Source organism: Anomalospiza imberbis, chromosome 3 (genome assembly GCF_031753505.1).
Source record: "Anomalospiza imberbis isolate Cuckoo-Finch-1a 21T00152 chromosome 3, ASM3175350v1, whole genome shotgun sequence".
NCBI lineage: Eukaryota > Metazoa > Chordata > Aves > Passeriformes > Viduidae > Anomalospiza > Anomalospiza imberbis.
In genome coordinates this window covers 114586471-114727589 of record NC_089683.1, presented here as the reverse complement: position 1 = coordinate 114727589, position 141119 = coordinate 114586471, and the positions used below count along the sequence as shown (strand labels likewise).

At 48.0% G+C, this 141119-nt stretch overlaps 3 protein-coding genes and 3 long non-coding RNA genes across 9 annotated transcripts; 2 read left to right on the top strand and 4 right to left on the bottom strand.

Annotated features, from left to right (window-relative positions):
- Positions 1 to 71652: 71652 nt before the first annotated feature.
- Positions 71653 to 73889, bottom strand: LOC137471929 (cystatin-like). The gene is made up of 3 exons (XM_068186633.1): positions 73623 to 73889; positions 73030 to 73143; positions 71653 to 72052 (listed from the first exon to the last, which is right to left on the bottom strand). The coding sequence occupies exons 1-3, from the start codon at positions 73866 to 73868 to the stop codon at positions 71975 to 71977; spliced, it is 438 nt and encodes a 145-aa protein (XP_068042734.1). The 5' UTR covers positions 73869 to 73889; the 3' UTR covers positions 71653 to 71974.
- A 721-nt stretch (positions 73890 to 74610) lies between these two features.
- Positions 74611 to 80140, bottom strand: LOC137471927 (uncharacterized). 2 transcript variants are annotated; one of them, XR_010997927.1, is made up of 3 exons: positions 79861 to 80140; positions 74837 to 79739; positions 74611 to 74732 (listed from the first exon to the last, which is right to left on the bottom strand). It is a non-coding gene; the product is annotated as an uncharacterized lncRNA (long non-coding RNA). The 2 variants fall into 2 exon arrangements; XR_010997928.1 differs by having other exon boundaries at positions 74650 to 74732; positions 75417 to 79739.
- A 98-nt stretch (positions 80141 to 80238) lies between these two features.
- On the top strand, positions 80239 to 82701 carry LOC137471928 (uncharacterized). The gene is made up of 2 exons (XR_010997929.1): positions 80239 to 80705; positions 81952 to 82701. It is a non-coding gene; the product is annotated as an uncharacterized lncRNA (long non-coding RNA).
- A 3887-nt stretch (positions 82702 to 86588) lies between these two features.
- Positions 86589 to 97903, bottom strand: LOC137471926 (uncharacterized). The gene is made up of 2 exons (XR_010997926.1): positions 93955 to 97903; positions 86589 to 90148 (listed from the first exon to the last, which is right to left on the bottom strand). It is a non-coding gene; the product is annotated as an uncharacterized lncRNA (long non-coding RNA).
- A 455-nt stretch (positions 97904 to 98358) lies between these two features.
- Positions 98359 to 109997, top strand: DSTN (destrin, actin depolymerizing factor). 2 transcript variants are annotated; one of them, XM_068186630.1, is made up of 4 exons: positions 98359 to 98584; positions 106924 to 107231; positions 107468 to 107544; positions 108641 to 109997. In XM_068186630.1, the coding sequence occupies exons 1-4, from the start codon at positions 98582 to 98584 to the stop codon at positions 108748 to 108750; spliced, it is 498 nt and encodes a 165-aa protein (XP_068042731.1). In that variant the 5' UTR covers positions 98359 to 98581; the 3' UTR covers positions 108751 to 109997. The 2 variants fall into 2 exon arrangements, with proteins under 2 accessions (XP_068042731.1, XP_068042732.1); XM_068186631.1 differs by having other exon boundaries at positions 108447 to 108718.
- Positions 109998 to 113287: 3290 nt separating this feature from the next.
- Positions 113288 to 136933, bottom strand: RRBP1 (ribosome binding protein 1). 2 transcript variants are annotated; one of them, XM_068186622.1, is made up of 23 exons: positions 136776 to 136933; positions 130527 to 131228; positions 127613 to 127761; positions 127303 to 127425; positions 126381 to 126533; positions 125809 to 125927; positions 124880 to 125033; positions 123092 to 123230; positions 122564 to 122751; positions 122363 to 122400; positions 120719 to 120809; positions 120022 to 120114; positions 119580 to 119672; positions 119398 to 119478; positions 119211 to 119300; positions 118689 to 118781; positions 117712 to 117783; positions 117433 to 117528; positions 116905 to 116988; positions 115264 to 115347; positions 114711 to 114809; positions 114130 to 114273; positions 113288 to 113851 (listed from the first exon to the last, which is right to left on the bottom strand). In XM_068186622.1, the coding sequence occupies exons 2-23, from the start codon at positions 131206 to 131208 to the stop codon at positions 113813 to 113815; spliced, it is 2904 nt and encodes a 967-aa protein (XP_068042723.1). In that variant the 5' UTR covers positions 131209 to 131228; positions 136776 to 136933; the 3' UTR covers positions 113288 to 113812. The 2 variants fall into 2 exon arrangements, with proteins under 2 accessions (XP_068042723.1, XP_068042724.1); XM_068186623.1 differs by lacking the exon at positions 114130 to 114273.
- Between the last annotated feature and the right edge of the window lie 4186 nt (positions 136934 to 141119).

Below are 141119 nucleotides of genomic sequence, written 5' to 3'. Positions count from 1 at the left end.
AAAGACAGGGAGGTGTGTGTGCCTGAAAATCAGCTTGTTTCACACTGAATACATCAATTGCTTTAATAAAATGTACTATGCTTAAATTGACTTTGTGCCACCCAAATAAAGCAGGCAGAATTCCCATGGTGATGGAGAACTGGCAGCCACACTTGGAACTTTTTCTGGCATGCAGAGCTGCTCTGTGATTTCTGTGTCCATGGGGTTTTGGTGAGGGTGATCAGCCCTGGGGGGCTGTGAGTTAGTCCTGCACTGCCAACAACATGTGCAGAGGGTCTGATTTCCAAACTTGGCCACTTTTTACCAGAAAGTTTAACACCCACTGCCGGATCCATCCCACTGTCCCTTCAGGGGCTTAATCACTGGGCACAGGTGAATGAAGTGCAGAGCATCCCTTGTCTCTTCCCACAGATGGGCCTGGCAATGGCAGAGGGAGGCTCAGGTTTGACCCAACCCATCTGGAAGGATCTGTTTCTCTTCAGTAGGCCAGAACTGTTAATTTGGATACTTCCTTCAGGAGATCTGTTTTGATTTTTTTTTTTCTTTCCTTCAGAACAACTTTTTAGGGACAAATTTATCTCTGTATGTTTAAAATAAATAAAGAGCACTTAACGTGAAAGTCACCACCTTATTTCAGTTAAATCAAATATCTCTGCTCACTGAAAATACTTGAGGGAGCCTGAAGTTTCATTCCAGAAATCTTAAAAATATTTCTACAATTATTATTTTGGTTTAGCTACTGAACTGGAAAAATTGGTTTTTTGCACAGCTCTGATTAAGGCAGAAAGAAACTTATTTAAGTTTTTTGATTAATTATGCCTCTATTCCCAGCTGAACAGAAGTGGGAATTCCGAGTCAAAAGGAAGTATTGCTTCTCTTTTCTTCACCACTTTGGTAAAAGGCCTTGAATATGCATGTATTCCCTTCCACTGGGGTAAGGCTTCTGCATCCTGCTGGGAGCTGCTTCCTGACATTAAAGTCATTTACATTTTGTCTGTCCCATGCCTACTAGCCAGGTTTCAGTTGTATATTAATATTAAACAAAAATAATTGCACTGCTTTTCCACCCTCACCCTGTGGTCTTCCACACCACTTGTCCTCATTCCTAAATATTTCATTGGTGTTGGCCTGCCTGGGAATGTGGAACAAGGGAGAGGGAAATGAAGGGTGCAGATTTGAATACTGATGACAGTTCAGCTGAAAATTGCAATGTTTTGGTTAATAACAGAAGTGATTCTACTTGGGAAGGTGTCCTGTGCTGCTCTTTCCCCTGCCGTGGTCGCGGGGCCCCTGCTGCACCCTCCTTTCCCCTGTGCCCAAGGGGCAGCAGGGAATCTCTCAGGGATGTGCAGCACACCTGGGATGGGGACACGGGAGCAGGGCTGCCCGCATCGGGGAAGTTTCTGGAAGCTTTTTTGGGGACGGCAGGAGGAATCAAAATGCAAGAAATGCAGACTGAAGAGCTCTGCCCAGCTGTTGGCACAGCTGGCTGTGCTCCCGTCGTTTTGCTTGCAGGCACTGGGGCTGTCAGGGAAACCAGAGTCCATCTCTCATGCAGGAATGCTAAAGCTCTGCTTGCCTCCTCCACTTGCTTTAAACCACATCTCAAATGACAAATGGCCAATCGATACAGCTATGGCTTGCTTTTTTTTTTTTTTTTCTGTTTTTTTTTTTTTTCCTGTTTTTTGGCTAAAACATTGATCAGTAGATGTTGCAGCTGTCTGCTGTCAAAGATGTGATTCACTGTGACTCCTACAGAAGCTGAACGATTCTGAACCATCTCTGTTCTCCTTATACAGCATTTGAATTTCCCCTGAAGCAGCTGCTTGATGCTTGACCATTTCTCACAACTGGAGGGTTTTTTTTTCACACAGGAAGGTGTCTTAAAGCCCTGCACTCCCTTCTGGCCCCAATCTCAGTGATATTCCTGCCTGTGCACAATTCTACATTTTTAGTGACTGGATCCAGAGGAGTAGGCTGTTGTCACAGAGGTCTGAGAGAAAGCAGAGAGCTGTCATAGAAAGAAACACATTATTATGGTTTTTGTTTTCAGCATTGACTAGCCAAAACTCTTTGGATGGCATGAAAGAGCATCACCAGCTGCTTACACCCCTCAGTGCCTGTGGAACCTTGCCAGGAGAGCAAATTCCCTGCTTTCTGTCAGGCAGTTCTGCTGCTTTAACACTTACAGGAGCAGAATTGCATCATTTTCCTTGAGATGTTTGAAAATATGCATTGGCAAGAAAAATGCCACTTTATTTTCTGGGCATGATTGATAGAGGGTGACTACAATAAGCCTTGGCTCTCCTCAAAGGGAGATGTCCCTCCACAACAGAAATGCAGTGAAACAGAGGTAACAGAATGACAGACAGAAGTGGATGTCCTGTGTGAGCAGCTCACAAGTCCTCCTGATCCATTCCTTTCACATGCCAAATTGCAATTGTCAGACACCAGGCAAAAATGAGCACCTGTAGCCCCCCTCTCACACGAGAGGTGACAAGAAAACCACAGACTTACAGTGGTTCATTGCACCCCTTGCAGGGATTTGGCCCCACACTCCTGCCTCCCTTTCCAGAAAAACAAACAAACAAACAAAACAAAACAAAACAAAACAAAAAAAACCAAACATGAGGTGCTGTGGTTTTATTTGAGAAGCCCAAGAAACAGGCCACTAATAAATATCCCATAGGGAAAGAGGATCTCTTATTCACAGTAAAAACCCCACCACTAACCCCATACCCTTTCCTCACCACTCCCTCAGCGCAGGGAGGCACATGAGGAAACAGTGATGGGATCAGATGAGTGAGTGGCCGGGTTTCAATGCACAAATCCTTTAAACAGTTGAGGAAATGGTACTTTTTTATAAATGTGTAGTGGTCCTGCACATCATTAAACGAGTATATTTTAGCAATTTCACTGTAAATTTGGAAGGCTTCAACAACTGCAGCTCTGACAATTGGTAGCGTTTTGCACCACTCAGGAGCGGGCTGACCCAGCCTGAGATGTACTTCACGTTTCTGCTGGTCTGCTTCCCATCTCAGAGCTGAGAAAGTAAACAGGCTGAAGAGTGAATAGACAAATAATTCTGAATTTGGTAGTGATCCCTCTGGGTCTTTGTGCTGGTGAGGCACAGATGGGCTGACAGACAATTTCAGGTTCAGCACTGATCTCTGCAGACCTCCATAAGCCAGGCAGATAGATAAATAATTTCAGTTTCTCTGCTGATACCCCGAGTAAAGAGATAGATTCACTTTCTGGCCCAAAAGCTCTAGCAGGCCAGGAGATAAGCAAACAGAGGGACAATTCAGGTCCTGCTGTGAACTGTCACGTCCTTCCAAATCGGAATTTGGATGTGAGCAGATCTTACTCTTCACCCCCTCACTTTGCTGAAGTGGGGTTACAACTTCAGCAGTCAAGTTTGATTTTAAAAACCAAACTTTGTCCCATCTTGTAATGTAAATCAACCATGCTGAGAATTATTATATATTTTTTAAGAACTGCTAGTTTTTTGAAGGGTCTGGTTGGAAATGGAACCACATCTCCTCTATTACTTCTGGCTCTCATTTAAGAATGCTTAGAAACAATAAAATTGTGTTATTGCAGCAATTCCCTCTTTTATTTAACACCCAAATATAGTGATGCTAATAATACAAGACATCAGATTCAGTTCCCTATTTTGGGGTTTCTTTGTGTTTTTTGGGTTTTTTTTATTATCCTCCTCCCTTTGGTGCTGGGAGGAAATCCCTGACATTTACTCCAGCCTCAGCCCATCTTTTCAGTCCTACATGTGAAGTCCCAGATGTGAATCTGCCTCTTTGTCCCTCAGAGCTTGACGCAGGACAGTTTATGACTGAAGAGTTCCAACAGCCTCCCAGGAGCTGTAATCTGCTCCTACTGCCACATTCTTTTTTCTTCTTTGTTTTCTTGAGGAATATCTGTTCCCTTTTAAAATAGCCAGTAAAAAACATTTCATTAAGTGAAAAAAATCCAGATTATTTTAGCCAAGGACTATGGGATCTGTGGTGACCACTGCACATTGCAATTTTACCTCGTGTCCCTTCCTTTTTTTTTTTTTTTTTTTTTTTTTTTTTTGGGAGGAATTCCCTGTGTACATTTATCAGTCTCTCTTTTGGGAGAGAGAATAATGAGTATGACAGAGGTGAAGTACACAGTACTTTTTGGGATGTTTCCTGAGATCCTGACTCAGGTGGTCTTGATTCAAGAGGTTAATTTATCATTATAAATTATTAATATATTTATTAAATACTGGTTAATATTATTAATAATAACTGGTTGTTTATTAATCAGCTATTAATTAAGATATCAGTTTATCCAGTTATGAATTTAAAAATAAATAGCTGGAAAAGGTGAGGCTTTTTCTGTATCTTCTGGATTTGTGGCATCCAAGGAGCCTCCTTTTCCTGCCTGATTCCCAAGGCTTAGCTCTGTCCTATCTTGACCCTAGGGACTGGGTCTTTATGAGAGAGACTAACAATCAGATGAGCTTATTACATGCCAGTGATGCAGTGAAATTCAATTGATTTGTTTGCTCTGCTGCCCAGAATGAGAAATAGACATGGCACAAATGTGATTGATGCCACCACTCTGGTTCTCTGACAGCAGATAAATGCAATCTGAGGAGCTTCCAAGTCACACCGCGCTTCCTTGCACACCCCTGGGTTCTGGGGAGCTGCAGAGGGTGGGAGGACGCTCCACCTTCCCTGGCAGAGTGCTGTGGGATTTGCACAGCTTGGATGGAGAGGTTACCTTGCGTCCCGAGGAAACCTGCAGGAGGGACCATGAATGGAAAGTCAGAAAGCTGCTGTGTCCTTGGCTGAGGATTCTGGCAAGTTCAGCAGGATGAGACCCTGGTGTGTTACTGATGTGAGGGGGCAGGGCAGTGGGAACTTCAAAAAGAAAATCCCAGGAGGAGTCAGGTGGGAAAGGTCATCATTGAAATGGTTTTACTCCAGCTGTCAATTTCTCCTCAATGAAGAGTATCTAATAGCTATTTCCCAGAGGAGTGGAAATCTCTGTCCTTATATTCATCCCAAAGAGAACAACTTGATAGCTCTGAGAATTGGCAGGCTGTGAGTTGAAGGTACTTGGTACAGCTGAAACATTAGGTCCATCTGCAGTCCATGAAGTACCACAAATGCTGGAAGTCAGTCCAAGGGAAAAGTTCTTTTTCTCTTTTGTTCAGGTTCTTCTGTAAGAAAAGCAGTGGTACTGGCACGAGGAGTGGAAATCTCTGTCCTTATATTCATCCCAAAGAGAACAACTTGATAGCTCTGAGAATTGGCAGGCTGTGAGTTGAAGGTACTTGGTACAGCTGAAACATTAGGTCCATCTGCAGTCCATGAAGTACCACAAATGCTGGAAGTCAGTCCAAGGGAAAAGTTCTTTTTCTCTTTTGTTCAGGTTCTTCTGTAAGAAAAGCAGTGGTACTGGCACCAGGAATTTCCTCCAGTTCTCGTGCCTTCCATTACATTTGCTGTTTTGTCTGCTGTTTGTTCCTTCTCTTTCTCTGTCCCACATATCACAGATCTTTTCCTGAGCATCACTGTTCCCTCATCCTTCTCCCTGGCCTCTAGGCATAACTTTCTCCTCATAACTGGGCATACCCACTGTGATTCATGTCTGACCTCACTGTTTGGATTGTCCATAGCACTTGGGATCTCCCACCTGTGGTAAACAGGACACACACTAATGATTTTCCACTGGCTCATCCATTGAAGGGATGTTTATCTGTACATCAGTGCTTGCTCCTCCACTTTTTCACCTGAAATAGCAATAACACTACAGGCTCTGGAGGTTTTGGAGCAGAGTGTGAGATTTGGTGGTTGGGAAAGAGGGCAGAGAGAGTGAGAGATGACTGGCAGATCATGGAAATGTGGGTAGGGATTGCCTGAATTTTCCTTTATTTTCAAATTGCAAAAGAAGCAACACATGAAGCCAAAAGGAGGTGGATGCAAAAAACTATCAGGACATAAACATCATTCATCATGGGTGGTGAAGCTCAAGCTGCAGAATATTGTGAAAGCCATGTGCTTGTATGGTTTTCGAGGGAAGAAGGGAATGGATGGAGGAGAAATCCTTTTGGGGTAAGTAAATATACAGAAACCATTTATGGGCCAGGAGCCAGGCTTAAGGGGGCCTGAGACAGAGCCCCAGTAAAACTACAGCGGTTTGAAATATAATGAAATCTTTGGGTGTTTTCTGCTGGTACAGGGATCACCTCCCAGGAGAGGGAAAAAGTTTGCAGGAAAATGGGTGCAGGAAAATATGGTAGGAGATATTCCAGCACTGGCTCCAGACAAGCCTTCTGTTAGGCCATAGCAAAAATTCAAGAGTGTAATAGAGTAATGGGGGAGAGGAGTGAACTGCTGTGATTTCAGCTGTCCAAGAAATTAACTTAGCGTAGACACTACAGTTCCAGGAAAGCTGTCAGCAAGCAATGAAAGCAAATAGGGATTTTGCTTAAAAAGAAGTTCTCTGTTATCTGAGAGAGGAAATGCAATCGGTTAAGAAGAGAATGACAGAAGATCTTTTTTATATCTGACCTCTGGAAGCCCTGGAGTACATTGGCTAAGGAAGAATTAATTGTGTGCCAGCAGCACTGCTGATAGAGAGTTAAGAAATTTCACCTGGAGCTGGGAGAACTTCTATAGCAGATTAAAGATAAAGGTGTAAAAACAAACAAACAAAAAAAAAAAAAGAAAACAAGCAAGCAAGCAAGCAAAAAAATCCATCAACTAAATCACCAGAAAAAAAAACCCCACTTTTCTGACACTATGTTTCTGGAACAGATTTTAACAGCATTATAACAGAAAATAAAGCACCACCACAGACCTCGCGTACTTTAATGAAAATACAAGAAATGGTAATTGTGGTATAGAGTAAATAGATAGGAGTGGGGACTGCCTAAATTGCTGGAGCTAGAAAGCTGTATTTTATTGCTCATGAACAGAGTATAAACTATCAGTAATGACAATCCAAAGAGCAGCATGAATAATGAAATTTCCTTGAATTAATTTCAAGGAATCTTGATTGACATTAAACCTCAAAGTGCTGTGAGCAAGCTGTTGTGCTAGCCCGGGAAGCAGAATAGTTTTGTGAGTGTTTTAAAAGTGATGAGTGAGTGTGACAGGATGCTCCAAACCAAAGACCTTCTGCAAGCTGTAACCCAGCATTGTGTTTAAGACTGACTCTTGGGCATTACTTAAAGAGAGAAAACTCATATGCATTTGTTGATGCCAAGATAAATCTTGAGGTCTTTGTTTCACAAGACACACAGCCAAATGCTGGCATCCGTTCTCCAGAAGACTGAAAGCAGCAGCTTCCTGCCCAAAGTTCTTGATTTGGGGCGGAAAGTAGTACCTACTAAAAAAAAAAAAAAAAAAAAATCCCAACCAAATCCAACTGAATCTGCCCACAATATAAACAGATTTTACTACAAAAAAAAAAAAAAAAAAAAAAAAAAAAAAAAAAAAAAAGGAAAAAAATGTTTATCTGTTATTGATGAGATGGAGGAACAATCTCTGTATGGGGAGGAAATGCTGGCTGGATGATGATGATGAGCTTTCTTGCAAAGCAACCACCCTTAAAGGAAACCCAGTGGAAGAGATGGCATGGGAACAAAAGACCATCCAACTCTGGTGCAATTACAGGTGCAAAGTCATGAGCTGGCACCTTAAAAGCATGCTAGGACCACACAGGTATCCGAGGCAGTGATAACGATGTGAGGCACCTGGAGTGGGGCAACCACAGAGAACAGAGTGTGAAATGTGCATGAGGTCTGGTGATGGTGGCATTTGTGGAAATGGCCTTGGTTACGAGCAGGGAAGATCCCAGCAGTCCCTCCAGCATGGAGAAGGAAAAGGGAAAGCTGGGAGCTCTGCTGACGCTATTGGACACGAAATGAGTATACAGAGGTTTGGGAAGTTCAAAGGAGAAAAAGAGCCCCTTTTATTTCAACATCTGGTATTTATAGATTTCCAAAGGTGACCGTGGAGTGGAGGATGGAATTACCACCTCTCCAACCACACTGGTCCAAAGATCAACCAATCATTTCTTTCCATCCACAGAGAAATATGTAAACTATTCTATTTCTACATGAAATTGTGTGGGACCTCTGACTCTCAAATATGTGAACATTATCAGAAGGCTAAAGAAGTTTCATGAGAACTTTCAAAAGAACTATAAAAGAAAACTTAACACTTTTAAAAATCAAGGCAACACTCTGCAAATTCTGTGCTGGTTTTTGTCATTTGAACAGGAAATAAGAGTGGGTAACTTAGTTGGGAAAAGAAGTTTTTATTTTACTGTTTTCTCAGTAAAATAAAAGCTTATGGCTTTCCATCTACAAAGTACTGTAGCAAGGTCTTCGTGGTCTTTGATCATGGTATTCACTGGCCAACAGGGGCAGTTTTAGGGAATAAAGGATGTGCTTGATCTTATAGCTGTCACTGAAATGCAAACCCCTTGGCCAGAGGATGGAGGAGAGCCCAGGTTCCAGTAAATAAAAATGGTGATGTCTTGGATGTTCCCGTATCAGTGCAGACTTATAAAGAACTGGATCATTAGCTGTGATATTACTGAGGAAAGCTGAAGACCACTGTAGTGTTCTCTTTTCAGGAAGGTGATATTTCAGTTCATTTAACAGTGGGACATGTCGTTTTCATTACGCTGTTGCAACAAAAGTGGAAGTGCTCATTAACTTTTCTGGGAATCAGATGCTTCTTCTGGATAAATATGCCTTCTACAGCTCTACTAGATCATTATGAGGGGATGAGCTGTCCTGGAAAATTTGCAGCAGCTTGAATTTGAAATTGGACTGGATAATCAAGAGATAAAACCTTGACAAGTGAAAGAATTGTGGAAAGCAAGGCACACAGGCTGAAGGTTCACAGACAGAATGGGATCTGTGAGCAAAAGGGATGTTCTGCACATCCTGGGACCATGATGAACCATTTGTCAAACAAAGGAGGTCACCTGGCACACACACAGAAGATGGAAATGTAGAACAGATCTCTCATCTGCGGATGGTTTTTTAGCAAAACAGACCAAAATGTTTTTTAGCAGTCAATCCAGACCAAAATGTTGGCATCTTAATATTAAAACCTTCACAGAGAGAGGAACAGAAATTACCTGCAGTTTACAAACACAGCACAAGTGGTTGACAGAACTGAGATCTCTACAAAGCAGATTGTCTTGGGAAGGAGCAGCAGTCTGCATCCATACACAGAACTGGGGGGAAATGGAAAAAGAATTCTGAGCAGCAGTCGTGCCTGGATTCTGAGTAATCCAGAGGGTTTGGGTTTTCACCCTTAGAGGAGTGGGAGCTGCTGCTGTTGTGGGGCCATGGCTGAAGGCAGTTGCAGCATTCCATCAGCATGTCATGAGATTTTTACAGCTGGGTTACTTTGTTAGGTCTGGGAGGGTGCTGTGGAGAAACCTGGAGGCAGCTGGATGCAGCTGGAGATACCAGCAGAGAGAGAGAAAGCAGGAAATGCAGCTCTGGGAGAAAACTATTCATCCTTCTGCAAAGAAACCATGGAGTTCTAGTGGGTAACCTGGCTTTGTCTGCTTGAATTTCCTGCGTCTGGGGCTTCCCTGAAATCACAGGGTCATTCTCTGAGGGAATGACTGACAATAGCAAATGGATATATTGGATTTCAGAAAATCAAAAGGTGGGGTCAGGACTCTGGGTAGATAGCATTTTAAGAGTTGGTTATTTTTTGTGATGCTGTTAGATGTCTTTGGCAAGCTCATGACCTCCAGGTAGAGTCACAAATCAGAATTAACTCGTTTCCTCCTTTCCTTTCCATTTATCATGTACGTAAAGCTTCTGTATAGAGACAGGGCTTATTTCTGCACCCAGTGAAAAATATTAAAATTGTAGCAGCTAATAAGTTGTGAAGAGTCCAATCCCTGTAAGCATTCCTGGCATTGCTCAGAAAACTGGAGTTTTTAGCTTTGAAGGGACTATAATTGGCAGAATGTCATGATTAATTTTGTTTAGTGGAATCCTTTGTGCTTTGTAGGTATTGCAGTGTATGAACTGGTGCCTTCGAGTCTGCAGAGGCTGATGTCATAGTACACTGCAATTAACTGATGATTTTAAAAGGAAGAAACTTCCATTTAAAGAAAATGGAAGTGGAGGTGGAAGAAGTGGAAGTGTGAGTTACTTAGAATACTTATAATAAAACAGCAGAATTAACTGAGCTTGATCAAGACTCCTTTACAAAACCACTGTATAGGTCCTGTTGGCTTTGAAAAGTGGCAGCAAAGATTTTGTAAGAGCAGCTATTGACCTCAAATCTTTGACCATCTGGACATTAAATGTAAAGCTTGTTTCTTGACAAGAGTCATCCATATATAAAAAAAAAATATCTTACAATTAAATTACTTCTTTAAGTGCTACACAAAAACTTAAAACAATACAGGTTTGTTCCTTGGTTAAGACGCCAGCTCAAATGCGATTATCATGATTTAATAAAAATACAAGTCGAGGCTTTGTTTCAAAATATCCAGAAATGTGCCAGTTAAGAGCTGTATGAAGAGATGGGAGGTGAAATCTTGAAGGCAGTGCAGTGCCCGTTGTGTCCCCGCGTGGATTTTCCGTAGGGAAACGGGACTGCTTCATCTCCAGCTCTGCTGCGTTCTTACAGAACAGCCCTGCCAGAGTCTGTCGTGTCCAAGCTGGCTCCTGGCTTCTGCAGGGAATGTCTGTGCTCCGTGCTGGGCACTGGTCTGTGCATGCTGGCACGAGTGGCTGTGGGTCAGTCGCTGTGTTCACCCGCATTCCCTGCTTCTATTCCCTGTTTCTGCAGGAGAAGGCACCTCCCGAGCTGCGGCAGAAAACACAAACTCCTTCACCAGCAGGGTGGCAGCTTGCTCATGTTTTCCTCAGGTGAAACACTGGTTTTGACAAAGGTGTTCTTTTTGTTTACAACAATGGCTCTGCACAGAGGATCTCTGCTGCTGCCCGAATCCCACTGGAGGATGCAGAGGAACCCGTCCATCCTGTTTCTATGGAAACTCATGGGGGGGTGCGGGCTGCGGGACGACAGGGGAGGAACAGGGAGAAGCAAAACAAAAACTAGAACAAGTCGCTGATAAAGTACTCTTATTCTGTGCCGTTTGTGGACATTTGTCATTGAAGATTTTTGTATCCCTGAGATGAGTGCAAGCAGTGTCCCTAAATCCAGAGGCAAAGGAGATTTTAATAATGCAATAGTGGACTTGCAGAGACAGCTTAGTGCTAATTGTCCTCTCTCCAGTAACTTCAGGAGCACTGGATTGGAGCCTGTAATTTCTGACATGCCCATAAGAATAAATGTTATTAAATTTCTGGGATGGAGTCTGCTACCAAGTACAACTTCACTTTTCTTTGTCTCTGCTGGGGAGATCTTTGTAGCTGAGCACTTCTGAGAAATGATGCAAGGATCTGGAACTGTAAATATGCATTTTTGAACCTCTGCATCTTGTCTAGAAATCCTGGTTTGCAGAGCAGCTTTATCATCAGATCTGAAGATGGCCAAACCTCTATTTCAGGAATTTGCTAAGGCCCTGGTCAGCTGGAGTTTGAATCATTAAGAATGCTGTAAGATGCAGGAAAGCTTTTGAGATATCCAAAAGGCACCCACAGATTAGATACCAATTGGTTCATCTGATCCTTCTGGGCATCCCAAAAGCCTAAGGATGCAGATCTACCTGCACCTTTAGATATTTACAAAATCTTTTCAGCTTTGTTCATAGATCAGTTCAAAAATGGGATTTGGACAATAATATCCCATTTCAAAAATCTTGCAGGCTCTCCTAGGCAAACCAGGCAGGAGAAGAGCAAAAAAATCCCATGTATTTTTTTCCATCTCCTGCAGTGGTTAAATGCCCACTGCAACACATTGTGCTTTGCCTGTGGGTCCCTGTGATGAAATAAAGCAATCAAAAGCAATGTATAATAATGATAGCTGTTTCCAGAGCTGTCAGAGCTCTGCAGTGTCCAGGCCAAACATCCCCAAAAACCTTTATTCAGCTATTTCTTCCCCACACGCTGCACAGATTTATTACCTTTGTTGACTTTCCAAATGTTTATACTTGGAACATTCATTTGTCAAGGCTGCTTGCTGCATCTGCAATCAATCTCAGTGGTTTCAGTGCCACGGACAGCAGTATGAAAGCCTTGCTTTAAAGATGACCTAAACCTTGCATTAGTCATTGTTGCAGAGTAAGGGAAGCTGGAATAATCTACCCCAAGTGCTTGTTCAGAATTGTGTCAGAGAACTTGATTTGTTTAAGTTGTTGTCACAGCAGCTCAGGCTTTCTGCACAGACAAGTTTCTCTGCACCTTTGTTCAGACATGGTAAATTGCTGACACAAAGGACAGGTGCAACTTTCCTTCCCACAGTGCCTCACGAGGATCGAAACTCTCCAGAGTAGGGAAACTGAGGCTCAGTTTGCTGAGTATTTCCCCAGATCATCTACCAGTCCCATCAACACTTATCCTATAGGACCATTCCCAGCATCTTGGCAAATTTCCACAAGTCTTTAGACCCAAACTGCAAGGCAATTGACTCTTGGCTGAGAGAAGGCAGGCCCTCTTTTCCCTGTGAATGCCTCTGGAAATAAGCCAGTTTACCTGGCTGTTCAGCTGTATTGAGGGGCTCTGCCCTGGATGATGGGCCAGCAGTCATTGTCTTTCCAAGGAGTTCACAGACTGCAAACTCATCTGCAGAAAAATCCGTTCTGCTTTCCTGGTGAGCTTAAGTGAAGTCTGCTTGTTTATGTTTTGGGAAGCCTCTGGGCTATTTTTGGCAATCTCATGCATTTATACATCTTCCCCAAGTGCCAGAGAAGCTCCCAACATCCTGCAAATCTCCTCTCAAAAATCCTTTCAAGGAGTAGCATAAGCAGCTTTGACTTATGGATGGCACAGACTCAGGCTATCTAATTTCCTTCAGTGTGCCAGGTGTTTTGTTTCCTCCTGGCTGTTTCCAGGACACCACAAGGTAATGAGAAGCACCAGGACTTGGGTGGATTTTAGGTTTTGTTGTCCCTTCAGCCCTTAATCGTGGCCCATCTCATCCCCAGGTTTATAGCCTTCATGTCCAGACTGCCAGGTGACCTCTGAGCCTGCTTTGCACAAGTGGCAGAGTGAGGAATTGGACTGATATCCAGATGGGAGATGGCCAGCTGCCATCCATTTCAACAGCAAGGTGAAATCCAGGGGTTGACAGATCCTCTGCATCCTCAGTCTGGCACCCCCCTCCCTGCTAGAACAGGAAATTCTGACCTCCTGCTTCACCCAGCCAGAGGTACAGCACACCCTGGGTTTGCTGCTCTTTGGGGTTGTAGATTAAAGTTATTTCTTTTCCACTAAACCCACTCAGTTGTAATGAAGAAATGTCTCAAATCTGTCCATGCCCTGTTCCACGGTTCATATCTATTTATGCACTTTGCATTAACACTCCCACCCTGTGCTTTTGGAGCACTCTGAGGACAAGTTTCCATGGATAATACACCTGCACTAGTTTGGGACTAGCATGGCTTTGCCCACCCCCCTATCCATCCACCTCCTCATTTATCCCCTCTTTCTGTTATAATATATTGTTTACATATCTGGGGATCTTCAGTCCCAGCTATCCCAGCAGGTGAACTGGAAAACAGACAGAATTGTTTAAAAAGAAATGGCAATACCAAACATTTTTCCTCCCCATTACCTCACTTTCCAAGGAATTTGTCACTCTGGCTGCTGTTCAGCTGGCCCTTCTTTGGTATTTTTGGCGTGAGATGCTGTTCCAAGCCCTTTGTGAATGTCCAGCATCCTCGTGCTGCTTCCTCCTCTAAGGAAGAAGAACAGAGAACCACACTCACAGCAAGAAAAAGTGGGTGCCAAAAGGGTAAAAATAGCCTTGGAAGAGCTCTTCCTGCCCACTCCACACCACCCAAGCTTTAGTTCATTTTTCACCTTCAGCTTTGCTCCCTTCTGTATCTGGGTCAAAGAAAACCTGCATTATCTAATGCCAAGCTTCTTTTGGGAAAAGAAAGTTCTTCCTTTCTTTGGAAAAATAAAGTTCCTGCATTGGTTCTGTCACCCACAGAGCCATGGAAAGAGCTAACTCCTGCAACCAACCACCGAATCCTGAGCACTGTAGGAAAAAATGTCCAGAAATGTTCACTCAAACCCCAGGCTTGTAGGAACGTTGTTGTGTTGTCGGGCCTCACCCCCTGGTTGGGGTGGCCCGGAAAGGTGGAAGTCATCTGGCTAATTGGCTTCTCATCACCGCCCTCCCAGGGAGGCCAGTTGTAGGAACTCACCCCTGGTTGGGGTGAGCCGGAAAGGTGGAAAAGTCTCTCCTCCAACCCGTGTCTCCAAAGAAAGACTCAGTAGTCTTCAGCCGTCTGGTCTCAAGGTAGTTTATTGTGTGTTATCTAAAAGATTTCTCCCTGAGCTGCTGCGGTCCGTTCAGCAGTCAGGCAAGGGCACACTCCGACGCCCAGGGGGCTGGTGCCCTCTTTTATATCATACATTACCTGTTAAATGTTTATGGTTTTCCCCCAATGCCCATCACCTGTATTGAACAGTGACTTTCTACTCTAAACCAATCTGTGAGTGCCAACATCACCAAGAACATGGAGGTTAGGAAGGAGAAAGAAGGAGGACAGGGCACACCCAAGTCCCTGCATCTTAGAACTTCTGACCCCCACGTACAAAACTCAGACCCCTCTGTACAAGGCCTAAACCCCCCCTGTACAGCACTCAAAAAGTCTTCCTCTCACTCTGTGACTACTTCTACTACAATATCTAAACTTTTGTGATTTCTTGTTCTTCCTGCAAGGTTGGTAAATTGTTCCATGGATCAGGTTCAAAGCCACAGGGGTCTGTGGCTGCATTCCAGGGTCTCAAATGCTTTTGACCTGGGCCTGGAACATCCAAGAGTGTCCAAGGGACATTCTGGGTTACGACAGAGGCTAAGCCCTATCTTTGATGTCACTGGACTTTGCAACAGAGACTTTGGCCTTTCTCTCAGAGAAAACACCTGCAGCCTGGATTTCTTCTTCCCTGCATGCTCCCCCTGCAGCTGAATTGTGACCCAGGTGTTCTGGTGTATGGCCCAGAGGAGCTTCTCCTGCCTGTGGGACTGATTTCTGCAGACACCTCCTCAGTGCCAGAAGAGTTCAGAGCCAGTTCTCTTCTGGAGCTCTAGGAGACCTTTATATAAAAGCTCAAGCCAGACTTTCAGCTTTTTGCTCACTGGACAATCTGAGAAAAAGCAGAACAGCTCCAAATTTACAAAAACTAGAAATTTTATCCTTACCCCTCTCCCTTCTCCATCAAAAAAGCCTCTGAAACTGGCCATTAGGAGATACCATTAATGCCAAGAATGTAATTAGGAGACAAGCTCACATTAGCTGTTTTTATTGCTAAGGAGAAAGTGCTGACTTTCAACAAAGAAAATTTAGATAACAGCTCTTTGGAAGGAGTCTGGAAAGAAGGAACAACTCTTTAGAAATCCACAGCTCCCTGCCTTGCAGCATCTACTCGTTGGTGAAAGTCGGGAGATCATTTTGTTTTGGACAGATTGCTGTTTCCTAGGGCGGTTTATGCCTTCCCAGCAGCAAAGCAGTTATGAGCAGTTATTCAATCCTGTCTAGCAATTCTGCTTTCATTAGCATTTCATGCACTGCACTGATTTCCAGATGTAATCACCTGTGTCCTGGGGACTCATGCTGCTTAATCGCTTGGCATTATGCTAAAGGCCCTATTTTGATCAAGCAGGTACCTTATACAATACCAAAAATCATTTCTGTTTCCAGGACCTTTCCTAATTCTTTCAGCGGTGTTGGTGACTTGAGCAGTTCCAGTCTCTCTGTCCCTCTTTGGTGACAAACTCTGGGAGGAGCAGTGGTTCCTCATGGCCAGAATAAATTAATTTCTCTTCAGCTGCTATTCAGAGTGTTCTGCATGGCAGGCAGCTTGGAGAAGAGTTATTTGCCTTGAACTAACGAATCTTTGCTTTAGATCCCATGGGATATGTTTTCATGGATGCTTTGTTTTGCAGTGTAATTAATGTTATCAGTGTTAATGGATTCTTCAAATCCCTGTGTATCCTGCTGCCACTGTCCCCCCAGCGTGTCTTACATGGAATATGTACACAAGGGAAGGAATAATCAGAGAGAGACAAAGCAGAGGCCGCAAGGTGTGGGATCAAAGGCATCGTACCTGAGGGAAATCCCTGCACAGGGAAATCCCTGCTCTGAGGGGGGCCTCACTTGGGGAAACCTTGCTGGAAGACCCAAGGGTTTACTCCCAAATGTGGTTGCATCCATCAGGAAAAGCTTTCTTCGGGAAGTGGAATATGGAGACAAGGATATGGACAGCTCTTGACAGAGCTCTGCGTAATTTTCACTGTGAATCTTCCCTCACCTCGATGCCCATGCAGTGAGACAGCCCTGGCACTGTGGCAGCCCTTCCTTCACCTCCTGGGTGCAGCACTCAGCTCTTCCTGCATTCCCAGAACCTTCTGAGGGTGCCATCCTGCATCCCCCAGGTCTACCCTTACCAGTCTTCCCATTCCCATTGAGTTCACCACGAGCTGCAGAGCTGGAGCAGCAGAAGCACCCAGAATCACAATGCACAGGGCAGGCTTGGCATGCTGTGGGGCCTCTTCCTGCTGCCTTTCCCCCTGCCTGAGTCTCTTAGGCATTTCTGGGATATGGCTCCAGAGGTGGCCTGGTGGAGCCAGAGCCCTTCGAGTCGCGTCCCTAAACGTGCACCCAGCACGTCCCTGCCGTAGAGCCCTCGCGTCCTGGCACTGCCCGCCCCGTGTGGGATGGCACACGTCTGGGGCACACGTCTGGGGAGGATTTGGGGTGTGGGGCTGTTTCCACAAGCAGCTCCACCAGGCCTGCTCAGAGAGAGCAGCATCAGCACATGGCCCGCAGCCCCTCTGTACGCAGCTGGACACAGCACAGAGCTCATCCTGCCTGAGGGCCACAGGAGCTCATTTTTGGGATTGCCCCCTTGTCCAGAGCTGGTTTTTAGGATTCTTGTACCTCTGAGTCTCGCTCTTGCTGTCCAACTCCAACACACACCTGCAGGGAACATCAGATGAAAGGCAAGCAAAAATTCCCTAACTTGTGTACAGACCTATTTCTTATGATTAAATGAAGAAAGAAGCTGTCCTGTATGAAAAAGAGAAATTCAGCTTAGTGGCTGAAACAAAAGATGCACAAAATAATTAAGCTTATCTTGAATTTATTTTGCTTGATCTCAGATGGAAGGGCTTACTTAACAGCTTTTCAGCCCAGCTCATTTCTCCTCTGTTCTTTTTTCTTCCTTCCTCAAAGACAATTCTAAACCTCAAATGCAACTCAGAAATGATCAGCATTTGATACAGCTGAAATGGTACTGTGAAATGAAAGTGATTTCATGTCTTAAAATATTTTCCCACATTTTCTGCTGAAGTAAATTCATAAGCAGATATTTTTCATCCCCTCAAAGCTCCATTTTTTTGTTCAAATTTTCTTTTTTCAGAAAACAAAACAAAAGCTCCTCTGCCAGCTCACTTAGTTCTGGTTCAGTGGGTGTGCTGCTTGTTGTGAGCATAGGGAATGTCACAACAAATTTGTTCATTTGAGATTTCTTAGAACAAACATACAGAGGAGGGTGAAAACTCTGAGTGGGTATCTGCATTAAAAAAGCCCACCCAGTTAAATACTGAGGAAAATTAGCTTGCTTAGCAAAAGGACATGTCTCATAAAGCCAACACTGGCTTTTCCCAGAGGGAAATGTATTGGTACATGAATAGGAACCCATGTGGAGAAACATATTTATTTATGTGAAAGCAGGACAACATTGTTTCTCAATTAAAACCTCGCAGTTTACATATTCAAACATCCACTAACCTCACCTTTTACCTTGAGGAAAGCCTTACCAAAGCATCAGATCAGGAGCAGCATCACCAAGTCAGCCCCACTCTGCTTTAACCTCTGCAGGAAAGGTTTGTGTAAGGCAAACCCTGACCTGCTCCAGAGAGAAACCCAGCAGCTCTCTCCAAGGAGGAGCATGCAATAGCTGGAAGCCCTGGGGCTTGCAAAGCAATTTTCATCATAGCCTGGAGCAAATCAGGGATTGACTCACCTCCAAGGCTGTCCCTACCAAGCTGCAAGTTGCAGGGATAAGTTTTGATAGAAACTAAATCTCTACTTTCCCTCATTTTTTAAGGGGCCAGGAGGAAATTTGCTGCTCCTGGAAAGATGTGATTCACGTGGCTCCCCTCCTCACCCCACACCTTGCACCTGGGTGACTGCCAAAATATTTCCAGCTCTATCTATTACCGTGCCAGCTGACCAAGAAGCAAAAGCAATGGTCCCTGCTCTGGCTAGAAGGGAGGCAAATCCAGTCCAATGGGCTGACCAAGAGCATAGATTGTTCAGGTTGCATTTTCAGCACGTGCCTCTGGGTTTTGGGTTGGCAGTTTTGCCTTCTGAGAACCTCTTCAAGTTCAAAAATACCCTTTTTTTTTGCACAGAAAAGTGCAAAGATAACTCAGTTATTTGGAACTCTGCACCCGTCCCTTAGAAGGAGCGGAGCAGGTGCTTTTATGAGAAATAAGTGTCTCACTGCCATCAGCACAGGCATTTTACAAGAGGGGCTTGCATAAAAAAGTTAATTTGCCGGTCTTAAAATGCAGGCAACTTATCACAGCCAGCTGTGCAGTAAGCACTGAGCAGGGAAGATAAATTTCTTCATTTTTACAGAGTTAAATCTTGCTAATTAAGACCACATGGCTGCTTGCTAGACAGAATTTGCATTGATATCTAATATTTCCCACATGTACTTACCAGAAATGGATGTCTCAGCCTGTCTGAAGCACAGGCATTAACTTCCTCTGCTTCCCCAGAGCATTGGTTTGGAGGAAAGGGCCCTTTATTAATGTGAAGGGCTGTGCCTCTGCCGATCTTTTTGGAGGAATACCCCTCCAGTGGTGTTATTTGTAGGCATTCAGACTTGTGCCCCCCCCTCCCCATCTGAGAGTGGGGATTTCATGGGAGTGCAGGAAAGAGAAGATAGGAGTCTTTTTCCAAGACCATTTTCCATTTAACTAATGCCTACATGGGATGAAATCCTCTTGCCCAGCTAGTCCAGAAGCACCAGAGATGCTTTCCAGGGCAGAGGCTTAGAAATGCCAAGGGTGGGATTGCACATTTCCTTCTGTACCCACTGTGTGACGCCTCCCTAGGTGGTGTTTCAGAAGGGCTTTGCATCTGATGCTTTGGTTGTGAGGCCCTTTCTCACAGTGTGGAGCTGGAGACTCAGCACAGGGCTTGGCAAAGGGAAGAGAAGGAAGAAAGGGAAAATGCTCTCCCCTAAACGACCCACTGAGCTGGACACCCTGGTCATGGAGCAAGATGGGCCATGCATCGCCCGAGTGCCACTTTGCAGCTGGGCAGGAGACGGATACAAAGAAAGGCAGGGCCCAGGGAGCTGTGAAGAAGGGAGGTGAGCCCACCAGACTGAAGGAGCTGAGGAATGAAACATGGCTCACCTTAGCAGTGGGCTCAGGAGGGAATCAGGCTGAAGGAGGCAAAGGAAGGCTTGGACAGCAGAACTGGGACAGGCTAAAAATCTTTGGTAAATTAGCACCAATATGCTAATTTGTTGAAGACTTTTGAATGCCAAACCACTTGTCAGTGTTTGCAGCTGTAGGGACATGAAAGAAGGATCTTCCATCACACTGCAGGTCCTGTTGTTTCCATCTCTCTTTAATTCATAAATGGAACAAACTGTCAAAAAAGTTGAGATTTTATTGCAAAATTGCTCTTTTACAAACTCTCAGTACAGCCCAGTGCTGGACAAACATGTTTCACAAATTTGGTGATAATATTGATGGTTGTTTGCACCCAATAATGCCTAAGTTACCCTTAGCAAAGTAGGCAGCACACATTTGGCTCTAAAAATGTTGAAGCCAAAACACTAATGCTGCAAATTGCAAGGTCCATTTAAATGAAAATGAATGTTAACATATTTGTGTAAAGCCAAAATGGAATTTAACAGAGAAAGCTGTGAAGCAGGATATTTTGTCACTGGAACAAATCATCAGGAGGACTGAAACGCACTGGCTTGACATTATCAGAACGACCTGGGCAAGGTGAAAAGATTTGTCTTGACATTTATTCGTGGATGGATAATTTTGCTGAACGGATTCTTCTAAGGAGAAACCATTTTTGACTGTTTTGTGAGAGTTCTACCTAATGAGCCAGCAGGAAAGACCAGTGAAGGGCACTAGAGCAAGCCCTGAGCTGCTGAACCTTCCCTACTCTGCTGTCACTGGCAGCAGCACTGGTATTATTGCTAATTCTTTCCATTCAATTATAAGCCTTGCTGGTTTTCAGCTTGGATTGTTTGTTTTGGGTTTTTTTTCCCTTAAATTAACTGGTTGGGGAGTTTTCACGGGCCAGGAGAGATCCAAGATGCTGCTGCAGACAAAGAAATCCATGATTAAAAGCAGATAACTGGCTCCTTCCTCAAAACATTCCATCTTTTTCCACAGAAGGTGAATTTCCCTGCAACAGTATGCATGGTTTTCCATCTTCTGGGATATTCTCTAATTATTAGTAAGTTTGATAATTACAGTGTTGGGTTGGACTCCCACAGAGACAGGTGGTTAGTAACCCTGTAGCCACAAGTCAGGGAAAGCAGCCCCTTCCATGTGTAATTCTGCACAAACTGGTCCCAAGAGCTGCTGCACCCAGAGCAGGGACAGGTGGGTCCAAACCTGGTGTCTGCAAGCAGGCCAGTGCTGGATAAATGTGCTTTTCCTTCTCTGGGAGAGCAGTGCTCACTGGTGACCTGTAAGACAGGTCACATCCTAAACTGCAGGTGCCACCAGGCCACTGCCCTCAGAGGGGGCTGGCAATGGGGAGGAAAGGGCAACCAGAGAGCAGGGAGAGGTGTGGAAATGAACAGGAGAAAAGGATCCTAGAGAAGGGCAGAGAAAAAAAAAAAAAAAAACCTGGAGGTGAGCCTGGACAAATGATGAATACATATACTCCAAGCAGGCAATTAGCAACAAATCTTCAGGTTGATGAGTTTTTCAGCCTTGCTCAGTACAGCCGTGGTGAGGAGTGAAGCAGGGTGTTGTAATTGCTCTGGGATGGGCAGGTGATGGACCGACCCTCTTCTGGAGGAAGATGCACCATAACTCCTGTGTCTCAGGGCCTTGCACCTACTTGAAGCTGTGGATAAATTACCCCGGAGAAGGTCAGGACCACATCATCACTGCAGTGGTAAAGAACAGAGAAGGAGTTTGGTGTCAGTCACTCTCGGAATCCAACAATTTTGGACTTTTGCCCTGAACTTTGGACTAGGCATGAGCAGTAAGTAAAGCCAGAAGATAAATGTAGACCTTGTTTTGTTTAGAGACGAGGTAATTAATAAAGTAAGATTGCAGCTGCACTCTTTCAGCAGAGCTGAGGGTAGACAAATCTGTGCTGGACTCCTCCTCCAAAATAAGTCTGCAAAGTATCTCTCAGGGGCCACTGCAACCTGGCAGCAGGAAAACAGGTGGGATCCCTGAAGGGGGATCTCAGAAAAATCCCCTTTCAGCCCCTCCAGAGACCTCTGCTTCCTGTTGCCTCTGCTCCATGTTTACCAGCAGACTTTCCCAGGTGGTGTCCCACCTGCTCAGCTCTTTTGTACCTCTGGCCCCTGCAGGGGAACTCAGCTCTTGCAGAAAATCTGCTATGAAAAGAGTGGGATGAAAGCATGTTGACTCCCATGGGAAGGTCCTTGCTGTTTCCAGCAAGCTTTGGCTCGTGCCGATTCATTTCTCTTCCCTATTCTCAGAAAATAAGAAAGGTTCAAAAGATCAGGGTGTAACAGGGTTATGCACTTCACCACTGATGTAGCACAAAGAAAATCCATGCTGTCCAAAGAATAAATGAAGTCACACTCTCAGTTCTTAACTTACTTTAATTGAGTATATAAAAGAAGACTAAATTTCATTATCAGGCTCAGCAGGAAAAGCTAAGCTGAAGGGAGGCAGTTCTTTATTAATTCACAGGGCTGTACATCACACATTCTGTCTGGCAGAAAATAAAGTGTTTTAACTTGAGGAGAAATAGTAATTTTAAATGGAAAGAAACAGTGTCTAATGTGAGCACACCAACCTTTCTTCAGCAATATGGATTACAGTCTTAAGGTAAATGCTCTAATTTTCATCTTTCTCTCTGTAATGCCCTGATGTTTTCAGTCCAACAACTGACAGAGGCATGGAGCTCCACAGTGCAGCCACATGCTCTGTGAGAAGGCAGCAGAAGCAGGGTTTCTTGGTGTCCATTCCTTTTTTGCCTCCCCACCCAAAAAGTGTCTTTTGAAGTGGAGAAAGCTTTCAGGTGTTGAACTCCAGCTGGAAGCCAGAAACTCTCCTTTCTTCCACTGTCCTGGTGCACCAGCGGTGCTGCTGCAATTCAAAGAAACCTTCCAACACCTGTGAATTATCTTCTTCTTCCCACTTTTGGGAGATTTTTTCTCACTTTCCCATTTCTTTATTTTCTCTTGCAGGAGAAGGACTGGCAGGCTCTACCTGGACTGCCACCATGTGTTGGTTAAGTGACTGGTTAGAGGCGTTAGAGCTATAATGCAATTTGTATTCATTATGCCTCTCCAAAAAAGCAGGTAATTTGAGGGAAGATTGAAGCTGTGGACAATTCATTAGATGCTCATCTCAAAGGGAAGTGTGTCAGACAAGAGAATCTGATATGCATCTGAATACCTGGAATTGATGCAATGTTCCGTGTTAAAAAATACCTCTCAGTTACGTATTTTGGAAAATTTGCCTTTGACTGTGGGGAATTGTCAGCTTGCCTGAATCATGGTGGATCTGAGCTTCACACAGATGAGTTAGCATGGATGCATTAGGAAATGACAATCAAAGCCCTGTTCAAAGCACGCCATGAAAGTTGGAATAGATCTTCTAATTGAGAACTAATTGGTGTTATACTGAGAAATGCCAACCAAGACGGTGCCGGTTCAGATCATTCCCTTTCTCAAGCACCAAGGGAAAATTAAGGTTCCCCACAGTGTTACACAGTGAGATGTGGCATTGAGAAAAGAGTGCCCACTCTGGGAGCTGTGTAGGCAGCTTCTCTTCAAGGCTGTTCTACCACTTCTTGCAACAGCAAACACGGAGTTCCACAAAGGCTGAGAACCTCTGAGGTGTCCTCACCCCCCTCAGACCTGGCAGCAGCTCCCTGGCTCACCAGAGGGCTGGTGCAGGTCTTTACAGAGACTCCTGGCAGAGCAGGCCAAACCTGTCACCTCCAGGTAATCTGGCACTCTGAAACACACTCAGCTCCGGCAGCGGCCCAACAGGAATGTGAGCGGGAAAGAAACCAGGACTGCATTGCTGCAGATTAATAAAGGCAACCCACCCCAGTGCAATCAGCACCCCTCTTTGAGGTCAGCTGGTTAGGATGAGAGAAAGTGCAAGAAATTCTGGTAAAAATTAGAAGATTTTGCAGTTTTTTCTATTTTACCTCTCCTAGGTACCTCTCCTCTCCTCTCCCTCCCTGACGGAGGGAGCAATTAGCCTCTTACCTCTTCACTACCACCTTTTACCTACTAAAAATAATTGGAAGTGTCTGCTCAGTGTCTTATTTTCTCAGATAACCAGGTCTTTCCTCTCATAGTCTGTGTTACAGATGACCCCTCTGTCTTGCTCTTGGTCCTTTCTCTGCACTGGCATTTTGGCAGTGCCCCTGCATCACTCTTGGATCACAGCTTCACCATCAGGCACGACACTTGAGTCAAGACCCTCCCATCCCTGAGGTGACCAGAGCAAAAGCACTGTCTTTCCAGCTGCACTCCCATTTTCACTCATACCAAATCAGCTCTGCCTTTTTGCCAGAGCATCCTGCATCCCCAAGAGTGTCTGTCCTTTGCACCTCACTTCTCTCAGTGTCATAACCCATGTCCTCATCTCAGACTGCTGAATTCTCCTACACCAAATGTGTCTTTAGCCAGTGCCACCTGAGAGGCTGCAGATCATTTTCCTTCTTCACCCAAGCAAGTCTGACCCAATTCTGTCCCTCAGAGTCACCCCAGATCTCTCAGACTTTGTCTGGGACATGTCAGTTAAACATTTCTGTATTTAATAAATCTATTGATTAGAATCAGGCATTGTTTGCACCTCCTAGTGACTTCACCCACACTGTGTATTAACTTGCTTTGCTGGAGGCAGCATCAGAAAACCTCTCTCATGTTAGGTGATACACTCACTGATATCCACCACTTTCCCCTTCCCCTTCAGGCAGGTCACCCAGGAAAACAAATGCCATCACTGACACTGCCATTTTTCTGGCATGACCTGATAAATGCAAGTTGACTGCTTTTAACCCTCTAATTTGTCTTTGTTAAGGACTTGGGAAAGAAATGAGTGGATGTCAGTGTCATTCTGGGCATCACACCTAGACTGATGACTTTATGAGTGTCTACCTCCTTCCTTTCAAAAAAAAAGCACCATCTCCAGTGCTGTGGGCTTGCAGCCATGCCCCAGGAGATCTCAGAGACAGCAAGTTTAGACAGGAATATTTGAACTTTTTTTCCCAAGCCTCATTTCAAAAAAGAAGCTTTCTTTTATATTATTGTTTCAGAATTGGCCTATTATGATGAAATATCATCTTCAAGGAGAAATACATTCTGTCACACACTTTTTAATCAGCTCTCTCCCTAACTCATTTGAGGAATAATGCAATATTTTTCATCTTGTGTTGTTTGGTAAAGCTGAGGTGAAGAAGATTGCTTGTATTTCCCCTAATTATGCTGTCTGGTTTGCTGATGAAGTTCTGTTCTCTGTCTGTGAAGGAGTTTGGTCTCAATACATCTTAAAATACTAAACATGGGAACCTTAACTGATCTTGGGTAGAACTAAACACAGGGATGATTTCATCATTGTCTTTTCTGAGAGCAGTTAGACTAGAAAATGTTTGAACTTGTCACAAATCAGGCGAATCAAGAGCCTTTCAGTACTTGGTGATAAAATCTGAATACATGATCAGCACAGAAATCCTCAGCTGTGCCATCTCCTTCCAAGGGCTGGGCCTAAGCTGTTTGATGCAAAAAGTTCTTGTTAGATGGCAGCCTTTGGGTCAATGCTCAGGTTGGGTTAATCAACAGAGCTGGCTGGTGTTTGCCATCTCAGCTCTTGTGCTGGTGATCTCTGGGTGATCAACCAGATCTTCAGGGAAGTGTTTGCCTGCCTGCACTCCATGGCTGTGACAATTTTTATAACAACTTTTTCTTGTTTTTTCCTGTCAGTTTTTCCAGTGCCAAAGCACCGGGGCTGCCCCTGCCAAGGCAGAGAGCATGCTCAGTGTCAGTGCACACATCCACAGCCAGCAAAGGTGGGGAAAGTCCGCCCTTCTGCCTGACTCCCAGCAGAGGAAGCCTTGCCCGAGTTTTTCAATGGATGTGTGTCTGTCTCTGTCTCTCAGCTCCTTGTGCTGTGACCCAGAGTTTCCCATCCTTTTGACCCGCTGCAAATACCATTTTCATCAATGCCATTTCACAGAGACACAGAGCTTCCAGCTGGAGATGGCACTGCAGCCTGGCTGCTGCTCGTGTGGGAAGGATCCTTTACCACACAGAAGCTCCTCTGCACAGCTTTCTAGGACAAGGTCCCTGGTCACATCTCCTCAGACACAGCTTTCAGGAAAAGAGACAATTACATCTGTGCTAGGTGAGCTGCTGAATGAAGTTGTGTGAACTGCTTCCTGTACAGAAGGAACCTCACTCTGTAGAGTTTCCCTATGTGGAGGGGTTTTTCAAAGGACTTTCCACAGAATCACAGAAGGGACCCCCAAGGAACATTGACCCCAACTCCTGGCCCTGCACAGGACTATGCCCAAGGGTCACACCAAGGGCCTGAGAGCGTTGTCCAAACACTTCTTGGGTTGTCAGGCTTGGAGCTGTGACCACTGCCCCGGGGAGCCTGTTCAGTGCCAGACCACGCTCTGGGTGAAGAACCTTTCCTGATATCCAACCTAAACCTCCCCTGACACCCATCACAGGATGTGTTTATCCATCTAGGGGATGGACATTTTGCACAGAAGGATTCTGTGGGAGACAATATGGAAAGTGGTACTGAAATCCAAAAAGATCACATCCACTGGCTTCCTCTGTCTGTCTACCCAGCAGATCAGTCTACTAAAAAAAAAAACTGAAAACAATTTCTCAGCAGATTCAGCCTAACAGACCCCCAGGACCTAAAAACCCTGATAATCACCTGGTCAGGCACTCTGCTTTTATGGGAAGAGCCCAGGGCGATGGGATCTGTCATATTGACATGCTACAACTCTCTACATTCTTACTACATGGAGTTCTGAAAACTAGAAAGTATTCCAGACATCAAAATAAAATATTTACATTCCCCTTCCTTATTGGAGACTGTTTGCTGGCCCAGCCTGTTGTCAGACTCTTTTATCTGCTTCAGTTCACTTTACTGCTAACTATGACTTACATAGGATTTATGATTCAAGTCAAGAGCTTGATTGCATTTATTTTGCTGGTGACAGAATCAATTCATTCCGGGTAGGAAGAGTGATGCATTGCTCGCCAGCCCCTCACTGGCCCACAGATTATTGAGAAGCCTACTGAGTGTCTTTTTATGTTTTGGAGTCATGGGTTTCTTTCTCTTAAATAACTCCATAACTGGAGGTTATGGAACAAGGAAAGCCCTGGAAGAAGCTCTTGGTAAGTTTCTTTTGATACCAAATAGTCTCATCCTGGTGAAGTAAATAAATTCCTATTTCAATTCACTCATTTCCATTAATTTCACTTGAACTTTTAGGATAATATCAAACATTAATTTTAATATTATATTTCAGTTGTGTTATTAATATTATTAATATTTGCTGGTATCATGCTTTTTTATTATAGAATAACAATGTGTGTACCTTGTGGAAACGGAGCATTTAGATATTGTTGAAACAAAATTATTTGATGCTTTCAAGACCATTTAATTTGATTATTTTCATTAGTCATTTCTGGAGGAGGGAGAGGGAAGAGCATTTTAAGCTGAAATTTTATTTAAAACAAGAATGACTTCTGAAATGTTGGGAGTTTATTACTGGCTAAAAATGCTGGTATCTGGCAGGCATTTCTCTCAAGAAGCAAAGCTGACAAAATTAGACACAAAATGAACAAGGAAAGGGAGGTTGCAGATGGTCCTGTCTGGGGGCTGCAGAGGTTTCCTTGCAGGTCAATAGATGAAGCAGAGCTGCTGTAGCATGTCAGAAAATAAGGGTACTCAGCTCTACAAATTAAATGTCTCCGTTTCTCTCTCAACATCTTATTGCCCTTTTGTTTGTCCCGCCCTGTGCTGACGGCGTTGCTTGAGTTCTTGCTGCCCCAAGAGAGAGAGACTGGGAGAATGTCCTCTCTCTCATGTTTGCTACAGGGCTCTCCAGCATTCTGTACACTGCTGAGCAGGTCGAGGTGAAGGACAGGCTTGTCCAGTCCATCCTCATGTCCCCATAAACAGCCAAATTCACTGGGCACGCAGGACTGAGACATCAGGCTGGAACTGAGCAGACCTGAGGGGCTTCATGGAGTCCTTTAAATAACCCAAGGCTGTCTGACCTCAGGCTGCTCCTAACAAGTTACCTCCCAGAGAAAGTTAATTCCTGTGTTGTCTTTCTGGCACAACTCTCTTATATATGCCCGGTGAAGACACAACCCAAAAGAAATGTAACTTAAAGTGCCTTGAACAGGAGAGCTGGATGCAATTAACATGTGGATGAGGGGAGCTGGATGACCTTCACTCCCTGATGGATTCACTCCTGAGCTAAACACATCTGAGGCTCTGGCTGTATCTATTAATCAAACTAATGGTGTGTTGGTAGTTGTGCTTATTGGATTAAATCCTTGCTGAGCCATGGGCTCATGCTAGCAAACAGCAAGCTCCTCAAAGTCCTTGAAGTGGGTGATGTGTGCTGCTCTCCAAAAGCAATGGACACTGTGTCAGAACATGCACCACAGAGTGTAATAAGGACTTTTTAACATATTGTAAAGAAGCCAGATCAAAAGTTTACTAATGCTGGCCGTGCCTCAGTAAATGCATGCCAAAGTCTCAGATGTGATGGCTCCTTGCTCCTCAGGAGATCCCATAAGCTGTAGGACTGTTGATGTGGCAGCATTTTACACTGGCCTGCTCAAGTCCACTCTCTTTCAGTGGTGGGAAAGAGGGGACAAAATGGATAAGTGATAAGTGTGGCATTTTGCAAATCCTTCGATGGCAATTGCTCAAACCATCCTGGTGCTTGAGTGTCACTCTCTTCTTAACAGAAGTTTGGGCTGAGGTGCTCCCAGGCACTATTGTCCACTAAATTTGACTCCCCAAAAAGTTCCCCCGAGGTTCTTCTTTCTTATTCCTTATTAGTGACATCTAGTGACCAGCCAGAGTCATGCAGCAAACGAATAAAATCTTAATTAATAAGTTAGACTGAACTTACATGACAAGAAACTAGTTGGACTATTAGTTTAACAAGATTTCTCACTGCTGCCAGTAGAGAAAACCATCAGGCTCTTGTGCTTGAAATTATCCTTTGCTTCTCAGCCTTTTGCAGAATGCCAAGGGCTGCCCTAGCTCCTACAGAAGGTCCTATGAAGAAGGTCCTCAGCTGAGAATTTCCAGAATGTTTTATGATCCACATAACAGTCTTGGGGTTTTGAATTTTGATGTGCTTTAAAGGTTCTGATTTTCAGGTATCAAATTTTCAGCTTTTCTTATAAATCAGGTTTCCTCAGGATATCTCAGTTGGGTGTCCAAAAGACTTGGCAATTTGTAACACCTCCTTCCAACTTGCTTTCCTGATAAAAGAAGAATATTTTAATGCATTGCCACTATTTAAGTGGGTCTCTATTCCCTATCACCTTGCAGCCCAAGCAACACAGCAGCAGATATTTCTGAGGTCATTGTGCTGCTCCTGAGCTTTGTGCAAGTAGGAAACCATGCAGAGCAAAGTGCCTGAGATGGCTGTACAAGTACTGAAATCCTAAGAAAATTGAAGAAATTCATTTGGGAAAGGAGGCAAGTAGGAGAGACTTTATAGTGCAGCTACAGAAAAAAAAAAAATCAAAAAAAAAGACCACTTGAAGTTCTTGCTTTCTAGTACACAAATCTGGCTTGAGATGTAAGTCTAGGGGGAAATGGGCTTGGCTTGGCCTGGTGTTTGCTGCTGCAAGATTAATCTGTAAAAATAACCTGAGAAAGAGGCCTCTTTTTCCAAAGTGATGTTGCACTGGGTGAACAACAGTGCCCAGGTGCAGGGCAGCCCAGGTGTGAGGCTGTTGGGATCCATGGCAGATGCCTCTGCCCAAATTCAGGTATAAATCAGACCATAGGCCAAACTCAATTGCATGGATTTTATTTAGCACTAAATGTGAGTTAGAGAGATAGAAAAGAGGAGAGGGGAGGAGAGAGAGAGAAAAAGAAAGATCAGTGAGAAGATAACCACCACCCCTGGAGCCAGTGGCATCCCGTTGGTCCCTCTTCACCCTGGGCTTCTGGGCCATGGGGATCCTGGAGCCTTTCTGGAAGTGCCCCCTTTTTACAGACTTAGTTCAGGGCATCCACCAGGTGGTCACAAATATTCTCAAAACCTTGAGGTCACGTGTGCATAAGCAGTTTGCCTCCTTTCCCACAGTTTGACAGAGTGGTAGCTTTTGTCTGGATGCATTAGCCAGGATGTGCTCACCAGACCTCAGCTCAGCTAGGCCTGGAATTAACACCTTCCTGCTGTGAATTTCTGCCATCTGTACTCACTTCAAGGTGCCTCTGTAGTGGCTTATCTTATGGCAAGTCCCTTCTGTGGCTTTGACAGTGTTTCCAGACAGGCAGCTCTATTTTTAAGTCCTTTTTAGAGACACGACAGGGAGACAGAGATATGATTGACCCACAGTTTCTCTTTCTTGCCTCTTGGGAAGATGGGGAAATACCAGTCTGGTCATTGCCAAGTGGTCCAGCTGAGGAATCCAGCTCCCCAGCAAGATTTCAGAAAGGTTTCTCAGCAACCAAGCCTCCACACTGAGTGGAGATTGTGCCTCACATAAAAGGCATTTAAATGGAGCTGAATCAACACTGGGTTTTGTCATGTACACTCACCAGGGCAGGACACAAACTCTGTGCCATGCCTGGCCTGCTCCTGATACTGCCACAGTAAATGGTGTGGGATGGGATGGCAGAGCTGGTGTGGGATGGGATGGCAGAGCTGGAGAGATACCCAGCTCTCCATCCTGGGCACACTGCCGGTGCACCTCTGCTGCTGAGGGAATCTGAGTGTGAAATGCCAGCCCAGCATGAGGGAATCTGCAGAGCTGACCTGAGCTGCAAGCAAAGCACAGTGAGGGAGGGGAGCCGCGATTCTCAAAGTTCTCTCTGTGCCCCTGCTGTACTTGTCAGTCCAGTCCTGGGTCCACACGGGTCCCCAGGGGGGGCTAAGGGCTCTGGGCTCTGCAGGCTGAGCATGCTCCAGCCCACAGGCTGGGGAGGGGAATGTCTCAGCATCATTTCCTCAGAGAGATGCTGCAAATGATAGGACTGGTGACAGACTGAATGCAAAAAGTGTTGCAGCCTCGGACGAACCCACAGCCAAAAGGGCCACACCATTATGCCATTAGTCAGAGCAGATGCTGCTTGTGATAGTGGCAGCGACCTGAAACTGCTCATCTTGTTACTCAGAGAGGGCTTCAGCCGTGGGGCTGGCAAGGGTGGAACAAATAAACCAGGCTCTTCTTTCCTTCCTGAGCTGCCTGCCACACTCAGATCTCACTTAAGGTAAAGAGAACAGTGAAGCAATGGTGACAGCTGACACAACGCCCTTTACAGCCAAACCACTGCTGGAAACAGCTGCTGAAACAAATGTGGGACAAAGATGACTTAGTCAGGGGCTTGTAACTTTTATCTCCTTTACTCAGACTCTATCCCTCTGCCTTTTTCTGAGGTTTCATTCTATCTTTACACCACCAAGCACCTCAGGGCAGCGATCCTGGGTTGCCACTGGCATGCCCACCCTCAGGTGCACTTGCACAAGAAGTTAACACCTTCCCTCCTTGGTCCCCAGCACACTGACTCATGGGACAAGCATCCCAAAGGAGTCATGTTCTTTCCTTTAGGGCCCCTCTCTGCTCCAGGGCTGACACATCTACTGGAGTAGGTGCAAACATCTGGAACAGCTGCTGTGAAAATAGGCTCAGAGAAAAAGCAGCTGGAGAAGTTTTGCTTTCTCTCCTTGAAGAGGAGGTGGAGAAAGGGGTGTGATCTACAGCTTGGGCAGTAAAGAAGGGTCCAGTGTGGAAATCCTCCAGCCCCCTCCCCAGGATCTCCTGTTTAATATAAGTCATGCCCATCTCCTAGGAGGTGACTCTCCCTCTCACAGTCCCACCCTTCACAGTGAGCGTCATTCAGGGCAGAATTTGCAAGGCCTACTACAGCCTTGTTGAAAAACAAGACATCTGCCACTGGTGTTTTGCTGGGTACAAAAATGTTTGATGAGTGATGGAATTTAAGGCTGTAGAAGGCCTCAGACAGCACCAGGCTTTGCTTTCTGCTTTCCCTCAAGATGACTGAGAAATGTCCTGTGAGAAATGTCTCTTTAGCAGCACACCAGGCTAAAAGCCATGGTCAATGTACCAAAGCAGGGCAAGAAAAAAAAAAAAAGGGGGGGTTTAATTTTTATGCAGTTTGTCTTTAAAACTCACACTTTTGATTTGGAGCATTTCCTTATCTTCAAGAAGCAAAGTAGCAAGTGAACTGTGTGGAAACTTCCAACAGTTCTCAAAGGAAATGACACCACCTACAACCACAGTGTGCCCCTGCCTTTGGAAAGTGTATATGCAACTGTAGGCACTAAGAAAAATCATCTTGGATGAAAACTGAATTTATTTTTTTTTTACCATTGCCTCCCTGCCTCTCTGGCAATGTTGCAGGCAGTACTCACTGGAAGCTCTATGTAAATCCATGAAACACTTGGCTGCATCAGTCTGCATCAGAATGCCTTTGCAATTTTCATTTAATCAGCTGGCAGCTGTAATGAGAGAGATGGGTCTGCAAAGGCATCTCTGTGTGAGGAGCTCTGACACACAGCTCCTGGCAGGCACAGGTGCCTTGCTCCCAGACAGACTGCAACAGGAGGTGTGGCTGGCAAGGGCTGGAAAGGCTTCAGCAGCACCTGGAGCACAAACCTGAGGCAGGAGAAGTAGCTAGAAAGTGTTCAAGAAGAGAAAGCAGCCTTGGAGCACCCCCTGAAATGCTCCACAGACCTGTCACCTTATTGTGGAGGTCTGTATCCATGACCACCTCCCTCCTGGTCCCTGCTGGGTCGTGTTGATAATGGTCCCCCCTTGCCTTCCTGTCTGTAACTTGGTTCCAAAGTTTAAATCCTAATGCATTTTCTACAAATGGGATCTACCTTCAGGAGCTACTGAAAAACCTTTTTCTTCCTCAGCCTGAGAGATCCAGCTGGAGCATCTGGGGAGCTCCAAAAATGTTTTCAGAAACACCAGGCAAGAGGAGGCAAATTCTCAGTCAGTTAAGCATTATGTCCCCATTGGCATCAACAGGCTCTGGCCATTCACAGCAGCTGATGCCAGGTCTGGCACCAGAAATTCTCCAGCTTTACTTTTATGAGGTCTTGAGATGTACTTATGGCTCACAGCAGAGCTCTGTGCCAATGCTGCCTTGCAAAAAAAAAAAAAAAACCCAAAGTGTTAGTTTAACATTATTAGTAAATATTTAGCTCCGCTGCAGCAGCACTTTGTGGTTGTTTAATACCTCCAGGGACAACTTCCTTGAAATAATAGGTGAAGTGCTGGGATTTGAGAGAGCCGAGTGTAATTCTCTGCTGTTGCAGACTCAGATCTTTGGCAGATCAAAGAGCAATGCTGTGCTGTGATAGGGCATCTGTGTACATCCCAAACCCTTGGGAGAGGGGGTGCAGAGTAATGGAATTATGGCTATACACTTATTTTGTGTGAAAGCATAGAAAGCAGTTCAAATGTGAAGTGGGTGATAAAACCTAAGAGTTTCCAGGAAAGCCCAGTCAAACCCAAAATGCAGAAAAAGGCATTCAATTGCTATGTCTCAAATATGAACACAATATTTTTCCAATCAGCAAAAACAGTTATCCCAGCACTCAAGTGAGGCCTGTGTGGTTGTAAAGAAGGAGTCAAGATTTGGGTTCTAAGGAGAAACATATTCAGGTCCTGCTCTGCAGATTTTAAAGGTCTATGAGCAAATAACCTGTAATTCCCACATGTGTGGAGTTATCTGGCTTGTAAATATATGTACCTTATAAAATGTTGGATTTGTTTGATCTCTTCTGCCATCAAAAATCCCTTAGGGAATATTTATCCTACCTTTGCATGGAGATAGCGAGAAGAACAAACTTTTAAATCTAGAATATCACCATGGGCTGGGCTTCATGCAGACAAAAATGTCAGGTCTAGAAACAAAACGTGGTGTCCTGATGCAGTATTTGAATCCATCTCCAGCCTTGTGGAGAGGTATCCAAGAAAATTTCTGTCTTCTCTAAGAACCATTTCAGCAGAGTTGAGAGGAGATGGTGACATGGTTTGGGTGGCAAGTAACTCTGAACCAGGAATGTCACTTTTCAGCCTGACTTCTCCAGTACTCCCAGCTTTCATGTTTAGCCTGCAAAACAAAGCAAATAAAAACATCACAAACAATCAAACAGCTACTGTAAGATAATACATGATAGGAGAGGAAACTCTAGGTTGGTGATGAGTGGTTCATGAGGGTAAGAACATACTCAACCCCACTGCAGTGCCATGGTTCCTTCAGCTGTGCATGCACAGCCTCTCTCCTTGGCAGGAAAAGGGATTAATTATTTAGTTAATTAGTTAACGTGTAGCAATGTGAGGGTGGGGAAAGGCTGCAAGATAATTGTTACCATTATTATCAAAACCACACAGCAGCTTCTCATAAATGCCTTCTTTATTTCTCATGTAAACGATGTTGTCAGTACCAGAAGAATTGTTCATCTCAAAAATTTCTGTTAAACAACTTTGTACTGGGCTCCAATTTGAAACATATTCTAACTAGCAGACAATATGAAACAATGCCTGAATTACTTACCACAAAGATTTAAAGCACAAAAACCGTGACAAACCCATCTGAATATAATGGATGGGTGCAGAACACACTGCACCCAGTTTCATAAATACCTCTGTATCCAAGCCTTTTTTCACCCTTCCTATAAAATGTTTTTATGATGACAACTTTATTGGTGCTAAAATTGCTCCTTTCCTGACGTTCAGATCACAAAAACTTTGTTTGCCTTTTGTGCATTACCCATTATTATTTTGTCTCCTTATTGTAATGCTATCCATTATTTCCCTTTTTCCATATAGATTATTTTCCCACAGTCCTGTCTCTCCTGTCCAGTGGAGGGGCATGGATGGGCTGCTTGTGTAGCAGCAAATGTAAGACCAACAGAGCCTCATCCCTGAGGGAGAGGTGATGAGCTGCAGGGACCATCCCTTCCAGGACCTTTGTCTCATATCAGTTGGTATAAAAGGTCTGTTTGTGTTGGGGCAGCTCCATGGGTGCCACCAGAAACACATCAGTGAATCTGCTTTTTTGTCCAATGTGTTTGTTTTTTCCTTCCCGACCTTTCCTTTGGAACCGTTGTATTGGAAATCGATGGCAAGTTTTATGTTCTGGTTTTTTAGCTTTGCTGTCACAGCCCAAAACTGGCAAGAGAGAGAGAACAGACAAAAGCCTTAAGAGGCATCTGGCAGGCAAAACAAAAAATTATCCCCGGTGCTGTTTTTTAAAAAAAACGCACAAGCCATTCTGTGGCAGAAGCCTGGGCTCACATTACAGCTCTGGGAGTTCACTAAATTGCTCCTGCAAGCAGCGTGCATCCCTCTGCATTTAGTGTGACGTGGCTGAAATCACAGAACAGGAATCAAGCAGAGGTGATGCTCCAGACCTTTGTAAGGAAATGTGTATGTGCTGCTAATACCACTTCTGAGATATTGGACGTGGCTCGTGTTTGGCAAGTAAGCAGAAAAGCACTTCCCGAGCCATTATCTGCCAAGCTGCTGGGCTCACACAAACCAATTTTCTGTAGCTACATCTGTGAGCAGTTCTGGCATCTCTTTCCTGTCTCCAACAAATCTCCTTGATCACTTCTTTAAGGGAGCCAAGGAATGCTTAAAAAGGAATGTGACTTCGTCTCATCTCAGATTTTGGGCATTTTTGTGCTCAAATCATTAGCAGATAAGGAAGATGTTTGCAACCCCTTTGGCAGTGAGGGATCAGTCTTTTCCAGCAGCTCCTTTTGGAGTGTACTAGTTGAAAGGTTGGAAGAGAATTATTCCTGTTTAGGGCAATATAGGTGTTAAGTGCACATTTTCCAAAGAAATAGCACTGCAAACCAAAAGTGGAAAAGACCTAGTTAAAGAATGTTTTGAGAAGTTATGACAACCTGAGGAACAGCTGAAGTTTTTCCTCCTGCACTTCATAGTCAGAAGAGAAGATCCCTATACATTTAGAGGTTATCTCTGCAATTTCTCTGTGCCTGAGGAATCGAGGAAGGCAAGCAGAGGAGTTCATCTTTCATGACAGAATGAAGAACCAAGGAAATTGCAGTAATCTAATACCCAGAAAGGCAGAATATAAAATTATTAAACAATATCTTAGTAGTCATCTAGGGAATAAACTGATAAAAACAGCCAGCATAGATTATTCAAGAACCTACTTTCTCAAACCATTTCTAATTTCATTCCTTGTCAGAGCAACCAGCCAAGTGGATAAAGAGCAGGCAGCAGATGAGATATGTCTTGAATTTATTAAGAGGATGACATTGTCTTGCATGACATTCTCTTAAGCAAAGAGAGAAATATGGCCCAGTGGGTGCACTCATAAAACTTGTGGATGGCTCTGTGCTGAGAACAGCACCGAGAGCTTTGGAGGGCAGGATTAGCAAAGGCTGGATTAGCTGGGAAATTAGCAGAAATCAGCGTTGATGACTTCAGTAAAGATAAGAGCAAAGGAATTCCGGCAGCTGTGAATGATTTCTCCTGGGGTATCTGCCACCACAATGTGAGAGTTTTTTGCCTTAGGAGTTCTTTAGAAAATTGCCCTTCATCAAAATGAGTGGTGTACTTTCTTTCCATGAAGGGTCACTGGAAAAGCACAAAACTATCAGACTTCATTTCTCAAAAAAAAGCTGAAATTCTCCATGCAGGTTTGCTCTTCAGTTATTCCAGCCCCAAACAGACCACTGACCAACTCTTAGTTTAGATGGTGTATTCAAACATCGAGGGCTGCTATTTTTCAGCTAGACAGACTTCGTGGAAAAGAGCATCACTAATAAAACCCACATTTCCTGTGGCAGAGGAAAAGATTCTCCCTTGGGATGAATCTTTTGGAGTAATTAATTAATTAACCATGGCTTTCTTCAGTTCTGATTGAAAAGTAGAGGCAAGAGCATTGCTGTGGAGTTAAATGCTTTAGCTTTTATTGCAGTGGATATTACCTTTACCCTTTTCAGTTCTGGAGGATACAGCTGAACTGTTCTGCTGGAATGAAAGATGCTGACAAAATAAATACAGCAGACAATAACAAATTGCTTGGATGAAGTGATATGTGCTAAAGCATATCCCAAAGACTTTTCATGCCAAGAACACTAAGCTGCTACCAAAGCTGTATAAACCCTTATTAAAGCATGCTACAGGAGTTTAGGTTATCTGTAAAAAGCCCAAACCCTGTCTGCTAGATTTGGTTATCAGTAATATTAGGACCTGCTTGCCCTATTTCAGCAGCAGGAGTCACCACAGCACCAAGTGAGCTCAGGGTCAGGAACAGGGGACAATAATCACAGACACATCTTTTTCTTCACTTTATATGTATGTGACATAGCTCACACAGAAATACACCACTGATGTTTACAGAGATAAAAGACAAAAAATAGAATTGATCAGATAATTATACTTTTTGAAGAAATTTTTAGGTAGAAAACTATTTTCCACTACATGTTGAGCACAGCAGGAAGAAGGGAGGAGAAGGAGTATTGGAAAAAACCTGCATGAAAACCCTTTGTTTAGTGTTCAGTACACATTCATCCACTGACATTACTTTTTTTTTTTTTAACCCACAAGTAAGTGTTGTTTTGTGCTTTTGAGAGTTTTAAAGTTCTTCTAAAAGTTTTTTATGCCTTCTGATGTTTATGTATTTCTACTGAATCTTTTTACACTGTTTGTGTAAATAATGATTGTTTTACATTCTTCTTTGTGGGTGGAGAGAATTGATAGACTGTTGGTTTAACCAGTGTTGTTGGAGAGGGGGCAATTTCACCCTCCAATCCACTGTCACTTTTAAGTTGCTATATATTGCGGAGTCAGAAAATAAAGTTCTCTCTTTTAGTTCTTTTCTTCCCCTCTTTTACATCTATGTACTTGTGTAAGTTATTTCGTGTCATAGTGTAACAAGTAAGAAAGCCTAATGAAATCAAAACCCATCTTCCACTAAAAAATACCAAGTAATTCTTCAAGGAAGTATCAATGCCTTAACTGAAGGGTTTTCCTGTGAGCTCTGCAGGGTTCGTTACAATGTTTTCCAATGCAGACATACATTTTTGGCCACTGCACTACCACATGCTCTTAGCTTTTCTTTTGCAGGGAAGGTAAAAGCTCTGGAAATTCATAGTGCAGCAGTAGAGACACCACTTGCAATCCAAGGCAGAGATGTTCTGCACTAACCATTTACAAACAGTCTGAAAAGCATGAAAATCAAGTTGTGTTTCAAGAAAATATGTTTAGATATAAAACCTGGGAGCACACTTCTGCATTTCCAAGGAATGTATATCCTGGAGCTGAGGTTAAACACACACAGACTTTGCCTGTTATTTCTAGTATAAATTATAAACTTGCTTTTGTCTTTTTCCCTCGAGGGCCTTTGCAAAGTTAATTGTCCCTGACTCCTTGCCAGTATTACCTCAGTAAATACAAGATATGTTCATTGGCAAATGCCTTGCACTGTGCACGTGTCAATTTCAATAGATCAATAAATTATTTTCCTGTAATCTCCAATCTAAGATATATTCCACCAAGATTGCAGAGAGCATATATCTCTGTGGAAGTGCTGGTGTAGCACCACACCTGTGAACACATTAAAATATTCAGAAAGATGTAAAAATATTTTTAGGTGGATAGATTTCTGTGTTGCGTATCTCTGGCAAAGCTGGAGGACTTCTTTCCTCAGGAACTCTGTCCCAGGCGTGGCTAATTGTGCCTAGAGGTGGGCTTTCCAAATGTAGGAAGAAAAGCACAACTTTATAAGCTTAGTGCAGTTGTTTCCTCTGGATCTTGGGATGCCCTGACTCTCCCAGGCAGAAACTCCACTGCACAGCCCAAGCTACACAGCCACTTGATTCTGGACTTCCAGCTGGGTGTCCATATCATCACACTCCACACCGCGTCAGGAGTGTCCTGGGATCCCCATCCAGTTGCTTTCCCACAGCAGGTTAGAGCAGTAACATCCTTCAAGTCTTTAATCTCAGTGCCTGCATCATCACAGGCTCACTCCAATGTAAGTCACTTGATCCATTACAAAATGATGGCTGAGTTAGATCATCATTTCCCCTTTCACAGCTGCATTCATTGCTCCTTCCCATGTGTCAGTTTTGCAATTTCTTTGTCAAAATTCTCCTCTACCCATTTCGAGGTCAAAAGTTTCCCAGTACTGTGGCAGCTTTTTTGGGTCCAATTACAGATGGCTTGTTCATCAGAAAGATGCCAGAATTACTGCAGCACAATTAACCCTTATTGTTTCCAGTGGCAGGACAAATCTAAGCAGCCCCAGGTGAAATCCCTTTGCTCTATAAATCCCAGTTATGCTCACATTTGCTGTTACCAATATGTGCAGCCTGACAGATGCATTTTTCTTAGCCCGTGTGCAATCTCCATTTGCATGGAAATGAGGCTTTCCAAAGGCATTCAGCAGGTGAGAGGGAGATGAACTCCTTCCATCAGCACCAGAACTCGCCATCAGCTGTGGTTTTCAGGAGCAGGAAAAGCTCCAAGGGATCCAAGGGAGCTGTGCCTGAGCTTAAAGCAAAGACTTGCCACCACCAGTGATGGGACAAGGTGCTGCCAAATCTGCTTGTGACATAACCAGCCATATTTTAAGATGCACTAATTTATATACACCCTTACCACAATGTTGGATTAAAAGAGTGGACAGGAGACAAGGAATAATAATTTGACCAAGGTCTGGTGAGCTCTAAGCCCAGTTCCCTATTGAGGGTTGCTCCTAACACTGCACAGCACCATTCATCTCCCTCCCTACCTTTTGAAGACTAACACTGAAGCTGCTGTCCAATTTCCACCTCATCAGTCTCCACTTGAGCTCTGGAAGATCATTAAATTGCCAGGGTACTGCCCCATCTCCAGCTGGTTTCTCCTGGTGTATCCTTGCCATAGTTCACCTCGTGCATTCACGTGAGCCTCTCTTCTCCAGCCCTCCCTGAACTCCTAGGTTTGCTCCATCACTGTATTTCCAGGCTGATCAGTCCTAATCTGCTGATCCATAGTTTCCTTGTCCAAAAGCTGTGACAGACTCCCACTGTCCCCATTGGAATTTGTGGAAGCATCTCCTAGAGACCCTCCTGAGGTGAGCAGACAGGAGACAGATTTGCTCCACCCTGTCCACGGCGTGGGCTGACAGTAACCTCCTCCCACAGCCACGACAATGATCTCCTCCAACCGTTCTCTAATGACTCCAAACAACAGAGCTGTTTTTCCAGCACAGGTGGTGTTTATCCAGGCACCCACCATCTATTTTCACAACTTTCCTGGCACAGCTGCTGTTCACTCCTCCTGCTGGGATGGTGCAGAAAACCAGGTCCCAGCTGTTTTCTTCCTGGTGCCTGGCAGTTCACCTGGGCTCACTATTCCCATGCATTCCCACTATTTCATTGCATTATCTCGTGAGTTATGTAAAGGTACTATTGTATAGAAACCTCTTTCCCCAGAGAGTGATTGAATTTTTCTTATATCATTAAAGGATTTGTTCCTCTGTTGTTTTCTGTAACAGCAAGTAATCCCCATTAAATATTAAGTAATTGATTTGCCATATTTGTCTGGGGGCATTTTTTCTTTTTTTTTTTTTTGAAGTAATTGATTTATTTAGTAATTGTAATTACAGTAAATCAGCTAACTAAAAATAATGCCAAATAATTAATTTACTTAGTATTTAAATATTACAAATTGCCATAAATGACTGCAAATTACTTGCACACAGGGTAAATTTTCTTATCACTTGCAGGAAATGGAAAGATTAATTTCCAAATGTTATTTAGGTGTGCTGTTTTTTGGTGCTTTGCCATTCCACCTAGTGAGCAATGCACAGGAAAATCCAGTTATTGAGGCTGATCCCAAAGCACTGAGATCCCTGACTTTACTCTTCTCAGCTAAAAGAGGCAGTGTAAAGAGAGGTAAAAAAAAACCCTAATGACACTTATGTGGGAGTCTGATCACCTTGCTAACAGGTTTAATCTCTCATCTGAGGATTTTCTGTTGTCTAATAAGGCTTAAGTTCACATTTCTGTTGTTTCACCCACATGAAACATGAACATTCTGGCAATGCCTCCCCTATGTGGCCACCTCTTTGAGGAGGGAGGAAACCCTGTATGAACTTATAATCTTTGCAATCTCTCAGCTACTGGTAAATCTGGTGGAAACTATCAAAAAGAGCAAAAAGGGATGGAGGGAAGAGTAAAAGAGACAGGTACTGATTAAAAGGAAAAAAAATCACAGTCCTCTTGTTTCTGTAAGAAACCATGTGAATAAATAGGTTTCATGCCTTTCATCAGCTGAGATGCCAAAGTATGTGTGTGCTGCTGAAGATGGGATTGAGCCAGACCCCCTCCAGCCTCTGCTGCAACAGAGCTTTTTCCCTCTGAAAACTCAGTGCTGAGGATGGCAAAAATTCAGCCTGATTAGATTCAAAAGGACACAACAGTGGGCTGTCTTGGGAGTCCCACTTCTACCTTCTCGGTCCTTTATGTGTTTATGTTGAAGCATTAGTGGAATGTCCTTGTCTTCTTGTCACAGCCCCTGTGGGAGCAAAGCAAGGACAGAGAGGAAGGGGCTTGGGAGAGCCCCAGATCAGATTTTATGAGTCATCCCCTAAAAAGCACTCAGGAATTTGCTCAATTATAAAACATGTGATCAAAGAATCATAGAATCCTGGAATTGTTTGGGTTGGAAAGGACTTAAAGACCTGTGGGCAGGGATGGCACTCACTAGGTCAGGTTGCTGAGGGGCCCATCCATCCTGCCTTGAACACTTCCTGAGTTGATTTTGAATGTGCACACAGGGATTATAATCCAAGGCAGGAGTCCACATCTGATAAAATCCCCCTGCTGCCCCTCTCACTGAGCCTTGGGTCACATTTGGAGCCTGCAAGAGAGCTGCTTTTCATCCAAACCTGGACAGAAGATGTGCTCCAGGAACGTAACTCATGGGGGCATCAATCTGTCAAGGACTTGAAGTCCTCAGTGCCAACTGCTTCACACCACGGGACCAAAATCTTCTTTGTATCTCATGTTCTTCTTCTGTTAGGCTGAGTTTTTCCATTCACTCAGCGCTTAAACTTGAAAACAGAAGTTTAGAGACATGAGATCATTTCATCCTCGGAAATATTAAAAACCTGATCAGATTCAGCCATGAGCAACCTGCTCCTCCTGGCCTTGCTCTGAGCAGAGGGAACAGACCAGAGTCCTCCAGAGGTCCTCTCCAGTCTGCATTATTCAGTGTTTCCCTTGCTTGTGTCACATATTAAATGCATTCTGTCTGAAAAGGCCTGTAGTCAGTGTCTTAGTGGTGTCTCTCAGAACTGCCTATCACACACAAGACAGACCTGCAGGATTTCTTCCTCTTCATTTCACCCTTGGTGTGCTTATGTGGGTGTTGAAAATCGCTTCAGAATGTTTGACTAATTCTAATTGAACCATTCTCATTTTCTCCCCAGTCTCACTCACTCCATAAATTGGCCGTCACTGAAGTTTTGCTTTCAGGCCCAGTCTCAGGTTTGAGAGGGTTTTCCAGAGCAGGAACAAATAACTAATAATGACATAATATTTACTTACTCTGGCATTGCTGGCACTTGAAATTTAGAAGTGTATTCATACCCCTCCTTATTCAAAATAGTCTTAATATTTCCAACAAATACCAACGTGTTTCTCTAAGTTCAGTGAAACACTGAAGAAATGGGCAACAGATGATTTATTTTGCCCAATCATTTTTTCCAAATTTTTTATTAAAAAGGAATGATGTTTGCAATGAATTTTTCATTTCCAAATACCAATAGGGAAATTCTCTTCTTATCTTGCCTCTTTTGCTTCTGATATGGTTAACTTGGCAGAAACAAAAGGAGTTCCTCAAGTACAGCAGCATTGAGGAATTTACTTTTCACCCTGGAAGAAAAAAGTTTCAGCTGCAAAGCTGTGGCAGAGCTTTACTCCAAAAAGCCCCCGGTGGCTTCTGTTGCCTTTGCTTTGTTCCTACTTCCCCTGCACCCCTCTACTTCATTTATAATCCACAGGACACTCCTCCAAAAGCTTCCCAGACTATCTTCCCTCTGTCTTCTCACCAGGTGGTCATAAATCAGTTGCTTCTTTACCTTCTCCTTGGCATTCCCTGCTCCAGTGGGTCTCTCCATCACCATGCTTGCCATATTTCTCTGCTCCTCCTTGGCTTGCCTTCAAGTAAACTTCCCTTCATCATAGTCCAATTTTCAATCCTGTAGGAGACAAGGAAAAAAATGCTAAGTGAAAATAATTCAATGGACTGTACAGTTGTAAGCATATTTGCCAGGCTAGACCAGGAATGAGTTGTTAATGAAAATGAAGGATAAAATTGTAACAAATTCAGGGTAGGCTTTTTTTTTTTTTTTTTTCAGTTGAAAGTCTTTCTAGCTTGGAGGTAAGAACAATCATTTCATTATTTCTGAAAAGACCTGGCAGGAGTCCAGGCCCAGAATTTGACAGTGTTGAGAACTGAGGTAGGCATAAAAGAGTTATTTCTATCTCAATGAGATTTGATGTTCCACCTAAAATCAGCAGATCCCCTGCTGGTGTTAATTGGTGTCAGGGAACTGTTTCTTCTGGAGTAGCTCAAAGAGACACCAGCAGAGAAACTGCCTTGCTCTGTTTCTGTGTTTCCCTTCTTCCCCTTTGCCTCTCAAGGGAAAAAAAAAGAAAGCCCATCTGAAGTATGAATACAGATGAGAAGCCTGGAATTTACTGCTCCTCAACTCTTGTAGTTACCCAAAGTGAGAAGAAATTGTTCCAAAGGCCCCAGTTTGCACGGCATTTAGGCACCTGTGCACCTTCAAGCATTCCCTTTCCTGAACTGAGCCTGGAGTGCTCCCATCCCTTCAGCTGATGAGCCCAGGGAGGGCTCAGCAGCAGGGGTTTTAAATGCTGCAGTGGAATGCCCCCCTCCCTCAGAGATTTCTGGTGAGTGAACTGTTTTTCACAAGGCAGACAAAAGACGTGGGTTTCTGCAGGGTGGCTCATTACTATGGCAACCAGCAGAGTGGCCTCCCCTTGCCCAGCAGCACTGACTTCAGAAATCAGGGAGAATTTCTGCTGAGTGTGCACATCACTTCCCACTCAGCTGTAGTGGCTGTGCAGACAACCCTAAAAGAGGAGTTAAAAGGAAATTCAATTAATCAACGTGCCCCACAAAGCCAAACATCTGGATGTAGCAGCTACATCTGGTGTAGGAATAGGTGCTGAGCAATAACTAGGAGGTGACAAGGGTCTGGAAGAGGTTTTCCATCTCTGTATGGTGATGGCAAACAACTGGCCTTTGACACAAGCTAGAGTTTAGTTACGTACAGTGTACAAAAGCAGGGGGAGTTTGCAGCAGCACCTTTTCAGTCTGGGGAGGGGCAGAGAAAATGAGAGGCTGAGCTTGGAGAACATTGTGCTTCCCAGGCTGCGAGGAGTTTAACTTTCCATTCAGGGCAAGATAAGCTTCTAAGAAAAATTACTTTCTTCCATATCTGTAAGAATGCAATTTGATGTGTTTTTAAGAGAGAAAAGGGTTTTCTTCCTCATTTCCAGTAATTGCCTAACAGTTGTCAGGCAAAACAAACAGAAGGCAGAGAAATAGTTTCAATCCAGGCAATCGCAGCCACAGCAGCATTTAGCTTTTGCGAAGTGTGCTGCAGTCCTAAGCTGCTCATTTTCCTACAAGAGCAGCCACAAAGGAACCATTTGCTCACTCTTTCATCCTGTTCTCAGAGGGTTGATGTTGGTCCACCAGCCCTGGCAGCTTCTGTGCCCAGAGAAACAGTAAGAGCCTGAATGAGAGAGGTGGGATTCCAGGCGGCTCCTCAAAATGCAGGTTATTGTACCCAAGATGTTACAGCAGTCCTGGGTGACAGAGCCTGCACCCACAGCTGTCAGCTCCAGCTGCAGACAAGCCTGAAGACCCTTTAATTTTGGTTACAATGCATTATATACTTTTCTGAGCATCTTAATACAGAAGAACCAATCTACACCTTTGCTTTTATCTATAGCCTATCATAACTACTACAATTACCATATTCATGTTACTATTCTCCAATCACTAAAAGTTAGTACATTACAGTTGAAGCTAGAAGTTGTTTTTCAGTTTTCTTGCAGTGGAAAATTCTGAGACTTTTTCTCTACTTGCAACATTGGCAGTCTTGTTTGCCTGTGGAATCTTTCTGCTTGGTAAAAACACCTTCTGTTTGAGGTGGGTTTATCCTTTGCTCTAAGCCATAAAAACCCTTCTAACTAACATACCCTTTGTCTTCTTAGCTGACCAGCAAGACTGGCTCAGAAATTGTCATTTTACACATCTATTATTCTTCAACATCAAAACTTACTTTCATTTCTATTCCTTCTTCAGATTCTACATTCAAAAATCTTTCTGCCAAGCAGACATATCTGTGAGACTTTCTTGTCAAATTTTCATCCTTCCCAACAAGAAACAGCCTGGACACCTGCTGGACACATACAGCTGTCTGTATGGGCAGACAGTCCCTTCCCACAAAACCTGCAAGGTGATTACCTCCCACAGCTGCTCCTTGTGCCAACCTTGTTGTTACTTGTTCCTTGCACCACTTTTCCCAGAGATCACTTATGCCCTGGATACCAAGAGAAGACAACCTTACGGCAGGGGTGGTGCAGTCAGGGACAATGGTGGGACAGTCACAGGGCTGGGAAATACAAGTGCTGGCACTCAGAAATCTTAGCTGATATAAAGGATTATTCAATCCAGTCAGACCGTTCTACCACAAGCTGTCTGCACCTTGTCACTCTCCAGGCTCTTGCCACAACCCACAACAGGCATTAGCCTTTAGAAAGCACAAGGCAAAAAGAGTCGCACTGGACCATTAATTCAGTTCCTAATTTCAAACCCACTGCAGCCAGAGGGCAAATTCTGCTCGCTCACCCTGCTTCAACCAATCCTGCCAAAAATTGGTAAGGGGGGATTTAGGCAAGCTTTGCACTGTCCCTTTCTGTCTCCTCCTGTGGCACACACGTGCCTCGTCCTCTTGCTGAATGCTCTGGTGGCTTCAGCAGACGCACAACCCTCCGTGCAGAACCCATCTGCATTGCTTTGGCACTGCCAGGGGACTGAGCATGGCCTTGCAGTTAAAATCCACCAGTAACAGGTGGGAAAACACCACACAGCCCCTGGAAACTCTGCTTTTCCTTTGCCAAATTGACTGCAACCGATTCCCCTCAGATGTCCCAGATGAGGACTCTGATTTTGCCACAGAGGGAGCTGCATTCAGATTGGATGTGATGAGATGTGCTTTTTGTTGTGCTGGACCACGTTCCCATCTGGCAGGTGTCAGCATGCCAGAATTGCTGGGATCATGCTAGTATCTATCCATCTGTCCATGTGGGTCATCACGCTTGAAGTACTGCAGAGGAAAAAAGCAAAAATCAAAATTCTTCTGCTCAACAGCTGCACACTCTGGTGATTTCCTAAAAGGAAGGGAGGGCTGGAGAAGTCTGTCTTCACCTGGTCACTCAGCCAGTTAGTGTGGCTGTCTACAATGTCACCATCTCCCTCCAGCTTTGGAACCCGTCAGCTCAAGGCCTCGGGACACAAAGGATGAGCAGTTAAGTTGGGCATCACGCATTTTCCCTGCTGCTGCTGGCTCAGATCAAGGCTGCTGCCAGCACAGTGCACGCACCTCCTGGCAGTGACAATTTACAGCCCCATCCCTCTGTATCATTAGGATCAAAGAGGCCCTGACCCTCAGCATCCAACACCCCATGGAAACAGAGAGGCTGGACTCAGGTCAGTTCAGGGGAGAAGTGAAACCTCACTGCAGTCTGCATCAATCCAGCCAGGGCCCAAGAGGGACTGGGTGACAGCTGGGAATGTAAGGTGTCAAACCACAGGTAAATGGGCAAGAAAAGGCAGGGAGGAAAGAGGAAGGTCTCAGCACTGAAAAACAAATGAGCAGTATTTAATTTCAGCCCTGCTCTCTGTACTCAAAATACAGGCTATCTCACAGAAAACAGTGTTTGATTAATAAACATAAGCTTCAGCCAGGAAAAGTTTCCTCCTGAGAAGCTCCACACCTAGCACTTGCTAAATGTATTTTGTGCCACTCTGCCACTCATTGGCCAGTGTCTGGCTAGCACAAGTCCCACTGATGGCTACCATGCGGCAGATGAACATGCTATGGGCAGGACTGAGACACTTCCAGGTAATACAGTAGCTACTGTGGGGCTTTGGATCGCTAATAATCTGATTGTTCAGAGCAAGACTGACCACTGACCATCACTACCTTGTGTGCACAATTCAAGTTCCCAACACACTTCAACATTTAGAATCACCAGGGTTTTAGGATTACTGTTAGAAATGTTAAGGGCCACATCTCTACATGCACCCTCCTTGGAGGTTCTTTATGAGATTTTTACAAAGCACAAACACATCCTGGTTACACCTACAACAATATCAGCCCAGGGCAGCTGGTGTCCAAACCCAGTCACAGCCAGAGCTTCCTGAGTCAGGGAAAGATTCTGTCAACACCCATTTCTCTATTGCCTGTTCCAGTCTCTGCAGTCCCTCTTTGATTCAGTGGCTCAGACCTCTCTCCACGTCTGTCCTTTCATGACAGATCTTCAGCCAGCAGCCAGAGACAGAAGAGAGAAGGAACATTTTACAGGGACTAGCATTTGGAAAAGCCTTCCTTCCCTCATCCCACACTGGACTGGACATTGCAATGGGGTGTGTTGAGAGTTCTACCAGGGCTCCTGGAAGGGTTTCATTGTTAGAGGGCGTTTGCTCTCTAACTCATAGTACTCAGAGACCACAGTAAGCATAAATCACATCTGCATATGCCCAAAATCCTTCCTAAGCATCAATTCATTCTGCAGCAGTGATCCGTTTTCTGCTCATGCCAGCTGATCTGTGCTGGGGACAGAGCTGGTAATCCTACATTTTCAGCCTCAGAACCCAGAGGGCAAATAAGAGGAATGCCCATTTATCACCTTCTACAAGACAATGAGCTTTGTGCCCATCTTACAAGTTTGGGGAATTGTCTCCTGCTCTTGAACTCACAAACTTGACAGCAGTACAGAAAAAGCAAGTAGATTTAAAAAACTCGGTGATCCAGGCTCTTTCCAGAATCTGTCACTCATTCTTTCCCCAGAGAGACAAGAAACTGAGATGAATGTCTGTGCTGGAGTTGTGCCACATGGATCAGTGAAGTGGGACTTTTCCCCTGTGTGCAGATTGACTTCAATTCACCCCGGCTCTGTTTCAATGAGCCTTGTCCAAAGGCAGCCCCCTGGGAAGGAGGAAGGGTAATTAACTGATGCTTTTGGGAACAGCCCTGTGATGAAGGTACAAAAAATGAGCCAAGGGCAAGGAGACGTGGTGCTTTCATAAATGCATATTTGTGTGTGCGTGTTTTCCAAGCAAACTTCAAACACTGCCATCAGGGCTTTGCAGAAGAAGAAAGTCAACAGCAGTAAATCTAGGAAGCAGCTGTTTGACAATCTGCCTTCAGATAAAGTTTTTTCCAGACCTGAGTCTGGCCCTGGGCTTCCCAATACCCAGGCTCCTCATCTGTCTAGCTTTAACTCTTAAATATGTCAAAAACACAGTAGGAGCTAGAAGAAATAGCTGTTTTCATTCAGATCCTATGGCAATGAATTGGGTGTGATTTTTAAGGAGAAAAAAAAAAAAAAAAAACAAAAACAAATCAGGATTCCTTCATTTGCTATCTGGCATCTCCTGCTTTTGCTCTCTGACCATTGTTCCCATGCCCCGTGGGACAGGATAGGAACTAGAACTGCTCCCCCACCTCCACCCTGCTTGAATCTTTCAAACCTCACATCTGGTCTGTCTTTGAAATCAGAGCTTCCCATATTTTGTTTTTTTCTTTTTCTTCATGGATGTCTCACTTGCAAGCAGAGGCAGGTGCTTTCCTCTGCACAGCAGGTACCAGGATGTACCCCTTCAAGCCATGTGTGCAGCAGGGAAGAAATGAGCCTGGTTCACCTGTGGGTCAAAGGATGCAGCAAAACCCCTGAGGGGCTGCAGGAGCTCTGGTGGGCAGCATTTCTTCCCCCAGAAAGCCAATTTGCAGCCCTAGGTCTCCCAAGCCTTTTTTCTTTTTTTCCTGCTGTTTTTCTGACAGCCACATTCTGTCTCTTCTCCCCATGCTGGCTACTTTTCTTCATAAAAATCAGTGCTAAAAATAAAATGGGGGAATTATTTTAATAGCTTGTAAACACCTAAAAATCATTACCCCCCAGAGGAACCCCTGGCAGAGTTTAGCTCTCTACATCTGTTCTGACCTCAACTGAACACTTAATTCATGAGTTTCCATGGCATGGGGTGATCAGAAGCCAATGTTATTATTATTCATTGCATTTGCACTTTGTCTGAAGCACTTGCAGGTGAGATGAAAATGCTTATTCAAATGCAGGCTCTAAAATGCTGTTCACAAATCCATCTGGGCACCAATTAAATTACAACACAAATCCAAGATGTAGCAGCTTCTTTTATCTGGAGACAACCAGAACAATGCCTAGGTGAGGAATTCTGAGAGCACACAGCTTCTGGTTACAACTTGAGGCTTTCATTAGGGAAAGATTTCACTTGGCCCTTCTTTTTTTTCATCTTTTGCTGGAAGTCCTTGAATCATTCTTTCTCCTGACTGATACTGACAGCTCTTTTTAAAACATGATTGATGGCCCATTGTCAATAGCCATCATGCTCCTGTCAGAGAAGTGGGAGACATGAAATAATTCAGTTTTCAATAATTCAAGTGATGTTGCTAAATTTGGGAAACAGACACTGGGAGGAATGAGGCCATGACAGAACATTTTTGGGGAAAATAATGAAGGACTTGTCACTGAGTTGTAATTTGATCAAGAGTGTAATGGCATCAATAGACCAATAGATTTGTATTCCAAACATTACTCTACTTCCAGTTTGAGCAATAATCACCCAGAGAAAATAATCACACAGAGAATGCATAACACATAATATGATATCTTTTCCACAAGAGTTTTAGGTGTATTTAGTCTTTTAGTTCACTTCTGTTGCTCCTGAGTCCACCTTAGACTGTTGGGAATAGAGCAGACATCAGCCCATGAACACATCCACAGGGTTCACCCCAGGACTGATTCCCTCCCTGCACAGAGATGTGCTCCTGTGCCCAGGGGGCAATGGAAACAGACTTCATGCTGCAATTCCCTTCCCTGCCCATCAATAACATTTTACTTTCCAGCTGGTACCTGCTGAGTCCTGCACTGCAGGGCCAAGCCCAGCATTTGAACAGACTACTGATAGATGTTTTAAAACCAGTGAAGGTAGGAAGCAAACTTTAACAGATGGAAAAAGACCCCACAAAATCCATTAGCATGTCTTTCTTGGTTAAATTTAATAGTCTCTTAGCAGCTGACCTTGTCCCTCCTGGAGGTAATTACACAATGTAATCAAGCCACCAAATAACCTCCTTGTGCACCATTTATGTGCTACCACTCAGTAATGCTGCTGCTCAGCTCTTCCCTGCTCATCCCCTCCAACGTTCTGCTCCAAGGGATGGCAGGACACCATCCCTGCAGCAAGCTACAGCTGAGCACCAAAGACTAGAAAGGCGATCCCTCTCTGTCTGAAAATCTCCCCTGACTGTGAACACCTAGAAAATCTCTTTCTGCATCTGAGAAATGAGTAATTTTTTATCACTGGTGGATCACAGGATCACAGAATGGCCTTGACTGGAAGGGACCTCAAAGATCATCACCATGGACAGGGTCACCTTGCACTAGATCAGGTTGCTCAGAGCTCTACCCACCTTGAACACTTCCAGGGATGGGGCATCCTTAAGTTCTCTGGGTCACCTGTTGCAGTGGCTCACAAGAATTATTTTTTTTTTTTGCTCTTCTTTATCCCAACACCTTGGAACTCCCTCCAGAGTTCTGCCAAACTCTGCTGAAGTGAGGCTCAGAATTACAGGTCTGCGACACACAGCTCTGCTTGTGCCAGTGCACAAACACATCATCATGACCTACCTCTCATTCCATAGGAAACCAATCTCATCTTCTCAGTACAAGCCTAGAGCTGAGTTCTGGCCTTGGAAGACAGAGCCATGCCAGCCTGGTATGAGTTTCATTAAGAGCACACACATCTAGCTGAAGTTCAGGTCTCCAAATGGATACCTTAGGCAAGGAGCAGGCCTTCTCCTGCTGTCCTGACTTATGCAGGGCCATCTTAGCATGGAGCAATCCAAACAGCAGCCATATAATTGGAGGAAAGCTGATCTCATCTACCACGGGGAGTAAAAGCAGGTGCCTGGCAGCTTCTCTGTTACGGGTCATGCCTATATATGGGATTAGAAAAAAGAAAAAAAAAAAGAGAAAGATCAATATAATAAATTTACTCTTCATGGTTCTCTGCTCTCATTCCACTTTGGTGATAGATGGAAGAATCAGCAACAAAGTGATTGGAATTTCAAGTGGCAGCACAAAAACTTAGCCAGCTGCCTCCTTTTCAAACCCCACTTTTCTCCCACCATTATGCCTCCTTCTACCCCAGTTTTAGAAGCTTTTCCTCTTAGGAAAGGAACCCTACAGGGGCTTGAGAGACCCTGAAAGGTCCTCCAGTCACCCCTCCCTGTACAGGAACCCCCTTTCAAACCGGACTCCCTGTTCCCAAGCCACTCTCCTGACAGCTCCAGGGAGTTTGGCTCCTGGAGAAGAGCACCTCTATGTTTAATAGCCCACAATTAACTCTTCTTCTCCCAAATTGCCTGAGCATTTTTGAACATAAGCACACATATGCTGACCACCACACCAAGCAGCGAGAGGGAAAAAAAAAGGGGGGATTTTTCAGAAAATTGTGACCACCCTGTGGTGCCTGGAGTGACTGTCTAAAACATCAGCAGCACGTCCAGCCTCCAACAGATACAAGAACGAGTAGAGCATGATGCTTGCAGAGCAAAACCATCCTCAACCTGCCCCGAAGTAAGCTGCCAATTACAAGTTGGGAGCACCCTGCTGGGAAGAAAGCCCAAATCTGTAGAAATCTTTTTTTTTCATTCAATTCTTTGGAGTGAAATTCTGAATATCACTTTCATGACACAGAGAGTTCTGAATAAATTTCTCATTTAAGTTAATTTTTGAGTTCTCCATAGATGTCAAAATAAAACAGCTCTGTAACATGTAGAAGATCAAATAGGATTAAAACATACCACCATGAAAATGAAGTTTCTCCTTCTCAGACCAAAACAAAGGACATTTAAGGCCATAACATGTGGCATGAACACTCTACATTGTTTACAAAAATGGCTAATCCAAAATAATTCACTGCAATTTTTTCCCCCATTAAAAATATAAATCAAAACCACCATATCCTCATAAAAGAATTTGCTTTCAAACAAACACGGCAATTTCTGATGGTAAAATCTGCTGTCTGGAAAGTTTCCTATTTAGCTGCAGATGGAGTGCACTGTGAGATGCTGCATTGTGGAAGTGCTGATGGAAAATAACCTGCTTTCTGCTCCCTCCCTCCCTTACATACAACCTGCTGAGCTGTGCTTGACCTCTTTCAGGAGCTGTGGGATCGTTTAGGAGAGAATTGCACAGATTCCCGTGATGATTCTTTTTATTGATTTTGCCAACTAAGGAGCTCAGCTATTCCTTCAGGAGCAGTAGAAGGGGTAGGTGATAACAGAGTCAACACCACTGAGCAGTTTTAGCAGGCACAACAACATCTAGGCTGCAGAGTCAGTGTTTTGCAGAAGAGGTTGATGGAGCACGTCCTGCTTTCTTTTTCCTAGAATGTTCTCTGCTCAGAACTGAGGGGCAGAAGTGCTCCACTCTTCAGAGGGCGTGTAATTTCCCCTTGTGCTGGAGCCCAAAATTTGTATTCCCTACCTCCCGGTTTAACTTCCCTCCAGGTGCAAACACTGCAGGTGAATAATAGAGGTCTGTGCTGGACCTTAAGGGACAATAATTAAAGGGCACTAATGGATGCAATCTGAAATGCTAAACTTGCAGTCTCTGCTGACAAACATTGCCCCAAACTCTTGTTGGTACAAAATATCACAAAACCAGTGCGATTTGCTGTAAAAATTGCCTTTTTGTGGTCAGGCATCCAAATTTTGTCCTTCCTTGATTGATATTCACCAAATAGGTCTTTTATTTTTTGACAGAAGGAAAAATGGGAACATTCAGGATGGTTATCTCTGCATAGTGGAGCTATACAGATTTAATCAGTTCCCATCATCTGAGCAGCACAGCTCCTACCAGGGACCCAAATGGTGCAGACTGCATCCTTGTGCTTATTAAAGAGCCTGACTTGGCCTTCATTAGGACTAGTGGGGAGACTATCAATGACACCTAAATAATTTAGCAGTATGGGTCATTAAGGATAAGAAATTTCCTTCTGGCAAACCCGAGGCACTTCTGACAAATCCCACTGACGATTATTAAGTCCACTGCCCCAGACAGGGCAGTTCTGCTGTGTCCCATGAAGAAAATCTTTTTTAAAACTGTGCATTCCCAAAGGCTGCTCAGTCATGCTGTTGAGCCACTTCTCCCTGATTGCCTGAATGAAGCATTCCTATTTTTTTTAACAAACCATCTGCTTTCACCACTGTGCAATGCTCCATAAACACGGTGATGTGCACATAAGTGCTGGGAATGGCCACAAGTGCTGCAATTGGTCAGGAGATGTTTTCTGACTCACGATCATGCAGCAGGGTTGAAGTGAGAGCCATCCCATCATCAGCCACTGGGAGTCAGGGGATGATGGACACACTTTGCTCTGACCATCCAGAGCACAGAGAGAAGAACATGGGAACTTAAGGAGAGATGCCAAATCCCCTCTTTCAGGGCTCCTAATTTAGAGGGAACGAGGCACCAATCTTTTGCTGTCAGAGTGATGGGGTTTCAGGCAGAGTAGATGGGAAAAGAAATTTCCTGGCTGTAGGGAGCTGAGTGTCTCATGCAGCTGATTTTTCTGTGTTATAGGGTGCTGCTCTGACCCCTGTCCATACAGGGAGAGCTCCAGCAAGGATCAATCAGCTGCTTAGTTGAGCATAAAAGGGAACATTAGTGTGGCCTCGGGGAAGTGTAGGAAAATTACTCCAGAAAATAAATGTTGCAAAGGAAGCAATTCCACCTGCTGCTAAAGTAACCCCAGCAGTAGAAAGGAGCCTTGCTTCCTTCAGGGACACCTGAATTTCTTCCAGAGTGCCTTGCAGCAGTGGTAGTAGATGGAAGGAGCGATCTGTGCCTAGCAGAATTATTTCCTTCCTGCCTGCTTTGGCAAGGCATAAATCTCTTCCCTATTACCTGAGGTATGTCTCCTCATGGAATCAGGAGCCTCTCAATTCAACAGCAACATTCATTTACTCTCCGTTTCCAAGTGCCCAGTGCACAGGAAGCAGAACCCCCGGGAGCTGCAGTGGCAGTCCCAGGTCAAGGTGAGCTGTCCCTGTTGGCAGTTCCCACCTCTGGAGACTTGGGCTGCCAAAGGAGATGCCTGTTCTCTGTACCACCTTCCTGCATTGAAGGAAGGGCTCCTTATCCATCAGGGCACAGCACCAAATGGAATCTAGGCCACTATTTCCACAAAGCACTGAGAGAAGAGGGAAAACTGTAACCACACCCTCCCCATCTCTCACCTTTCTCCCCTTCTCTCTCTTGTTCTCCAGCACTTCCACCTTCCTCAACAAATCCTGTATAGCATCTCCAGTGGAAATCTTTCCCCTAAGGGAAGATGGGATACACTCCCTGAGGATGGCCAGTGTCTCTGTGCTCAGCCTGTCCTCAAGAGCCTGGAGAGGCCCCTTGGCTTAGGGACTCTTCATTGCCAGAGGTAATCTCTCCCCATCCACAGCCACGAGTCTGGGGGGTGATTCATTCTCTGGAGATTTGGTTCAGTCCAGCCCAAACAAAGAGACAAAAAACTTCCCGTGCTGGAGTACTGCTAGGGAAGAACTCTGCTGGGATGAAGAAGTTACCTGTGCAAATGTTGCTGATGCTGCCCAGAGGAAAGGTAGCAGCAAGTGATCTTGTGAACCCCTGCCAGCCCAGCTCTCTGTGATTTACCTGCTGCTGGTACCCAGGGCCACCAGCACGGCACTGATCTACCTGGTCATGAAAGGCACAGCAGGGGGGAAAGGAGAGGAAAGAAAAGCTGTGCTTAAATTGCCAGAGGGTCGTTCTTTGTCCTCCTCTGCAGTGTTGGCACTCAAGAGTTTGCCAGGAGGAGTCCTGTCAGGTATGTTCTTAGCAGGTGGGAGTGTGAGCATGGGAAGGGATAATTTTCCTTTCAGCACCTGGACCTGCTGGTTTTCCAGTGAATGTTAAATTATGTTGCTGCCTAGGAAAGTTTTTTAAACTTATCTGAAAGATTTCAATGGAATACAAGAGAAGCAAATCCTCCTCTCCCTCCAACCTTTTCTTTTCTTTAGCATTTCCAAGTTTCTGTGCACTTCTTCCTCACACAACTGTATTAGGTGCTTCAGTTACCCCCAGGGTGAAAGATGCTCCTGTTTTTACAAACTTTCAGATTGTTGAAGCAATTTGTTCCAGAGGCTTAATGCAGTGAGTGAGGTTTTGTTTCTTGTCCTCTTTCCCGGTGGTGCTCTGATCATCCTTTTCATAAACTTATTTCTGGGTTCAAATGAAGTGAAATGACATGGGAAATAAGCTGGGATCTCTACATTGTTCATAATTGATTTGATACAAATATTTGATAGTTCTGAAACTCAGTCATTTGAGCAGATTGCAGAGTATTTCTCAATACTCACAAAGAAATGGTTTTTTTCCTTCAGAACTGCCCCTTTTGGGAGCCTTCACTCCTAAAGTTTCAGCAAATTGACACAAAACTTTCAGAACATAACTTAGCAGAGTGGCTTTTTTCATCTGTTTTTTCATCTAGACTGTCTTTCAAGACTTGAAATTCTCATTAAATGATTTAGGGCTTTTGTCAAGGTCCACTTTTCTGAATAAATGTTATTTGTTTTCTCTGTTTTGTTGAAGGGGTTTGTTGTTAGTTGATGAGGGGAGAACTGTACTAATTAGGACTTCAAAATAAATATTTTTTGCCAATGGTTTCCCAGTAGAAATGATATGGCAAGGGAGTCTGACTCATGAGGGAAATTAGATGTATTCTCTGAAGAATAGCTCCCATGTGACTCTCTGGCAGTTTCACCAAATAATTGTATTTCCATATACTCCTACAAAAGTCAAATAAAGGTTGTAATTTCACCAACATTCTCCATTTTTGGGCAATTTTCATTGCAACAATTTCCAATAGGAAAACAAACAAACAAACAACACTTTCTGTGGGCAAGGCAAGCATGACATTTTTGAGCAGCTTTGGGGCAACACAGCTGATGTGCAAGAAATTAATGTGAAACCTTCTCATGAGAGGCAGGAATTATTGTCAGCTCCCTGGTCCTCCAGTTAGGTCGTTGCCACCTTCCTGCTGTTTAAGTCAAAAGGAGATATTATACCTCTGGGAGAAAATGGCTCCTGTGGCCACATAAATTTTTCAGTTTACAATGATCTGTTAAGCAAGGTAATATTTTACAATACATATTTTTTACAGTGTGTGTGTTTTAAAAGAACAACGTGGATATACATATAACAATCTTGAAATTCTCTCTCTTGACAGGGATTTACTTCAAATGAAGGGAAGCTACAAATTTGGAGGCACAGTTAGCTGCTGTGGATGCTGGTCCAGAGTCTGGAGTGGCTGGTGGTTGTTGTGAAGCTACAAAAGACATTTCCTGCTCTGAAAACCTTCCAGGCAAACTGTGCATGCAACCCTGAATACTGTGTGAAGTGTCATCACTGTGACATCATTAGAGATGAGAAATACCAACAGAGGGAGGTGATGTGGCCAGGAGTACACCCAAATTCAGTGGCACAATCATGGCCCAAAGACAAACAGCACACCCCCAGTACCCTCCAGAAGGCTGCTGAGGAGGCAGAGCCCCACTTCATCCTGGTCCATAGAAACAACAGAAATTAGCTGAAATTATAGATTCTAGCTGGATTTAAGGAAAAAATACTTTATTAAAAGGACATTCAAGCACTGGAATGGGTTGTCCAGAGGGCTGGTAAAATTTCTGTTCATGGAGAACTTCAAGTCCCAACAGGACAAAGTCCAAAGCACCCTGGTTCGAATTCACATTTGATCCATTCTGTTCTAGGGGTTTCCACCAAACTGAATGAGCCTCTGATCTTGTACAGCAAGTTAACCTCACTGCTCTCCTGGCTTTTCCCCCAGTTTTTTGTTTGGTTTTTTTTTTTTGTGTCTGTGCTCTTCTCTCTGCCTGTGCTTGGGTTCCTAGACAGTGATCAATACAGGTTGAGAGCTGGGCCAACAGCTCTGTGCGAAAAGAAGAAGAAATATTTGTTATTTCTGCTGCAGCTGAAACCACACCATAACACAGCTTCCCTTTCATTGATAATTACGAAGAAGCTGCAGCAGGTACACAAAACCGGTGAGCTGGTGAACAAGCTGCTGTCAAACGGATTTGTACAATTGGTAATTATGGTTGTGACCGATGAGTTGAATGAATTCTTCTGGTAAAACTGAGACAGCTTCTGCCAAGCACATTACAGGCATGGCATCATCTTCTGCACTGCACAGAATGCTAGGACCAGCAGCAAAGGCAAGCTGTACACCACTGCTCAGAAAAAAGGCCTGACTTGCATGAAGCCAGGAAACCAGAAAAGAAGGAAAATAATGCTCATTCGACTGGAACAAAGCCAGAGAAGAGGAGCTGGAGAAGTTGCCCACACTGTGCACCTCTGCACCACAGCATAGAAGAGCTGGCACCACCCACAGTGGCAAAACACAGCCTCAGAGCCATGCTCCTGGTGCTCATTACCCCTCACAGGCAGGGAGGGCACAGAGGAAGCCTCCTGAGGCTGGTAAGGTCACAGGGCACATAATGGCTTTAAACTGAAGCAGGGCCAACTTGGATTAGAAAGAATTACATTTTTTGTGATGAGGATGGTGAAACACTGAATCAGGTAGAGGTTGTAGCTGCCCTGTCTCTGGAAACATTCTTGGTCAAGCTGGACGAGGCTCTGAGCAACCTGGGCTCAGTGAAGATGTCCCTGCTTATTGCAGGGGTGTTTATTTAGGTGGTCCTTAAAGGCCCCTTCCAACCCAGACTGTTCTACAATTCTATAATGAAGCCACTTGCCAGAAACCCTTCCCTTGATAAAAATCCTCTCTCTCAAGAGGATCTATCCCTTGCAAGAGGGAAATAGCACTGGGAAGGCATCATCATCCCAAATTATCTTCAAACACCTTCAGTGATGCATCCTTCTGTAGCCAGCTCCTTCAGCACAGCCTGCTGCAAACAGCCTCCTCACGTACCGCTCAGACCCTGGCTTCTGCTCCCTGCCCCGTGCCACTTCCCAGGCCAGCACGCACTGGGAAGGCTGAAATTAAACAGATCACTCACAACTGGCTTTCAGTGCAATAGCCGTGGTTAAATTGGCTTTCCCTGGGTGTTCAGCCCAGCGTGCTGCTGGCTTTTGCAGGAAATGAGCTGAAACCAGCTCCTGGTACGTTGAAATGAAATCCAGCTTTTGAACATTTGCAGGAAGAAATCAGGGATGGCTGAGCTGCTCAGGAGCACTCTGGCACGCTTGAATCCAGCCCCTGGAGGGCATCAGAGATGGGGCAAAGTAGATCTGCATAACTTCAGCTTTGGCAATAACCACAGTGGCACAGATCAGGACCTCTGACCCCCATCCACGGGGAGTATCAATCACACCCCAACCCTTGGCACGTGGAGCTGCTAAGATTTCAACCTCCACAGCTGGGAAGCAGCACGTTGTGCTACAGCTGCTGTTTTGGTGCCACACGCACATTAGGCAGTGTGAGGATGGGTAATGCCATGTGCATGGAGGCAGGAACAAGTCAGGAGCATGCTGCACAGCCAGCTGTGGGAGGTGAGTTTATGACTCAAAACCCTGGATAGCTTAGGCTAGAAACACCCAGGATTTGGGTTTTCTAAACTGAAAGTCCACATCTAATATAAAATGGAGAAAAGCCTTTTTTTGTCTTTGCAGAAGATGGCTGCACAGCAAAGGGGCTCCTGCAAGAATGAGTTTGGTCCTGATATACAGAGAGATGAGCAGCTTTCTTATCTGCCCCATCTTTCCCTTTCTTCCCCAGCCTTGGGCCTTTCCTGATTAGCTCTGCAGGAGGACAAGCTCACTTTTGAGCATCACTGTTACTGCCCTATTTTCCCCTGTGGAGGAGATCAAAATGCACATCCGTAGCTTGGCTTTTGGACTTTTCCTTATGGCAAGCTCAGGAGAAGTCACGTTGTTCTCTGCTCATCAGGTAGGATGCACCAAGGGGCAGCTTTGAAAGTGAGTGGGGCAAAAAGCTGAAGCAGCACCCAGTTGGAAATACTGCACAGGGACAGAAACCACAGGGCTGGAGGGGGTTCCACAAGGGATGAGACATCAGCAAGAGGGGCAAGGGAAGGTGCAGGGGTGCGGAGCAGTCACTCAGCTGTGGGAGGAAAGCTCAGGGCTACATGGAGAGCTGCAAGAACAGAACAACCCATGCCTTCCTTTTGCTGTGCAAGGTCCCCACTCACACAAACATCCCTGACCTTCCAGTGGAAGGCTGGATGATCCAATTTGCAGTGAGAATGTAATTCATTAGAAGCGGGAAGGAAAAAGGACGCATTATCAATTTGATGGAAATAACATGGTTTTGAGGGTGCTGACATGAATCACAAATGGCATGAAATTTGTTCAGTAGAACTGGATAGGTCAGGGTGATTCAGATGTTTCATTTCACCTTTTCTTTATGCAAGTGCATCCATTCTTCCCTTTGAAAGGAGATTTTTATTTCATATTTTAAAGGAATAATAGAAAGAGCTAAATAACCTCAAAGTTATATGAACTATTTCATCAAGAGAAATCCAAGGGGTCCAAGGTATAACGAGCACTTGAATAACAGCATAAAGGACTTATTTTACCTCAGCAGTGACCCCAACACACCAGGTTCCCCAGAACAACATGGGCCAGAGCCCTGAAGGACTCTGTCCTGCAGAAAATGTTCTGGTTTGTGTCAATAAAATGAGAGCATTAGTGCATGAAGCTTGCAGAGATGGAGCAAAAATCCCTCAAAAGGATGAATGTTGCATGACAGCCAGAGGCAGAACAAAATCTCATTCCCTATTCATCACTGTGGGTCTATTTTCCATGAGCTAATGCAGGTTCAGGTAATAATTAAGGAGGTGGGAGGGACAGAAAGTCTTCCTCTTCTTCCTCTTCACAAAGTAAAGACGTTTATGAATTATGGGATGTCTGTTTGTAACAAAAGTGGCACCTCAGGTTTGTGGTCATCTCTACACAGTTTTCATTTTGAATTCTAATTAAGCAGGAAACTTTTATCACTGCTAATCATTTATTTGCAATTAATACATTGAAGATGTTTTTCATTTCAGTGTCTCACTTCAGAACAAAAATCAATTGCAAACCATCTGCCTGCCACTTGAAGCTCTTGGAAAAAACTCCCCCGGGCCTGAGAGGAGCAATGCTTTCAAACCCGTCTCAGCTGACACCCTGACACATTCTGCACTGGGCAGAATTAAGAACACCATCGTCCAAAGGCCAAATGTTTTCATCAGGATGAGAATTAAATGATGTGAAATCAATATCGTGCTGTCAAACTTCTGCCTCCAAGATGAGTTCTGCCAGGTCCAACCTACAGCTGGCCAGGAGTTCACTCCTCAAACACACCTGCACTTAACACCTGCATATGGCACTACTCAGCTTCCTTCCTGAACAACGTGAGAGGAACATCTGCATTTTCCCCAAGGAAAATAAATTGGAAGCACAATTGTGCTGAGAAGGATGTGCTCAGAAAGAAAAGGCAATGTCAGAGAGCTTGAACCACACTCCCATTTTTCAATAACTTCTTCATCTGATAGTCTCCAGAATCAATCACAGAAAAAACATTTCAGCTCCAGCTTTTCTCTGCACAAATGTCTCTAAGATTTCTGCCAACTGTCAGCATGTCTGCCTCATCAAGGAGAAGCAGAAAAACTTCTAAGCAAAGAGATCAAGTGATCCAATTCCCTGAATGCCTACCTCCTCTGACTAAATACTCAAGGCTGAGGCTCTGAGGGTTTATTTATCCTAGGGTGGAGCAACCAATTACACATCTGATGCTTCTGCAGCCTGTCAGGGAGGTGTCACTCCCAGCTGGCCTCAGTTACCAGCAGGTGTAGCCAACAAAAGGAATGAAAAATGCTCTCTTTGAAAAGCAAGGCAGAAAATGATAGATGGGGAGGAAGCCAGGGGGATGCAGGCAGCAAACAGCAGCAACCTGCCCTCTCTACCTATCTGCACAGGGCTGCAAAAAAACGGGGATGGAGTGACACTGGCTCTGCTGGAAGGGGATTGCCAGCCCCATGGGCAGCAGTGGGTGTGGCAGGCGATGACAGCTCTTGGCTTGCCCCAGTTTTCACTCCTGCTTTCATCCCCAGTGTAGCCAGGCCCTTTACTGGGCTGCAGCCTGAAACCCTGAGCCCCCAGCTGCCAGCCCCTGGCTGAGATTCAGCTGTGGAGCAGAAAACAGATCTGTATCCCTGGCCAGGGTCTTGCACCACCTGAGAGACATCCACCCAGGTGTTACCCTCACATGGCTCTTCCCTGGAAGATTTGCATGGATCCATTTGCATAGATCTATGGGTGCCAGGAGCACAGAGCCAGGCTCTGCTGGGTGGTGCTGAGCAACAGGATGAGAGGAAAAGGGCAGTAACTGGAATGCAGGAAGTTCCACCTGAACATGAGGAAGAACAGGTTGCTCAGAGAAGTCACGGAGTCTCCCTCAATGAAATATTCAAAAAGAATTCAGGAAGTGTCTGGAGGCAATACTGTGCAATGTGTTAGAGGACGAACCTGCTCGAGCAGGGAGGTTGGACCAGATGAACACTGTGCTCCCTTCCAACCTGTGCCATTCTGTGGTTCCATTTCTCTGCCTCTCTAAGACACATCTGGGCATTGCTTTGTTGTCCCCTCCAACAGCCTCTCCTGACTGCAGGAACCATGTGAAAACAGGACTAGCATCCAAGCCGCATCCAGAGGAATGTGAATCCTCACTGGCTCTTACTGCTTCCTCATTACTCAAACCTCCTCAGAGCAAGTTTGCAAAAGCACAGAAGAGAAAATTAATTGCACATTCTCATGTGCACAGCAGATGCTAGTAATTTGTTCAGTGTAAAACTTTTAAAGCAAACAAAACTGCAACACCAAAAAAAAAATAAAATCTTGCATCTGTTTATGGAAAATAAGGGTCCTACCCTGCCTGAAATTATTCTTTTTCTGTAAGGGGAATGAATAAAGCCTATCCTAAATAATTTTTCAGCTCACTGGGAAAGCATCTCAGCAATTTATAGTCAGATACTCATTGAAAATTGCTGAGGCATAAGCAGCACTACCTAACAAAAACAATCCTAACATTTCATGAAAGTGTGTAGGTGGAAAGATGCAGATACTGTACAGCACAATTAATTTCTCCAAGTAGTAAAATCACCCATGTTTCATAAGGGTCAGATTGAGAGAGTTAGGAAATGTTCCTCCCTGGAAATTATATTATGATGAGGCAGTTTATTCTGCAGTTGCCAGAACAAATTAAAAGTTACATATTGACAAAATTGCCCTGACAAATAAGAGCTCAGCTCCTGTGTAACCACAGCAGTGAATATTTACATCCACTAGCACGTCCCAAGTGAGTCTGGGATTATTATTTTGGGTAAGAAAGGAGCACCACATTATCACAGAATGGGTTTTGGGATGGAAAGGACTTTGAAGGCCATCTAGTCCAACCCCATGCAATAAGCAGGGACATATTTCCCACTAGAGCAGGGTGCTCAGAGCCCCATCCAGCCTGACTTTGAATTATTATCACCATTTTAAAAGCTAAGGACACTGAGGCACAGAAAGATGAAGGAACTTGCCCAAAATCACCCAAGACCAGTAGCAGAGCCAGAAAACAACTTAGAATCCTGGTTTCTGGGACACTGTCCCCTCTGAGAAGCCGTTTGGCTCCCTACTGCCTCCACCAAGGCTCTATGCCAAGCTGAGAACACCCACAGGCCAACCTTGCCAAGGTGTAAACCTCAGCACCAACAAAGGACCTCCCAAAACCTGCAGTGGACCACCTGCCACAGACAGGGATTGGTGGACCTGCGTGCTTGCCTTCTGGGTGAATGTGGAGGAGCTGGACGTGGGCGTCCAGAATTTCATCCTGAAGGTCACAAACTCTGAGCACCCACTAGGACTCAGGGGAGCAGTGGCAGTGACACAACAACCTGAAGCCTGCTACAGGAGAACCACAGCACCCACTGTCACATCCTTGGAAGAGTCACAGATTGATGCAGAGCTCCCTGTACTACTGGGAACCTGGTCCTAGGTCCTCCTGTGCCATCCATTCTCCAGGCTGAGCCTCTCAGGGGAATGCCCCAGCCCAATCACCTCTGGGGCACTTCAGAAACATGGAAAAGACACCATTCTTCCCCAGCACAAAAGGGGTGAGCCACACTTTGTCCTGGCCCATGAACACCTCTGTGCATGCAATCCATTTTCTCCTGATCCATCACCACTCCACCATCCCAGTTACTATGCAGCAGCCAGATTAGCGTGGAGCACGTTTCCCTCCAGGATCAGCAATTCATCTTTCCTTGGCAGCCTCTCAGCTCCTGCAAAAACACTTTGTTCAGGCCTGCAGGGCTAGGAGTTTGAAGAAATGTTACTTCAGCTCTAGCACAGTAAATGTGATTTGTGCCATTGCTGGTAAAAGACCATGAGCTTTCCACTGCCCTTTCTACTGCCCTGACGGTGCAAGAGCTCAGGGCATGCTAATACAGGAGGAAATGCACTAATAATAACACCATTTTGTGACATTTGGGTAATTGGTTTTATGAAGGGCTATAAATAAACACAGTTCAGGCAGCAGTTTGTGCATCCTTGCAGGAGTGGTGGCAGTCCATCAGGGAGAAACAGTGGCACTGCTCTAAACACCACCAAATTCGTGTAAACATCCCCAGAACCTCCTTTCCAATCCCTCACAGCCTGAGATGTCCCTTCAAACAAGGTGTTATTTTGATACACAGATGGCTTCTGCCCTGGGAGCTGCAGGTACCTGTGCTGAGCTCTGCCTTGCAAGGGAAAGAGGAGCTTAGGAGCACCAAGTAACCAGACATCATCCTTAGACATCTTTCATTTTCAAAATATGAGGTTTTGGTGTAGTCTCAAGGTCTTATCCACCTTTTATGGTACTCCATAATAATAAAAATGGAGCATACCAGCAAAACTGACCCATAAAAACAACTCCAAACTCACTAAAAGTAAGACATAATGATAAAAGTCAAGTTACTCCTGAGATTAAATGAAATTAGTGAAGTGCTCTCTCAGATCTCAAAATCCTCAAAAAATAGTAGCTGGTAAAAAAATCCAGATAAAAAGGACAAAAACCTCACACCTGAGTGTGACAAAATGACTTTCCCTCTGCTCTGGCAATGGCCTCAGAGCACAGAGTTAGCTCTGACCAAGGGTTGAACCATTCTGTATTAAGCACAGAAACCAGAAGGCTTCCTTCAATCTCACTGCTATTTTCTCCTTCAATTGAAGAGTAGGAAATAATAATCACAAGTTTGTCTGTGCTCTTACTGAAGATTTCTTTCCAAACCCAGTGAGGACTGAGATGCAGCTGGCAACAAGACAAGCATCACTAAAAACTTTCTGCTGCTCAGTAGCTGCTCAGCAGCTCTTTAGTAGCTGCTTTGCCTCCAGAGAAGAGATTTAGCCTTCCACCACCCCACTGAAGAGAGGGGATCTTGTGCAAAGCTCTCTGGGGACTCCAAAAAGGAAAAAGATTTTCTGAACAGCCCACAGGAGGGTTTGGAACATCCTGGCTCCCCCAGACACTACAGCTGGCCCTGGGTCATGCTATCAAGAGCCCCCATCCTTTACTCAACACTTTGCCTTCACTCACATCCACCTCATTAAACTCTGGCTGTTAGCAGAAAACAAGAAATTTAGCCATGCCTGACCTGGGCCCAAGCAGGACCATCCCCAGCCAAGCACTCCCAATTAATATTTGCACCTTCCCAACCTTTACCATCTGATACGAGACAATTTGCAGTTTTCCCAGTCTTGCATCAAAGTGGGGACTTTCACCTTCACAGGGAATGAGCTCTTAATTGATGGCACAACATCCCAGGAGTGAGCAAGCAAGCAGCAAGCAAGAAAAAAAAAAAAATCCTGATTTTCATTTCTTCTGCACAAGGATCCCAATTATGCCATATATCACATCATTTGCATTGCCACAACACAGCCTTTTATATCTGCTTGAGTTGCCAGCTATTTAATCTCAGTCCACCTTTAAAAAAAGACTTGGAGAAAATGAGATGCTTGCTTTATGCTGATGCAGTTAAGGAGCTAATTTCAATTCCAAAGCAAACAAGATTTATGCAAGTCAATACGCTGAGGGGTCTAGGAGCCAACTAGAATAAGGCTCTTGTTCTGTTTTAATAATCCCTGGGACAGTCACAGAAATTTACATAAACTGAATTCTCCAGATCTCATCTAATTTTGGGCAGTAATTTCCTAGGGTTTGGAGGACATCAACCCCTGATTTCAGAAGTGCACATACAACTTTTGCTGGCTTTGCATGTGGCCCTGAAACATATTTGGGGCAGCATAAAGACAGTTTCCCACTTGGTGCTTGCTTGCTGGTATGAAATGCCATTGGGATCAAAAAAGGGCAGTTTCAGTGTCTGCAGAGTCACTGGTTTACCTGCCCATTGCAGGGTGTGCCTGTGTGCAGGAGCTCCAATATTTTCAAGCAGGGCATGTGTCAGCAGCTGGTTTTGGGGAGGCCATGCGAAGTTCTACAGAAGCACAATAGGTTGCATTTCAATTAGACCAGAGATCTGTAGAGTCACTAAATTAATCTTTCCTTAATCTATTATAACATCCAGACTCTGCTTTTTTTCTTATGGCAGCAGACTGAAAAACAGCTGATTATTTCACCAAAATAAGTTAATATTTTTCTATCTGATCCTGGTTTTCCCAAAGAGCTAAATGTAGGGACAGATCTTCAGTGTAACATTTTCAGCAGAGCTCAGGAAAGTTCACAGCCCTTCCTTTCGCACAGTTATGATGGTACCTGTATAAAATTTGTAGCAGCCACAAATACAATTTGTCAGTCTCTGGGTTAGACTGCTTCTCCAAACACCTGCCAGGTACAAAGGATCAGTGGTCAAGGATGCTCATATTTCAATATCCCACCTCCCACACTTGCTTACACAGCCTCAGGATTTCTGTTTGCAGGGACATGACTGACAGAAGTTCTCCAACTGTTTCCATCGCATCTGAGCTATTGAGAAAAACACATTTCCTATTACAGAACAGAAATCCCATAGCAACAAAAGCAATCTTTATCGTGATCTCAGAGAACACTGTAAACACTCCTCCACCGAGGGGCAGACACCTTTGGGTTTGCTCACCACACTTACAACAAACAATTCTCTTCAGAAGCAGGACAAGAGGATGGGGTTAAATTAGAGTAACTTCCTTCAGTTTGCATAACACCTGGACACGACTGAGAGGTGTCTGTTGGCAGTGGAAATATCCAGGCAAAGAGCTGCAGAAACGGGTGCTGATCCTGCAAGAGAGCACCAGTTGTGGACACCCAGGACTCTGAGGGGATGATTGATGCAGTCCCTCCCTCAGTCCCCCTGACTGGCCAGGGGACATTGACCAGTCCCCTCTGGTGTCCTTCTGCCTAGGTGAGCAAAGCAGGCTCCCGGCAGGCTGGATCAGACCTTCCTCCAGCAGACACTCGGAAGCAGATGGACGATGACCTGCTGGGATAAGGAACAGGGCAGATGCTTGGCGCTGCCTTCCTTTTGCTGAGGGTAAGAAACCGCTCGTCTGCCGCTCCTGCGCATCTCCTGTAAGATGCTGACCCCCTGTGGAAGGACTCTATGTTACATGTATGAGGCTACAAGAGTTGAGAAAGGAAGGCTTGACTTAGTCCCTGCTGTCTGGGGGACCCAGGGACCACTTTTCCATGCTGGAAATTCATCCAGTACTGTTGCTTGCCCTGCTCTTCCCTGCTCAGATAACCAGCAGCAGTGCCTTTTTCTCTCTTCCAGTCCTGGGAGGCACGCGTGTGATTTGACACACTACATTTCAGAAAACCGTATCTTCCACAAGATAATACGAATGCCTCAGTAAAATGCAGATACTAATGACTAAGCCCAGGGAAGAGCAGCCCAGAGGGACATCTGGTCACAGCTGCAGCTTAAGTGCTGCTTTCAGATGCCATCACACAGCATCTTCCCCAGTGGTAGGGGTTCCCTCAACATTCTCTATAGAAATAAACATTAAAAAAAAAAAAAAAAAGGAAAACCAAATACATAAACCTTGCTTGCCTGTGACAGTATTTCAGACCAGGTCCAGTGGAATGTGACCAAAACATGTCAGTCTGGGGCCAATGTTTAATTTCACACTCACTGCTCACTCTCACTACTTCGCGATCGAACTGGCTCTGTTGATAGATGGAGGGTGCTCAGTGGAGCACCTGAAAGACTGTCAAGCATTTCTCCTCCCACCTCTCTTCCCATTATCAGCTGAGAAGCTCTGCAGTTAGCGCTGAGCTGACACTCTCTGTGACCAGGTGAAAAATTTGGTTTACAGCAGGTCTCCTCCCCGGTGAATCTGACCCTTCCAGACCCCTTGTCCTCTAATATCTGAATTCCTTGCTTTCCTAGCACAAGCATCTGCAAGAAGCATTTCCTACATTTGGAAAGCAGTTTACAAGAGCACAGAGCAAATAAGTTTCCTGTCAGTTCTCCAATCTCCTATCAAACTGAAATCCCAGACAGTTTTGTTCATGCAAGCAGCTGGGCAAAAAGCGTGTCAGAGCTGTAGAAACATCATGTTTCATTATTCTTTCAACATCTCACAGAAGAAATCATTTCCACTGAACCATCTGGGGTGTGCAGCAGTCACTGAAAATGTCAGATTAAATAGGAAACACATTTCCATCTATGTTATCTGGCTAACACAGAAAGCAGTGAAAAGACCTGCTGCTCAGCAAGGAAAAGCAGGTAATTAAAAATCTGTAGTCATCTTAACCAGTCCCATGTGTTTTACCAAGGGAAGGTCAGTGTAATTAGCCAAGCTGCCCAGCCCTGCCATGCTCAGAGGCCCAGAACTAATTTCATTTTATAGGTCATGGCTCGCCTTGAGAGAAGCCTGTTCCTGAAAAGTTCCCACATACCCCTTCTGGAACCAGCTCTGGGATCCCCAAGCTCACCAAACTGTGATTCTGAACAGATGGAGCTTGGTACATCCCATGTCACCCAAGTGAGCTGCAACGTGCTGTCTGAAGAGCATCTGTCCCACTGGCTCTGGACGTGCTCAGAACTGCACAGCTGCATTTGTGAACCAAAGTCACCCTTCAGGCCAATCTTTTCTCCAGCCTCCTCCTGCTTTTAGCCAGTTCTGGCACTTGGAGATGGTCATTTTCCTCCAGGGATGCCAGGGCTTCCCTCCTTGGGCCCACAAGAAGGGAAAAAACCCCACTACTCACCTCTACAGATGGAGAGACCACCTGGGACAAGGGACAACTCTTCTTTTGCTAGCTTTTATACTCAAGATATAAAATCTATTCCCTGGCCTGAGTCCCAATTTCTTCTGCAGCTGGATGCTGAAAAGTGGCGGAGTTGGCAGGGCACAAGGTATGAAGTTTCTCAGCTCGTGGGGAAGAGAGGACAGTGCCTCCCTATTGTAAATGCAGGTGAACCCGGTGGGAAGAAATGCTGATGTGTGACTCCAGTTCAGAAACTGAACGAGTTCTTTATTAGAACTATGCTAAAATACATTGATATACTGTTTAAAGGAGATACTAACACTACAAACCTACTTGTTCTCACTACCATATCCAACTCCTCACAACTCGTGCCCCTCTCTGAGAGTGCAGCCACAGGTGGGTTGGATTGGCCATCAGCTCAAACAATCCTCACCAGAATCCAATCAAGCAATCACCCCAGGTGAACAATTCTCCAAACACATTCCACATGGGAAAAACAAGGAGCAGAAATAGAAATCGTTTTCTCTTTCTTCTCTCTGTGCTCCTCTATGAAAAATCCTGAGAGAGAGAGAGAAATGTGCTTGCCACACCTCCCTGCAAGGCACAGTGCAGTGAGGGCATCGTGAGCCACTGGGGGGTCTGCTCCAGCTGGAAACAGGGAAAGGTTTTCCCCATCATCAGCCCTGTACTCACACACACCCACATCTCCCTCCAGAAAGCTTAAAAATAGGGTCCAGCACACACCCCAGTTTATCACGGGGATGAGAAGCTGAGTTTCTCCTTTTCTGCCCTGCTGCAAAATCCTACCAGCAGGAGCCCACCAGCTCAGGGAGGTTGGGCAATGCCCTGTGAGTGAGTGATGATACAGAAGAGAGGTTCTAGCATGTGTCACCTCAAGCCCTGGGTCCTGCCCCAGGGTCTGCTGTCCCCGTGAGCCATGACTCATGCCAGAGGGTCAGCAGGGAGACACTCAGAAGGGATTTGCACTGTGGAGCCTGCGGGTTTGCTGCTCTTCTCACTCAACAAGTGTCCTCCTCCTCACCCTTCCTTGCCCAGCTGGGACAATGCTGCCCAGAGAGGAGAGACAGGCACCTGCCCTCCCACCTTCTCACCTGCAGGCCACCACTAAAGCTGACTGACAAGAGTTATGGAAAGGCTCAGCATTGCCAGCAGTGATCCAATTTAGGACACTTCCCTACTCAACCCGGCAGAATTTATCTCCAGGTGACCATTGCATCCCACAAGGAAAGGGACATGAAGTCTTCCCTCTCCCATGTTGAGAGATAAAGCACAAGATTCAAAACTGGATGTGTATTTTTAGCATTGCATGTTAACAATATACACAAACAACCAAGCATTTTTAAACACTCACTGAGAGGTCTCCATGCCTTAGGCTAAGGAATACATACTGAGTGCATTCACATCAGCAGCACCACTGGGTGGCCCAGTCAGGGCTGCAGGGTGATCCAAATCCTCACATGGTCATTTCCTTCCATAATTGCAGGAAATTGCCATTTCAGCTGTGTGCACAGGGAAGCGTCCATACCTGGAAGGAGTGCTGATACAACTTCAGGATTCTCAGAAAAACCCTGAAGGGCAATGACCCAGGGAGCAGCATGAGCAGGGAACAATGACCCAGGAGTTGGGAGCCACAAGTCCCTGTGAGCACAGGCCTGCAAGGCAGGCACTGCTGAGGAGAGCTACACCTCTCACATGGTTGGCCCTAAATCTGTCCCTGAGAACCAGAGCCAGGAAAAGCCCTTGAGATTCTTGAGCTGTAGCGGCAGCAAAGCTCTGACCCTAAGTTTCAGGAAGAATGTCCCCAGAATTGATGTAGGAGACGTAAGCAAAGCCAAGCAAGAGACTACATGAAACAAGGACTTGTTTGCTCACTTGTTCACATCTGACACCAACATTTGAAGAAGTCAGGCAGAGAATGCAGCTAAAAAATGAGGGCTCAGTGTTCAGCTGGCCCAGTCACTGCCAGCCAGCCAAGCAAAAAGACCTGAGACGCAAAATGCTCTTGGCAGGGAACTTCCACTAATGCTCTTAGCCTGTTGCAAATGCAAAGTAACACAGCCCACAGCGGAAGGTGTTTAAATTAGGTCAGGCTCTTTTTTGGCACTTCTCCAGGTGGGATAATCACCAAGGCTGACACTCAGCAGTTTGTGAGCACGGGTAATCTGTGCCATTCATTCATGCCCTTAGTCACTGGCATTTCAACAGGAAAATGCAGCACCTCCGGATTCAGGAGCTCCTAACTCTCATCTCCTCTGGCACAGCCACTTTTTCCCATGAGCTGTTCTGAGCTGCTGGATAACAGAAACAACAAAGTGCTGGAAATGCCTCATTCTATCTGCACCTTCCTTTCTTGCCGAGACTCTCCTTGAAGGAGACGTGTGCAATTACCCACCCTCAAGCCAAGAGGATCAAAGATTAACAGAGGCAAACTCACCTAAAGCATGAGGGAATCCCTCCACCTCTGCCTTGTGCTTGTGTAGATGGAAGCCAGGGAATAACCATGTATGAACTGAGGAGATAGAGAAGGACAGCTGAGGGCACCTGAGCAGCCTGACCCAGGATTTCCAGGGTCAGCAGATGGAAACATGCAGAGTCACTGACCTGGCTGGCAAGAAAAACCAGGCCACCTTCATGCAGCACAGAGAATGGGGGTGACAAGGAAGGAAAGCAGGGATTTATTCCTATTGCATCTGAGCACAACCCAGATGTAGATCTTTGGTCTCAGGCAACCAGCTCATCCTCCCAACACGAACCAAGGTGTTGCCTAACGTTCACTGCAAGCTTGGCAAACCCTGGCAATGATGGGAAGTGGCATTTCCCTTGGGAGGAAGAACAGCCCACAGAAGATGCACTCCCAAAGAGCTGGACTCACTGTATCCATGGGTGAAATTCACACCAAAAAGAAAAGGCTTATTTCAAAATACAGAAAAGCAAAAACACAAGATAGAGCATTTCTTACTTTATTGGGACTGTGAAAAAACAAGAAGCTCCTCCTCCTGAAGTTCACCTCAGCACCTTCACCCAGTCCCAAGACTCTCTCTTGACCTGGCACCTTCCCCTACTACCTGAAAATGTAATTTTATCATGGGGAGCCTCCTCCTTCCTTACAGCCTTAGAACAGTACAGCAGCCAGGACTCAAAACCATTACAGCTTCAGCTAATCTTCCCAAGATCAAGAGCTCTCCAAAGCAGAGTTCCTTCAATGAAAACAGCTAACGCTTCCATCTTTTACTCAAAACCAGAGGCCAAGCTAAGGAACAAGCAGGCATGGTTTGCCTCCTCTGTGATCACAACCCAATATTCCTTCTCATGCCATTCTTAGGGCAGGATAGCATGGGTGACAACTAAAAGCACACCCTCCCTCCAAGAGAGCAGAAGATCAAAGAAAACCACACGTCATGGCAATTAATTAAGTTTTTATGTTTACAGTAGTCACTTAACATGGATACCAAGAGGTTTTAATAAGAATTCTGATAGTGGAGTGAATTCATTGGGAAGGCTGTAGAAGACCAAAACAGCTGCTCTAAAATAGTCATTCCGAAGAAGAAAAAGTTGAGATCATACAGTGTTTTAAAACTGAAGTTACATGGTTTAATTTGCATAGCACAAGCATATATCAGTAGCCAAGTTACAGGCGTTGATAAAGCCCATCTCAATTTGTGTTATTGCCTTTTTCTTTTAAATCTGAACAACTGCTTGCTGGTCTCTGCTGGAATCTAGGTAGGCTTAGTGGCACTTGCTCTCCAGCAGCTCCACTTGGTTCCGCCAAGGAACATTCAACACTACGAAGTTGCAAATGGTGTGCTAAGGAAAGAAAGAAGAAAGTAGTTAGGAAAACAAGAGCATGAAACAGTGTCATTTACCACTGTTCTTCACTCCTGGGGCAAATCTCTAGATTTGCCCTCTCCAGACAAGTACTCTGGAGCAGCATTCGTGTGCTCAGAGCAAGTGACATCTCTCAAATAAACCCTAAGAAATAAAGCTGAGCACCAGCACTGCTGACAATCAGGTTATCTCCTTTGTCCACTCACAGAGGAAAGCTTTCAGCATGGGTAACACTCAAACATAAGCCCACAGGCACAGCTAAGCCACGTGTGAGAAATCATCGCAGTTGCCATAATGGTACACACCAGTTCTGTGCTTCTCTTATGCGCAGCTACACCTTCACACAAGCAGGAACAAAGGGCACATACATCCTGTTGCTGCCATCAACAGAAGGAATGAAGCACTATGGAAAAACTCAGGCCAGGTGCAGGCAGATATGTTTGGTGCTCCCACCCAAAAAGCTCAATTACTCACTACAAAATGCCTGTGTAACTGCTTGGTGGGCACAGAGAGATGGGGTGATCTGCTTCTGGGCAGTGCCTTGCCCAAAGCTCTATTCACAGTGATACAAGTCCCACAGGAAAGCATGCCAAGCATGTTTACATCACCATGGGAAAAAAGAGATGAGAATTCTATGGGGACTGAGAGCCAGGAGGCCTGACAGAGTTTCCTCCACATACCCTTCTGATCCAGACCATGACTACTTCTTAAGAGGACTGAGACACATGCACTGCTCCAGCCTGAGCCCCACTTAAAAAACAGCCAAAAGGCCCTGCCTTCTCTGACATCAACTGGCAAGACAAGTTCTGCAAGGGCAAAACTTGCTTTGCCTTGTTAAGCGTAAGGTCTCTGATGTCGGCCGAGGCAGACAGGGGACACTGACCACAGCCATCTGTACGAAGCCAGCCAGTGGGACGGGGCTGGAAATGGGGAAGGGAGGGGGTCAGCAGGCCTACCTTGGCCATCTGGGGCTCCTCATGGAAAGCACAGTGCTGGATATCAGTCGCTGGCTTTGTGCAGGTTGTCCGGGCAATCTCCACTTCCATTATGTACTTGACTCCAGCCACGATCTGCAACAAGACAAGTCGGCAGAGGCGGCTTTACTCACAGCACACGGAGAAGGGCTCTCTGCCGAGAGAAGCCTGGCAGAAAGGCAGGCAGCGCTCCTGTTACATGATGGAAAACAGACTGTGAAGTACAGAGGGAACTGTATGTGGCAACCTCCACTACAGACGCACTTGGCACCCCCTTAGAAACAGGAAACAAGATCCAAGTAAACATGTCCCACAAAGCAGCTTCCTTAGCAATACACAGGGACATGTATTAACTCACGAGCAGCGCAGGGAAGCCACTGGCTCCTTCCCCAGCGCGCAGCACTCAAGGTCACTCAGACTGAGAGAAGCCAAGACATAAAAAAGGGCTTTTATTCACCTTCTCTGGGGGATAAACGTAGCGGGAGCCCCCAGGCTAGCGCTCTGCCCTTTCTCCCAAGGAGCCCGGCCCGCATCTTGCCAGCGCCCTAACAGAGCGCCGCGGCCCGGCCGCTCACCTGCCTCTGGGCGCTGATGACCCGCACCACCCGGCTGGAGTACATGTCGTTGCTGGCCCTGTTGTACGCCGTCATGGCGAACTGCAGAGCCCGCTCCAGCCCCTCGTCGTTCTCGGGGTCCTCGATAGGCTGCGGGGCGCCCACCAGCCGCGGGCGGAGCCCGGCGCCGCGCACGGCGCCGGCGAAGAAGAGCAGGGCCGCCGCCAGCAGCAGCAGCCGCCGCACACACAGGCCGCCCGCCGCCATGGCTGCGCTCCGCCCGCCGCCCCGCACGCCGCCGCCTTTTAAAGGCGCGGGGCGGGCCGGGCGCCGTTCGGGGCGGGCCCGGCGCCTTTCGGGGCGGGCCCGGCGCCGTTCCGGGGCGGGCCGGGCGCCGTTCGGGGCGGGCCCGGCGCCTTTCGGGGCGGGCCCGGCGCCGTTCCGGGGCGGGCCGGGCGCCGTTCGGGGCGGGCCCGGCGCCTTTCGGGGCGGGCCCGGCGCCTTTCGGGGCGGGCCGGGCGCCGTTCCGGGGCGGGCCCGGCGCCGTTCGGGGCGGGCCCGGCGCCGTTCGGGGCGGGCCCGGCGCCGTTCCGGGGCGGGCCGGGCGCCGTTCGGGGCGGGCCCGGCGCCTTTCGGGGCGGGCCCGGCGCCTTTCGGGGCGGGCCGGGCGCCGTTCCGGGGCGGGCCCGGCGCCGTTCGGGGCGGGCCCGGCGCCGTTCGGGGCGGGCCCGGCGCCGTTCCGGGGCGGGCCGGGCGCCGTTCGGGGCGGCCCCGGCGCCGTTCCGGGCGGGCCGCGGGGCACGGAGCGGGGGGAAAGTGGAGGACGAGGAGGAGGAGGGTGCTTTCCCGCACGGGAGCGGGAAGTTGGAGGCTTTTTCCAGACTCTGCCTCCTCGTGGGTTATTCTTGTGCTTATTTCCCTCTACGGCGAAAGGAAAATAAAAGCCACAGAGCATTTTAAGCTACCGGTGTTGTGTTCCCAGCACAAAACACCTTGAGTAATTTCCTACCTCTGCCTCCGCAGCGCTGGTGTTGCCTCAGCTACGCTTCGAGGCGGCTTCCCAGACAGACGGCTTCGCTTCCCGTCTGCTCCCTAAATACCGACATTATCTCCCTCGTCCCGTCAGAAATCCTAAGTTTGGAACGACAGGACTTATTATAGCACGAGGCAGCCAGCCGCAGTGAGATTTAATGCCTCATGGGATTGTTAGGCTGAGAGGGGAGGAGGTTTTGCACCTGAATATCCACAGCTTGCCTTATAATGGAAAGGGCTTGTCTGCTGACTGGAAAGGCTGCCTGCAAGCCAGCAATATCCAGCATGGAAAAATCCCTGCAGTTGGCAACAAGCTGAGCTATCAACATTGACAGGACATTGGGGTCGTTCTTGTAGCGAGAGAAATACAGAACGGCTTGGGCTACGAGGGACCTCGAAGATCATTTCCCTGCAATCCCCCTGCCATGGACAGGGATACCTTCCACTCTTCCAGGCTGCTCAAAGTCCCAGGATGAACACCACCAAAATCGCCTGCAGACACCCAAACAGAAACAAGCTGCATTTGTTGATTATTGCCAGTCCAAACCCCATGAAATCAGGACTTGAAACAAAGCAATTATGAGGAGAAAAATTGCTTGGCAAAAAAAATTGTGTTCTACAGCTGATGAATAAAGGGCACCTGGTTCATGAAATAAAGCTGCATTTTTTCCATTTGTTTCTGCAGGGTGCAATAATCTTGCTCTATCAGAGGTGCTTTTTAAAAAATATAAAACAGAAATTAATGAATAACCAGATAAAGAAGCTGGTAATAAAAGAACTTACCAAGCAGCAGAAGACTCATAATAACATTGCAAAAGTTTGTAATGCGGTGTGCCATCAGTATAACTAGAAAAATAGGGGTTTAGCATCTTCTTTTGTGGTTGATATTTGAGCAATATCCAACATATTTTCGTCTGCCTTTTTGTCTATATTTCAATTTCACTCAGGACTGGTGAGCTTTTTATTATACCAGGCTTATTAATTTCTGCAGAAAACTGCTACATCCCTTGCCCTTTCTCTTGACATCCCTCATCTCTCTTTCCCCATTCAAAAATATAGTTGTCAAACATGAAAATTTCACTTTTACAACTCTAACCATTACAATATGTGCATATGTGCAGAAAATCCTTCAAATAAATGTTCTGTAGCCTCCAGCCAAAGCGTCTGTTTTGGCAGAGTTCCTGTGAAGTACAGTCAGCCAGGCCACTGTCCAGTTGGAGAGTTACATGGACAGCTCTGTGTCTGTGGGACTGAAAACATGAAATGTCCCATTGAATCCATTGGAAAGATTTGTAGGATCAAGTCCATAAAGACATGGACAACAGAAATGGTAGATGGCAACATCAATGGGTAGAGTTGCTGTGGGCCATGTCCCCAGGGTAGTTTTCATGGCAAAAAAATAAACTTGGGGGCTTGTGTTCTTAATGGAAAGAGTATCTTTAAATGTGGCAATTTCTCCACTTTGCAATTCCTAACGTGTACACAGGGCAATTCTCTGAACACCCTTCCAGAGTTTGGTTGAACTTCCCAGAAAAATCTCCGTTGTGGCAGCCCCTCACACTTTATCTGAGTACCTCTCCTCCAGGCCTGCTATCTGCATTTGGCTAAAGATAACAGCCTTTGGCTGCTTCCTGCAGGGCTGGAAAGCACAGCCTGCAGAGCTCTAATCTCTGCATGGCTCTCACACAGAAACGGGGCCTGCAGGAGGAACAACAGCTTTTGTCGTCACTCGGTAATGGGATAGCAAACCTCAGATCGCAAAAAATAATCACGCTCCCCACAGGTAGGAGATTACCTTTGAAATATCTCAAACCCAATACACTCTAAATGCCTTTTTAATCTGCTTTTGACTCCTTTTTGAAATACATCAATCATAAATCAAGGTTAGATTTCCAAGTTTTCCCCTGTCAAACTGGCTGCCAGAACCAAATGCAGGGTTTGCATATGTTCACATGAGTCCCAGGGGCTCACAAAAAAAAAAGGCCTCTTGAGCAAGAGAGTCAGCAGTTTATGAGATGGGTCTGAGAGTGATTCAATACCAAAGGCAAAACTATTTCACTGCAGTAGAAGAGTGTCCTCTGCTTATGGAAATGAACCCATCCCAGATCAGCTTATTCAGTGATGTTGGGAGAAAGAGTCTCTGCCTGCCTTGGAGACTCATGGTCACTGCTCCCTGCCCTAGCATGCAGAGGTGTTCTTTTTCCGGAGAGGAATGGAGGCAATGCCATGACTTGTCCATGCAAAGAAAACCAGGTCTCTGTCTTGTCTCTCAGCTTCAAAAGAGTGGCCTCTGAAATCCAGCCAGCTGATTTGAAAGTGCCCGATGAAATGGGACACAGCCACATCTCTTCTGCATGTACACATGCCTTCACATACTGGCAAGGTCTTGCCACAAGCCAAAACCCAGTAGTGGCTTTTCTGGATAGGCTGCAAGGTGATTGCCCAGCTGAAAAACAGTATATGCCAGGAGAGGCTCCAAGGGCACCAAAAGCCTCTTCTAAACATATTTCTGTGCTGGCAGTACAAGTGGATTAGTAAATACCCCCCTCTCAAGTTCAAAGATTCCTAAATAAGCTTAGCACTTAGTGCTGAGTGCACCGTTCATACAAGCCGGTGGGAACAGAGCTATTGGGAAACACAGGCTCTCAGTCTGGGTGTTGAGCCCTCTTGAAAGCACAGCCTTAGATTTCTTGGGAACAGAAAAACCAAGGAACAGAAAAGTAGTGCAGGTAGCATTGAGGGCTATTCACCCACTGGTGGTCACTTTTAGGAATTAAGTGCCAAACATCTCTCAGCACTGATCTCAAGTAGGTCAATGATTATCACCCTGCAGAGGCGTGGGACCTACACAGCCCTCTGCCGAGTCCCAAGCTGCTCCCATCACTTGTGGGATGACAGCAGCACCTGCTTTGAATCCCTTTCCCTTATGCCAGAGCAGAAGATAATCTGCCTCTAAGAAATGGGTATTCACTTGCAGACATCTGCTTAGCAATTACTGCAGTTAATCTGCCCTTATGCCCATGAGGGGAGGCACTGTTGTTTACACACAAGCAGTAAACAAAGTAATTGGCAGCAGGAAAAGCTGCATTTCAAATAACTGCATGCAATCAGTTATGGTCAGATTGTGCAAATGAAACAGTGAACCCACAGTACTGAAAGTGGGTGCTGGTTTAAGTAAAATACTGGTGCACTTGGGATTTTAGCAAAAAATCCCTCTGCAGCAGAATCCTTTTTTTACTCTGAGAAATCTAAATACCAGCACAGCAATATCATACATTCAAAATTATCACCAGAGATTTTCTGCAATCTGGTGCCTTTGATGGCTACATTAGCTTCTGTTTACTAAGAATAATAATTTGGCCATTCTCTTTCCCCCTGTATTCTTCATCTTATGTATTTGCCTCAGCCTGCAGGAGAAATAGCTTTGCTGTGTAAGATTTGTGTTCATTAGTTCTTATTACATGGGTTTTTTTTCTTCCCCAGGAATTGCTTCCCAGAGCTGACAAGAAAATGAGTTCTGTCCTTGGTCTCCAATCCAACCCAAAGCACAAAGTGCGTGTTTAAGCTTAGCTTCTGAGGAATACCAGTGACTTCACATGACTAAGAAGAAGCCTTAAATGAAGTGTATGTTTGTTTGTGTGCTGTGCTGAAACTGGCCCTCCAGCAGCCTGCTGGGATACTAGACTGGCATACAAAGAGTAGAGCTCTGAGGCTTTGTTGATCCCTGGAAGCCCAGAGGGGAAATCAGTAGCACCGTGTCCATGCAGAGATCCCCCAAGCTCCCCAGGAGCTGGTCCACAGTGACACCACTCTTGTTCTCTCCTTAAATCAAATCATTTCTCTCCTCCCTCGGCAACAGCTTGTAGTGTAACTTCACTACTTCCAAGTCCAAGGGCTTCAGGGCATAGCACAAATTTGAGTGTTCACTCAGCATGGTATCACGCTTTAACTGCACCTTTTTATGATGAAGGCCCTTTGTCAAGAGCAAGACTACAAATCCCTAATCCTTGCAAGAGCAATTAAAAAGCCATCCAGGACCTCGAGTTGTCATTGGTTCAAGTCAGTTCCTCTGCTATGATCCCAGCAGAGCCAAGCCAGATGCCAGACTGCTTTGGATTGCATGGCACCGCACAGACACGCAATTGCTTTGTTTTTTTTATTCTGAGGTTGGGGAGGTGTCTTTGATTTTTTTTTTGTTGTTGTTTTTGTTGTTTTGTTTTTAAGAGACAACTGTTGTGCTCTCAAATAAAAGATTTCTTATTGAAAGACAAATCAGTGGTGCATAGCCTGGATGTTTTCACAATCCCCATATAAAACCAGAGGTACAACCTCTGTTTTAAGTTTTGAAGTGGTTGCAGTTCCTGTCTGCCCAGCATTTCAGAGCAGAAAACTCTGCCTGGTTAAGGCTTTATTGCAGGGAATGGGGAAGCAAGACTTGAATCTATGAAACATCTGAGTGCTGAGAACAGCCTGTTCTCAAGGGGCTGACTTGCCAACAGGATTCCTCACTGCTTCTCATTAGGAAGGATTTAAACTCTTTTCTACATTGTGCTTGTTGGATTTGAAGCATGGGAAGGGGCCAGGATACCTACTGTGTTTAACAATTGCAAGAGAGGAAGCATCAAGGTAGCTTGCAAATAAAACCAGTCACTCGTGCCAGACAAACTGCGATACTTGGCCACTAAGATTTTTCCCTCAAGAAGGAAGTGAAATTGTGAATGGCCCCAAAGTTCACCCCACCAGTGGCTCACTTGCTGCTCTATGCATGCACATCCAGCAAAAAGACCAGCCCACTCCAAAACATGGAAGGGCCTTGCAGAAGAGTACATATTGTCACACGTAAATAAGATTACTGCATCAATTATCATTATTTAATGAACATACAGTTAATCTACAAGCCATGCTGCAGCCCACATTTATAGTTATCAATCCTTCAGGTCTCAGCTCAAGTGCACAAATAAAGAGTCACTTTCAGAGCAGTATTTTTACTCAAAGTGGTTATTTGTGAGTGAGGCAACCGCTTTGTATCCAGTACCTGCTGTCAGTTCACTCCTGTTCATAAGTTTCAGTCATCCAAGGAAGGAGACAGAAAGCCAGAGCAGATCACTGCACCTAACACAGTGGATGACACAGAGCTGTGAAATGTCACCAGCACAAGCCTTAAAAAGAAATCTTAAGAGGGTGGAGGGAACAGCAAAGAATGGGTCACACCACCTAGGAGGGCAACACATATCAGTGGAGCTGTTCACAAAGAGTTGCACAACATTCTCCCAGCAATCTTATGTAAGATGTGTCTGTAGAAAACAGACCTAATGCACCAGATTAATCTGAGCAGGAATAATTGAAATGTGTAAACATAAGGAGAAAAAATAAAATTGTGAATATTAAAAAAATAAAAATTCCTTCTCAGATTCCCTGCTGGCTAATAACTGGGCTTTGACGAACATGACAACAGGGCAAGGACAAGGAAGCCTTTGTTCCACTGCAGTTTTTTGGGGAGTTGTGTCCAGCTCCTGTAGGAATAGCTGTATAGAGCAGGTGTTTCATTGCTAACAGCTCAGCCATAGTGCAGCGGTGCTGGGGGACCACAGTTCAGAATCAGGACAGGTCAGCTCGGAAGGAACCAATGTGTCCATGTGGTCCCTGCTCAAGCAGGGCCATCCAGAGCACATGGCACAGGACTGTGCCCAGACTGTTCTTGAGTATCTCCAGTGAGGGAAACTCCACAACCTTTGGCACCTGCTCTCCACTTTGCAATTCCTAACGTGTACACAGGGCAATTCTCTGAACACCCTTCCAGAGTTTGGTTGAACTTCCCAGAAAAATCTCCGTTGTGGCAGCCCCTCACACTTTATCTGAGTACCTCTCCTCCAGGCCTGCTATCTGCATTTGGCTAAAGATAACAGCCTTTGGCTGCTTCCTGCAGGGCTGGAAAGCACAGCCTGCAGAGCTCTAATCTCTGCATGGCTCTCACACAGAAACGGGGCCTGCAGGAGGAACAACAGCTTTTGTCGTCACTCAGTAATGGGATAGCAAACCTCAGATCGCAAAAAATAATCACGCTCCCCACAGGTAGGAGATTACCTTTGAAATATCTCAAACCCAATACACTCTAAATGCCTTTTTAATCTGCTTTTGACTCCTTTTTGAAATACATCAATCATAAATCAAGGTTAGATTTCCAAGTTTTCCCCTGTCAAACTGGCTGCCAGATCATAAGGTAGTATAATGAATATCAAAGTTTGCATATGTTCACATAAGTCCCAGGGGCTGGAACCTGAAAAAACCCCTGCAATTTATTATGAGATGTCTGAGGGGAAACAAAATCCATAAGGCTGTGATGACACATCACTGCACCAGCCCAGCAGCGACACGTCATATGCAGAGATACTTATTATGCAAAATAGGTTTCTTATTAGACTAAGAGTAAACTAATAAAACCATCCACATACAAACACACACAGACACCTATCAAATAAACAAAATCCTACCTGAGTGAGAGCAAGAAGGGGAATAAAAATTATGCATGCTCCTGTATCCTTGCGAGATTTTTAGAAGCCCAAATGCCACTCAGCTGTTTGAGCATTACTTTCTGATTAGGGAGGCAGTCTGGATAATGCACAGACATCATGCATTCAGCCCTTCCTTTCTTCTAGTGCCGGGGCCTCCAAAGTCAGAGAGGACAGAATGAAGTTAGGCAGCTGGGTGTGGAATTAAGTAACCACATTGGCACTTGGTATTTTCTTTCCAGATACTCTGAATCATTTGGTGTCAGGATGAAGTATTCCATAGGGCACTTGGATACTGGCTGTTAAGCTTCAGGACTCCAGCTGATCAGTTTTTGAAGTCGTAGGAAATCACTCAACATCAAAAAGGCCTGATTACCATGGCTGCACTTCACTGGGAAAATAGAGAGCAGCTGAGCGTGCCTTGAGGCAGTCATTAGAAGGACATCACAGCCACTTCAGCAGCATTACCCACCTACAGGTCCTGCTGTGCTGAGCAAAGCGAAAGGCTCACTGTGCCCAGTCCCAGCTGGTACAAAGGAAGAAGCCTGGAGGGTTTACAGCCCAGCACTCCAGTTCTGGGCTCGAAAACACGCAGGCAGCCACATAATGCCATTCTCTCAGGCGGGGTAATGCTTTCTTGATGCAGACAGCAGAAGCAGGAGTAACACCTTAGCTATCCTTGACTTTCAACAATGAGGACATATCTCCTGAACCTTTTGTTGGCTTCCCAGGAAAAAATTTAATTCTCCCCCAAAATGCTCATCTAAACTCCTCACAAAGACATCTTGTCTTTTTCCTTCAAATTCCAGGATAAATCTTTGTTTGGATGAAAAACTAAAGCAGTGGACAGCAAGGCAGTGCACTAAATCCATATCTTTCTGCTGCTTGTCCCTCTGCTTGGATCTTGCTGTTCCTGGTATACAATGAGTTGAAACAAAGAGGGGTTAAAACAGCTGCTTCCTTCTCCTAGGCTGGTGCATCTGCAGACGCTGACAAGGAGTTCAGTGTTTACATGCCACAACCCCAGAAATCATTTGGAGTTCATGGGACTGAAGTCAGCTCATGCTGGGTGAGGACTGTCCTGTAGGATCTTTCCACATTGTTCCAGAAGACCTGATCCTTCCTGGAGAAGTGAACTGTGAATTTGAGGAGCTGTCAATATGGCCATTAATTGAACTTCTAGTACAACCCATGGCTTATAAAGCCAGTACAAGCAAGATTATTGTCCAAGAACACACAAAATAGCTGAAAATATTGAATCAGATTTGACTCAAGGCTCAGAATCTGGAGAAAGAGATTGAAAATATGCCGTAATACCTCTCATTTAATAGCATTAGTATTTCTTTATTTCTTCCCTCAGCATGTTTTCTTTCAGCCACAGGAGGAGAGCCCTTCCAGGACGCCCTTGTTAATAAACTGAAAAGTGTATTTCATGTGCTTCTGACCGATCAACATCAAGGACTAGTTCCATGCATGCAATAATCCAACCTCACATGTGATTAACAATGTCCACTTTAATAATGGTCAGGAATGCAGGCTCTCTTCCCCACCATCTCCAAGGATTTTGGCTGTAAAAGGGTCCAATATTTCAAGGTCACCTCAACAGGCTAAAGTTTGAATGTAATTCATTCCTTTGTTGACACAGCCTTGCACAAGGTTAAGGCGTGTTTTAATTCAGGTGAAAACCAGGCTACCCTCTCCTCAGCCAGACGAAGGCAGGTGCTAGAGCCCCAGTTTCCAGAATCACAAGAGAAACTAAAAGAGTCTTACCTTTCCTATTACAAAAAATATAATATAATAGGAATAGGAATATAATAGGAAAGCCTGGCCTGCAGGCTGCTTTAGAAGAGAAAAAGAAGGTTGCAGACCTCTTAGGATCACAGAGATCATTGCAAAAAAAATGCACAAAAGATCTATATGGTACCTCACCTGCCTGAAACTCAGGGACTTCAACACCTGCTTCTACAAGTCCTTAAAGAGACAACTTAGAAACTCCCATCTGCTTCATCATGAGCAACACTGGGGCCCTTCTAAGGGGGTTTCTATAGCCAAGTAAGCATCAGCCAAGGGCAGGTGGAATCATGTGGGTGGTCAGTGAATCAGCCTCCTTGAGACACAATGCCTGTGTAACTGGACATTCCCAAGCAGGAGATTTGGGGAAGAAAGAGCACAAGGATTCTTTCTGTGAGAGAAGCAATACCAGGGGAAGCACAGCCCTTTACATGAAGCAGAAGCTGAGGTTTGCTGGGAATCCACAGAACAGAGGAGGCTGAGAGAGCCGCCAAAGAATCATGAGACCTCTAAGCTGCCCCTTTTTAGGTCCCTTTCTGACTCCAGACTGGGATCCGGCAGGGTCCAGAGATGCCTCCAGCTCTGACCCCTTGCTCTTCTCCCTTCTCTACCTGGGCCCCACCAGCTCAGTCTCTGTGTGGGACTCAGAGATGGGCTGAGTTGACACCTGTAGCAGAAGGGAGATCCCACTGAAGGCAGAGGCCTCTGCAGAACCCTCTGACCCCACATGAACAGCCCAACCAGTCCCCTCAACAAGATCCTCTGTTGTGAAGCCCACACTCTTGGATTTAGATGGTGAAAGATGGTCCTGCACTTTAGGAATCATGCAGTCACCAAACAGCTGAGATTAGAAATTCTGAAAAAAAAAAAAAAAAAAAAAAAAAAAAAAAAAAAAAAAAGTAAACCAACAGTTGTTCTCAACTGAGTTCCAGGCCAGAAAGAAAAAAAATTAAACGATTTACAGAGGGTTCTCAAGCAATCATTAGCAGGGCTGAGACCTAGAACCCAAAGGTTCAATCCCAGCCCCATGCATTGTTTAACTCTTGGGCATACCACAGTCTTGGTAAACAAGTAACCCTTGTTTCTGCAGCTGCTGCTTTTAGGCTGGAAGCAGTTCTCATCTATCTCTCCCCATGTGTCTGTTCCCATCAATACCAATTTTAAAAGAACCTTGCTGCTTTGCCATTGCCATCCTTGCTGCCAGCCATACGCCATTATACACAAGAAATAAGAGCTTTTAGTTGTAATTGTGGTTTTGCCTTTTTTGTAGAGAAGGCGTCCCATGAAGACTGACACAGCTGAATACCTGCCTAAGCACACCAATTCTCTCAGCAGGAAATTTCAGAGGGAAAAATTAAATTGTAGCTGTATAATACACTGAGCAGACAATGCCAGTGATTATCCAGCAAAGTGGCATCAAAAAGCACCAGCAGTGCTGACTTCCAAAGGGGCATAAAGTGTTCTGAAGAGTTACCCTGCAAAGGATGACACAGCCCTTCAAGAGCACTCGTTTTTTGTCCCTTTTACTCTGGCTTCTCTGCGAGGCCTCTAGGGCCAGACCAGTCCTATAAAACACTGGAGACACCTCACATTTTCTTGCAGGTAGACATACTCCACACAAGCTGGCAAGTGCCTCCTTTCCCTCTCTTTCCCAAGCCATGGAAACTCTGGCCAACCTCCCAGTTCACTCTGACTGCATGACAAGGGAGCACTCTTCGGAACTCCGCTGCCCGAGTGTCCCACTGAATGGAAGTCTGTCATTGTGCTTTCCCAAAATCCTAGGTATTTCTGCTACAATTCACAGCATGGCCAGGAAATTGCCTTCTTTCCCTTCTTGGCCTCCCTAGCAGTCAGGCAACCCTTCTGGATGTTGCAAGTGGCCACTTACAGTAGGATAAGAAAGCCCTGTGGCTCAGACAGACTCAGTGCCCCCCTTGGCAGGTTCAGGCTGAGCAAGCCCACACCACAGGCAGTCCCAGGGAGATCTTTTATTTATGTGGAGTACAAGCCCACAGTAAAGATTGTGGTGTCAGCCAAGGCCAGAAGGAAGCAGTGGCTCTGCAGCAATAAACACAAATCAGGAAACATGGCAACCAGCCACACGCTGACTTAGGGCATGGCTGTGAGGAAGCACAGAAATGTTCTCCAGTGAGGTGGCTTTGCAGCACAACATCCCCAGTGCCACGTGCAGAGGAGTCAGGACAAACCAGACACAGGAGGAGAAGTAGTTTGGCAGGGAGATGCCAGATTCTGTAAAGGCATCTGGGGTCACAGGTGAGGTCACATTGCTTGCAAATCCCCACAGCCACAGTCCTGTCTGCAACTGTGCCAAGGCCAGTGTATTCCACACCTCTCCTTGACACTCGCTGGAAAACTGGGGAACACAGGACCCACATTTCTCCTTTATCTGGGGAGTATCTTTTTGACTTTTCTGGATGCTTCAGGGATATACCTCCAAAGATACATGTGCATTGAGGGCTACTAGGAGACATAAAAGCCAGCGAGCCATCTGTTCTTTTCCAAGCTTCCTTCCCACCTGGACAAAAGTTCTGTGCTGTTCTTGTGCTCTCACCGGGCTCCTTCCATTTGAGTCGCTGAATTCACACACATCTCGGGACGCACGCAAAGGCAGTCTCCTTTTCTTCCAAACCTCCACCTTCTACTTGCTCCAGCAAGAATTCTGAGTCCCACCAGCCCCATTCTATGGTCATGCTTTCTACAAAGTCCTCACTTAGGAATCTGAAGTAGCAACTCAAATTAGTGTTTTGAAAAGGCCTAATGAGTTGCTTTGGAGACCAGCAAGCACTACAGATCTCTACAGAGCTGGCCATGCCACCTCCAACTCCCTCTATCTTTGTGTGCTCAAGTGCTTCTAATCGCCGTATACCACCCAACAGCTTCCTCTGAAATGTGTGTGCTCACCCCCTATTAAAGGCTGGCAAACACAGGTAAGTGTTTTGAGGCATGACCTGATGTATGGCTCAAAGGAATGTTGGTTTAAAAGGAGAGTGCATCTACCCCTGCCCCTACCTTCTGGCAGCCTGACATACACGGTTTAATGGAAGGTTTGGCCCTTGTCTTGCATTCAGCACAAACGGGGCCTTATGAGGTCAATAATACTGGGAAAAGCCTGAATTAGGTGGAATGCAAGTGCTTGACTGCTAATTATCCACATGACCTTGAAGCCTTGGACAGCCAGGGGTCTACTACACGATAAACTACAAGATGATAGATACAGACACTTAGTCTCTGAAGACAAGGACTGATAAGTAAGATCTAGCCAGCCTTTCTATGGTTAAGACATTTCTGTCTCGTGTTTATGATGCCCAAAGCTGCAGATCTTACCTTAACAAAGTAACAAAAAACATCTGGGAAAGAAAAATCACACTAGGGATAGTACTTTGTATATCCTAAGCAATGGATGATGCAGGTCTAAACACAGTGGGGGATAAAGAGAATGTTTTTCATCCTCCAGCTACTTTCACACCACTCCACTGCATCACCAGGAGTGTGGCCACAAAGTTTGCCTCTACAGACCTTCAGGGCCTGTTCTGCCTGGGGAACTGTAATTCCCTCCCTCTGAATTCCTGCACTGTGCATGCTTTTCACCAAAAATTCAGTCATCTCCTCTGGGAAAACAAAACAAGGCAACAGCTTTCCCAGTCATCAGAAGATGAGCTCAAATGTGACTTTGTGTGGCTGCACTGAGCCACTTGGAAGCATTCCATGCTCAGCTGGTAAAAGGCAACATCTAGGTGGAACATCACCCACGACCCAAGGTGGAATTGCACAGCACCTGCTCAAAACAAAACTGGAAAGCAAAGAACAGAGTGACAAAGAAAAATGAGAGATGGAAAAAAAACACCAAATCTGACGTCAACATCAAAATCTAACCGAATGGAAATCTCCAGACAGAAACATTGAAGTCCATAAGGAAGGAAGAATGAACCAAAAAAGTTTCAGGATGAAGTTCTCAACTCAGAACAGAATAAAATTAGTTGGGGAACAAAAAAGAGACAAAAAGGGACTCAAGTAATGCTAAGGAAAGTTTGGAAAAAGAAGTGTTCTCAACAGAGAAATATTTTTAAAAAATTCTTTTATATTACAGAAGTATTTACTTTGAAAAGTATTGACTTTTTTATGAAAGTCAATATTGTCTAGCAAAAAAGAGACTAAACTCTGATTATAAAATCACATGTGCCCTCATGCCTGCAGTCAGGCCCAAAATTCAGACATTGATACATTTCCAAACTGCAGAATTTCTAAGCCAATCTAAGGCTGTTTGTTTACTGGCTGGAGTATAAGTCTATGAACCAAGATTTCCATCCTGTTTGGTTTTGATTTCAACATCCTATCTGGAACATTCAGCTCATGTTTTCATGTTTTTCTAAGCAACCATGAGAGATTTTTTTTTTTTTTAATTAGAAAATGGAGTTTCTTATGCAATGTCTTTCTCCCAGCAGGTTTTAAGAAAAAAAAAAAAAAAAAAAAGAAAAACAACATCCTGAGACTGCTGTGAAAGCCATAAGGTTTAGTAACCACTGCAACATGCCATAAAAAATGCTTTTCATTTCCCCTCCACACATAACTCACTTATTTCTGTCATTCAGTCTCTATTCCAAAAGTTTTACTGCAGTATTTGCTGAACCAGTTTACTACAATGAACTATTTTTAACTTCTTTAAAGAATTTCCATTAAAGCATGACCTGGATAGCTCAACAAGCAAATATCATTGATACTACACCTGTCATAGACAAACAAACGAAAATCTGTGCTTGTATGGGATCTAGACACTGTTTTATGGAGAAGCAGTGCTCCCAAGAACAGCACAAAGTCACATGGGGCCCATGAGTGCCAGATTTTAGGTTCACATCTCAAAGGAAACTCAAACAAGTGGAAAATCACAGGTAGACACAAAGCCCCTCAATGATTTCATCAACAGTTTAGAAGAGCCCTCTGCTGTGTGTGTTCTGGCTAATACACAAAATATCTAAGCCCTCATCAAAATGCAAGTGTTGAAGTATGTAAATAAATGATGAAGCAAGTTCTCCCACTTTAGGAGAGCTTTGGCTTTTTTTGCCCATAGATATTCCCACACAGATGCATGCCAGCATATGCTGGTCTTCCAGCATATGTCCCTAAACTCACCCTAACTTGAAACATTTCCCCTTGTCTCCCCTGGACAGCAAACTCCAACCAGAGTCAGAAGGAAGCCACATTGGACTGAAAAGTGCCAGAGCTGTGTCTTTGGTTTCCTGGAGAAAAATTGTTCTCCAGGGAACTGCTTGGATTTTGAAGGACTTTTTTCTCTTCCCTGGCATGATGTGACTCAGTTTCCAGCAGACAGTGCACACAACCTTTGTGGATCCATGACAGGAAAGAGTCTAGGCCTAAGATGAGGAGAGTTGCCAGGCAGATCTCTAGAGATGTCCTTGCACCCTTCCGTCTGTGTGCTACAGAAACCTTTGCTGAGGACGTCCTGTGACAGACTATCTGAGGACAGGGACAGGAATTACACCATTTTTTTTATGCTGCTTTTTAAGAACCTCCAAGAAAGGACATTAATTTCTTGCCCCAGTAATCTGGTCTACTGCTTTGCTATCCTCATCCTTGGAAACACTTTTCTGGTTGCAAACTCTGATGTCCCTTGCTGTGATCTAATACTAATACAGCTAGCAGGAACACAGAGAACACATTACTCTGCCACAGCTAACCTCACATCAATCACACCAGCCCCCAAAAAGGGAGCATAGTCATTTTTCCAAACTCACTGTAGTATTCAGACTACTAATTTTTCACCAATTATTAATTAATTAATCATTATTCAATTATACCGATCATATTTCAACTATACCAATTATCTTTTCCTCCAAGTGTGAAAGACTTGTCTCCTCAGCAATGTAGGGATGTGGGAGGTTGAAAAATGTGTTTGTGAAAGTGCCAGGTAAGAGCAGGAAAGAAACCAGGCATTGGAAGGCAGAAGAATAGATGGAAAATGTCAGAGTTACATTGTCTGGGGAGTAAATGTTTCAACCCTGCAACCAACCTGAAAAGGTCATATCACTGGTGATTAAAAACTCGAATTAGTACCAACCTAAACCTACTGCATGTGTCAACACTCCTCCTAGAAGCACAAGTGCCACGTTCTTCTCTGTAGGTCAACTAGCAGCAAGGGCATGGCTGCAGGCAGACCCTCTCCAGCTCTGCTATTCTATCAAGACTGTCCAAAACCACCAGAGTGAGGGAAAAATGCATTGCTGTCACCACATTTCCACCTGCTCACTGTGTTTTCTGTCATTAGCCAGCCTCAATATTCCCATCCTCAGTGTTCTCCCATTCCTAAGAAACCTGCGATGAAAGAGCAAAACCCATCCAAGCACTAAAATATTTTTTTTAAAGCCAGAGCAAGCACCACAGAGTCCAGCCCTTACACAAGAGCTGGGATCCGGTGGAGACTGAGGGATTTTTTTTGCCATGTTGGACTCTGTTTTCTCACCATAGGACTGGTACGAGGAATGGGAGCTCCCTGGTGGCAAAACGTGAATTTGCAGAGATGGACTTTCAGTGGCCCCATGCTTTTCCCTGCTCACATGGAACCCTGGGGATAACAGGAACACAGTCCTGTGCCGCCCCTCCCAGTGCACTGAGACCAGTCAGAGCTGGACACTGAACACGATGGTGTCTAGTGCATGGATGCCAACTCCCAGCTCCTCCTCACAAACCTGGCATCCCTTTCTCCAGCCCAGGCATGCAAGCTGTGCTGGGACACACTTTCACAGGCCAGGAGGTACCTGTGTTTGGTTAATGACAAAATCAACAACAACCAGATTACTGTCACCCATCCAGGTTTCATGACACCCCAAACCAGAAGCAAGACCCAGACAAAATCCAATGGAATTTGGGTGAAAAAGAGCTTGGACTGCCATGATTTTCACAAAACAAGAGGCCTCCACTTTTTCCTACCTGATTTTTAGCACTGCCTTCTTAGGCAACAGTCCAAATCAAGTGCCCAGCAGCCCTTAAACAGTTTGGGTCTCAGGGGATCTGGAGGAACCAAACCACTCCATCTCACACAGACATCTCACATACAGGGTTTGCTCCTTAATGCCCGCCTTGCCATCTGGTTCTGAGCTGGGTGCCACCACTGCTCTGTGCCTGAAGATCAGCAGACCCACAATGTGGCCACTCCTGGCATCCTTAGTGCCTCCAAGGGACCTGGAAAAGAGATACAACGGTGACATATCACCAGTCCTTTCTGGCTGGTGCTCTGCCCTGCAGCCCCAGCACGCAGATGAACGATGTTCGCAACCTTGGACAGCTCTTTATACCCCCGGCACAAGGCAGAGGTCTCCTGCCCAGCTGCACTCCAGCAGGTCTAGCAAATGCCAGCAGTCTTCACAGGTTCAGGTGGTGATGAGCCAAAACCAGAAAGGATGAAATCCAAAGAAGGTTGCCAAAATAGAGGCATAACGCCAAACTCAGGACATTCCTGCCTGTGCTTACCACACCTGCCTGCACATGGGAGGCTGGCAGACCATCTAGATGATCTCCTGCTGCCAGCTGACTGCCTTTGTCTATTCTCCCCGGGAATCTCCTGCCAGGAAGAGGACACCAGGCTAGACAGACCTCTGATCCGACCCAGGATAGCTCCAATGGGAGTAGAGCTGTCACATCTCAGGCTGTAGCAGCCTGTCCTTGGGCAGCGGCCTCTGCAGCTCTCTAATGCTTCTTCCCAGACTGAGAAATCGCACCATGATCCAGGAATGGCTCAGAGCTGGACAAGTTTGTCTCTGTAAGAAATAGTCTCAGCAGCTGGGGATAAACAAGAACATCAGACAGGTGGGCAAAGCCACAGAGGGACCCAAAGCCTCAGAAGAGGGGAAAACAAAAAGGAGACAAAAAATAGCTGGAAACTGCTAGTTTGCATCTGGCCGAGCAAGTCAGGACTGCTCGCTGACAGACCTAGAGACAAACTCCTTTCAGGCCAGCAGATGGTGCCGTGCCTTCAGCCAGCGGGAGGCAGCTGCTCCGGGACACAGCCCTCCCTCCGCCCAGCGGGGTCCGACGGGCGCTGCCCTCAAGCTGCCGGGGGAAGGGAAGAGACAGCCTCGCTCTGCCCAGGGCCCGGCCTCCCCAGCCGGGCATCTCCCAGCTGCAGGGCCACTTCCAGCCTGGAGTGGCGGGGCTGATGCCGAATCTGGGCCTGAGACAGTCGGGATCCGGGAGAGGAGGGGAAATGAGCCTGGAAGCCCATGGAGCTGCAGAGAAGATCAGGAGTACCTTTTGGTTCACTGCAAGAGCAAAGCACCGTATGCTGGGAGAAAGACTTCTGTGATGGGCAATCTGGCAGGGGAAGCACTGGCCAGGAGTTGTGTTTTGGTTACATTCAAGTGTTTTTGATGCAGCAGAAGTGTCAGAGCCCTAGGGAAGGACGACAGGGTAGCGTGCTCAGGGAAGAAGTTGCTCTGGCTGGCCAGGTTCAGCCCAGACAGCATCGACTGGCAAGCTGTGCTTCCTGGCTCCCTTCAGAAGTGCTGCTGCAACCATGCTCCTTCCCAGCACCCACATGCAGCTTGTTGGGTGACCACCCATGCAGAGATGTGCTGTGCCACTCAGGCAATGCAAAGGCTCAGAAGGAGACCGCTGGTTGCTGAAGACTGGGAATACACAGGCTCACCCAGCTGGTCCATGCCCCACAGCAGCCAGCCTTTCTACACCCCGTGTGCCAGAAGAGAGCCAGCACACCAAGCACAGGTCACCAGTACAGATTCAGGCACACAGACCAGATCTGAAGAGGGTGGTGGGAAAGGAATGCTCCACTCACACTACCCTGTTTTTCAGCGGAGACTTCCCACAGCCACTTCCCTGGACAAGACCAGCCACAGCAGGTATATATAGCTCACCATGACCCAGCTGTCAACCCAGAGCTATAAATACAGCTAGAGCACAGATACAGCTATCAAGCCACTCTTGACTCCATTCATAATCTGTCCACATCCTGCAAGTCCACAACACAGATAGGAGAGAGGTAAAGGAAACTGTCAGAGATTCCCTTCCACTGCACACTCACAGGAAACACAGCAAGACCCTCTTCTTTCCCAGTGTGTCCCTCTGCAATGTCCTCCTACTCCTCCACCTCACCTGGCACAGCCCAAGTGGCAGTAGTGGTAGGAGTGTTATCCATCCACGTGTGAGGCTCAGGTTCACCAGGAAAGCAAAGCCCTTTTTGAGACTACCTGATGTATTAGAAGGCAAAAACACTGATATGCTTGCTCTCCCCAGCACCATCCATATCACTGCTGGCACAGCCAGCTCCCATAGCACTCAGACCCATCCAGACCCAGGCTCTGGGCAGATTTGTCCTGCAGCCCATCCCAGTTGTGCTCCACAGGCACTGCCAGTGCTGTGGCTTCTCTCCAGTGTCACAGCAGCCATGGTTGCTATTGGGAAATGAGTGCTTACCTGTCCAGACCCACCTCTGCAACTCAGGCCTCCCATAACCACCTAAATTCTCAGAGCATTCCCCAGAAATCATAATCAATGCTACTTAATTATCTTTTGACAGTTTTGAAGGGCTTTTCACTACCCTCTAGAAAATCCTTCACAGCTATAAGGCTGCTGTTGATGAACATCCATTATGCTGACTAATATGTCTCATTGCTTCCTTTTTCATTACCCCATGCATTTCTTATGGTTAGCCAGTAAGCAGATTAGGGGTGGGGATTTTCCAGTCTATGCCTGCACATCACCTTGCCCTATACATGGGGTAGGGCTAATTCACCTCCCATCTAGTCTTACCCACGGAAGCCCTCCATAAAATGAACTCCCAATTTAAACAAGAGCCAAGCTCCCCCCATTCCGGAGTGCCAAATCCAGACAGGTTCAGTAAGTGGCCATAGCCCTGACAAACACAGACAGGCCTGCAGTTCCCAAGCAAAACAAGGGGCCATCCTGCTTGAGCAACACATCTCCAAACGGCTGCATTATTCTGATGCAGCTGAGTACAAACCCTGCCATAAGAAAACTAAACTGCTGCAACAACCGTCTGCCTGGGTTAGAGTGTGAGGAGTGGGGCCTCACTAATTCAGGAAATAAAATAATTATTAATGGCATTGCAGATAGCAATTACTAATGGCATCAGCAGCAACCACCTCCACAGCTGGAACAAAGCCCACATGAGCCACAAATGCTTGTTCTCCAAGAAATCCCCGCAGTCGTGCCGCATTCGGGGTAGCAGCACGATCTTCTTACATGCACAGAGCAGAGATGGCCCGAAGGGTCGGGTGTTACCCTGTAAAGGCAGCGAAGAATTTATCAGGCTCGCCACAATTTCCTGCCCGAGGCTGTGGGAGCCGTGCAGGCTCTCTGGGCTCAGCCCTGCCCCCCTAAAAGGGGCTGCACACACAGCCCGGTCTCACGGCAAAAGCTCCGCAGCACAGTCACAGGGAGCGCTGCAAAGCGTTCGGGGAATGCAGGCAGAGGTGCTGCTGAAAGCTTTACCCACTGGTTCAAAGCCTCGCTGCACTCAACATGAGCCTCCCTTCTCAGACTGACAGGGATTTAAGATTTAATTCCTGTGTATGAAAGGGAAACGTATCATCGTACGTTTTTACATTGCCTGTTTTGAGGATTTAAGTGAGAGCTGAGCAGTGGCCAGCCCTTAAGCCGATTCTGGAGCAAGATGCATTTCATTCTCACCATAAAAAGTACTTCAGACTTTAGTGGCAACAAAACCAAAGGGGAAAGAAAAAAAAAAAAGCCAGGTAGGAGAGTAGCTTGATGACATTCTTGCTTACTTAAATTAACATGAAGCTGTTCCACTGCTGAGCTGCCTTCTTGTGTTATTTCCTCCTTTGTCTTTCTAGTGGAGAAAATGCCCCGGGGGTAATGAAGCACTGAGCTAACTTCCCCATCCCACTCAATCCAGACCAATTCTGATGAGGCTGATAAAATTCACCCAGTTTTACAGCAGCAAGCGGGGTCAAATTTTAGTCTGGTTGCTTATGGCCTGCAGTTCTTACCATGCAGAAGTTAGAAGGATTGCAACCTGCAGCAATTGTGGAAGCTGACAGCAAATTAAAGGGAATATGAGTTCTGGCATTCATCTACAGCAATTTAGGAACAGCCTTTTCATTACTGTAAAAATAGCAAGTATTGATAAGCAACATGTAGCTCTGATCTGCACTAAATCTCAAATTGCAATACAGAAAAAGCAGGAACAAAGTTAACACTTCAAAAACAGGAAACTACTGCAAAGGGGAAAAGCCACTTGTCCAGACTCACGCCATGGACTAGGATAGGGCTTTGGACCAAATACCAGGCTCTGGTTCCTGCATGCTGTCTGCTGCACCACCTCCTCAGAAAAGGGATGGAGCATCACAGCAGTTTCTGGAAATCACCCTTAGATTCCCCTGTCCCCAGATTTCCCATTAAATTTTTACTCCAGCGCACCTGCTAAGCAGAATGTTTCAGCAATGCACAGCCATGGGCTCCTCCTGGGGTGTTTTTCTGCCAGTGAAATAGCTATGACTGTGAGGTTTACAGAGACTTTCTGTTCCTGTCTAAAATTATCTTTGCTGATCCTTGCGACGCCAAGACCACAGAGCCAATATTCCACAAGCCCTGAGAAAAAGGCACTGTATTTCAGGCACACTCAGCTAGTGTTGTTACAGCAGCATCCATCAGCCACGACCAAAGCTCTGGGTCACCGCCGTGCACCAGGGGACACTGCCTGCTCCTTTGTGCATCAGACAGCGCAGGGAGTCAGGGTCTGGGTGCTCTGTGGCTGTTCAGCCAAACAGGAGCCTCTGCGATCCCTGCTCCGACTGCGAGATCGGGGTAAAAGTGGATGAAAAGACCGCAGGTGGATGCAGGCAGATGGGGGAAACGCGGCTGAGAGAGACAACAGCAATTAGCATAAGCAGCGGCAGCCTCGGCTCACCAGCTGCTTTGCCGATTGTCTGCCTCCCTGATTTCCAACAGCAAAGCAGCAATTTGCCGACGAGCAGAGTCAGTAGCCAAGGCTGCCCCTCAGGACTGAAACTGTCAGGGAAAACAAACGATTTCCATGGTACAAAACCATGGCTTGCAGGGCTTTGATGTAGGAGTTTGCCTAAGTAAGGCATGGAGCATGCAGCTCAAAACAGACACCAAATACTTCAGAGCGAAAGGCTAAAAAAGGAAGGTTTTAGAGGAGGAAATGAGTCAGTAGCTTGGAGGACGGGAGGGGGAGTTCAAATAGCTGAGGCATATAAAGTAAGCAAGCATCTCAAAAGCTACAAAGTCAGCAAAACGGATGTATTGATCTCAGGTTTCTGTTGATGTAGACCACGGGTGACTTTTTATACTGACCATGCTGGATTTTGAAGCAATCCTTCATTGGGCAGACATTTGCCAGCTGCAGTTCACACCGGTGTTTCTGACAGGAGCCTAAGTGGTCACCACCAGCTACAGGATTGCTGGAATCTATCAGTCTCCCCTGGCTGAAGGATGGATTTTTTGGGGGGCCTTGTGTGTGTGTGGGAAGTTTCAGGCTGATTGCAAATACCATTTGCCTGAAGAACAGGAGGGGGGGTTCACCTTTCATGATGGTTCATCCAAATGTACAGCCTCAGCTTCCAGCCTAGCTTATTTATAGCACTAACACTGTGAGAAAAAAGGGCAAAGCTGGTTCAGTGTTGAAAAGCAGGAAAGCTAGTAAAAAAACCCTTCTTCTGCACAAGGCAATTCCGGTCTGTCATTGTGACCACTTCATATTGCTCTGAGAGGCTGGGGACAAAGAGGTCTCACCCCAAGAAGCTTTAGCCTCGCTCACCACACAACAGAGGGTGCAACAGGATGTGCAACACACTAAGCCAGAGGTGTTGGTGTCAGAGTGGCAGTAACTTCCTCATCTCTGCCCGGGTCCTTGTCCCATCCAAAGGCTAGTGCTGATAGAGAGGGGAACTCAGAAATAAAATTTCCTCCTGCCCTCCCCAAACCAGGGAGCTCCCCGTGGGTTCAGGCTCCGAGGCAGAGCTAGAACAGCTTTGACAGGACCCCGCTGCAGGCCCGGGCTGAGGAAACCCCAGCACTACAAAGGGTCAGGGTGATGCTACAGGCACATGCGGGAGGGCTGTCAGGTCAGGGAGCAGCACAGGGCTGGAGCAGCAGGCTCCCTTTCCCTGCAGAACCAGCAGCACAGGACTGGCATGCAGCGGGGTTCCCAGCGTGCCACACACACTGCTAATCCCCAGCAGGCAGCCCCGGGGCAGGGCTGGAGCTCCCAGTGCAGGAACAGCGGGGCAGGGGCTGCGGAGCCCTGTGCTAAGGCAGGCTGGTACCACCATAACCACACTTGTCCATGTATTTTGGTGCACAGATCCTGCCTCAAAGCACCACATCCGCCTTGTTTATCCTCACGGGGCTATCCTGTTGTCTTCTGGGGAATTAAACATTTCAAAAAGCCCTTGTGGTTGGTGGTGAGTGAGTGCCTTTCCCAGAGCAGGCACATCTTTCTCATGAGGCAGGTTAAAAGTGCAAGTTTTCTCTTACTCTGCTGGTGAAGTTCTTGTCCCTGCTGAATTTCCTTTAACCAGTTAGATACTTTCTCAACCTACTGCAACGTTTCCAAAACCACCCCTCAGAACAGACTGAGCCAAGAGGCCAGTTCCACCTCATTTGCCCTTATAAGTACACAGCATGAAATAGCCCCAGCACTGCTCTCGTGGCCTTGCATCATCTGCTCCCCTCTTCCCCAGGATGTCTCATTTCTGTACCCGTCTGTCAGCATGAAACCCATCTACAAAGAGCAAGCTAGGAACAGCAACAGGCAAATTACCCACATCAATTACGACTAGAAAGCACAGCTGCCCCAGGTTTCTGCTGCACACCACCAGAGATGGAGGTCTGCTGTGGCACTGCCACATGGCGCTGACCACCACTGCCTTGATTTCCTCTCCAAGCCACAATCACGGCAGAGAGGCAGGACCAGAAGTTGTCCAGAGAAACTTACTGACATGACTGAAGCTCTCCCTACTACACCGGCACTTTATTTGACTGGTTTCAAAATGGAAAAAAAAAATCCAAACACGTCCCTGTTTATTTCTTGTTAATACTTCTAAAGTCAGTCAAGATTTGGGGTCAAATTTAAGCATTCCTTGATTAAATATATCAGGGAAGAACTATCCACGCAGGCCAATTAAAGTCTGGGTCATGCTGGTAGGTCTTTTTGCTAGTTTCATTACAAATCTGATGCAAGAGCTTTTGCAAAAAAGGAACCCCTAGCAGGAGTAAGTCACCCAGCACAAGAGCCTAATGAAACAGGATGGCTTTTTCAACGCACCCATCTTCAGCGTGGGATCTTTCAGCAACTTCTCTCTCATGTGAACAGGTCTAAAAACATCTACAAGGAGCATCTACTGGGGTGGCCTCCAAAGAGGGGCTAAATAAAATAAAAACTAACCCCCTTTACCTAGAACAGCAATATGGATGAGAACTGTAAGGTGTGTAAGCGTTGCTCACGCCTTTAATAGTGAAGCTTCACGATCATACCCCAGGCCTGAAAATGCCGCCATGGAGTCTCGGTTTTGTTTCCTTCTTATAGGAAGGTACATACTCAACAAATAAGCTTTTGATGCTGGCAGCTTTTTGCTCATCGACTCAAGCCGGGAACATCACTGCAGTCAGGATTCGGTGATAAAAACCTCCGTACATTTTGTACCATCAGCAGATGCCTTTGTACTCTGATTGCAGGCAGCCCGAGCCTCGCTGGCCAGAAACATTAAGGAAGGAGCATTTTCGTCAGGGCGAGCGGGACTGCCAAGCCCACGGAACAGCGGGTCCCCGGAGCGCCCGGCCGCGGCAGCGGCGTCTCCTCGGGGCCGCCTTTGTTCCGAGGACAAGCCGCTCGTTGTTCCGGCCGCCGGGATCCGCGGCTGCCGGCTGGGCTCTGCCGCAGCCGCCCGAGCCAATCAGCACCGCCCGCCTGAGATCGCACCAAAGTAGGTAGTGAAAATCCCTCGGAGGAAGGAAAAAAAAAAAAGAAAAAGAAAAAAAGAAAAAAAGAAAAACTCCCACACTTCCGCCCGGCTGCCCGCCCCTCGCCGCTGCCGCAGGCTCCCCGCCCGCCCCCTCGGCGGCTCCCCGCTGCCCTCTCGGCCGCCCCCGTGCCGTGCAGCCGCGCTCCCAGCAGCCCGAATGCCGCTCTGTGCCCCCGCGCTCTCCCGCACGGCTCCCCGAGCGCCCCCGCTCTGCCCTCAGGCGCCGCCCCGCCCCGCACCCGGCACACCTTGGAGCAGGTAACCCCGCCCGCCCGGCGGAGCGCGCGCGCCATTGGCCGGCCGGCACGTCAGTCAGCCGGACTCGCCCTGCGATTGGTTAACTCGGCAGGGGCGCGGCCCCGCGCGGCGACGGGTTCCGCCCCCCCCGCCCCGCTCGCGCGTGCGCGCGGGGCTGGGGCGTCGCCACGCGGGGCTCCCGCCATAGCAACCGCTTCCTCCTCCTCCGGGCACGGCGGCCGTGACGTCGGCAGCGCTTCCGCCCGGCTCGCGCCCTCGCCGCCTCTCTTCCTGCCGCCGGAGCCCGCGCCGCGCCCAGACAGCCGAGGGAGCCGCCGCCGCCGCCGCCGCACCGCGCCCCGCCGCCCGCCCGCCGCGCCCCGCCGACGCCATGGTAGGCACCGCGCGCCGCCGGAGGCCCCTTCGGCTTCTCCGTCGCCCGCCTCCGCCTTCATCCCTGGGGGAAAAAGGGGGGAGGAGGGCGGCGGTACCGCCCGCCGCATCCCGGCCGGCGCTCTGGCTGGCGGCGCCGCTGTGCCTGGCAGTATCGTGCCCCCTTTTCCTTCTCCTTCCCTTTCCCCCGGTCCTTCCCGGTCGCCTTTGAACTTGACGCGGCGGATCCGTTCTCCTCCCTCCCCCCCCGCCCCCATCCCGCCATGAGGCGACGGAAGGTTGCTCCCACCCCGCCTGGAAGCGGTGGAACTGTCCTCCCTCCTCTGCCCCCCCGCCGTACGGTAGTGGTACGCCCCACGTCGCACGCGGGCGCTGGGGGCGGGCGCGTCCACTGGGCCCTGGCAGGGGGGGTCGTGAGCAGCGAGGGCGCGGCGGGAAAGGCCGGGGGGGCTGTGCGCGGCGCCTCCCCGCGCTGCGGGGCGCGGCCGGGCGGGGGTCGCAGCCTCGCCGGAAGGCACCGGGCGCTGCTGGTGGGAGCCGGCCCTTCCCCCGAGGCCGCGGGCTGCCCTGCTCGGGAGGAAGCGCGGCCGCCGCCTCGGTCCCGGCGGGAGCCATCTTCCCGCGGCCCGGGGTTTCGGGCCCGGTCTCGAAACCGGCGGCGGCTCCGCGGGCAGCCGGGGCCAGCGCGGGCCCCCCGCCGCCGGGCCCGGCCGGAGCCCGCAGCGCTGCTGGCGGACAAAAGGGGGAAGCGGAACCCGCGGAGGGGAATCGCTGGCTCTAAAAAAACAGTGTGTCGCAGCGGCCGCTCGAGGAAGCTGAAATTTTGAGGTAGTTGCTGCAAGGACTTGAGGGTTTTTTTTCTGTTTTGCTTCTCCGCACATTGCTGAGAACATTCATCCAAGGCATAACGCTGGAAGCAAAGAAACAAAAGGGTATTAAGCATCCGCACTGATTTGCTTGTGTTTCGTGGCTTTCAAAAAAAAAAAAAAAAAAAAAAGTGCTAGGGCTCTCCTTGCATAAGTGGGGCAGAAAAGACCAAACGCGTGTTCAGTTTCATGGTGGCTCATTCTGTTCGCTTTGCCCATGCTCGGAGTTTGCATCCCTGTTTAAATCGGGAGACAGATTTGGAAAATTTGCCTCAATTATTAGCTCATGCAGTTTTAACTGCTGCCCTGTTTTTGCTTGAGTCATGCACAAGCACTTGTCCAGCAACACGCACTTGCCTGGGTTATTTACCTGTGTTAGAGGTGTTAAATATTGAGGCCTTCCCTTGCTATTTACCAGTAGTTCGTTGAACACGTGGTATATCCGGGAAGTAAATTTTTGGTCCGTAGGGCTGGCAGACAGGATGTGCTGCTAATGTCCCTGCTTTCTCCAACACCCAAGCTGGAGCATCTATGGCTGGTCTGCAGCGTGGAGCAGAGCTGATGGGAGTTGCAGATGAAGCTGCTGAAAAGTCTGATGAGACTCGCAGCTCTCGTTGGAAAGAGGCTTGTCTCAACAAGCCCGCTACCACCTCTGCAGTATGCAAACCTAGTTAAGTGTGACTACTCAGCCTGTCAGGCTTCATCCTGCTTTGGAACCAGGGAATTCCCAAGTCAGTCAAAACTACTATTTCTCAGAGTGATCTCCTTTTTGCAACAGGGTTTAGCTTGGCTTTTTTGAGAGGCTGCAAATGAACTTGGTTTTAGGCAGTGTGGAGGCCTTCTGGCAAAGTACAGTAGTGCCAGCAGGAGGGCATCCTTTGGTATCAAAAGAGCTTGGATTTTCAGCTTTTGTGTCTTGCCACAATGTTCAGTTTCTTTGCTGCTGGATTAAATGAGTCCAAGGTCTTTGGAGTACCGTGCAAATGATTTTTCTTGGTTGTTAGTCAGTGCTATTCCCAGATCCGTGTAATTACAACGTACACATGCCTCATATACAAGATAACAGCCTCATGACAATTGGTGCAGTTGATGTCTGGCATGTTCCTACTCGCCTTGGCAGAAGCACTATCAAGAGGTTCCTGCTGGATGCAAGGGCTGACCTAAGCAGTCCCATGTGAGAGAGCCCGAATACACAACCAGGACTTGCTTGTGAGGCTGTTCTCTGCCTTTTCCTCACCTGGTTGTTCAGTATTCGCAGCAGTCTCCTCGGGAGAGGAGGATCCCTCAATAACAAGTATCAGGGATGCCCAGAGCTGGCCTTCAGAGCCTGACATTTAAGTTTTCGGTTGCTATAGGTGCCTGGAGGGCCACAAGAAAATTCTTATAGGCATTTAGGCTCATAACAGCTGATTTGTGTGCTGAATGTGTTTCTGAGAAGCTTTGATTTTCTGCAAGAGTCCTGTTACACAGCAGCTTCCACCTGCATTACCTTAAAAACTTACATTTCAGTACAGGAATGGGTGCTGCTCAAAACTTCTGCCCTGCTACCAGTGGCCACGGCAGTTCCTGTTTTTCAGTACTGTTGCTGGGATTGCCTTTTGTGGGTATTGCTTGTTCTGCCTACCTTGATAATTAAATTGGGAGTGAACTTCATGGTGGCTCAGAGAAGGAGATAATTTCCTCTTTGGCTAAAAGCTGAAGAAATGACCTTCAGGAATTCGAATGATAATTTTTTTCTTCTTTTCTTAAGTAATTGCTTTCCTGCTCATCTCTCCTTGTCTTGTCAATAACCTTTCTTCTGGTTGGGGGGGCGGAAAATAAAAGCTGAATAGAGTTTCAGTTCTTTCCCTCACACCTTCCCCCTGCCAAAAGAGACCAAATAATGCAAAATACAAACTTGAGTCTAGCTGGCAAGATCTTTCTACAAGTGATATGCAGATGTCTCTATACTCCTTGCTCGTTTATGGTGTGCAAATAATGGCCTCTTATACAACAGCAGTAAAAGGCTGTTAGTTCTGTTTCCTGTCAGCCTTCAGGTCCAAGTTGAAACCTTGGCCTTTCAGATGTACAGGCTGTCCCCTGTAAATGGAGGTGTCTCTCTGTCCAGCTGTAGGTAAGCAGGGAATGTGGGCTTTTCCAGACTCCTGAAGTCACCGGTGTTCCCACACTGTTGCTGGTCTCTGGGATGAAGTTAAAGTAGCTACTCCTTGCATTTCCTCCTTGCATTGCTGCCTTTCCTGCTCAGTAAAGTGGGGATGTTAACATCAGATGTGTTTTCTTGAGTGCTCACCAAGCATTATTTAATACCTTTATGGTTTTGACCAACTACACTTTCAGTTGGCTTGTCGGCCTTAGGTGACACCTTTCCAGAGGCCCGATTTGGCAAAACTTTCTTTCAGCCAGGCTGTTACTCTCCCTTTGTGCTAAGTGCTCCCACAACTACCTTGGCTTAGTTTTCCCCTCAAGTTGCTGGTGATGGCCCAGGACATTCCAGTGTGTGGCAGTGCAGGGGACAGCTCTGTCCCTGAAGGATGCTGTCCCAGACCAATTGGGTGGAAGTAGGTTTAATTGAAAAAGTATTTATTGCAGAGTTGTACTGTGACACATTAGTGAGTCAGAGGGAAATGCCACATGGCTCCACAGGCAGCTCTGGCAGTGGCAGGGAATTTCAGAGGTAGATAGGAGGGAGGGTAAGCCAGGCATGGGGAAACAGGGTTTGCTGAAGAAACCAAGAACCAAATACATGCCAGTAATGTGACCAGCAAACATGGGAGCACAGCATTCTCAAATCTGCCCTTGCAATTAAACAAGGTGTGCTTTAATACATACTTGGTGTCAGATTCTGGAAAAATTGATGATGCTTTTCCAAGAAGCAAAAGTTTCCACTTAAGTAGCTGTGGATAGTTCACCCTGATGTGTACAATGTTTGTGCGTGGTTCCCAGATAAAACAAGTCAAGAACTGCATCTTGGAATGTCTCTGGAGATAATGCATGCTCAGGCACCGTTATGGAGAGTTCTTGGGCTCTAATCACAGGAGGGAAAACCAACAGTCTGAAATTCTCAAGACTTAAATTTAGTCCTTCAAACTTGTCTTGAGGCAAACTAAGTCATTAGTTTAAGGTCTTAGCTGTCTTTGAGTTGAGGAAGACAAAGACTCTTCTTAGGTGATTATAAGTATTCAAGAAAAATACTGGTCCTCACAGTATTCACTTCCTAGCAAAAGAGAAGTTGAATTTCATTGTGTCAAAGTTGAGTTTTAGTGCAGGCTCACTACGAATCCAGTTTATCAGGTGTCTGGCATGTCTCAGTCCTGGAATAGCTTTCCTGTATGTGGGGATTTTCTTGAGAAGGCTTTGGATTATTCTTCAGTCTTCCCCAGTTTAGATTAAATTTCAGTTTGGCTACTTGGCAATGGAGGCAAAATGTTGGGAGCTCTTAGTGGAGGCAGCTGGGTCTGGTTCCTGCAGTTGGACAGAAGGCTCCCTCCTTGCGCTGCCCAGTGGAGGGAGGGCATTGTGCTCTCCCAAGACTTGTGCAGAGCTTTGCACTCAAGGCTCTGTGAACAAGAGCTGTTGTGTTCCTGCAGTGCCTGCTGACAAGGCAGTGGAGGCAGTCCCTGCCTCAGGTGCCTGCAGCAGGCTGGGTGAGATCCAGGGGGGACCCTGCCAGAAGTGCTCCTGGATAAGGAGTGGGGGCTCAGCCCCCAGCGTGTGCTGTGTCTGCAGCACCTGCATGGACGTGCCTGGGGGACAACTCACTTGTGCTGAATGCCTCAGAGAAACTTGTTCTGTCTCTTCTTTCCTGAATGTCTCCCTGAGTGTGCTGTCCTGGCATCATTTTCCGGTCTGGTAATTAGGTGGCTTGCCTGCTTGCTGCTGCCTTGTTGCATTGAAGGGTCTGTCCCCTACAGTAAAATGTCACCAGCTGGCTGATGGTCATGGATCCCACAAGTGCCTGCAGTATGTGCTGCTCACTGAAGCAACCCCCGTGTGCCAGTCGAGAGCTGGATAACTGCTTCCATCCTGGAAAAGGAGCAGGACCAGGCTGGCTGCTGGAGCTCTACAGTGTTCAAGCCACAATGCACAAAATAATAACCAATGTGCTGTGTTGACTCCTGAGCAGAGGCATATCTGGCCAAAGAGGGAAAATCCAGACTTAACAAGTGTTTACTCTGTCATTACTGGGAGGGTGGAGGCTTCTCACCAGCTCTTCTTCTGGACAAGGCAGCAGGGACTAGGTTAAAATGTCGCTTGAGGACACGTATTTAGAGTCTGGAATTTCTCCTTGTTCCAGTGCTCTCAGCAGTCATCCTGTTGCTGTTCTACACAGAGTGGTTGCTGCTACCTTAAAACAAAAGCTGCCTGGGCTTTGAGTTTTTTCCTTTTTAAGTATGTTTGTGAAGCCATTTGCGGCTGGTACAGGCCCAGGGTTGAAGAGGGAGCCCTGCAGTTACGACAGTAGATGCTCTTTTCAGAGGGAGTTGGTTTGTTGCACTGTCTCATCTCAGCCCATACTGTAACACAGCTATAGGGTGTTCTCAGATGGAACAAATCTGCTTTGTCCCTGGCAACACAATGGCTGCTAATGTCAGCTTGTGTGATGAATCCAGGGGTTGTACAGCAGCTGTGAAAAGGAGTAGCACCAGCTACTAACGGCCTTTTGCTTTGGAAAGCTAAAAAATCCAGTTGTCACTATTGTCCCTTCAGCTGCTGGTCAGTCCCAGTTATCAGATGAAGTTTTACAGTGAATTTTGAGTTTCCAGACTGAATATTTCCAACATTTTTGGAATCTGAACTGATTTGTCAGCAGTACTCAGATTCTTTTTAAAGGAACATCTTGTCTCCTGACTTGGAGACATGTTTCTGGCTGTGTAGTAGCACAAGCAAATGCACGTGACTGCACAATTTGCATCAACCTGCAGCTCTGTTGCTGCTGCTTCTGGCTCTAAGCTGAGCATTAACCTGTGCTGTCAAAGTTAACATGACTTGGTGCAAGGGAATTATTTGTTGCAGTGTTTGAGCAATGCTCAAGAATTGACAAAGGTGGAGGTAGGTGACATGTACTGCTTTTTCATTATAAATAGTCTCATTTCCGCGCCAGTTCAGACTTTCTGTACATTTTTTAAGAACCTCAAGGGGCTTTGTGACTAAAACTCGAGTCTTGCCACCCGTTGCCAGCTACTGAGGTACCATTAGTTAGAAAATAAACCTCGGGGTGGAAGAGGCTTCTCTTGAATTCACTGTGGATTTGTTCTTAGTGAATGATGAAATAGCTGTAGTTCCTGCACCGTTTGCTTTATTAGGTTAACTTTGTGTTATTTAGAGTCTTCCCAAAAAGCCTCTTGCCCACACCAAACACTGGGACAGGAGGAGAAAGACCTTTATTCCTCATTAGCTCTCAGTCACACTCTGACAAAGTACAGTGTCTCTGTATGGAGGACGTGACACTGGAATGAGTCACTTTGAGTCCATGTTTGCACTGTAGCTTGAATTTATCCTGAAATAGGCTTTCTCCATGTGCTTTCCTCACCTTATTGGTGATACGCAGAAGGATGGCTGCCTGCCACACAGCTGAGGCACGGTGACTGAATTGCTGTTCTCCTGTCCCAAAGTAAGTGTAAGCAATTCCGCACAGGTTACCACTTACAGACTGACCATGCATTGTACATCTTGAGGGAGGTCCCCTTACGTTTAGGTAAACCCTGAGAAAGCACTGCTCTCCACCCTAAAGAAAAGCTGTCTCAGATTGCTGATGTATGAGATTGTCCTGGTTTTCCGTGACCAGCGCTTGGGAGCTCTAGATACCAAACTCCATGGCAATAGATTCTGCCTGCTGTGCCACCTCTCCTCACTGGGTTAGCTGGCTATGCCAGCCACTCAGAGTTACAGGAGGAGGGATATTGGTAGAAAGAGGAGAATTTGGGCTTATCTGAGGTCCTCTGTGGTAGGCACTAATCAAGACTTTAAAAACCCCCCACACATTAAAGGAGGTGTCCATTCCATAACCATCTCTCGAGGACAGCCTGAGCACTGAGCAGGTCCCCTGCACCTCTGTCTCCGTGGTTTTGCAGCAGAACTCTGCTGTTCCTTCAAAATGCAAAAGAAGTCCCTTGAGCTCACATTTTGGGGCTGAAGATAAGTTTAAAAAAACTAAGAATAGCCTTTAGCCTTTTTGGATTGTGTATTTCACCTGCTGCTGTACCCGACTGTTGGTACTGCTGACTGTGCTCATAGCAGTGACGTGTGGTGGTTTACACAGAGGGAGGAAAGCAGTTTTCCTTCTGATAGATGGATGTGAGTAATGTCATTTGAATTTGGAAGACAAAAAAGCAGTGAGGGAGGAAGCAGGATTCTAAAGGAATCTCATTGTTTATACTGTGTGTAGCATTTTGAACAGATAGAGTTGTTCAGTACTGGACAGGCTTCAATTTGGTCTTTACTGCTCTGGCCATGATGTCCTTCCAGCAGTGCCTGCTGGCTTCCCACATTTGCAGTATTCACTCTTGCACAGCTGCTTTTAAACTCTCCAACTTGGTGCAGTCTAAGAACAAAACTCATATGTAAATGCTTCTACTTCCCACATATTTTTTTCTGTCTCATTCCCAGAAAAGCATCAGACTGAGAATGCAGTTCAGCCTTTTGTCATTCTTGCTAGGTCTTGTCCTCTTTATGCTGTGCAGCTGCCTTTACATCAGATTGATAATGCTGCATGTGCACCTCTTGTTCCAGCTTACACAGGGGAATACAATACCACTCACTACAATTTCCCAGCTGACTCCAAGGTGGGGGAGAAATGTTGAGAAGGGTTGAGCTTGCTTTAAAAACGGCTGGAGTAGGTGCTGAGAAGAAGAGACCTTAACTGTTAAGACTTGCAAATTCTCTGTTTGAAATACTGAATTCAGAACAACTTCCCAAAGTTGGTTTGTTCAGCTAAAAACTACCACTGCAATCCCAGTACCCCACTACATTTCCCTTGATCTCTAAACTAAGTCCATGTGAGAAGTATGGAATTTGGCCAGCTTTACCTCTGTTCCTAAAGCTGCTAGCAAGCATGCTGGAAATGGCTGGGAAACTTGGAACAGACGATCCTTGTGGGCTTCTCCAGCCAGCCTGAAACAGGGAAGAAAATTAAGCTGCTGTAATGCCAAAGGATCTGCCACAACTGAATCTCAGAGGACAAGGGGTTGGCGTGCCTGTAAAGCTCCCCCAAAACAATGTTCTGGTGTAAGTGGGATTGTGCCTTCTTTGGAATAGTTTTTGGCTTGGCAGCCGGCTGTGGGCAGCAGTGAGACTCCAGATTCTTTACTTGGCTTTGGAAAAGAGGGGCTGCAGCCTTTTCTGTTGAGACTCTCATGCCACAAGTGACTGATGCAAGAATCTATTGTCTTCTAGCCTTGGATTTAAGGCAGTGCCATAATGTAGATGGGAAAATTAGGGGTGGAAGGCCTGACGGTGTTTGCTGTGGTCTTTGCAGGCCTCCGGAGTACAAGTGGCCGATGAGGTGTGCCGTATCTTCTACGACATGAAAGTGCGGAAGTGCTCCACGCCGGAGGAAATCAAGAAGAGGAAGAAGGCTGTCATCTTCTGCCTCAGTCCAGACAAAAAGTGCATTATTGTGGAGGAAGGCAAAGAGATTCTGGTGGGAGATGTCGGAGTGACAGTCACCGACCCTTTCAAGCACTTTGTGCAGATGCTTCCTGAGAAGGATTGCCGCTATGCCTTGTATGATGCAAGCTTCGAGACCAAGGAATCCAAAAAAGAAGAGCTGATGTTTTTCTTGTGGTAAGCCACCTCCCCAACTCTCATTCCTAACATGCAGTCCAGGCTCTGTGGGTGAGGTCTCAGCATTTGTATTGCCCAGGCTGGGAAAATGGCAGGCTTAAAGTGAGCTGTGCAGCCTGATGCCTGTATTCTGGAGCCATGAGATGTTCCACTTGTCCGTGGTGGGTAGGCTATGCTTCCATCTGGGGTGGATACTCAGTGTCACTAGTTTCACTCTCTGTGGTGTCTCCCACTAGGGCACCAGAACAAGCACCTCTCAAAAGTAAGATGATCTACGCAAGCTCCAAGGATGCAATCAAAAAGAAGTTTCAAGGTATGTAATGCATCTAATGCTCCTAACTCTGCTGTGTCCCTGGAATACACAGTAAGGCTTAATTAGTTTAGGTTTTGGGGGTTTTTTTGTTGTTGTTGTTTTGAGATACTAGTGAGAAGTGAAGTGTCATGTGACAGAGCTAAAATGAGCTTTGGCACAAATTTACATTATCTGACAAAATTTCAGAGGCACTAGGACAGTGCTCAGGACAAGAGCAGGTTTTGCAATGTGTGATGGACAATATGGAGCAGCACATCTGCACCATACAGGCTAGAAACCCTAAGATTTATAACACAGCGCTGGATTTGTGCAGAGCTGCCTCAGTGGCAGAGCACTTTCATCCCTGTGTCTGTTAAAATGCAGTCTCATAAACTTACTATGCTGTAGTAAGTCAGTCTGGCTGATAGCCAGGTAGCACTCTTCAGCTCCTCAGGCTGCACTGGGCCGAAATCTTGCACTGTGCAATACTGACAGAATCTTTGTGCAGCAGTGCCAGCCTTCACAGGATGGCTTGCCCAGGGACTGGAATTGCCATGGGAATTTGTTGTGTGCTGCACATGTGGAAATTGAGAACAAGAAATCCCGAGGAAATTCTGCTTTTCGCCATATAAGGCAGACATGGGTTGGGCTCCCCAGCCTTAAAAAGGAAAATAAAGCACTGCTGGTTGTGTAGCCCAGCTCTCAGTCTCTGCCTCTCAGGTTTGCAGGGTGATGCTCTCGGCCACCTCTGCAGAGGCAGCAGGAGCTGAGTGAGCCCTCTCCATGTGCTTGCCTGGAGCTCCCTCCCCTGCTGTATCCAGGGCAGCACAAGAAATGAGGGATTTGCTCTAAGAGCCTGCCGTGAAAGGCCAACAGCCTGAGCACTGAGCTAGTGACAAATTTCTCCCTTCGTGTCCCTTCAGTGGCATTTGGTGTGCAGCCAGATGTCCCCTGGGATGTGTCAGGGAAAAACTGTCAAATTCCCTAAGCTAAGGCAGGACTTGTCTGCTTGAGTGACTGGATTGCTTCTTCTAATATTACTACCAGGTATGTTTCTTTGATTGCTTACCAGCATGTAGAAATACTGCATTATTGAGTGTTTTGCCTCTTTTTTTAGGCATAAAGCATGAATGCCAAGCAAATGGGCCAGAGGACCTGAACCGAGCTTGCATTGCTGAGAAGCTAGGAGGCTCCCTAGTCGTAGCTTTTGAAGGAAGTCCCGTGTAGATGTCATACAGTGCCACAACTCTACAAGCATTCCATGTTTTAATAGATCAGTTATATAAAGCAAACATTCTAGGCAAGGGTTTCACTAACAGTAGGGAAGCTGTCTTGTAGAATAAAGTAGATTTTGGAGATGTAGCTTGTATGTACAAATGACCCTAAATAAATCAAATTAAGGATTTATCTTGGTGTATTAATATTTGCATTGGTTGTCCAGCCCAGTACTGTCCCCAATGGATTAACACTAAAGGTCTCCAAAAATTTCAACAGTATATCATGAAAGGTGGAGAGATGAGAACGATCTGGTTCCTGTTCTTGCTTTTCTAAATAGTATCAAGTGAAATTCAAAAACTTTCCCCTGCAACCATTTAAGACAAAACTTAAAACCTGTAGTTTAACTTCAGCTAAAGCAACCTGTTAGCACCAAAAGTGGGTTAAATTCTTAGTGTTTGCAGTTGCAGAGCTGTACTAAAAAAGCCTAATTATGAAGCTGGACACAAAACAGACACACTTTTTTTGGAGAAGTAGTCCTAATCCACTCTCTTGTAAACTCACAGTGCAGTAATAATATTTAAAGGTTCACTTGTTCTGTAGGTTCAATTTTCTTGTTATGAAGTGTCTTGAGGTCTCTTTCCTCCTGAGTGATTCTATAGAAATTGCTTTTTCTGTTGACACAGTTTAATTTAGAACTACCTTTCTCTAATATACACTGACTAGTGGATCAGATGCTTCTGAGGCTTTTATAAATAAAGATTCTTATATCAGAGCTCTCCAGTTATGGGTAGTAAAATGAAAAGGAACCACAACTTAAAAAATGGTATTTTCAGCCCCAGTCTTTGGTCACTTGGTCCATTTGTCCATAACTACTATTGATTTAACTTAGTAGAACCAATCAGCCTGACTAATATGGCTTGATCTGGGCTTTTTGTCTGTTAGCTTCTTTAATTCTGTAGAAATGCATGGAAATATCACCTACTAGAGTTTGACCTGAAATGCCTTTTGTATGGGGGGTAGAACACATTCCTGTGCCAGCTACAGAGATCTTAAAAGCTTCCATGTTTCATCAGTGGTTGATTAAAGCTGTTTCCTTTGTGTAATGTGTACATGGGAGTTGCATAGAGTTTTCTTGTATGTCTGTAGAGAAAAAGAAAAAAAAAAACCAAAACCCTTAGCCTCCAGTGCATTACTGTGATATGTTCTGTGCGTGCCAAATTTGAACAGCCTAAATAAATGGGCTTTCCCTCCCCTGGGTCAGTGACTGATTGCTCTCCAGCCTCGGGATCAGCCCTCCTGCAGGGGGCTGGCACTGCTGGATCTGGGTAAGCACTTAGGAGCTGCTGTGCCTTCTGCAGCGACTGCCCTGCTCTGCTCTGGGGAGCAGGAATGGGGGGGAACGGGCTGCAAGGAAGAGCTGGTGAAGCTGGAGGGATCTGGGATAAAGCAGGTTTGTCTCTGCAGTGTGTTCCCCTTTAGGCTCTGCATCCCCCCAACAGCACCTCTCTGTGCCTTTAGGCTTTGGGCCCAGATTCCCATGGCTGGGGGCCGTCCTGGGAGCCGGGTCCCTGTTTGCAGTCTGAGCAGCAGGAGCCCAGCCATGTGCGGGTTGTTGTGCACTGCTTTCCCCACGAGGACTGAGGGAGCTTTCTCTGGCCAGGCCCATGGAGCCCAGGCAGTCACAGGCTGGCCCTTCCTCCCTGAGCTGTTCCCAGCTGTGCAGGGACAGAAAGCTGCAGTGTCCCCTCGCTCCTGGCAGGGCAGTGCCAGCGCAGTGCTGCTGTGTCTGGGGCCGGGGCAATAATGGGCCATTACCTAGCTGGGCATGTGCCCTCTCTGGCCAGGCTGAGTGGGTGAAGCCCTGCATTAAAGACAGGCATTGGCTGACCGCTCTGACTCGGCACCCGCGCGGGTCGCAGGGCTGGGAGCACAAGGTTTCTGATGCATCGGTGTGCAGCTTCCTGATTCTGAGCAAAGCAAACTGGCCTGGATTCTGCTGGGGCTTCTAGCCTGTCTTTCAGTCAACTGGGGCCTCACCCAAGTGTGTAATGATCCTCATAAACAGCTCCTCCTTGCCCAGGTGTCTGCAGTACTGATCTCTGTCTAAAGTCCAGGTGGAGATAAGGAAACCAGTGTGACACACTGGGAGTGGTGCTGCCTGGCAAACAGGCTACTCCTAGCCAAGATCCAGCTGATAGCTGGTGCCTCCAGGCTGCAGGCATCTCTTTATCTAGCCCAGGCGATGCTGTGGTCACTTCTACCTGAGATTTCCTTCCTTGGTCAGAAAGTGGAGCAGAAGACACTGCAAAAGAGGAAGGATGTCAGACCTGTAAGGCAGGAGAGCATTTCCCACAATGTGAAAGCCCTTGGATCAGGGACTTGGGTTCAAAGTCCCAGAATCTTAGTCCTAGAACTGAGTGATAAGAGGTGAGTGACACTTTGGGCCTTGGCTGGGTGTGGTGCTATAGCTTCAGCCACCTGGAGAGCTTTTAGGATCCTCACAAGAAGTCCCAAGGTCTATTGATCTTTGTGCTCCAGGACTAACAGTAATTCTTAATCCTCAGGGCTACAGTGCTGTGGGCTTACACGCATTGTGGGGTTTGCTGGCCAAACTTCCCCTCTCAGCATTGTTTTCCTGCTTTTTGAGGGGATGAAACTCTTGTGACTGTTTTTAAGTTTTCTCCCAGACCTTCTAAAAAGGCAAGACAAGCAGGGAGAGAGACCATGATGAATGCTTCCTGTAACTTGGCTGGTTGCTGGTGGGAGAAATCATTTCCTGACAGGGGCACATGAAGAAAAAGGTGAAGGAGTTCGGGTGAGGGAGGCAGCTCAGTCACACAAGCTCAGCAGGACTCGCTCAGGTAGTGTGAACATTTTGAAGTACACATGCAGGCAATGGTTTCCCAAGCCATTTTTGTCCGTTTGGCCTGTGAGAAGATGAGAACAGGAAATGGAGACTGATAATTCAGGCCTAAGTGTAAACAGCAGGCAGTGTAAATGTAATTTACAAGGAGGGTTAAATTGAATGTCTTCAGCTGTGCCTTGATAAGCCCAGGTACCCAGGCTGAAAGGTAATTCCAGGCATGGCTGAATCAGCAGAAGGATCCAGTGTTCTTATTCCAAGTCACTCCGGTTGAGCAACTTCTTGATCGTTATCAATAAAGGTAGCTGCACTTGGAACAGCGCCTGCCCTTCCTGCACTGGCTCTTCTGGGGTCTGTTAGTGCTTCTGTGGGCAGGCCTGGCTATCTGCTGTCTGAGCACGGGAGCTCACAATAAAGGGAAGAATGGTTGCAAAAGAAAAAAGCTGCAAAACCAAAGGAACCGCGTCACTTCCCGGCACCTGCGGTGTCCGGGCCCTTCCTCCCCGTGGCTCCTGGGGCTGAGAGCCACCCTGCCGTGCTCAACAGCCCCCTCCAGCCGGTGGGTTGGGTGGGGGTTTTGTGCACTCCTGACACAGTGCAGGCATTCCCTAGTTTTTGGGGAGCTTCAGCCAACAGGCCAGGCATGCTGGGCTGGGGCAAGTGACAGTGCTGACAGGCTGAGGTCACCCGTGGCCCTTGACTCATGCGTTCCTCTACCTGTGCCACCAAGTCCAGGAAGATAATCCACAGGCTAACCCTGGCTGTGGGACAAAGGTCTGCGTCCTGAGTTTGTCCCTCCAGGAGGGGAGAGCAGCCCCTCTGCCGCCTGTGCTGGGACGGGGAGTGGGGGGCACACACAAGGGTGGGGGCAGGGGTGGCTCTCAACTCCCCGCTTTCTTGGCCCTTTTTCTTACCTGGTCCCAGCTGAGGCACACACAGTCCTCCCCCACCTTTCATCACGGCCCCAAAAGCCACAGTGTTGGGGAGGGACAGGATGTCCCAGTCCTGTGGAGTCTCAGGTGTGCAGTACAGGGGTTGGTCACACACTGGCCTTCCCCAGGAACAAAATGGAAGCACATCTGTCCCTCATCCTCCTTCCTGGCCTTGGCTCTTTGCAGGCACTGGAGGGACCGAGGGGCCTTTTCCTCCCCTCTCTCAAAGTCTGCTGTGTCAGCACTGGGCTCAGCAGCTTTATTGTGGGGAGACAGGCACCAAGCTGTCACGTGGCCTCTGCCATTTCCTAAGAAACCAGCTTGAAAATAAAAAAGGGGAAAAAACCCAATAAAATAAATTTTAAAAAATTAAAATAAAAAAATAAAAAGGAAAGAAACAAGAAGGGAGAGCAGAGGGCTAAAGAGCCTGACAGTAACCAAGGGCCAACACCACCACACAGCACCCACAGGGACAGATTACAGGGGAGCAGTAAGATTTAAAGCGAGTAGGAGGAATGGTCCCAGTCCCCACCATGTCCCTACTGCCATGGCAAAAGTGTCAATCCCTCTGCCAAACCCCACACAGGGAGGCCAGCTCTGGACCATCAGTGGGAACGAATAGTTTCTCTCCTTTGTGTGTACTGAATAAAAGCCAGGGGATGCCTTCTGTGAGGCAGTGACCCCAAAGCCCTACCTGGTTTGCAAACTTAAACACAAACTAACCTCCAAGAAAAATAAAGCAAAGACAAGCTCTCTTCACTACATCATTTTAATTGCATCGACAGCCAGAAATACACGTGCCAAGAGCCACCCATCCAAGAGGGCACCCTTCCATGGTGGGTCTTACTTTCACACTCCTTTCACTCAAAAAAAAAAAAAAGAAAAAAAAAGAAAATAAAAGAAAAAAATAAGGAAAAAAATATATAACTATAATTGCACTGGTTGATGTACAAGCACAATCTTCCCTTTTCACACACTGGTGGGTTCTGCTGGAACAGGAGGGTGAAGCCCCAGCGCGTGCCTGGCGTGGCCACAGCAGCTCCCCAGGAAACGAAGAGTTGTACAAAACAGTGTGAAGATTTTCTTACAAACTGCAGTGTTTACTGGTTGGTTTTTTGGATTTTTTTGGTATGCTTTCTCGTAAGTTTCAAAACTAGGTTTTGGGTCACTAATGGCTTGTATCTTTTATCTACAGTAAATTTAGCATAAATTTTTACTTTTAGGAATGTGTAAGGCATTTTGGTAAGTTGACTGTAAGGTCCAGGGTGAAGACTCATCACACTGAAGTCCCTTCCTTTGAACTGTCCTCTTTCCCCTGGAGAACGAAAAAAGAAGTGGGTTACTCAGCTGGGCCTCACCCTTATTCTCATGGCAGCTCAAGGCCCAAAGCATTTCACAGATGGGCCAGGTCCTGCCTGTGGGGCAGGGAGGACCTTGACCACCATCTCGTGTGGTCTCAGCGTTTCCCAAAAGCCACCCAAATGGTTTCTGGCAGCAAGGACCACCTTGCCTCCACTATTAAACCCTGCCTGCTGCACACTGCCCCAGGGCCTCCACCAGCATCAAGGGGAGGGACATGGCCACCACCAGTACCATTTCCTGAAGCTGTTCTTTCAACTTCTTCACCATTTCTCTCTCTTTGGCCAGTTGGTCCTGGGAAACCTTCAGTAGCTCCTGTAGTTTGGTTGCTGCCTGGCCCAGGTCCTTTGTTAATTTTTTTTCTTTTTCAAGTCTTTCCTACATGGCAGTCAAAAGAAGGCACCTGCCTCAGCCTCCCTTTGCCACCTGGTGAGCTTCCCCCCTACAAAACACCTCAGGCCACCTCGGGTCTGCACCAAGCTGTCTCAGCACAGGCCAGGGGAACACCAGTCCCCACCTCAACAGGGAGAACAGGCACGCCCCAAAGCTCTCTGGATCCCTGGAGATGCCGTGGGCTAGGACTGGATGGTTTCCCAGTGTGTGAAAAGCCCAGCCTGTGAGTGTTTGCTCAGGGCATCCCACTGATCTCAGTCTGCAAGGATGCAGTGGCTGTGGCCCTGCTGTCCTTCAGCCACGCTGAGCTCTGAGCCCTCTCCTGCAGGGTAACCATGGGATGGGCCTCGCTCCTCAGTCCTCAGAAATGATAAATCCTGCTTGTGGTCCTGCCTTTTGCTGTCATGGCACAGCCAACTCACCTTGAGCTGCTGGGCCTCCTCCTTGTCTGAAGCTGCTGCATGTTCAGCCAGTCTCAGCTTTTCCAGCTCTGCTTGCAAGCTGCGTGCTAAGCTCTGGGCCTGGAAAGGGACACACTCGGTGAGCACAGGAGCCAACAGTGCCAGCACCTCCCACGCCTGCTGCTCCAACCAGCCCCGAGTGCCCGCCGGGTGTGTCCTGCTGAAGAGTTGGGTGCTGCAGGCACACAGGGCGTTGCTTCCACCAGGGAGATGGCACTGCTCACTTGGAGCAGCAGGAAACCCAGCTCAAGCCCGTCACCCTCCAAGGAAAAAGCTGGCACAAGACAGGGGGGGACTGGGAGAGCTGAATTTGGGGAGGCAGTGATGCCACATGGCTTTAGCACAGCTGCTGTAAGAAGTCCTTCAGATGTGGGAGGGAACGCCTCACAGTGATGTCTAAGGTGTGGACAGTGATGGGGAAAAGCCTTCAGATTAATTAATTCCTGGGCTCCATTAGCAGCCAAGAATCCAGGAAGGCTTTGCAAACCCTGGTGTCCTCCTCGCCCACACCCACCTCCTCCAGCTCCCGTGCCAGCTTTTGCCGCAGCATTTGCTCCTTCTCCGCCAGCGTTTCGTTCTGCTCCAGCTGGGTTTTCAACTGTGTTGAGAAGAGGGGAAAACACCCAGAAATGAAATTTTAAAAAGATTCAAGAAATGAGCTAGCAGGGACATCATCAGGAGAGCTGGGCTGGACGGAAGAAATAAAACCAGAAGCTTTCCCCGCAGCTCCAAAGGGCAATAGGTACAAGCATCCCCACTCTGCAGGGAGATTGCTGATGCCAAGCCTGGGGCTGCCTTAGCACTGCCCAATTCTTTTTTGCTCCTCAGGCAGCAGCAGCTGGGATGTGGGATGAGAGGCAAGCCATAGAGAAAGAAGTGCCTGGCAGGCCCCCATGACTGGGAGAAGGCTCCACAGTTAACAGGATTGAAGGAGAAAGAGAGAGCACTGCCTCTGGTGAGAGGTGTCAGCCTGGAAGGGAACAGCTGCTGCTAATGCCCTCAGCCCAGCTGCAGCAGGATTTATGGAGCCTCTGCAATCCTAATCCTCCCTGCCTGGGAAGGGATCCTGGCACAGCTCTGCCAGGGTGTTGTCCCCTTCCCCTGAGGAGACTCTGAACCCACAGGTCACTGTCACATGGCAGTGCTGCCCAAGGGCTCTCAGCATGTCCTGCCTGCATCACCCAAAGCTTGCCAGAGGGCTCCCAAGGGGAACAGCCTGATGAAAGCCAACTGCTGCGTTCCCTATGGGCACAGGACACATGGTTAATGGGGGGGTGCTGGGCTGGCTGCCCCCCAGCACAGGATGGAACACAACAGAGCTGGGACAGCCCTGAGCAGAGCTGAGTGCAGTTCTCCATGCGGTGAGAGATGGTGACACAGGACGTGGGACGTGGTTAAGGGTCAGAGCCTTCCCAGGAGTGGCCTCCCCACCCTCACCTCGAGGGCTGCAGGCTCACTTGGCTCAGCTTATAACCCCACTACTTCTCCCTCCTGTACGTGGCTCTTCGCCTCCCGCAGCTGCTGCCTGACCTGAGGGATGAGCAGCAAGCCTGGCTCAGTGACACATCCCTGTGCCATACCTTCACACGAGCCACAGGGGCCTACAGACAAAGCCTGCCAGCTCTTTGGCTTGCACACGAGCTGGAACGTTTGGAAAACCACCTCAGTTCCTGCCAGAGCCGCAGAGTGGTATCTGACCTGGGAGCTGCAGGCTCAACAGCTCCCAGGGGTGCAGAGCAAATGATTCTACCTCATCTGCTCAGAGATGGAGGGATGGAGGGATGGAGGGATGGAGGGATGGAGGGATGGAGGGATGGAGGGACGGACACCCAAACCCCTGCCCCAGGGTGGTATTGTGACAAGTGCCCAGTGGTGGGGCAGCTGGGTTTTTTTGCTACACACCAGCTTGAGCAAGCCTTGCTGCTCTCCCTCCCTTCCCACCCCACCATGGGAGGAAAGACAGGCAAATAAAAATCTCCTCCTGGGTGCCAGCAATCGGCTCTGACCGTGAGGTCCCCAGCAGCACCAGGCCAGCCCATGCAACGGCTGTGCCTTCCTGCCCTCCCCCAGCCCACAGGAAGGGTGCTGGCCCCACAGCTGCTTTGCAAGTCAGCCCCAAGGACCCAGCAGAGCATCTCCCAGGGTCCCTCCTTACCAGGGCCAGCTCCTTGCTCTGCTTCTGTGTTTCAGTCTTTGCTGCCTCCAGCTGCTCCTGGGACTCTGACAAGAGCTGCCTCAGCTGCCAAGGAGGAAAAGAAAGGAAAAAAAACTCGACTCCTTTAATGCACTTGGTTTAGGAACTCTTTGGCCCAAGGAAGTTTTTTTATGATGCAGCATCTTCCCAAAGAGGTCATGGTGTCATCACATGCTGACCTGCCTGCTCAAGCAAATACAGCCATGGGACAGGTCTGTCTCACCTGAGCCACAGAAACCACACAGACCACCTAGGAGCAGCAGACAGCACCTCCATAGAGATCTCCATGACCCATCACCTTGCCCATGACTCTTAGCTTTAGGAGTCTGCAACCCAGACTGCAGCAACCATCTCCATCTGTTTTCCTCTTTCTTTGCAAAGCTGCAGATCCCTGGGGCATTTCCCAGATGCCCAGCATACTCCTCAAATCCTCAAAACATGGAGTCAGGGTTAGAAAAAGCTGAAGAAGGCAGCAGCCTCCACACTCACAGCTTCAACTTCTTTTGTGTAGTTCTGGCGCTCGGAGCTGGCTGTCTCCAAGTGATTTTCCAGTTGTGCTTCCAGAAGAGAGGTGTATTCCTTTAGCTGCATTAAAAGAGAGGAAAGCAGGAGGCGGTTGGTTGCTTGAGGTCCAACATATGCCAAACATCCTACGGCTAAAGTCTGCCCTCCCCAAGGCAAGTTAGGAGATGGGGCCTGACTCAACCCCAGCGCAGCGTGCACCTCTCTGGCACCCGTGCAGAGACATCCCCTCCCCAGAAACCTCACCTGATCCGTGCTCTGCAGATCTGCTTTCAACTTCTCCACCACACCTTCCAGGGATTTCAGCTGCAGGTGTGACTGAAGCAGAAAGGATCAGAGAAGGACACTGAGCACCTCTGGCTCAATCAAAAACTGGCTGCTGTTTGACTCCCACCTTTCCCGCTTCATCCTGTACCCATCCAAGGGTAGGATGGAGCTCTCCTTCCCAGGGAGGACACGTCTAACACGCACAGGCCATAAATGGTGGAGAGCAAGGCAACAGCTGTTGCCTGCAGCCTTTCAGGTGGCTGCAGTCAGGTTTCAACACCCGAGAAACCAGCACCAGATCCAGCACAAGCTTCCTGCTGAAAGCACTTTTTGGTCTGGAAGCAGCAGTTTTCCAATGAGGTAGCAAGGACTTCATTATAAAGAGAGGCCAAGCTGCCAGAAAAAGCACTTAAACCCAGGCTGGTTTTTGAAGAGGACTCTACAGATGCTGAAGGTTTTGGAAAGGAGGAATTCACCCCCTCTCCACTAAGAGGCAGGATTGCTCTGGGAACTGCCCTAGGCACCAGATGTTCTTCCCATCACGAACACCACCAGTGGCCACGTCACCCTGTGCAATCCCACACCAGCCCTCAGCAGTGAGCCAGCAGTGGGCTGAGAAATCAAACGTCTCTTGTACAACAGCTTCCCCCACCTCCCCGCAGTCCCAGTTAACTCCAAAACCCCACGTGATGGATGGGGAGCAGCCAGACCACGGAAAACAGCTCAATCTCAGCTCTGCATTCAGGAGGGAAGATTCTACATGAGGTGGGCTTTTTGTCAGCTGGCTTGGTGACAGGAGGGGTAGATTTGGGAAGAAAAGGAAGTTCCTGTGTCTCGGTGTTCACAGGAATGGCAGGAATGCTGAGGGACACCCACCAATTTATAGCCAAGAGATCCCCTTCTCCTGGAAGTCCAGCTCCAGGTGCACCAAACCCAGCTGGGTCAGCAACACGCACCTTTTGGAGCTCCTCTTCAGAGGCTGTGAGCTTTGCCTTCCACACCTGCTCCTCCTCCTCCACGCTCTTCTGCAGGTTTCGCAGCATCCCTTCCTGTGGGCAAAGCCTCAGCTGAGCCCCAGCCTCCCTCAGCCCCCACCAGGCTGAGCAGGGCAAGGGCTGGAAGCCTTGGCACACTCAAAGCCTCTCCAAGGATTTGGGCCAAACAACAGGTGACAGAATTAGAATCAGGTGGGGCCTCATCCCTATTCTGGCTCAACCACCCCAGGCATCAGAGACCCTGCTGCGTCTCATCCCATCACCACCAGCATGGTTTCCAACACAATTAGGCTGAAGAAGAGCTCTAGAAATTCTCCTTCATCCTGTTCCTCTGTCTCACTGAAAATACTCTACCACACAGCAGCTCCCCCAGCGCACCAAGGGATGCCCACCCTGAGCTCGTGGGCAGCCTGCGCTGACAGGAGACCTCTCCAGAGGGGTTTCCAGTGGGAAGCCAACACAGTGCAAAGGGCAGGAACTTACAGTCTCTGCGAGGATCGTTCTGTACTGCTCACACTCTGCCTGTAAAGTGCTTTGCGCTTCCTCCGCCTCTTTTAATTTAAGAGCTGAATCCTAAAAGGAGAGGGAAAGGAAGGAGAGAGAGATGAAAAGAAGACACATGTGACCCTCCAGCACACCCTCACCCCTCCACTTTCCAGCCATCACTTACGGGTGGCTCTGCTGTGATCATCTGCTGCTTTAGCACACCCACGGTCTTCTCCTTAAACTCCTGTAGCCACGTGTCATAATCCTGAGTTCCCAAAAAAGAGAACAAGAAAGGAGGAGGATGCTTAGACCTCTCTCCTTCCCAGGTGGAGAGGCTCTGGGGAGGTCTGAGGAAGGCTGTCCCACCTGCTGTGAGGACACGGTGACTCCCGGGAGGGCGGAGAGCAGCGTCTGCTTGGTTCGCGTCTGGAGCGCGTCCAGCTGCTGGGCCAGCTCCTCCTGAGAGAGGGACAAACTGCAATGGATGGGGGTCTTGGGCACCTGCTGGCCAGGCTGACAACACTGGTCCTGCTTTTCTGTGCCTACAGGGCTGGGGAAACCAGCCAACACAGAAAACTGCTAGTGCTGGGAACCACAAAAGCGTCACTTCCAGTCCAACCATGTCCCTGGTTCCCCAGCCATGACCAGTACCAGGGATGCACTGCTCTCAAGAAAAAATTTGGAGAAGCTTGCAGAAGAGTTGGGCCAGCACTGTTCCTAAGCAGGCAGGCAAACCAGGGCAGGCCCCCCTGGGGGCTTGGGGAAGCTGAATGTTTCCCTTCCAACACCAGGGAAACGCCAGGCTCACCTTTGCCTTGGTAGCAGCGAGCAGTTTTTCCTCACACACCTTCTCCACCGTGGTCAGTGCTTCCATTGCCTTCCAGTTCTTTTCCCGAAGGTCCTGTGGAGACCACACAGACAGGGCAATAAGCCACCTGCCATGCCACGGGCCACAAAGCTGCTTGCTGGCACTGCAGGGGATTTCAAAGCCTCTGCTTAGGGAACGGGGTTTGGTCAGGAGTCTTCCATCCCATGCCCACAGGCATTCCTTTCTCCCCTGGCTTTTCAGGGGCTCCACACCCCCCACTGTTCTGGCAGTGCCCTGGATGGGACAGGAGCTCCAGAAGCAAGCTCAGGATGCCTGCAAGGGACACAGGCCAAGTGCAGGGATGCAAGGTGGCCTCCACACAAGTGTCACCACCTTGCAGTAGAGGGATAAGGAGCAAAGGAGCAGGAAGGTGTGAAGGAGCCTTCTCAGAGATTGCCTTGGCCCTACCAAGGTAGGATCTCTCTGGCTTACCAGGTCCTAAACCTTCCAAGAGAACAAGGACAGACATGTCACCTCAGGCAGCCCACCAGCTGCAGCTCCACAGCCTGCCAGGGGTATTCCTGCTCTCTGGCAGATGAGGCAATACCTGCAGGGCTCTGTGGGGCTGCAAGAGCCTCTGGCCACACCCTGCAGCCATCAGGAGGTGACCAAGATGAGTTGTCTGACACCCACTTACGTTGTTTTTCACCTTCTGCTGCTCCACTGCCTCCCGCAGCTGTGTGGCTTCCCTTTCCAAGGCTGAGAGCTGGTTTGTCTTCTCCTGGAGTCTGGAAGGGCAGAATGCAGGAGTGAGCCTGAGCAGTCACCTCCCTCACGGGCAGCAAGCTCCCGAGATGGAGACACAGCCCTTCCTATCCTGGTCTGCTCTGGGATCTACACACAGCAGGAGGAAGAGGGAGCAGGACTGAAAACCACAGCCATGGCAATACTGGAGTGGGATCTGGTCTTCTACCCCCTTACCAGCAATAAAAAGCAACCACTTAACTGGCTGGCTGTACACACACAAAAAGAGGAAGAAGCAACCCAATGCAAAGGCCAGGAATTCTGGCTTGCACAGCTGGGGCTGCTCCTATCCCTGGCTCATCAGGCTGAGAGAGCCCGCAGCTCTGCATTGTGAAAGTATCATCCCACTACCTTGAGTAACCCTAAATCAGGGCGGCCAACCAGACAGCAGAGAGCTGCAGGTTCCCTCCACACCCTCAGATCCCCCATCTGCCCTGAAGGGACCCTCTACTGTAAAATGTAGATGAACTCAATGGGAAGAAATGATGATGTTTAACATTAGCTTAGAAAGCTGAATGATTTCTTTATTATAACTATACTACATTAATGTACTATATAAAGGAAGATATTAAAACTACATACTTATTTTCTCTATCATATCTAACTACTCACAGTTTGTGACTTCATTCTTGAGAGTTTAGACACAGGTGGATTTGATTGGCCATCAGGCCCAAACAATCTTCACCAGAATCTAATCAAGTAATCACTCAAGGTAAACTATTTTTTAAGCACAGTCCACATGAGAAAAACAAGGAGTAGAAATCGAAATTGTTTTCTCTTTCTTTCTCTCTGTACACCTCTATGAAAAATCCTGAGAGAGAAATGTGCTGCTACAACCCTCAGTTTGAGCAAACCAAGGTTCAGGTCTTTGAGAACAACTACACACATCTCTTGGGGTCTCAGGACAACTCAACAGATGCCTTCCTTTAGAGGGATGCTGGATGCTTGCTGGCAATGGGGGCATCTGAGAAATCTTGCCCCCACGCAGAGCCTGGGCCTTCTTGGAGGTGCCCAGCACATGGACAAGGAACAACAGGCAGGATTCATGACTTGGGAAACTCCAGTTAAATGCCAGGAAACCTTTCTGTGCTGGGGGGTGGGGGAAGAGGTTATCTAACACTGGAATAGGGGCCCAGAGTGGTGGTGAGTCTCCATCCCTGGAGATACCTGGAAACATCTTAAAAAAACTTCCTTTGGTTGGCCCAGCCTCGAGCAGGGACTTGGACCAGAGACATCGCACACCCAGCAGCAACACCAGCAGAGCCTCCTGTTCTGCAGGAGTGGCCAGACTCCATGTGCCTGCCTGCAATTCAGTCCTCCTTCAGAATGGACTGGCTGCTGTATGGGGCCAACACCAGAGCCAATTAATATTTTACACAGCACTGTTGGCCAGGATTGACCTTGACTCCCCAGCTGGGTAGCCCTAAGCCTGCTGGAAGGCAGGAAGCCCTCAGCCACAGGCTCAGTGCTCGAGGAAGCCTGGGACACATGGACAGCAAGCTGGAGGTGCCACTGCAAGATGTGCACCTGGACCCACCTTGACTGCAGCTGCTTCATTTCTGCTTCATTGGCTGCCTGGAAGAGAGAAAGCACTGTGATTACCTGCCCCAGGCACGTGATACAGGTCAGCCCTTTCTGTGGCATCCCAGACAGGATCCCAGAGCAAAGATAACTCAGGGATTGTGCAAGCAGTGTCACTCACTCCCCTCCTCCCGCCCCAACTAAACGAGCACACAACCTGCAGGTCTCTGTCTTTTTTTGCCTCCCGCATCTGGCCTGCCTCCAGCAGAGCTTCGATGGACTTGATCCTCTCCAGAAGCTTTGTATTCTCTGAGCTGGCATCCTGCAGTTTCCCTTTCACACTGTCCAACTCCAGCAGCTTACTTTTAACCTCTGCCTCGGAGCTCAGCAGCTTGGCCTGCAGCTCTGTTGGAGGAAAGGGTGATAAACACAGTCGGGCAGGTGCAAACAAACCTGGAGACTCCCCACCCTGCTCTGGATCTTGGCCAAAGAAGCCTTGGCCATGGATGCTATGAGGAGGCACAGAAAGGGCAGGCAGGGATGCAGGCCAGCACAGGAGAGAGGCTTGGAGTGACACGCTGGGGTAGAACCACGGACCAGCCCGTGTCTCGCTCACAACCACACCAGGCAGCCTAACTCATCCCTGGATCTACCTGTCCTGCCCTGCCCCAATGGCTCCTCCAGGCTCTTTTGAGAGCCTCCAGTCTGCCCTACAGCTGTCCCCGTGCTGATCCCAGTTCCTCACCAGCAATGCTCTGCTGCTGCCCTTTGGTCTTTTCTGCATCCGCCAACAGGCTCTTGTAGCTGCTCTGGGTCTTGCGGAGCTCGTCGCTGACCTCATCCAGCCTCTTCTGCAGCATCACCTCTGCCTCCCGTTGGTAAGCCTGCAGGGCAGGAAGAGAAGGTTTGCTGGAGCATGACGGACACCCCAGCCAGTTTGAAGCCAAGCTTCATGTGCCACATAATCTTATTTTTAAGCTGTGTTTCAGGGGATGAACGTCATCCTCCCGCCAAGCTCCCCTGCACACGAAGCACCACGCGTTGTGCTCACATTTTATCCCGTGCCAGCCCTCACATTGGGAAGCAGACAATACCCAAATGTCTCAGTCCTGAGCCAATTCCATGGCCAACCTCTCCTCTGGAGAGCTCTGAAAAACCTCCTAGAGCCCTGGTTGAAACCGCCCCAGCGCAGCAGGAGAGGTGCTGGCACGGGGCTTTGCAGAACAGAGACACCCAACCACGTTTCCACAGGAGGAGGAATTGTCTCTGCAGTTCGGGCCAGGGAATACTTTTTATTTTCCATCACAGAAAGCAGCAAGGAAGAGGCTGGCAAGGGCAGGCCTTTTGAGGGGGAAGGCAAAGGAGGAGGAGGAGGATGAGTTGCAGCTTTACAGGTACAAGTGGCACCCCTGCAGACGGAGAAAAATTGCATTGCATGGCAGGGACGGGAAGAGGTAAACCAGCAGGCCTGCCTCTGTCCAAGGGATGCTTTCAGCATCACCAGGAAAGCAGAGCTGCTCTGGTTTTTGAGGATTTGACTCAATATCCTCAGCTCAGAGCTCCAGGTATTACTGTGGAACACATTCTCCTTAGCACCTTAAGCACATCCCTGACTTTAGAGTCAGCTAGTGTGATTTATTTAATTAGCATTTAAGGAGTGCAGCGAGCTGACAGCCCTGGAGTTCTCCCAAAAGTATGTCTAGGAGCTCCTGCTTTGAGCCAGAGAGGCAGCTCCTGCCTTCACACCAGCTGTGAGCTCACATCATCCTCCTAGCTCCTCACCTGCAAAAGCAGCAGGAGCCAAATGCAGCCCACCAAAAGGAGAGCTACATCCTCAGGCACACAAAAAATTAAGAGCAAGGATATGGAAGGCCCCTTGCTCTAGGAACTCCTCTACAAAACTATTTTGGCATGTGCAGATAAAGGTCTCTTCCACCACAGCCCCTTCTTGAAGAGGTCACAGCAATTCAGAGACATCCCTCACCGTGTCTGCTACACCAGGATCAATGCTCCCAGCACACAGCTTATCAACGCCCTAGCAGGATCCCAGCAGGAGCACTGGCAACATCCCAAGAAGATGCTCTTCCCTGTGTGAGTACAGCCTGCCTGCCAGCAACACACCTCTGTGTGCTCAGAGGCTCTGCCTGGGAGGTGTCCTTTTAACACCCCTCAAAACCCCAAACCCAGCCACTCCCTGCTGGCAACCAAAAAAGCCACAAAGCTCCATCTCCTACACCAGGGAGAGAGAGCAACAAGCTTAAAACCATCCGAGTTTGAGAGAGAGAGCACCTGCTCTCTGAAGAATGGCTTCAGCCAGGGCATCCTGCGCACTGGGCTCTGACGGTGATGACACAAGGGCCGCAGGGAATGTGACAAGCTAACGGAGGGGAGAGCAATCAGGAAGCCTGCCAGGCAGCTTCCTTCCCAGCCGTGGACACTCACCTCCCTCCCTGCCCTTGCCGAGTGCACGGATCCCCTGCCATTCAGCCACCCAGCCCTGCAAGGGGAGGGGGTTTGCCGGCGCCTGCCTGACCTGCAGCTGCTCGATTCGCTTCTCCGAGGCCGTCGCCTTGATCTCCCAGCTCTTCCTCTGCTGCTCCTCTTGCTGCAGCACCTCTGACTTCTCAGACAGCTCCTTCATCAGCTTGCTGCACTCCTGCCTCAACTTGGCCAGCTCAGCATTTTGCCTGCAGCAACAGGAGCAGGGTTACTTCAGCCCACAGGCCAGCCAAGCCTCCCTGGTGCTGGCTGGGGGAAACACATCCTCCTGTGGGCCTGATACAGGACCTGAAATGGTGAACTTTGTTTGCCTGCTTCTAGGACACTCCTGGTCCTTCAGGGAGGGGGTGGAAAGAGCCAACAAATCACTTTTTAAAAGCCCCGTTTCAGTCACAGGAGACATTCCTTTCTTATGAAGTAGAGGACACGTGGATGTGTGTTCCCAGACACAAGAGGAAACACTACAGCTGGAGTCCACTCTGTAATAATTTGCCTGCTGTTAATCACCAGTCATTTCAGACTGTCTATAAAAAGGAGTGTGAAATTCTTCTACCTAGCTCCTATTTGTTCTGCACCCGCTGGGCTGGGCTCTGTTCTCTGCAGCATCACTCCCATCAAAGAGCTGCCTGCATTTCTTCTCAAGTTTGAGAGGAGGAGCTCCCCTATGGGGGAAAAACACCATAGTGCCTTCTGATCCCCTCTGCCCCCTCCACTGCCTGTTGCATCTGGCATCAGCACAGGTGACCCCAAAGGAGAGAGGGATTCCCTGCCCTTTCACTTGGGAAGAACACCCTAGTTTCTCCTGGTGTACCCCCAAAAGCCATTTGGCAAGCTTTTCCTCCCCCATTCCCTCCTCCCCTCCAGCTAGTTGGGGTGTCTGCAGAGGTACCTTTGGGAAAGGGGGTGGTCAAGCCAAAGTCTGCCAGAGGGCAGCCCCAGGCTCTGCCCCTCCTCCAGCCTTACTTGCTTTCCATCTGGCTGGTAGCCTGGTTGAGGGCATCCCTCAGGATGGAGTTCTCCTGCTGCAGGCGAGCCAGCTGCGTGTTGGGGCCGTTCTCCAGCTGTTCCTGCAGGGTCCGGATCTAGAGGAGCCCAACAGGGGTTAATGCCACCACCAGCCCATTTGCTGCCCCTTTTTCTGTCCCTGTAGAAGCCCAAGAGATGAGCAGGAGGGACTGGCAATGCAAGGAAGTGTCTGCTGATGCTGACAGCCCTCAGGGGTGTGACATCCCATGAAGATGCTCCAACGTGCCTCTTCTCCAAAGACATCTGGAGGGAGTGTGAGGGGTATTAAGTGGGTCTGACAGGGGTGTAGGGGGACCTGAAGGGGTTTGGGAAGGGATTTGGGGGAGTTTAAGGGGTGTTTAGGGGGCCCTTAAAGGGGTTTGGGGGGGAAATTCAGCACCACGGCCCAGGGGCACCACAGGGTCTCGCCCCCTCCCGCCGCTCAGCCTTCTCCAGAATGTCACACCTGTGCCACCGGCAGCCACCTGGCAGAGGAAGGAGGCAGGTGCAGAGCACAGCCTGGGGCTCACCTTGCCCTGGAGCTGCTGGGTCTCGCTGACATGGTCCTGGTAGCTGGCCTGCATGCGTGCCTGCACGGCCACGATCTCCCGCTCGCGGGCCAGCAGCTGCTCCTTCAGCTTGCCCTCCACGGCCACCGCCTTGGCCCGCTCGGCTGCCAGCTCCTTCCAGGAAAGGAGGCCCCCAGTTAGTCCCTAGAGCACAGGTTTCCCCATTTTAAGAGGATGTGGCCTCCTAGCTCAGCAGACTACAAAGTTTCGCCCTTTCATTGCTGCCCCCACGCCCAGGTACATTTAGCACTTACATTTCCTCCTGCATTTTGTTTTGGGCTCTGTGGCCACTGGATGCCACTGTTGTTCCATGTTGGGCCAGCTAAGAGAAAGGAGTAAGACACCTGGAATTTTATTTTCCTCCCCCAGGATAAAAAACATCACACAACGTTTGGGGCAAAGAAGAAAAATGAAGCAGATGGACTTGACAGCCACAAGTTCAGCATGGCAGGGATCTGTTCTGCCTTCAACACCCAAAAAGACATGGGGGCAGGGGGCTGAGTCAGGGAAGGGCACTGTAATTAGGATCAGGTTCCTTACTAAGGCACCATCTCAGCTCAGGGGAGCTGAAATGAGGCAGGATTTGCTTTTCTCCCTGAAGGAAGAGAAAGCTGCCATCTCTTACAGAAAGGGTTTTCCTCTGCTTCTCCCATGGCTGCCAACAGGCACTACCCTGTGGTTCTCTGGGCTGGCACCTCCCCAAACTGGAGCAGGCCCAAGAGAGGAGGGCATGGGGGGATCGCCTCCTCTTTTTGGGAAGAAAACAGCTAACAGATGAAGAGCCCCATCAGGGGGGCTGAGATGTGGGGAGCAGGAGGCACATGGAAAGCCACCGTGAGCAGAGGCCACACCAGAGATGCCAGGAGAGCCACCCAGGGCTTACCTTGCTCAGCTCCCGCAGTTTGTTCCTGGCAGCAGCTGCATCCTCCTGCTCGGCAGAGAGCTGCTTCTCCTTCTCCTCCAGCTGGCGTTTCAGGACGGCAACCGGGTCACCCTTCTGCGTGGCCTGCCAGCACGGGGCGGCACATCAGCGGGGACCAGCACCTTCAGAGCCATCCCCCGCACCCCACGCGCGCGACATCCTGCCCTCTGCTCCAGGGAAATTTCAGCTCTGTTCTTCCTCAGGGCCAGCCTGCCTGAAAAGGGGGTGCCTTCCCTCCCCGTGCACCTCCTGAGGCTCAGCAGAGCCCTACCGTGTGCCAGGTGTCCTGGATGATTCCTGCTTTCTCCGTCAGGATCTCGATGAGCTGCTGGGCCTCCCCCTCACTGAACACCATGCTGCTGACCGTGGACACGAGTGTCTTGTAGGGCAGGTACAGGGCCCCATCCGAATCCGTGGGTGCTAGGGAGGAGAGAGGAGGGATTGGGACTTCTGGGGACAACAGCAGAAATATTCTATCATCTCAGCTGGCTTCAAGCCCACAGCTGCCATCTCAAGCCATCATCCACCCAGATTTCCAGAGTCACATGTGGTACCCCTCTGAGGGAGAACAGCAAGAGAAGTGCTGGAGATGACACCACACACGTGTCACCTCTGCCTGGCTCAACAACTGGTCCCAGCACCTGCCACCACCCTCTACCAAACGGAGAGACCCTCAGCAGGAGCTGGGAGTGCTTTGCCAATGCCAGGGGACTCAGACAGGTCAGGCATCAGAAGCTGGACCACACCAAAATACAGCCTTGCTGAAGGATGTCACTCCACACAGTGGTGCCGGTGACAGTGAGGTCATCTCCCACTTTTCACCAGCCAAGTTTGTTCCAGCTCTTTGCTAAGGGAGCAACGTGGCTCCAACCCTTGCCCTGCAAACCTGGGAAACCCAGGGAGCATCAGGGACCAAGATGCTGTGGTAGAGACCTCAGTGAACATGGTCACAATACACAGAGGGTGGCAGGCAGGTTTAGGGGTTCCTGCATGTATCTATGGCCCTGTGGGCTCATCTTTCTAGGAAACCACAGAAGGAAAAGCAGTTTGGAGTCCAGTAGCTCCAGAGCCCCTGAAGTCATTAACACCAGAGTCTCTTGAATACAAAGCTTTGCATGCCCCAGGCAGCAAGGTTCAAAGAAGGAGGAGGAGGAGGTGCTGCAGGTGCTGGAGCAGAGATTCTCCTCTAGAGAACAGACCCCACGCTGGACAAGGTCCCTCCCAAAGGACTGCAGCCCAGGGAAGGCCCCACACTGGAGCAGGGGAAAGGTATGAGGAGGAAAGGGATGCAGAAGGTGGTTGTAACAAACTGACCACAGTCCCCATCCTCCTGCACCACTCAGGGATGGGAGGCAGAGGAGTCAGGAGGGAAGGAGTGAAGTTGAGCCTGGGAATAAGGGCGGGGGGGAAGGCATTGTTTTAATTTCTAAAAAAATAAAAAAAAATATCTCTGTTTCTCATCTATTTTAATGGGGAATAAATTAGTTTTCCCCAAGTGGAGACTGTCTGGCCAGTGACAGTAACTGCTCGGTGATCTCTGGTAGATCCCTTTGGAAGGGCAGTGCCAAGCCCTGGCAGCAGCCGTGTGTGTGTCCCCAGCCACAGCCGCCCCCCAGCAGCACAGCCGGGGCAGCCCGGCCGAGGCTTGGCTCACACTTCACTCCTGCTGGCAACCGCAGGGCTGCAGGACAGCACATGGCATCCCTGGCTCAGCCCTGCGGCGTGCAGGGACACACCAAGCGGAACTGCGGAATTCCGCCCCCCTCCAGGTGGAGTCGCAGGAGAAAAATACCCCAAGCCATTCCTGTCAGTTTTGCCATCTGTTTCAGCGCTGAGGACGCGTCCTTGAACACTTTGAACACCCATTTTTATCTGCCACAGAATAATTTGTTCCTTTGCATTTGAGGAGGAGAGACCACAGCTGCTCGAACACGTTGGTCAAACTGCAGTCGGCTTCACGGCACAAATCCTACCAAGAGCTTTCCTTTGCAAAATCCCACGGGAGCAGCTAAGACATCACTCTTCGCTTTCAGGACATGCAGGATTGGCACTTCATACCCAAGGGAATCTAAGTTTGGAGCATCCAAAAACCTCCCAGCTTAACAAATGCTAAGAGGTCACCTCCCAGCCACATTCCCTCAGCTCTTACAGCTCGGATTTAGGGCCGTGTTTTTCACAGGGGTGCACGCAACAAACCAGTCACCTCCAGTTTCCCCACCACCACCACCCCTGCAATACCCTCCAGGAGCACCTTCTGCCACCACTCCAAACCCCATCACTGTGTGGAGATGGCCTCTAGTAAAATCCTTTCCTCCGAAGAGCAGGTTCAAGGGGTTTAACCCAGCAGCTGCAAATGCCCTGCTGAGTAGCAGGCCCTCTTCCAAAATGTGGGTGTGGAAACTGCCAGGCTGCACAGCAGGTTTAGATGTGCTGCAGAAGGGCAGCAAGAAGGGATGTCTTTTAGTTTGGTGGATTGGGTTTTTTTTTGGTAAAGAAAGAAAGAAATCCATGCACATCACATGACATCTTAGAGAACACCTGAGAGATTTCTGCCATGTGTCCACACAGGAACCCTTCCACAGGTCTGAAAGCATTCACGTTTTTAGTGCCCGTAATTATCCCTTAACCAAAAATAAATCCCAAACTGTTCCCACTGCTACAATGAGAGGCAAGAATTCAGCAAGAGAGCCGATTTTCCCCTCCCTACACCTTTTTATACTCTGCAGAGTTCAGGACCACCTGATCTTTTCCATCTCTGAATCAATCAAGTAAGGCACGACTGATGATGGGCCAGTTTTCCCTGTGACAGACCCAAAGTCACCTCCCTCCAATTACTATCAATCCCCTGCAGGATGAAAACTCCATCCATCCTGTCTGCTTAAAGAATCCTTCTTCACCTCCACCAAAGGAGGAGGAAAGGCTAGCAGTGACCCAGCTCCACTGAGAAGTGTGGAAGAGCGCCTCTGGACCTCCAACAGTCAGGGTTCTATGGGGAAAACACCTCATCCCGGCTTTCCACCCCGATGTGCAGCACCTTGGCAGCTGCCCCCCTCCCAGGACAGGGACATGCAGCTCTCATTCACTCCCATCTGCAGAGCCCGTAACACAAACCCCAGCGGAACCTGTAACTCTCCAACACCCGTGTGCTGGACCAAAGGGATACAGGCACAGGAGTCTGGCCTTACCTGGCTCGCTCTTCTTCTTGGACGCAGCCCTTTTCTTGGCAGGTCCATCATGCTTCTGGTCCTCCTGGGCTGGAAGAGCCTCGGTTTTCTTGACGGTGACAGAACTGATGACCGGAGCACTTTGCTGAGTGCCAACTGGGGGCACTGCCACAACGGGCACCTCCTTAGGGGCCACCTCCCGCACGGGAGAACTTTTGGGGATGCTGGCAGGGGGCGGAGCCAACACCGGGCTAGGAGCAGGCTCTACCTTTGCCACCTTCTTCTCCTTCTTCCTCTTCTCCTTAGGTGATGGAACAGGTTTCTCCTTTTCCTGAGGGACAACTGCCACGGCTGCAATTGGAGTCTCAACGGCTACAGGCTCAGGCACCACAGCAGGCTCAGGAACCACCTCCTTGGGAGGGTCCGTCACTTCCTGAGTAAGCTGCTGCTCTGGGATCTTTCCATTTGGTTTCTCTTCCTTTTTCTTTGCTTTTCCTTTTTTCTCAACTGGTTTTTCTTTCTTCTTTTTCTCTAATTTCTGCTGCTGGGTCTTCTCAAGCTCCTTGCGTTGCTTGGCCAAGGCTTCCTCGTAAGAGGTCTCCTTCATGGAGAAGGTGGACACCAGGAAGATCCCGATGGCCGAGATCACCATGAAGCCTCCAAAGACCATAACACCCAGCGTCTGAGGGTCGTACACATCCATCCTGCCTCACTCTTCTGTGCCTGCAAGACACCAGGACAACAGTTAGGGGCAGGAGGGGAGGAAAGAAATGCAATGGCTTTTCTGAGAAGGGTCTTCACATGGGCATCTGTGCCTTCCAATGCACCGTGCACTGAGAAGAGGAACACTCCAGATTCACGTGGCTCAGGCTGACCCGCCTGCACAACCCCGAGTTTGTGCTCCTCTAATACACTGCCCATGCACAGGGGTCCAGCTGTACCTTCGTGACTGAATTTCACCTCCAGAAGAACCAAAGAGAAGGAATTAAAAAAAACAGGGATGCAATCAGAGACAGCCATGAGCTGCACTCTGTGTCCAGTGGGGTGGTTTTGTCCAACATTAAGCCGTACCTGCAGCAGTAAGAGAGGCCACTTTCAGACTGCTGGGAGCAGGTTGGCCAAAATCTGGGCTTTCCCTGGAGCACCTGGCTTTTTCACTGCCCCCAGACACACATCCAGGTGTCATCTTTGGGATAAAATATCCCCCGGAAGGAGAAAGCTTTGCAGCAGCCCTTCCCTCTTGCCTTTCCCAGCTGTACACTGCTGCTGAGCAGCAGCAGAGACCACACTGTGTGCTCTGAGCTCTGGCAAGCAGGGTTCAGCCACACCTTTGGAAAGATGCTGCTATCTCCACTCCTCTTAATGGCTACTTGAACCTATCCTGGTTTCAAAGCCAATTTTTTCTGGCCCATCCACGCGTTTCATCCACCAGGGCATCACTTCCCCGTGGCTCTGAGGTGGCTCACAATCCCCCAGCTGCTGGTGTCAGGCAGTTAATCTGGGAAGGGACGTTTTCCAGGAGTTGCCATGGCTGTGGTTCCTCATCATTGTTACTCAAAAGAGAATTAGCAGAATGCAGAAAGGCCTCAGCTACCAGGAGTTCTCATCCCCACACTTAACTGTTGACATTATCGAATTTCCTCTTTAAGGGGTTGTGGGTCGAGGAGGGAGGGAGGAAGGGAGGGAGGGACAGGCTGGAAGGGGAGGAGGCAAAAATAAGAATAAAACTAAGGAGATCAGCATCTTTTCAAACCTCAGTGCTTGCAGGGAGACACCTCAGAGGCCCTTCCTTTCTAAGAGCTGGAGCAGCAAACTTGAATCTGCAGCTCAAAGCTGCTGGAGGTGGGGACAGTGCAGTGAAAACTCATTTCCAGCACTCAAGCAGGGGGTGCAGAGCTGGGAGGAGCTGCAAATCTCCCACTGGAGATACCCAATCTGCCTGGGAAAGGATGCTGTAGCCCAGCTCTCCCTGCCCACCTCTCCAAGCACGACAGGTAAAGCAGCAGAGAGAGAAGCTGGCAGGCAGGAGGGCTCTCCATGCCAGCTGGAACCAGCCAGCCCTGTCAGGGCCAATTTTCTACCCCAGGGCACCGCTGGAGATCCCAGCTGATACTGCAGGCATCACCTGTTACTATTTCACACCTACCCTGGCCATCTTGCACCTGAATGGCCTCAGCCCACTCTATCCCAGCACAGCTGGTGCCAAGTCACGGCCTCCTGACTAGGGAGCATTGCTTTGGGATGGTCCCAACCAGGACAGACAGGTAATTCCTAACCCACAGTGTGAAAAGGACTGGAATTCCTGTCCCTGTCAGTAAATAAAAAGTAGGGCTGGAAAACACGTACCCCTGATCTTGTGCCAGGTTTAGGGCAACACCAAAGCACCCAGGAGCTGTTTTAGGGCCAGAACAAGGTGACCTCACCCAGCAACCTCAACATATTTGTAAAAGTAAGCCCTTCCTGACCTCACAGCACCACGGTTTCAAATCTAGATAAAAATCTGCTGCTCCAGCCTGGGGCAAGGGCATCCCCAAGTGCTGACAAATGCACTCCAACCCCATCAGCTGGTACTGCCACCCTCCAAAGCAGCTTGATGGAGCCACAGGGGATGGGAATGGGGCAAGAAATCCTAATCTCCACTAGGGATGGATGAGAGGACAGAGACAGGGGTGGTGAGGGACGGATGAGAGGACAGAGACAGGGGTGGTGAGGTGGGTGAGATGTGGCACCATGGCACCAGAGCCGTGTGCCTGCCCACTCCTAACCCCACAGGACTGTCTCCAGAAGCCCTTCCAGAGCCCCATACCCTCTCTCCCTCACAGAGAGCCTCACCCAGCTCTCCATGGGCTGCAGTAAAAGCTGCCTGTACCTTGCCTCCTGCTTTAAAGGCAGGGCGAGATAAGGATGTAAATGAGCACTAAAGTCCTTCCTAGCGAAACAAAAGCACCCCAGTAACCCCCTCCAGACCAAAAGCAATACAGGAACAAAGCAGCTGAGAGCACCGAGGAGCCGTGCACCTGCAAAAGAGCCCTGGCAGCTGCCAGAGCTCCTGAAAGCAGCCGAGATGCTCGGAGAGGCCATCCAAGCTCCCACTGCTCCAGCAGGGAGACCCCACGCTGCTCCTGAGGACAGATGTGCCGGCAGAAGATGCACAGGAGGAGCAAGAGGTGCCAGCCAGGGGCTGATCCCTGCCAGCAGCACTGCCATGGCAAACCTTGGTGCTGTCCCAGCGCTCGTGCCCCGCAGCCCCGGCGCTGACTCCGAGCAGCGAGTTCCACCTGCAGGGCTCCTCCCGTGCCCGGGACTTGGCACCACCAGCCCAACAGCTTGTTCAGGGATGAGCCCATCTCTCCAGCGGGGCAGAGACAGCCACACGAGCTTAAATCAAGCCAGGCTGGCCTTGGCATTTGGGGGATAAGGAAAAGTCTTCCTACGGGAACTTCCTGGTGCACAGATGCCAGAAGCATTTATCCCACAGTGTTAGCACCCAGGAGAGAAGCTGTGCTTTGACATTTCCTGACCTTACCACCTCTGCCCTTCCAAGGGCTGGAAGTTTGCTGCTGGATTTGCACAGCAAGGCACCATCCCCCTCGCAAGCACATGTGCCCTTTGGCAGGAAAGCCCTCCATGGTTATCACCTGGACCATGTTTTACCCACGACATAGCAAAATAGGGCACCAGAGGGAGTCTCACATGTTCAGCTTGACAGCCACGCTTGGGAAAGGCTCAGAGACTTCACGATCCTCCCTTCTGTAGCTTCTGGTCCTCCACGGGGCGTCACTCCTATGATGGCATTTTTCCATCTGCCCGGGAGAAGGCTGTGTGCCCAAGAAGTGAGTGGACACCAGCAGTCATCAGAGTCCAGGCTCAAAATACCAAGTTCACATCCAACACTGAGCACATTTACTTCCATGACGTTTCTGGAGCATCCTCCACTCCTCTCCCAGCCAAAACAGCAGAAATCATCTAATATCTCCATACACAAACTCCTTCCCCAAAACAGCTGGTCCAGGTAAAGCCTCTCCCCACCGTCAGAACAGGAACAAGGTGAACTTCACTTGGTATTCACCTGGCCTTCTCATGTAAAGGAGCTGGCTGAAATGCTGTGCTCTGACTCTTCCACTCCTGCGGCTTTTTATTGTTATCCACCAAGCTTCCCAAATTCCCAGATAACAGCCCAAGAGACCTGACCTCCCTCCCCTCCCTGCACATGCAGCCACCTCTGTTTGACCTGAGCAAAAGTCCAACTCGCCCTAAGGAAGCAGAACCAGAAAAGCACTCAGCCTCGCTGGTTTTCCAGCACTAAACAATTTCCAGGATGAACCAACCCAGAGACATGTGACATGACAGCACCGGGGCCATGCTCAGTGTCTTGTGGTCACATTTGTCACTGACAGCTGTGGCAAAAACCAGGCTGGAGCCGTGCCACCTGTTCAGCCTGTTCTCCCATAAATGAAATCCATGGGAATTGAGCATCTTTAAGACCCAGCTCTCCACCACCCCTTGTTTAAATCACCCAGGCCACACAACAGGTGGGCAGAAGCAAGGGAAGAGTCAGGCTGTGCAGTAACTACGGACATCTTATTTCTTCCCACAGCCAAAGGAAAATACATGTTATCTCCTCCTGGCATCAACAGGTGCTGCAGATAGGAAAAGATGCTCTTTGCAAGCAGGACACTGACCCCCTGCAATCCAAGGCTTCCACTTTGCCATGGTGTGAAGGTGGCATCTCAGTTTAGAGCAGTGCAGCAGGGGTGATGAGGGGCCAGAGGGCAGAGAGAGAACTGGGCTCCCACAGACAGGCTCTGCATAACCCACAGCAATGCCTGCCTGTGAAGCTCCTGCAGCTTCCTTTCCTCTACATATCCCAGCAGCTTAAAAAAAAGGAGGGAAAGGGCAAGGACAAGGGAGCTGGGAGGCCTGATCAGCAACAGCACTGCCAGCAGATAAAAAAACAATCACCAGATACTTCTCCTGGAGGTTTTCTCTCCACCCTGTTGCAATAGAGACAAAAATCAAAAACAAACGAGAAAAGCCTGCACGCCGTGAGCAGCTCCTGCCCACCGTGAGCAGCTCCTGCCCACGTTGCCAGCAGCCTCTGTTTAAATACATTTTCTGTGTAAGTGACTGTGCACTTCCAGCCTCCCAGCAGCATGTGCTACTCCACACAGCAACTCCAGATCAGCCCATCGTCAACAGTTATAGCTCGACTTAATTGAACGTGTCTTAGTGCTCCATTAGCTCTGGCAACAGCAGCCAGCTGGCTTGTGCTGGCCAGCAGCGCTGCCAGCTCCCTTCCTGAGCCCAGGAGTGAGAAAACAGGCAGAAAATAAGTGTGTATATAGGAGAAGAGTGTAACAGCACCACGACACAGCTGCAGCTTGACTGAACTCTGCAGCGGCTATTAGCAATTTTCTCTCCCCTCCCTGGCCCGAAGAGGCATTTCACTGCCGGTTCTCATCAGCTCCTCCCTGGGGCTCACATCCCGGGTAGCCTCGACTCCTTCCAGCCATTTCCCGCTGATGCGGGGCTTCGACGAAGGTGAGAGCTGGCACGGCAGGCGCGGACACTCCTCCGTGGGCTCAGCCACGTGTGCAGCACACGCTCTTCCGCTGGACCGCTTCCCCGGCAGGGCGAGGAGCGGCGCAGACCCGCGGGGAGGCTGCCCGCCTCCCGGCTGCGGGGAGCCCACGGCGGGCCGGGGTCTCCGCCTGTGGGGCCGGTGCCTCTGTCTAAAAGCTCCGCGCTGCCGGGGGGCCCCGGGTGCCAGCAGAGTTTCGCCGGGGAAGGGGGGGTTAGTTGGGAAGGAAAGCGGACAGGGCACAGCGGCCCGAGCGCCGGGACCTTGTGCAAGCGGGGTTAATCAGATCAGTAATGGTCACCCGGCGGCGCTGGGGCCGGGGGCAGCGCGGGGCCCGGAGCTCGCCCTGCCCGCACACGCCGCCATTCCGCGCTCGGGGCCATTCATCCGCCGGCCCCGCCGCACGGAGCGGACCCGCGCCGGGACCGCCGCCGCTCCCCGCGGGGCCGGCCCGGCCCGGCCCGCTCCGAGCGCGCTGGGCGCCGGGGCCGGGGGCAGCGCCGGGGCCGGGGGCAGCGCCGGGGCCGGGGGTCCCGCCGGCAGCGCGGGGCGGGCGCAGGGATCGCGGAAGCGGTGCTCGGGGAAGGGGCCGGGGGAGGGAAGGAGGGAAGGAAGGAAGGAAGGAAGGAAGGAAGGAAGGAAGGAAGGAAGGAAGGAAGGAAGGAAGGGCTGCCGCCGCCCCTACCCACCCGTGCCGGGTCGCGGTCCCTCCTCGCCGCCGCGGCCGTGTGGAGTCGTGGCACTTTCCGCCGCTGTCTCGCCGGGCTCGGCCGCCGCGTCCCGCCCCGCCCCGTGGCGTCCCGCCCGCCGCCCCGCGCTCCGCCGCGGGGCCCACTCAGCGCGCCGGGCCGGGCCGGGCCGGGCGGGGCTGTGCCCCGGGCCCAGCGTGCCCCGGCTGCCAGCCTCATCCCCGGGGCACAGCGGGGAGAGCGCGGCTCGGGGACCCGGGGAGCGCCCAGCCTGCGGTAGGGTGGTGCTCCGTGCTCCCCACTCCGTAGGGTGGGGACCCTGCTCAAGGGCTGGGTGTGAGCACCAGGGAGCAGATTGGACCCGAGAGATGCCTAGCCCCAGCGGGAGCCTGTTTTCTGGGTCTGCAAACGCTGTGCGGTTAAACAGCGCCGGGTCTGGTCCATCACCCACCAGCCTGCGGGTCGCAGGACAGGGAGAAAGCCATGGCCGCGATGGCCAGCGCCACGCTGGTGGCGGCTATCCTCTTGGCACACGCCTTCTGTGTGTCTCCCGGCCTGGTTGTGACCTCCCATGGCAAGAATTATCAATCAAGTGCCTGTTCACACCAGAGGGAGTTTCCTATCTGGAAGTGGGTCAGAAGGGACTCCCTTCACGTCAGAAGCAGCCACTAGGCTGAACCATTGGAGAAGAGCCAGAGCATCTTCAGGAGATGCTGCACCCTGCCAGCCTGTAATCAAATTGTGAGAACCATCTCAGCCCCATCTCCTCAGGAACGTGCGTCCAAAACCAACCAACACCCCGACACCCAGCCGAGTGGGAGTGTGAGGGCTGGCAAGGAGGGTTGGTCTGACAGGGCAGAGGTTTGCTGCCTACTCTGTAACACACAGGTGGCATCGGCTACACTTTTTATCCCAAAACAGACAAAAGGTCTGGTCTTGTGTGGGAATATGTCTCCCATGCCTCCATACCTTCAGCCAAGCTCAGAATCGTCTCTTTCCCTACCCTGCATTCTTCTTGGCCATGTTGTGGTGCACAACCAAGCTTCTGCACTGGCTGTGAAGAAAGGAATCTATTTTAAAACTGTCTGTGAGGGAGTGATAATTCACCACCACAGCACAGGCTGTCGGGACCTTCCAGCCTCCTGGCTTGGCACATCAAGGTTATTGTATTTCAGTGGCCAGATCTTCTCGGGGGGTGGCCATTGGGGCTGCTCTCAGCGGTGTTCCTGGGACTGACATCAGCTGCCGCTGGACTGTCACCCCCTGCACGAAGAACAAGCCGTGCTATTGAGGCCAGGCTGGGGAGGACAGCAGGTCCTGCCCGCAGCCTGGTACATCTCGACACAAGGGCAAGGGGAGAATAAGTGACTGTTTCATGAGGGCTGATGTGGTGGGAGAAGAGGAAAAATCTGCTAATGGAGAAACATTTCAGCTAATTGTGATAACACGGCTTCTGCAAGGGGTCCCGAAACGGGCACAAACACTTCTCGGCACTCATGAGGACTTGGAGGCTCTTTTGGGTTTTCTTTTGGGGCAGGGCCGGGTTCCCCATTTCAAGCAGAACTTGCACTGGGAAAACCCATGGTGACCATGATGCCTCCAGGCAAAGGCATAAAGGTTTGATATCCATCCCTGCCTCAGTCCACCTGGGATCATCAGCTCATTAGACTCCCCAGGGACCTTCTCCAAAGCAAAGCACCTGGATGCAGGGATGCAGGGGCTGAACAGCACCGTTGTCCTGAGCCCTGTGAGTCCCCATTTCCCTGGCTACTTTTGCGGTGGAGCATGCAGCCAGGCACCCCTTCCAACCCCCTGCCACGCCATGAGCATCCTGGGAGACCATGGGCGCTCTCTCATGCCTGCTGGGTGTGAGAGACCCGAGGCTGGGCTCTCTCAAGCTCTCTTATCAAGGCACTGAGCTCTTCACTGGGGCAGGGACAGGCATGCACAGCCCCAGCCATGCAGCCCGGCCATGGGGAGCTGGGCTCACTCTCACCACCTCCAGCCAAAGGAACAACTGAGTGTCTGCTTCAGCATGGAACAAGAATGAGGGCAGAGCAATGGGGAAATGCACAGTGTGGGCTGAAACCCCAGGCAGGCAGGCAGAGCTGAGATGTGAGCCTGGGTGCCGCTGCCGCCGTGGCACAGATGTGCTCAGGGGACCGCTCCCTCCGCTCCTTCCCCAGCTGTGTCAGGGTCTGTAGACAGATGTCTGGAACCCTTGCTTGCCCTCAGTTCCCCAGCCCCTGTGTGGCTGGAAGCGGTCTCATTCCAGAGTGTTCTTCCCAGCACCCACAGTCCCCGTTGGTCTATTCTTGGGTCTTTCCCCTTTCCCCTTTATAAGACATCAAGTGGATACCTCCCATCATGGTGTTTCCCCCTGCACGTATGCTGTTCTTCCAGGCCACTGGGATAACATATTATCAGTGTAATTTGATTTCACCTTCATAATGAAGGCATTCTCCTTAAATACTAAATTCTCTTTAAATTCTCCCAACTCCTGCCCAGAGGCAGAATCCAGCCTAAATCCAGAGGTCTGTGTACCCTGTTGTTAAAACAACCAAAGCGCTGACAATTTTCCACAGTCGTCTTCACTACTAGAAAGTTTTTTTTGGGTTCAGTTTGAAAATTGCTTGCTCCAGCTCTAGTTTTTCAGTTTCTAGTTATTTTTGCATCCACAAGTCTTTGGCTGTTGGTGAAGAAGCTGTTGTTTAGCCCTGGAATAGCTCCAAATCTTTCCACTGGGTGTATTAGTTATCCTGAACTCCTAACCATAGCTGGGGTATTTTTAGCTCTGCGCAGCAGTCATCAAACAAATGCTGCCACAAGGTCTGCAGGACTCCCTGAGGTCCCCCACAGCCCAGATCCTTCTGAAGCTCCAGGCTCAGTTGTGCAGAGATGACCATGAAATCCCACCTGGGGAGCCACCCAGGACTGTGACCAAGGGCTTTGTGCCACCCCCATGAGATCCACACCCAGGCTGCGGCTGAGCACATGGACAGGCACGGCTCGTGCTTGCTTACAGGAGAGCAGGGAGCTCTGCCTGGCCTTGGTGGTGCCCTTGTGGAGGTGTAGAGGTGCTTGCCTCCCCCTCACTCCCACCATGGAATACTTCCTGCTGCAGAAATGCACCAAAAAGCTGGTAGGAACAAGAGCAGGGCGGCCCCTTGCTCCAGAGTCGGCTGCTGCCTGCTCTGTGGACGTGATGCTGCATTGTCTCCTGGCCAGGCTGATCCTCCAAGCAGCATCACATCCACACTTGACCTTTTTGAAGACTCTGGAAGCAACCTCCCCTTTTTTATAAAAGAAGGAATCAGTCTGTCTGGCCTCCCCTTGGCTCCCTGGCAGTTCCTCCCAGCCTGCGTGCCTTGCCAAGCCCTCGCTGGTCTGGGTTTAATAAGCAGCGGCTCTGCTTCAGGGATGGAAATTAGAGGTGGATGCTGCAGCAGAACAAAGTGCAGGGACGTGGTGGCAAGAGCTTCTGGATCCCTCCTTGCCCATGTTTCTGCCATGGCACAGCTGAGGCCTCACTTAGAAAATGCACTGTGCCACAGCTGGATTTGCTTCTGGAGCAGGGCGTACCTCCCGCACAGCCTCCTTGTTTTTCCACCTAACGCCACATGGGATTGGAAAATACCACTGGAATATGAAATATGAACCAGGACCTGCAGGATGACCCCACGTCAGTGGGCTAGCAGCCAGAGAACAGTGGGACAGCCCTGTTCCCAGCAGACACTAAATCCCTGTGTCTCTGCAGCTGGGCTTTGCCCCGGGTGTTTGTAAAATAACACTTTTCCAGGAGCACTCCTGGTGTTCACGCCTTAGATCTCTGTTCTGCTGTTCCCCTGCCCTGACAGCTCTGCTCTGTGAGGTGCTCCAAATGCTGGCAGGAGGAGTGCAAGTCAGGCAGTCACCAGAAGCCAAAAGTTCAATGAGTTCATCTTTGGGTCCACCAACAGCTGAGGTGTTGTTAGAGAAGCGGATTGGTAAGGAGCTTGGAGTTAAATCAGCTGATGAAGGGTTTGAGAAGGGAACCTCTTGCTTTCCTTCCCACCTACTTCCCATGTTGCCCACTGGCCTCACTGTGGCATCCTTGCTTCTGCCCTCGTGGCCATAACTGAGCTCCCATTCAGGTGGAACCCTATCTGAAATTGGTGGAATGTTGCTCTGGGGCATCTCAAGGCATGAATAACAAATGTGGTTTGTAATGGGGCAAGGTGAAATATCCATGTGCTTCATCCGTTCCTCCATCCCTCACTAGAGATGTTTGAAGCAGAACTTAAACCTGTTCTCTGGGAGAATTCACTTAAACAGCTTCATCTCCACAGAGGGAGGGTTGTGAAG

What these genes read in the sequence shown, in the direction of transcription:
- RRBP1 (XM_068186622.1), bottom strand. Translation starts at nt 131,208, where the DNA reads ATGGATGTGTACGACCCTCAGACGCTGGGTGTTATGGTCTTTGGAGGC. An exon ending in TCGCTGCTACCAAGGCAAAG is followed by an intron (nt 119,673 to 120,021) that starts GTGAGCCTGGCG and finishes TCCCTCTCTCAG; the next exon opens with GAGGAGCTGGCCCAGCAGCT. An exon ending in TGATCACAGCAGAGCCACCC is followed by an intron (nt 119,301 to 119,397) that starts GTAAGTGATGGC and finishes CTCTCCTTTTAG; the next exon opens with GATTCAGCTCTTAAATTAAA.
- LOC137471929 (XM_068186633.1), bottom strand. Translation starts at nt 73,868, where the DNA reads ATGGCGGCGGGCGGCCTGTGTGTGCGGCGGCTGCTGCTGCTGGCGGCG. An exon ending in TCATCAGCGCCCAGAGGCAG is followed by an intron (nt 73,144 to 73,622) that starts GTGAGCGGCCGG and finishes GTCTTGTTGCAG; the next exon opens with ATCGTGGCTGGAGTCAAGTA. An exon ending in AGGAGCCCCAGATGGCCAAG is followed by an intron (nt 72,053 to 73,029) that starts GTAGGCCTGCTG and finishes TTCTTTCCTTAG; the next exon opens with CACACCATTTGCAACTTCGT.
- DSTN (XM_068186630.1), top strand. An exon ending in GAGCTGATGTTTTTCTTGTG is followed by an intron (nt 107,232 to 107,467) that starts GTAAGCCACCTC and finishes GTCTCCCACTAG; the next exon opens with GGCACCAGAACAAGCACCTC. An exon ending in AATCAAAAAGAAGTTTCAAG is followed by an intron (nt 107,545 to 108,640) that starts GTATGTAATGCA and finishes CTCTTTTTTTAG; the next exon opens with GCATAAAGCATGAATGCCAA.